Source organism: Chionomys nivalis, chromosome 3 (genome assembly GCF_950005125.1).
Source record: "Chionomys nivalis chromosome 3, mChiNiv1.1, whole genome shotgun sequence".
Lineage (NCBI taxonomy): Eukaryota > Metazoa > Chordata > Mammalia > Rodentia > Cricetidae > Chionomys > Chionomys nivalis.
The window spans coordinates 78,992,723-79,125,429 of NC_080088.1; the positions used below are offsets into that span (position 1 = coordinate 78,992,723).

The following is a 132,707-nucleotide window of genomic DNA, read 5'->3' on the forward strand; positions in this document are numbered from 1 at the left end:
CTCTAATGTGTATATATTCCACACTTTCTTCATCCATTCTTCCATTGAAGGGCATCTAGGTTGCTTCCAGGTTCTGGCTATTACAAATAATGCTGCTATGAACATAGTTGGACAAATGCTTTTGTCATATGATAGGGCATCTCTTGGGTATATTCCCAAGAGTGGTATTGCTGGGTCCAGGGGTAGGTTGATCCCAATTTTTCTGAGAAACCGCCACACTGATTTCCAAAGTGGTTGCACAAGTTTGCAGTCCCACCAGCAATGGATGAGGGTACCCCTTTCTCCACAACCTCTCCAGCAAAGGCTATCCTTGGTGTTTTTGATTTTAGCCATTCTGACAGGTGTAAGATGATATCTCAAAGTTGTTTTGATTTGCATTTCTCTGATCGCTAAGGAGGTTGAGCATGACCTTAAGTATCTTTTGGCCATTTTAACTTCTTCTGTTGAGAATTCTCTGTTCAGTTCAGTGCCCCATTTTTTAATTGGGTTAATTATCCTTTTAAAGTCTAGTTTCTTGAGTTCTTTATATATTTTGGAGATCAGACCTTTGTCTGTTGCGGGGTTGGTGAAGATCTTCTCCCAGTCAGTAGGCTGCCTTTTTGTCTTAATGACAGTGTCCTTTGCTTTACAGAAGCTTCTCAGTTTCAGGAGGTCCCATTTATTCAATGTTGCCCTTAATGTCTGTGCTGCTGGGGTTATACATAGGAAGCGATCTCCAGTGCCCATATGTTGTAGGGTACTTCCCATTTTCTCTTCTATCAGGTTCAGTGTGTTCAGATTGATATTGAGGTCTTTGATCCATTTGGACTTGAGTTTTGTGCATGGTGATAGATATGGGTCTATTTTCATTCTTCTACAGGTTGACATCCAATTGTGCCAGCACCATTTGTTGAAGATGCTTTCTTTCTTCCATTGTATACTTTTAGCTCCTTTATCAAAAATCAGTTGTTCATAGGTTTGTGGGTTAAAATCCGGGTCTTCTATACGATTCCATTGGTCGACTTCTCTGTTTTTATGCCAGTACCACGCTGTTTTCATTACTGTAGCTCTGTAATAGAGTTTGAAGTCAGGGATGGTAATGCCTCCAGAAGTTCCTTTATTGTATAAGATTGTTTTGGCTATCCTGGGTTTTTTGTTTCTCCATATAAAGTTGATTATTGTCCTTTCAAGATCTGTGAAGAATTTTGATGGGATTTTAATGGGGATTGCATTGAATCTATAAATTGCCCTTGGTAGAATTGCCATTTTTACTATGTTGATTCTCCCAATCCAAGAGCAAGGGAGATCCTTCCATTTTCTGGTAACCTCTTCAATTTCTTTCTTCAATGCCTTAAAGTTTTTGTCAAATAGATCTTTCACTTCCTTGGTTAGAGTTACCCCAAGATATTTTATGCTGTTTGTGGCTATCGTGAAAGGTGATGATTCTCTTATTTCTCTCTCTGCTTCCAGATCCTTTGTGTATAAGAGGGCGACTGATTTTTTGGAGTTGATCTTGTATCCTGCCACATTACTAAAGGCGTTTATCAGCTGTAGGAGTTCTTTGGAGGAGTTTTTGGGGTCGCTCATGTACACTATCATATCATCTGCAAATAATGCAAGTTTAACTTCTTCCTTTCCAATTTGAATCCCCTTTATCCCCTTATGTTGTCTTATTGCTATTGCTAAAACTTCGAGAACTATATTGAAGAGGTATGGAGAGAGTGGACAGCCTTGGCGTGTTCCTGATTTTAGTGGGATGGCTTTAAGTTTCTCTCCATTTAATTTGATATTAGCTGTCGGCTTGCTGTATATAGCTTTAATTATATTTAGGTATGACCCTTGTATCCCTAATCTCTCCAAGACTTTTATCATAAAGGGATGTTGAATTTTGTCAAATGCTTTTTCAGCATCTAATGAAACGATCATATGGTTTTTTTCTTTCAGTTTATTTATATGATGGATTACATTGATAGATTTGCGTATGTTAAACCAGCCCTGCATCTCTGGTATGAAGCCTACTTGATCATAATGGATAATTTTTCTAATGTGTTCTTGGATTCGGTTTGCCAGAATTTTGTTGAGGATTTTTGCGTCGATGTTCATGAGTGAGATTGGCCTGTAATTCTCTTTCTTGGTTGTGTCTTTGTGTGGTTTTGGTATCAGAGTTACTGTAGCTTCATAAAAGGAATTTGGCAATGACTCTTCTGTTTCTATATTGTGAAATACATTAAGGAGAATAGGTATTAGGTCTTCTTGGAAGTTCTGGTAGAATTCTGCATTGAAACCATCTGGTCCTGGACTTTTTTTGGAAGGGAGGTTTTTGATAACAGCTTCTAATTCTTCACGACTAACCGGTCTATTTAGGTTGTTCACCTGGTCCTGGTTTAACTTTGGTAAATGGTATTTATCTAAAAAAGCGTCCATTTCTTTTACATTTTCCAGTTTTGTGGCATACAGGCCTTTGTAGTAAGATCTAATGATTCTCTGAATTTCCTCTGTGTCTGTGGTTATGTCTCCCTTTTCATTTCTGATCTTATTAATTTGCAAATTCTCTCTCTGCCGTTTGATTAGTTTGGATAGGGGTTTATCAATCTTGTTGATTTTCTCCAGGAACCAGCTTTTTGATTCATTGATTCTTTCAATTGTTTTCTGTGTCTCTATTTTGTTGATTTCAGCCCTTAGTTTGATTATTTCCAGTCTTCTACCCCTTCTAGGTGAGTCTGCTTCTTTTTTTTCTAGAGCTTTCAGGTGGGCTGTTAAGTCTCCAATGTGTGCTTTCTCTGTTTTCTTTAAGTGGGCAGTTAGTGCTATGAACTTTCCTCTCAGAACTGCTTTCATAGTGTCCCATAGGTTTGAGTATGTTGTTTCTTTATTTTCATTGTCTTCAAGGAAGAGTTTAATTTCTTTCTTTATTTCTTCCTTAATCCAGGTATGGTTCAGTAGTTGACTATTCAGTTTCCATGAGATTGTAGGCTTTCTGGGGGTAGCATTGTTGCTGAATTCTAGCTTTAATCCATGGTGATCTGATAAGATACAGGTGGTTATTAATATTTTTTTGTAACTGTGGATGTTTGCTTTGTTACCGAGTATGTGGTCGATTTTTGAGAAGGTTCCATGAGCTGCAGAGAAGAAGGTATATTCTTTCCTATTTGGGTGGAATATTCTATAGATGTCTGTTAAGTCCATTTGATTCATTACCTCCATTAATTCTCTTATTTCTCTGTTAGGTTTCTGTCTACTTGACCTGTCCATTGGTGAGAGAGGAGTATTAAAGTCTCCTACTATTAATGTGTGCGGTTTGATGGCTGCCTTGAGTTTTAACAATGTTTCTTTTACGTACGTGGGTGCTTTTATATTAGGGGCATAGATATTCAGGATTGAGACTTCATCCTGATGAATTGTTCCTGTTATGAGTAGAAAATGTCCCTCTCCATCTCTCCTGATTGATTTAAGTTTGAAGTCAACTTTGTTAGAAATTAGTATGGCCACCCCTGCTTGTTTCTTAGGTCCATTTACTTGATAAGCCTTATCCCAACCCTTTATTCTGAGTAGGTGCCTGTCTTTGTGGTTGAGGTGTGTTTCTTGTAAACAGCAGAATGTTGGATCCTGTTTTCGTATCCAATCTCTTAGTCTGTGCCTTTTTATAGGAGAGTTGAGTCCATTGACATTAAGTGATATTAATGACCAGTGGTTGTTAACTCCGGTCATTTTTTAAGTTGTAAATTTTGTGTGTTCCCCTTCTTTGTGTTGCGCTGGTGAAGGGTCTCTAGTTGTCTGAGATATTGTGGTCATTGTTGGACTCCTTGGTTAGTGATTTTCCTTCTATTACTTTCTGTAAGGCTGGATTTGTGGCTACGTATTGTTTAAATTTGTTTTTATCCTGGAAAATTTTGTTTTCTCCATTTATAGTGAACGAAAGCTTGGCTGGGTATAGTAGTCTGGGCTTGCATCCATGGTCTCTTAGTTTCTGCAGTACATCTATCCAGGACCTTCTGGCTTTCATGGTTTCCATAGAGAAGTCAGGTGTAAGTCTGATAGGTTTACCTTTATAAGTAACTTGGCCTTTTTCCTTTGCTGCTCTTAGTATTCTTTCTTTATTCTGTATGCTTTGTGTTTTGATTATTATATGGCGAGAGGATGTTTTTTTTTGATCCAGCCTATTCGGTGTTCTGTATGCTTCTTGAATCTTCATAGGTATATCTTTCTTTAGGTTGGGAAAATTTTCTTCTATAATTTTATTAAATATATTTTCTGGACCGTTGAGCTGCGCTTCTTCTCCTTCTTCTATTCCTATTATTCTTAGGTTTGGTCTTTTTATTGTGTCCCATATTTCCTGAATGTTTTGTGATGAGAATTTGTTGGCCTTGCTGTTTTCTTTGATCAGCGTGTTTATTTTCTCTATGGTATCTTCAGAATCTGAGATTCTTTCTTCTATCTCTTGTATTCTGTTGGTTATGCTTGCTTCTGTAGTCTCTATTCGTTTACCTAGATTTTCCCTGTCCAGCTGACCTTCTGTTTGTGTTTTCTTCTTTGCCTCCATTTCAGTTTTTAAGTCTTGAACTGTTTCCATTATCTGTTTGATTGTTTTTCCTTGGTTTCCTAGGGTATCATTCACTGATTTACTCAATTCTTCAAACTTTCTGTTATACTTCTCATCCATTTCTATAAGGGCATTTTTTACATGTTGTTTAAGGGCGTCAATCACTTTCATAAAGTCAATTTTATCTACTTCTTCATGATTAAGGTGTTCATGTCCACCTGTTGGGAGGTCGCTGGGTTCTGGTGGTTTCATATAGTTTTTCAGATTGTTAGGTGAATTCTTGCATTGGCGCCTGCCCATCTCTTTCTCCGAATGCTCCCCTCTGGATCTTCTTTTACCGGATCAGGTCTCCTTGCCTACTGATGTACCTTCCCAGTGATGGCTCTCTGCAGTGCTAGTCTCCTGGTGTTATAGTGATGTCTCTCCTTGCTTGTTGCAGGCAGGCCAGTGAGACAAAGGAGGTCTCGCCTGCCTACTTGCCCTGAGGATTTGCCCCCAGCGCCAGACAGACTGAGCTGGATGGTGTTATGTGCCCAAAGAGGAAAGGGGACAGAAGGAAGAAGGGTTCTGGATGCAAGCTGGGTGGGACAAGAAGAGAGAGGCAGTATGGGGGGGTAGAGCCCCTGCAGGGAGCCCGGGGAGTATAGGGAGGGGGATGAGGGACTTCAGAGTTCCCTGTCCAGGGCTGCTTCCGCCGCCACTGGTCACAAACTCACCGCCCTGCTGTCTCTCCTGGTGCCGAGATCAGATCTCCGTGCAGGTTGGGTAGTTCGTAAACAAAGCGCCTACCTTGGTTGGTGCAGGCGGGCCAGTGAGACAAAGGAGGTCTCGCCTGCCTACTTGCCCTGAGGGTTTGCCCCCAGCGCCAGACAGACTGAGCTGGATGGTGTTATGTGCCCAAAGAGGAAAGGGGACAGAAGGAAGAAGGGTTCTGGATGCAAGCTGGGTGGGACAAGAAGAGAGAGGCAGTATGGGGGGGTAGAGCCCCTGCAGGGAGCCCGGGGAGTATAGGGAGGGGATGAGGAACTTCAGAGTTCCCTGTCCAGGGCTGCTTCCGCCGCCACTGGTCACAAACTCACCGCCCTGCTGTCTCTCCTGGTGCCGAGATCAGATCTCCGTGCAGGTTGGGTAGTTCTTAAACAAAGCGCCTACCTTGGTTGGTGCAGGCGGGCCAGTGAGACAAAGGAGGTCTCGCCTGCCTACTTGCCCTGAGGATTTGCCCCCAGCGCCAGACAGACTGAGCTGGATGGTGTTATGTGCCCAAAGAGGAAAGGGGACAGAAGGAAGAAGGGTTCTGGATGCAAGCTGGGTGGGACAAGAAGAGAGAGGCAGTATGGGGGGGTAGAGCCTCTGCAGGGAGCCCGGGGAGTATAGGGAGGGGGATGAGGAACTTCAGAGTTCCCTGTCCAGGGCTGCTTCCGCCGCCACTGGTCACAAACTCACCGCCCTGCTGTCTCTCCTGGTGCCGAGATCAGATCTCCGTGCAGGTTGGGTAGTTCGTAAACAAAGTGCCTACCTTGGTTGGTGCAGGCGGGCCAGTGAGACAAAGGAGGTCTCGCCTGCCTACTTGCCCTGAGGGTTTGCCCCCAGCGCCAGACAGACTGAGCTGGATGGTGTTATGTGCCCAAAGAGGAAAGGGGACAGAAGGAAGAAGGGTTCTGGATGCAAGCTGGGTGGGACAAAATTATCCTTACTTTAAAAGGAAAAAAAAAATCAGAAAAAAACAACAAATCTGCTAATCTATTTGTTTCTTTTTGATATTTACAATAATTTATATGGAAGATTTTAAAATATATCTTTAGAAGCCACAGTAAAACTAGAAGCAGACAAATGTTGGGTTTAATTGAGAATTTTAATTTTCATGTGAAGGGGACACAATTTGGGTAGCTTGCCTTACTTTAGGACTGGTGATTTCAGTGTTCTGTGGGACATGGAAGAAAGTTCTTTGTATTCTAGGCCTATGTAAGGAGAAGAAAGAGGGAATTCTTGCTCCATATATTACAACCTTGGAAGGCTAGCTGAAAGCCTGTGTAAAGAGGAAGATGCTATGCTTGCTCCACGGAGCACAGCCTTGAAGGGTTAGCTGAAAGCCTGTGAGAGGAAAAAGAGGGAAACCTTGCTCCATAGAGCACAGTCTTGGAAGGCTCACTGGAAACCTTTATGTTTGTTCAAGTGAGCTTCAAAACTGCAAGGTTTGGGTCTGTGAGTTTAGATCAAATAGTGTTTCTTCTGTGAACTTGAGTGTTCCTGTTTGCAAATGTTTAAAATTATAATGCCTTCTTGATGAATTCTCCCTTTAATTAGTATGAAGTATCATTCTCTATATTTTCTGAGTAGTTTTGGTTTAAAGTTTATTTTGTTAAGTATTAAAATACTATGCCTGCTTGCTTCTTAGTTCCATTAACTTGACATACTTTTTTTCCCCATTCATTTACCCAAGGTGATGTTTGTCCTTAATGGTGAGGTGTGTTTCTTACAGGCAGCAAAAAGATGGATTCTGTTTTTTTAAGGTGAGCCGTTAGTCTGTGTCATTTAACTAGGGATTTACGACTGTAAATATTGAGAGTTATTTTTGAACAATATTTATTAATGCTCATCATTTTATTGTTTTGGCTTTGTTTTCTTAAACCCCCTTTTGGTTAACTATTTTGTTATTATTTATTCCTTATGACCTCTAAGTTTTGTTGGATTTTCTCTTCAGACTGAAGTTTTACCTTTAGAATCTTCCATAAATCTGGCATGATGAAAATTAATACTTTAAATCTGTTCTTATCATGACACATTTTTCTGTCTCATTCAACTGATAATTTTTCTGGGTATAGTATCTGGGTTGGCATCTGTGGTCTTTCAGAATGTGCAGAACACCGGTCCAGACCCTTGTGGTTTTCATTCTCTTATGGAAAGCAAGTGTTATCTTTATGGACATACCTTTATATGTGATTTGTTTCTTTTGTCTGGCATCTTTCAGTACCCTTTCTTTATTCTGCACACCTAATGTTTTTGATATCATATATTACAGAGAGTTTTTTCTGGTCCTATCAGGTGTTTTTATGCCTCATTATGATATCTATTTCCCTGGACTTGGGTAATTTTCTTCTATGATTTTGTTGAAAATATTTGTGTGACTTTTACCTGAGTTTCTTGTCTTGCTTCTATTCATAACTTTGCACTTTCATCGTTTCCTTGGCTCTGATTCTACAAAAAAAAAAAAAAAAAAAATCCTTAACTCCAAATGAGTCAAAGACATCAACATAAGACCTTATGTTCTGAATTTGATAGAAGTGGTGATAAAGAATACACTTTAACTTATCACAGCAAATGACATTTTTAAAAGGACTGTGATGGCACAGGCATTAAGACCAACAAATATCAAATGGAATCCCATGAAACTGAAAAGCTTCTGTAACCATCATTTAGGTGAAAAGGAAGCCTACAGAATGGAAAAAGGTCTTTACCAAATATATGTCTGAGAGAGTATTAACATCTAGAATATATAAAGAACTCAAAAAAATAAATCTCAAGGAAGCAAATAGCCCAATTAATACATGGGGAATGAAATTAAATTGAAAGTTCTCAAAGGATGAAAAATAAATGTTTGAGAAACACTTTTTAAATGATCAACATCCTTAGCAATCAGAGAAATGCAAGTAAAACTACCCTGAGATTTCATTCTACATCAGTCATAATTGTCAAGATAAAAACAAAAAACGAAAAAATAAAAACAAATGACAGCTCATACTGGTAAGGATGCAGGAAAAGGGGAATGTTTATTCCCTGCTGGTGAGAGAGCCAACTGGTGTAACCACTGTGAAAATCAGTGCAGAGGTTTCCTTTTAAAAACTGGGGATATATCTACCCCAAGAACCATATATATCATTCTTGAGCATTTTACCTAAAGGATTCTGCAGCCTACTATAGAGATAGCTGCTCATCCACATTCATTGCTCCTATATTTACAATAGCCAGGAAATACTAGCAACTTAGATGTCCATCAACTGATGAATGGACAGTGAAAACATGGTCCATTTATGAAATGGAAAATTATTCAGCACTTAAGAGTTAAAGTATGAAAATTGCAGGTAAATGAATGGAGCTAGAAAATAAATCATCTTGAGTGAGGTAACCCACATCCCAAAAGAGAAACACTACATGTTTCCTTTTATATTTAGATGTTAGCTTTTATCTTGAGATATGTGTGCATTTGATCTAACGAGAGGTGAAGAAACTAGAAAGGGACCACAGGAAAGGAGAGGAACTTTTAAGCAGTGGGAAATGAATATAGTGTTATAAAGGGGTAGAGGAAAATTGGAATAGGAATGATTAGAGGAAAATAGGGAAGGATGGTCAGGGAGGTGGGAAAGTAAAGAAGGAAGATTAACACTAAGAGACTTTTTAAAAAGCTATATTGAAACCTACCACAGAAGAAGATTCCTAGTATAAATACATAAAAAGAGTTTGCTGTAATGGTGGGACAACTCCAACTAAATACTATATGCCATCAATTAAAAGCCCCATTACTAGGAAGAATTCACATTTTTATGAGTTGTTGGCTGGTTAGGTCCCATAGACACCCATAGATTATAGGCTGTTGCTATTGCTCTTGGTTGTCCTCTAGCATTCAGAAGTAAGATCCTGTATCTGAGTACACCACCTACTCATGGAGAAATAAAGTGGATAATTTATCTCTACTGCCTATCATTTTAGGATCGTAGTCCTAAAAGGTATTAGGTATGATATTGGAGGGAAATGGTAATCACCAGTCTTACACAACCATGAATCCTGGGAGCTACAGTGACATATCTGGCAAGATAAGTCGATTGGTACAAAAATAACACAAACGTTACAGGAGTAACCAATCCCTTTCTTAGTGGATTTAAGTACTGGTACCCATGAACTAGTACCCTTGCCTGATATTTTTAATGGGGCCAAGAATTTTTGGTATACAGGTCATAGACCCAGAAGAAGAACACACTACTATTGTTCTGCTATATGGACATAGTATGAAAATGACTACTAATGACATATTGCTATGTCCATATATCAGTACATCTCTCAATTGTCAGCAGTTCTGCTTAATTGGAGCATATGCCAATAAAAAAGAGACATACAAATGGCCAACATGTAGAGAATAAGAGACTTTGGAGTGCTCAGTCTTAAATGGGACGTCCATACCCACTTTGCTATCAGGAAATTTAAAGAAGTGAGACAGGAAATTTGTAAAGGTCAATAATAGCTGATAACTTCAATAAAACAGTATTTTATGTACACAACAGGGAAGACAGACCTGCAAACTAACAGCAATTGTGACAACTTGCACAAGACTTGCACAAGGCCAAGCCAAACAAAATCCATGTATTAGAGTATGTACATAGTCCCACCTTTAGTTAAGGAGATATTGTCATTTTACATCTGCTTTGAAAGGCAGAGTCCATTTTCTTTAATGGTGTGGTCTATGGTATATTAATCATACTCCAGGGCAGGCCCTGAGTAGTGTTGACCAGCAAAAACTGGACATGGTTGATGGAAAATAAGAAAGAAATCAGTTAGATGAGTAGAGAGGTAGGGATGTATCTGAGAGGAGTTTGGGATAAATGTGTCAAGCTTTCTTATGTGACATCCTGAAAGAAATAATAAAAGTATTGTTTTAAAAATCTACATGAGGTGACAGCACTCTGCCCCAGGAGGAGGCACTAGTACAGATACCTGTGTCCTTGTTTGGGGACGCAGATTCTGCCTGCACATTGCCTTCTATGACTCTACTTAGGTGAGATATGGGTTTAGAGGAGTCCTTATTCTCTGCCTTTACCTGTGTGGCTCTTCCACCACTCAGGATTTCCCTGAGGAAACCCTTCATGACCATCTTTCTGCCCTTTCCACTTCAAAAAAGAATTCTAGAAATACTATGGATCTTTACAACTAATTCTTTATATTTTTGGTTGTGAGCCTAGCCTTTAACGGCTGAGCCATCGATCCAGCCCTACAACTAATTCTTAATGTCAACTATCCCCACTTCTCTTTGGTCACGCTCACAGTATTTTGAGAATAAAACCACAGGCAAAATCCAAAAGGCAAAAATGTCTGATGGGCATAATGAGCTGTATATGTGGGCATATTTAGGGCAAGTGCTGGACTGTCCTGGACATGGGCCAAGCCTCTAAATCTTATCAGTTCCATACTCAGTGGCCTGCAGAGCTGCCGTTCAGAGGCCTGCTCCAATAAGACAGAGAAGTATACAACAGCCTTTTGATAAGAAGAGCACATTTTAAAACTGAGTTCTTAAAACACAAGCAGTCAAGCTTGAATTTGAAACAAGTGACTGGTGAGTGCCCTACAGCTTGTCTTTCAACTGCCTTCCACTAAACTTCCAGGAAAAACACCTCCTTTATTAGGAATAAATATCAATTATTATTTCAATTTGGTAGAAAAAAAATCTTTTGATTTTCCTACAGTGCAAATGTGTATTTCTTGAAGGAGAGTGGCCTGGAACCTTAATGTTTACCACACTTGTCCTCCAAAAATCCAGCTCCTTGAGATGACTCCAGTGAGTCTGGAGGGGAAATTAAAAATCTCCTGAGAGAAGTTTGCAAAGCCAGGCTGTAAACCTCTGCTTCTTTCTTTTTTCTTGCTCTGGGCAAAATCCCCTTTCATCAAGCTGTGGGATAAATTCAAAGTGAGTAGCAGAAATGACAACTTATCTTTATTTCTACATGGAAATGTGGTTTCTCCAGATGTTTCTAATGTTCCAAATATTCAACCCTGAACAAGGCCACTGGTCTAAGAGGCTGTGCTCAGTGATGGTGCTTCTTGTTACACACATACGCACACACCGCACACACACACACCACACACACACACCTCACACACCACACACATACACACACACACCACACACAGACATACACACACCATGCATGCACACACACATACACACCAGTGACATAGCTTAAATCTGAATACAAAAGAGCATCTGAAGTGAAACTTTTCTTCTTGGCCATGGTGACTGGTTAGACATAGATGCCAGGCAACTGCCTTGTTTATAGACTAACTAACAGTGTGACAGCCGCTATTCAACCCAGAGCATGGAGGAGTGGGTGAATCATTCCCAAGGCTGATTTCCAAGACCACAGTCAATCAGAACAGCAACCCAGAAGAGACATCAAGAGAACCCCACACCACAGGAAAATCTCCTGTGTGCTGAAGCTCTAGAGATCCAGAGCAAAGGGATGACGAGAGACAAAGCTTCCACAGCTGGCATATGGCTTAGCTAAAACAACTCTTTGGGATTGAACTTTCCCATAGGGAAGGAATAGAAGCTGTGGCCAGAAGATGAGGCCTTCAGAAGAGTGTTATGATAGTGTAGGCTACTGACTGTGACACCAGACATTTATAGATAATCACCTATAGTATTTCTTTTTTATAAATCACATGTAACATTTCTTCCATGTTAATATTAGTGAGATCAGTGTGATATTTCACAGTGCACATTGACCATACTCAGCATCCCACTATCTACCTTACCCTGTTTTCCTAACCTTTAGTAATCATTGTTTAACTCTAAGAATTTTATTTTTTAAACTTTCAAATATTAGAGATAGCATGTGGCATGTGGCATTCTGTGTCTGGCATCATGACCTCCAGTTTTGTCCATTTATCTTCAGATATTAGGGTTTCATTCTTTAGGACTCATTAATATTCCAATGTATACCTACTACAAGTTTTTATTTACCAAGGAAATCACCAAATGTTTATGGAGTTGAGTAATATCTAAACACATACAGATAGTTTCCTTGGTGTCACGTAATAAGCATTTCTGTATTGAAATCATTTTTTTATGTTTGGCTTTGGGACTTCTCTGCTGTCTCTAATGATGACTGGAAGAGTCAGGAGGGCACTTCTGTGAAAGCCCAATGCAGATGTAATTACTAAGTCAGTGACTTCATGTCTGCCCTTGAGTTGGGCAAGGAGGTCAGAGGGCCTTCACTTTCATTCCTTCCCTCCTGTTAAGGGATCAGGTCTGGAGACAGGGCTGAACCAGATACCTTGATTATAAAGGTCACATTTGGATAGTAACGCCCCAAATAATTGCCTCCCTCAGGCATGGACACTCTCTGCATTCTCTAGGACGTCCTGACTCTCCAGTGTAACTCTTAATCAACCTCCTTTGCTAGGGGCATGCCTAGCAAGAGTTAACGGGAGGAATCAGCCATTCAACATAGTTTGATGAGTATTCTACAACATTTTACAATGGAAATGCAATGTCCTGGGTTTTTAATACATATTTGGGGAAAAGGTTATTTTGTGAAGTCAAATGACTAACATGGAACACTTTTATTATCAGCTTTTAGCTTCTTCAGTCTTTTCAGTTTTTAGGCTTCAGTATATACTTAGTACTTTAAAAATGTCATCTTGTGGTTCCTGGATATCAAAAATGCTTCTGTGAACAACAAACAATGCCAACACTCTATTGTCCTATACTGGGTGTTTCTTTTCTCAATTTCCCTCTCTGAGTGAAGTGGACAAAGTTTTAGAAACAAATTCATGAATACAGGACTGTTCCCCACCAATTACATACAAGCATACATCTGTCTGAAACTGGATCCAAACAAATTGGTAATATTGATCATTGCCTTATCTGACAGCCCAGTGATTTCTATTTTTATTTCTTTAATCAATATAGAAAATAAAACAAAGATTTCCACCTATCAATCTAATTTCTCTTTCATTTCTGTGAATGATAGGTAGCACTCATTGTTATTAACTGGATAACTTATAGAAAGGAGATGAAGTAGACAGTGGGGACATCTAATCAAATTCTAGGTGAATTGACTTCTTATATTTAGCTCTACTGTACATGACCTACTCGTCCTTGTGGGGATAGCTACCAATGTCCACAGCAACCAAACCTTTGTTTAAATCTCAAGGAAATGTCAAATAAATTCTCATAATTCTAATTATCTCTATTTTTGTGTTTTGTGTCCAGTCCCAGATGAGAATGTTGGCAAGAGTAGTCATGGACATCAGGTGGCAATTGTGTTCATGAGTAAAATAAGCTAATCGATTCTAATCTCCACTTTCAGTTCTCATTATATATACTTGGAAACACTACTTTTTGCTTTTCTGAGCAAATGCATTTACTTCTGTTTTAAGAATTATTGCACTGTTTCATAGATAAAGTTTGTGGAAAAAGAATGAAAAGTTAAGCAGTGGGCGCAAGGGGAGGAAACAACAAGCCTTAGCACTGGAGCTGGAATTTGATGACCACTTCTGACTTTATAAGTTGCCCTTGTAAATAGTTGTGCATGGTTATGTTTATGGAACAGTATTTTTTATAAGGTATTCTCATACTGACTAGGTGATCATGCATTTCAGTGGTCTGTAAATTTGAGGGTCATCTTTATGTCTCTGAATGTTGTGTATTTCACTCTATGGATATGCATCCATACATATTCATCTATGAGGCAAACTTCTCTAATCATTTCTGTGTTAGGTCACTTTATGTCAGTCAAGGACAAGGAAGAGATGAGAGACCCATGAGGGAAAGAAGAATACTTCTTTCCAGTAGATAAAATATTATTTTCACTAGAGAAGAGGTGAATTTTAAACCCATTTTATAGTATCAATGTGTATAAGTTTAACATCATATTCTACTTTAAGAAATAAAGTGCTTAGTTTTGATATCAGTGAGAATGAAATTCTGGCGCATGTTGGCTAGAGGTTCCTGCACCTACCTATGTCTACCTTCACTGTTGTTGCCTGTCCTCTCAGCCTCCACGGAGTTGATGAGATAAAAGGTATCTTTATCTTAGGACCTTGTAAGGTGTTTGCAGTTTCAACTGTAGTCAGTGGGATGGTTTCCCCTGGCTATTCCTTCTGCTGATAAAACAAGACCAGAACAGCCTGGATTAAGACATGACTGCATCCATTGGTTGTTTTAAAGGGTAGTATCAAGGCAGAGGATTGTAGCTTAGTGGTGAAATGCCTGTCTCACATGTGTACGACTGTGGGTTCTGTTCCTAACAGTGCAAAAGAAAACAAAAAGAAAGAAACCAGACATGATTACTTTAAGTAGTCAACAGAAATTAGTGCAGGACAACTAAATATGTAGGCACTCTCTTATCAAAGACTTAAAAGTTTTAAGATTAATACACAGAGAGAAGGGTGGGGTTGGAAGGAACAAGCTTTTAAAGTGAAGCCAGGCTGGAGACTCTTGGAAAATTACCTAAGCAGTTTTATCTGCCATGGGCATAAGCAGCTAAGGGAGGTAGGACCCTCACAGTAACATAGTCCTCCTTGATCCAGCAGTACACACTGGTAATAGACTCATCTGGAACTATAGAGACTATAGAGCTTTTCCTAAATTGTAAAACTCCAAGAGTTGCATTTTAGAATGAAGTTTTCTTCTAATTTTCTTTTATTGCCTTGTTTTGCCACAGGGAAGCAAATACACATTGATCTTTATAAATTTAAGAAAATGAGGTCAGACTTCGGTGTGGTGGTGCACACCTTTGTTCCGTACACCCAAGGAGGAAAGGCACGCAGGTCTCTATGAGTTCAAGGCCAGTCTGGTCAGGCATAGCAAGTTCCAGGCCAGTAGAAAGAAACAAAGTGAGACCCCATTGCAAACAACAAAAAAGAAAACAAAACAAACTCGAACAGCAACAACAAAACCAACCATAAAAGGATACAAACAGAAGAACAAGAAAGAGAGTGGCTTTGCTTTCCTGACAGGCACAGAGAAGCCAGGTTTGCTTGATGTTGCCCCAAAGCCATCACAGTTAGGGGGTTCTTCAGGTACAGCCTCACTACATAGACTCTTTCCCTTGGAGAAAGACCTTGACACATGGTGTGCCCTCCACACGTATTTTCAACCACGACTGTTTCTGAAAGGAGTTGATAAATAATTGGGAATCTCAAAACCTGAGGGAGATTAATAATTCCTCCACTGTGCAGCTGATGCAGCCTCAGACTGGTAGGAGACAGTAGTCAGTGAATGATAGAGAGAGAAAGGCTTCTAACTGTAAAACACCCAATCCACACGCACTGTTAGCAATCACAACTGTCTCCTGCTCTTTGCCCCCCCCCGGATGTGACTCCATCATCCTCAGAGTAGGGTTCCCCACCCCCACTATATCAGACTCACCTGGGAGCAGACTGGCACAGCTATCTCTGAGCCCTCTCATGAGACAGTTTGGAGACAAACCAGCAGAGGATCCTCACCACGCTTGTAGATTTCCTGACAAAGCCCACGTCCCATCGAAGCACATGGTGAGATGCAGAAGACTGTCTTAACCCACTTATATGTATAACTTCTATTTATGCCCAAGCACAGCAGGAGGAGGGCACAGTTTTGTGGGCAAACAAGTCCTAACCATCTCACTACCCACTGCCCTAAAGACAGCCATTGACCTTCTGTGGTGTCCTCTTCCACATATACGGGATGGTTTTCGTTGATGACAAGTGAGGCTTGGGGACTGAACCAGATGGGCATCTGCCATAAAAGGAAGCTGACACTATCTGGCTGTCTGCATGCTAAGGAATAACTGATGCTGTTCTGTGTGGCACTGTTTCCAAGAAGGCAAGCTGACTCTTTAGCTCCTTCCTGATCAGTTATAGTCATTGGAATCAAACCTTCACTTCGTTTAGCTTTTGTAGGCTTAGGCTGTGACACTTTTATTTTTTATTTTTTTGCAAAGCATGGTTTTAAAATCAGAATATTCTACACAAAATTTGAGAACACAATGCAGCAACTGTACTGATAATTGCACTGATAACAATATGAATTCTTCTCAACACTAAATCTCACCATAGCGTAAGCAAGAGGTAACTCCTTCATATATATGCATATATATATATATATATATATATATATATATATATATATATACAATGTATCTGACAGAAACAAAATGAGGAGGGATTTGTTTTGCCTCAGAGATTCAGGGGATTTCAGTTTGCCATGTTGGGGAAGGAATGGCTGTGAAGGCAGCCCAGTGTGGGCCAGTAAGAGCATGAGCAGTCAGGCTGGACACACTATGGTGCCAGTTAGAACTGGAGGCATGAATAACCTTCAAAGGGCCTCCTCTAGTGTCCTAAATTTACTAAGCTGGCCTCACTTCTTCAATATTCTAGAACCCCCCAAAGAAATACCACTTGCAAGTGGTTTAAACACATGGTCCTGTGTGGGACAGTTCAGTTTCAAACCATCACACACACACACACACACACACAAACACATACACACACACACACCACACTCCTAGGAGTATGTTGGTTAGTTTTATGTCATTTTGACACAAACCTGAATCATTCAAGAAGATAGACTCTCAGTTGAGACACTCTCTTCTTAAGACTTGCCTGTAGGGAAGTCTGCAGGATGTTTTCATAATGAATGTTTGATATGTGAGGGTCCAGCCCTAGAGAAGTTTGAATGAATGTTTGATATGTGAGGGTCCAGCCCTAGAGAGGTAGTACCACCGCTGGAGAGGTTGTCCTGGAAAGTATAAGAAAGACGACCGAGCAAGCTAGGAGGGGAAAGTCAGTAATTAGTGACTCCTCTGTGGCCTCCGTATCAGTTCCTACTTCCAGGCTCCTGACCCGCTTGAGTTTCTGCTAGGATTTCCCTCAGTGACTGTTAGCTGCTGTAGAAGTCCTGAGATAGGGAGTGTGAGGCAAGCTGACCAGTGCACACCGACAGAGATTTTCGGGAGCCTCTCTGCTCTTCTTCTTGTTGCAATAATATGTGATCCCTAGGATCTGTGGAGAGAGTTACCTGGAAGGGTAAGATAAAATGAGCTGTTTTACCCTGAAGTTTCTTTTGGTTATTGTGTTTTCTTACAGAATTAGAAACCCCAGCTAAGACAGAGAGGAAAGCTTCTTACAAACACATACTAATTTTTGCGAGTGAATGTCTATTTGCAATGTTATATACTAACTAATAAATGAATAAAATAAGATGAAATGAATGATAGTATCCCAAGATCTGGAGAAAAGCACACCAGATACTACCCACTTGGCAAAATGACAAATGTGAGAGAGAGACAGACAGACAGACAGAGAGACAGAGAGAGATGCCAGTCAGGAGAAGCATGAGCCTTTCTCAGGAGAGTGTCCTCAGATTCTCCCAGAAGAAGCCCTGTACTGCTGAACTGCACAGAGAATACTTTTTTTGTGACCATAACTGGAAACCTCCAACTGGTGTGTGAGGTACCTTCATTCCAAGTTCTGGTGCAGACATTTGTCTAAAATCAGCAGGAGACCTGAGATGGTGCGTTTGAGGTAGCCTGACCAGTGCACGGACTGACAGGCAGACCAAAGCCTCTACTCATGGTTAGTGGCACAATTGCCTGTGGTTCCTAAACTTTCATGAGAGAGTCCACTTAGAGGCCTCATGCTGAGTACTAAGCCAACCAGCCTCCCAGGTGTTAGTGAACCAGTAGGAACTGGTATGACACCTCCCACTCCCTCCCCTTGTTAAATCATTTAAGCCTTGTCAGGACTCCACTACAAGAGAAATTAAATAGAACCAAAAGGCAGTCTTGTCAGTCTGCTGCAGGGTCCCTCAAAATCCGCAGGGTTCTCCTTCCAGGACCCTCTAGTGCCAAATCCAGAGATGTTCAAGGTCCTCAAAAATTAGTAGTGTTTGCACACATGCTACTAACTCTTGTGTATAGTGTAAATTATTTCTCAATCGTGTACAATGCCTAATACAATATAAGTGTATGAAAGAAACTGTTTTACTGTATTATTTAGGAAACAATTATTAAAACATTTCTATATATTCAATACTGAGGCAGTTTTTTACAAAAACAATTTTGATATGGTTGAATGCATGGATTTATCAACAGAGGATTGGTGTTGCATCAGGAATTGTGGTGTTGCTGGTTATTGAGGAAGTAAAGAAGACAGGAAAAGAAGAGGGTTGGTACTGGTAGAAATCTCTGTGTTCTTGCTTCCTACCTCCCTCTTAGGTGTACATAGAGAATAAGCACTTTCTAGGCTCCACTTGTGTCTCACCGTTTCCCCAGTGGCCACTTTAGCTGCATGTAGTTACTCAAGAAGCCAGGACCTGGAATTGGGCTTGAAGATCTGCTACTTCCTGGGTGCAGGTAAGACCTGCCCTTTGCAGAGGACATCATCTGGGGTAGAAATGCTGACTCTTGAGCCCCTCAGAGCCAGCTGGCAGTATATTAGCAACCCATGGAGAGGACAAGGCACACTGAAATCCCTCAAGCACTAGCCCTGAGCAGACGGGACCACAGACTGGAGAGCTCAACAAGCCAGGTATGGAAAGAGGCAAGCACCTTTTGTATTGGCCTTTCTGCTTATTCTCTGGGAGGAATATTTTAACACAATACAAGAATGTCCTCTTTACATCTTTACGTCTATATGGAGTGAAGTTGGAGCTTAGGAGAAATATGGTTGCATTAATTGTCTTTCGTAAGAGAAGTTATCACTGTTTTATTCAGTTGGAAATTCCCTCCTCATTCCTTAGCGTCAGCTGAGTGTTTAAGTAAGTCCTCTGTCACTCCATACCTGGAAGGCGCTTGACTCAAGCCCCAGAATAAACCAGGAGACAGGATCACATCCTCTCCACCATCCCAGCTGCTGAAGCAGACAAGCATCAGGCGTTACCTTCAGTTAGGGACAATTTAAAGGACCTCTGAACTATTTCCACGCTTCCATAAGAAGAAGCTGAATGGATTCAACTGTTACAACCAACAAAGCGTAATGAAATGAAGTGGTTCACAATGTTCAAATATTCCTGCTTTCCCTCCGAGCAGTCCTCCTGATCCTGCTATAAATACCCACCCTGTTCCCTTTGGAGTCAGAGGACATGGATATGCTGCCATTTCCTCTGCTAATCTCTCATTGTTTAGGAGTCTGGCCTGGTGCCACAGAGGAAAAGCTGCCATGCTTGCTGCTCTGTGCATGTGCTTTCCTCACGGGGATGATTGCTTCCTGGAGGGCTGAGGACCTGGGCCCACCGTTCACCAGCCGTTGCCTCCTGTGCAGCTAGACCATGCAGACTCCCGCTAAGAACAGGATTTCAGAGCCTCCCCATGCAGCTATCTTAGGTGAATGAGCTGCGGCAGTTAGGCTGTCCTCTCCGGCAGAACATCATCCTATTTGAAAATTGGTTCTTCCCTGGAGGAAAGAATACTGAATCTCAAATTAACTTTGTTGAAATGTTTCCTATATTTAAATAGGGACAGCTTCCAAGATGTGGCTGTTATCCAGAAAAGCCTCAAATTTTTCAAACTTTTGGTTGTCTTGTTACACCAAAGCACCCACGTTTTAGTGGAGGAAGAAATGGCTGTTTTGCTTGGAAGACTTTTCAGTCTGAAAAGATAAAAGCAGGATGGGGAGTGAGGGTGTGGGAGGGAGCAGCAATGGCCTTCAGAAGATGAAGTGTTAACGCTCGGAGGATGGAAAGCAGCTGCTGCTCTTCTTCCCCACTGAGAACAGGCCAGAGGAAATGGGTTCCCATGTGAGATGTCAGCCTGAGGAGCTGTGTGGACAGCAAGGGGGTCCCAGGCTGGAACAGGAGGACCCAACAGGATGTCTACAACGTGAGGGAGACTTCTGAAGAGTCCTGATATCTGTAGGAGAATTCCTGAATTGAGTGTCTCCCAAGTACAGCATTAACACATTGATCTTCAGGATGTGTTACCATTGTCTTCCTTACCAAGCTTCTAACCAAGACCCAGGTTGTATAAAAATGCACTATGTTAAGTGGAGGTGAGGAAATTTCCACATTTTCATGGTGTGGGAAGCATAGAAACTTGGAGGCAATAAGTCTAGGTATGCTTTTCTGCTCTGCAGCTTATCCCCTTTGCTACCTTGGGCCATTTTCAACCCTAGTTTGGTACCTATATTGGTGAAATATCAATGTCCTGTGTTATTATCTCAGCAAATCACATGCACAAGTGCATGTTCTAAACAGCACCAGTGTGTACTATACACATAGTAATACTCATATAGTAAGCATTAAATAACAGTCGTAGGGATCTTGTAGAAGCATTAATGCAAGGGCTCTTCAGTTTCTTGTCTGTGGTACTGATATGTTGTGCTTTAGGAAATGAAGGCACAGTGTGATCCCAAATTTGCATAAGGACATAAAGCAATGGGGGCAGGGATTTGCTTGAAAACTATTGTAACAGCAGTAAGAAGGAAATATACTGACTCTCTTTGGACTATGTAAGCTTTTCTACCAATTCTGCTGCTTTTTCAGTCAATTCATTTAATCTTTACTAAAATGCCGTGCTACTGCTGTGCTGAGCACTGTGAGCTTGCACACTGAGAATGGCCCACATACCAAAAAGGGAAGACAGCCACCAAAGCTGTGACTTAGCAAGTGTCATCGCATGGATGGACAGAACATTTCCAAAGCTCTGTGGATTGCAGAAGGGCAGATATGCGGTCAAAGTCATAGGTACAAGTTCAGGTGTGTTTAAAGATTATCCTAATATCTACTGTACCTTCAGACCCATGATACTTTTCTAAAACTGGAATATTTAAATTAAGAATAAAATTAGAATGGTGGGGATATAATGCAAAAAAATGTATTATTCCTTCCCTGAGAAATTAAATAATGAACATATGTCTCCATTTGGAAAGGTAGCTGCTTAAATTTTGACATCAAGAAACTGCCTACACCTGTAACTAGTGAGAGAGGGAAGTGGGGGTAACTGTGGCTTCTGAGGCAGCCACCAGAGCTGTCACAAAGACTTGACTCAGCTTTTCCCTTTACAGGACAGTCCTCATGTTAGCTGGCTTGGAGACTCTCAGATTACGACCACAGTATTTCTGTCCCAGGTACACATAATGCAGCTGCCTTTTTTAAATGACTTTAAGATGCTTCAGAAAAATGATGAGCCATCACATTCACCACATAAACAGCTGCGCCAGATAATTTTGTCTCCGAGAAATATGGCCTGAGATATCCAAAAACTCAAAAAGTACAATATTCAGCTGGCATTTTCCATTAAAGTCAAAGTTGACTAGACATACATGGGCTACAGTGTAAGTGTAAAACGCTCGGAGAGGAAAGCACCAGCCTAGCACTTATTATAGCTTCCGTGTTAGTGGTCTATTAGTAACATCTTTTGAGATATTGATACTAATTTCGGCTTGAATCATAAAAGTATTAAGAGAAAGAGATGATTTTACAAGTCCTGATCATAAAATAAACATAAAGAGAAATAGTTAATAGCAGGGAGAACCTACTGTCACAACGGCCTTCAGGTCTGGGTTCACATATTTCTGGTACCTAGTGAAGTTTCATCACGGTTAGGAAACCCACATATGCACTTAGACAACATGAATTTGAATATGGAATGTATGATTAGATAATATTTGATGAAATACATCCTGGGCTTGGGTGGAAACTTGCTCAACTTTACGATACCATAAAAGGACACTTAAGTTTTCTAGTTTACCTCTAAGGTCACCATACATCTTACCTACATCACTACCAATGGGCTTTTGTTTATACAGTTTAATTTTTCCAGTGTGTATATTACTTATGATAATTCTATTTAGCTCTTGTAGGCTTTTTATGCTTCCCTCTTTATCTCACTGAATAGCATTTCCTTTAGAAATCTTAAACTATTTCAATGGCACATAAAAAGACATAAATGATCATAATTTGTCTTCAAAAAGTCAGTAAAATTAACATTAGAATATTTTAACAAGTGTTTTTGATTATTCATATGACCATTTTTTGCCCTAGAATCTTGCTAACAAGTTATCACCATGTTATCTTTTCTGAATGTGATGGTACTTAAAGCATTTAAAAAGGCATTTTACTATAATCTAGCACAAACTGATACTTTATATGTATAAAAATACCACTTATGCTTTCTCTTAACACAAAATAAATTTCAGTATAGTATTTGATATTAAAACAAATGAAATGTTTGAAAATAGTATATAAGCAATCAATTTTAAACCAAAAAAAAATGTTTATTGTAAAAAAGAGACCTTGAAAGTTACTTTTTAAAAAAAGAACATTGATTTCACAAGTACTCAGGTTGTATATAGGCACAGTTATGGACCACACCTCCCTTTCATACAGAGTTCATTCAGTCATATAAAAATAAACACAAATTTACATCAACTACACAATTCATAAAACAGGCACTTGGAGGGGAATTGTATTATTGCATTCACCATATGCATTTTCAAAAATTTAAGTACATTACTGAATGTCTAAGATGCTCTCTTGCAATACGTTGTCTTATTCATTATATTGTCTTATAAACCACTAAGATTCTCTTAAAAAGTAAGACATGGCACACGCACCAGGAATGTTTGAAGCTTGTCCTTCCCTCCTCTTCCAAGGCACACATGGCAAAAATAAAACAAAACAAGAATATTTTAATACATTCTCTTGTGTTCTGTTCTTTTTCTCATATTTTTTTTCTCGTAACAATACAGTTTAAAGCATTGTAGGTAATCCAGAAAAGGCTTTCATTCACCGATGGCAACCAGACATCCGACATGTAAGGAAGTAAACTTGGAGTACTTTATAAGGCACCTGAGATAGCATCTGGCGGCTCTCTTCCTCGTGGAAACACGATTACAACTCTATTACGAAGCAATACTGTTCCTTTTGGTTGAAATGGTTTGGCAGCAATATAAATCTCCGCACGCTTTCTTAGGAAGAAAAGATGCAATGTACTTTTCGCTTCATCTCTAACGAGAAAGGTTTTTGTCTGTTAGCCTTTCACTCTCTCAGTAAATATAATTTCAAACTTCACATAGAAAGGATTCATCTTATGCATATAGATTCTATTCTGTAGTTGTGTGTGTGTGTGTGTGTGTGTGTGTGGTGTGACTCGTGTGTCTATACATATTCTTTGGTAGGTAAGCACAAGAGAAAAATAAATGGCTTTGGACTTTCACTTGTCATTTGGCATTGGAGTGAAGAAATGCATTCTGTTCGGGTAAACACGGGTTGCGCCACTCAGTGAGCCACACAGCAGCCAGATTCCTCATGTTTGTGCAGAAGAGACATTCTGGAGAAGGTTTTGGAGCAGTTTTTGCACTGGTATTTCTTTACATCCGAGTGGGTCTGCAGATGTGCCCTCAGGTTTGACCTGTCTGCAAAAGCTCTGTTGCAGTGAGGGCAAGAGAAAGGCTTCTCCCCTGGTTGGTGGGGGGAAGGGTAAGAAGACAAAAAAAAAAAAGTCAGTCAGTGTTTTACAGGGCACAAAGTCAAGTAATATTAACATCAACAGTAGTTTAGCAAAAGAATGAGAATTAGCCTAGCCTGATTATATCCCCCCCATGTTGGGCAGCTGTATTCCTAGCAGTGTTTTAAAAGACAAAAAAAAATTTCCTTTAAAAATACCAGTTCTGCCAGATATGCAGAAGTAATTCAGTCAAAGAGCTTTCTCTTGATAAGGGGTTCTGCTTCAACAGGTGCAGGAATGATGAGAAGCTCCCCACATCCCCAGTATTTCTGTGTGGTGACTGAGGCTCTATAAATGCCATGCCTCCCTGCATATGCATTTGTGCTGAGGGTTTTAAAAAGTTTCAGCAGCGAGAAAATGAAACAACAAAACGACAAAATGAAACAAAACACCAACCAAAAAAAAATTAAAAGAGTTGACAGATTTCACAGCGAAGATGTAGCCAAAAACTATGGGAAATCCCTCTGTTTATCAAATCAACACTAGGATCCAAGCACTTGTATTTGCTGACTACCAGGGACTGTTCTGCAGAACACACATCGAGTACCCGGTTCCTGCTTTCTAACTGATCTTTGAGACCAAACCTCCTGCATGCACTTTCCAAAGTCTAAATGCTGTTTACAGTCTCTGAAGCGACGCTGATAGCAAGAGATGGAGCACTTGCTGCTCTCACAAGCTCTGGAGTAGCCAGGAAGCAGCGACCAGCGGTTCACCTCACGAAAAGCACCCCCTGTCACTACCTGAAGGCACCCCACAGACACCCCCAACACACCACTTTGAGCTGAGAGGCTTGGTTTTCTGTTTCTCTTACCTGTGTGAGTTCTAATGTGTCCTTGAAGCAGCCAGGGTCTGGAGAAAGCCTTGCCACAGATCTTGCAGACACAAGGCAAGGTGTGGGTCCGAATGTGCATCTTAAGGGCACCCAGGCTCACATATTCCTTGTCACAGTATTTGCAGCTGAAAGACTTCCTAGACTGGGCATCGCAATGCAGCTGCTTATGTTTGGCCAGCCCAGAGAAAGTAGAATAGGTCTTGTTGCATAAATTGCACTGAAACTTCTCAGCTTCAATGGCATGGGGGTCTGAGAGCTTGGATTGCAGTCTTTCCTCTTCATCACTAATGGGACTTTCCGAACCACTGTGGTCCTTGGATGAAGTGTCAGATGGAGGTGGGGGGCTTACTCGCCCCAAGGGTGAGGAGTATCCAGCAAGAGGAGAAAGGCCACTGGGCAGTGGGGAGTGGAATGGAGCTGCCGATGTCCACACAGTAATAGGGCTGTATGCTCCTGAGCTGAGGATCTCTGGTTTTGGTATGACGGGCATGGGGAAGCTCTCATAGAGATATGGGGAAATGATCACTAGGAGAAAGAAAAGGGAGAGAAAGGAAAGAAAAATAAGGCAAGATATTTTGAAAATATATGTGCACTGTCTGAGACAGCACATAACAATACACACAAGACTCCATAGTGAAAACACATCCTCTTACAAGGACACACATTCATCTGGGCTTGTGTCCTTGTGCAAGCTGACAGTTGCCCTGGCTCTTCCTAATGGATTTTCTGGAGGAGCCTTACTGTCCTCATTTAGAAAGAGCTAGACAATATTCTAAAACTTTCTGTAGAGTTACTTTTCATTTCGTGCATGGGCTATTTCAAGCCTGCCACGACTGTGGGGGCAATAGCATGCAGGAATCCAGCTGCTTTCAAGTTCCTGGCTCCCCAAGGTAACAGTTCAGCCTCGGGGAAGGGTGCGCTCACCTCGGTGCACTCATTATGCCTGTACACCGCCTCTGAGAACCACACTGCACTACCGGAAGGAGACTTTCCTTGTAAGCAAAGAACTCAAAAGTTTTGAATTAAAACTTAGTCTAGGTGATCCAGAGATTGGAAGGACTGTTTCAGGATAGCACCGAAAGGAAAGCAGCCCACCGTGTACAGAGTAAAGCAGTGGAACCGCGGTTCAGTCGCGCACAGATTTGCAGATCGTATTTTTTACCTGTGTGTGTGTCCAGTTCGCTGTAATTGGGCTTCTTGGAGGCGTTGAAATGTTTCTTGACCAGGAAGGAGCGCGGCATGGTGGCGGCGGGCGGGCGCAGGCGGATAACGGTCCAGGCGGCGGTCCTACAGCATCGCGGCGGCTCAGGTGCGGCGGGGGACAGGCGGGCGCCTCTGAAGTCACCGGGCTCCCTGCCCGACTGAGCTCTTCTGAACTGGGAGGGGTTTTCTCCCTGGCTTTTACTAGAAGCATCCAATCACAGCCGAGAGGTTCGGATTTCAGCTCCTCCTTGTGGGACAGCTGTGAACAGAGGAAGAATCTGTTGTCAGACTAAATTATTCTGGTTCAAAATGGGCTGTTCAAGGCATTTCAGCGGAGGCCTAAAATATATTAAATGTTTTCAAAGAGAAAATTTAGGTTCTTGAACATTGCGGGAAGGCATTCCCGCGAGCTGACCGCGGACAACTTGGCTTCCAGATGTGGGCCTTGCCGGGCGCGGCGTGGGCGGGAAGGAAGAGCCGCCCTCGGGACCGCGCAGCCTCTGGTGACCGGAGAGCCTATATTTGGAAGTAGCACTTGGAGGGGGTTTATTTGCACACGGGCCAACTATGGCCCTGATTTTTTGGAAAAGGGAGAAGGCGCCCCGCAGCCGCCGTGGCTGGTCTGGCCAGCTCTAGGACCGCGCGCCGGGAAGTTAACTTGCTGGCTGCTGCGTTAGCCGCTTGAAAGGAATGCCTTGCTGTCTATCCCAGGAACTGGAAGAGTACAAAGATAAAAGGAAAGCTTGGGCAGACTCCGACAATAGGCAGACTCTGGAAGAATCATGGAAAGTTCTCAAGACGACATGAAGACTTACTTCCTTTGTAGCATGTAGAGTGTTAGTGAAAGAAAAGCTTCATTTGTGAATCTTTACAGACAATTAATTCTTAAATAGTATCTTCTTTAATTTAGTGATATTTTCTTTGGTAGGGGTTTTTAACACCCCGCCCAACCCCTGCTCCCCCCCACACAACTTTCCTGATTTGCATTAAAAGATGGGAAAGGGTTCTTATGCAAGCTACTTGACTGGCAGCTAGGCAGTCCAGTAGCCAGCCAATCCCTTGCATTTGCATATAGGAATAGGTCTAAAACTGCTCCGAAGTGACTCTTTTTAAAACTGCAGTTTTCGCCATACGCATAGACAATTCTGTTTATTTCAGTGTTATCCCAACAAAATCCGAGAAACAAATCCCCCAGAAGACAATTGACTTTTTTAAAAGGTGCTGGAAGAGAACAGCGGAAAGAGAATACCACCGACGGTGTTGAGACTTGCAAGAGAAAAGTGCATTGTCAGGCGGCATAACTTCTTAATCTGGGGATGAGAAAACAGGAGTGTGTGGGCGGGGCGGGGGGAGGGGAAACCCACAGACTTCCTGGGTTAATTTCAATGATTCCTGTTCCTTCTTCCAACAGTCACTGATTTAAACATCAAGCACAGAAAGGAGTTTATATGAATCCTTATATTAAAGGAACTGAATCTTCAGGGGACAGGAAAACACGAGAATCCATTAGATATCTCCCTAGGCTACCATAAGTGCGGACGAGAGCTGGAATCTGAGCTGACCTAGTGGGTTTGTTCCTATTCTTCTTCCCCTTGCCACCTAATTTCTGGCAAAACGCACCGTTTGTTGGAGATCTAATATCGTTAAGACAGCACAAAACCACAGGACAACTGGGAATGTCAAAGGATGTTTAAGTATCTATTTACTAATAATTATCACACACAAGATAACCTGTAAAGTTAGTTCTTGCCATCTGTTTAAAAATTTGGTAGTCATTCATTGTGGCTGGAAAAACAAAAGCAAAAAGAACCCTTGAATTTGAACCACAAATGCATAAACCAGCCGAGTTTTGTGTCCAGGGGCCCCCGGCTGGGGGCTAAGTTAAGAGACTACAACAAAGGTTCATGTACCCTCTTCTGCAAGGAGCCTGTATGCTGGCTCCAGACTGCGTGGAAGGCTAGCCACAACATAGAGCCAGGTTTGCGCTAAACGCCTGAAGTCTGTTCCACCTGTCAGCAGGGGAGAGTCCACAGGCTGATGACATAAATCACATTAAACAGGTGCTCTGCTCGGGTACAGCAGAGGACAATTGGTGCTAACCTGATGTGGCAAAAATTCAAGAATGGAAGTCCAACACACCCGAGGCCAGCTGTGAGGACTCTGCTAGTGCAGGACAGGTTTTTTTTGCTGCAAACACCGGGCTTTTTATGGGTGAGGATGCTGACTTTTTTGCTTTGCTTAGACAGCACCACTGTATTTTAAATGTTTCATTCTGAATTCAAGAGAGAGAGAGAGAGAGAGAGAGAGAGAGAGAGAGAGAGAGAGAGAGAGAGAGAGAGAGAGGTGGCTTACTAGTAGCCTTTGCTAATGCAGGGAATTAGTTTGTCCTAGGCAGGAGAGAAACAGGTGTTCCTTAAGTAGGCAGCTTAGAGAAGCAACTTAGAGAGAGATACTTCTTGTAGAGAACCCCAGCCAAGTGAAGCTAGAGCTACCTGGTAAGTTAAATTAACTCAGGCTGTAAAATGTCATCTAAGGAAGGGAAGAGTACACAAACCCCCATGTGCTTCTGTAGTGGACCTCATCACCCCTCTGCAGGCTTAAGTGCACTGGGAGGTGATCTTGACCTGTTTTCCAGGGAACTCATTCCTGGGTCCGATGGAACTCTAGAAAGTTCATGCCATCTCTTCACGTTCTTGCATTTCCTCTACTCTCCAACAAGCTGACCAGGATGACTTGAATCTTTCCCACGAGGCTGCCTGGATTCCTGGGGTCTTTCTTTATCCTGGCTGTAATTTTTTTTTTCCCGGGAAAGGCACAGTCCTGTTCTCCTAACAGAGAAATGCTTTGGTTGGAATAGCTGTTACTCACTTTGTGCACTCTTAGGTCTCCACACAGGAAGCAGAGTGGAGGCTGTCAGCTATATTTAGGAAATGAGGTACGTCTGTTGCCAGGTGATATTTCCAGGTCTTAAAGAAGTGGGACATCACATGTAGTGCTGTGTGCATCCATAAAATTAACCATACTTCTTTGGAACTACAGCGTGTGGTTGAACCATTAATACCGGTGAACGGTGTGAAGTAATGAAAAGCCATTGGTTTGCCTTACAGTATCTGGAAATTATCATAAAATATTATTGATTTAAATAACTTCTGGATAGGATCAAAATTTTATCATGTTAACTGAATCTTCATTGACAGTGGTGTGATATCTTTTGTTTATATATATATTTATATCTTTATGTGAATTTGGACATATATTTTCATTCCTGATTTATCATTTGATAAAGTAAACTATCTCCAGATATGGCATTTTCCTTCTAGTATCTGGAATTCTCTATGTGAAACCATGTTTATTACACATGCCTAATTAACTTTAGAATTAACTGGAGATAAATAGTCTCTAGCATAAAAAGCAAATTTGTCAGAATAATAGGATTTTGCTTATATACTTTGAACTCCATACTGAAGACTCTCTTTGGGATATAAAAAAAATTTCATAACCAGGGAGGACAGCCTGACATTTTCAGTGGTATTATTTCCCATCCCAATTTCAATAGACACACACACACACACACACGTCTAACTTTACTGGTGAAATTTACACACACACACACACAAAGAGAGAGATACAAATATATCATGTTAATGAAGCCAGTAAAGTTAGACGTGTGTGTGTGTTTGTGTGTGTGTGTGTGTATGTGTAAAACTATTGAAATTGGGATGGGAAACAATCCCACTGAAAATGATGTCAGGCTGTCCTCCCTGGTCAGGAATTTCCATCATTTCTTGTCTTTTCATAAGGAACCATTCACTAGACTCATAGCTACTAACACTCTGTCTTTCTTTATAAACACCTGCAGATGTGGTCAGTACAGTTCATGATCCCTTAAATGGGGAGTATTCTTTCTCTTAAAGAACATTTTAATAAGCTGCTTTCTGCAATCCAACTGTATTTGATGTCTTTTTCCTCTCAGAGGTTGATGGTTTCCTTTCCTGCTGGGCAGAGTCAATGTGCACAGTGCTTCACCCCATGCTCATCTCCTCGGTGCTTGGTTTGCACTTCTTGATAATGCTATTGGATGAGCAAGAAAGAGTAGAAAATTGTACACCTGCCTGAATTTTAAACAAGGGCTTGGAGATACACGGTTGTAAAGAGACACCTAGTGGTCAGCTTTAGAAGTCATAGAACGTTCGCTTCTTTTCTGTAACTTCTTGACAATGTCTGCCACCTACTGGAAAATAGGTTGACATAACATAACTACATTAGCATTCTGATTTTGTTTTGTAATCACTACAATTTCAAATGAACATTACTTGTTTTAAATTTATCAGAATATTTCTATTTTTCAAATGCATCATGTGACATTACACAACAAATTACTGTTTCTTTATAAGTGAACATAATTTCAGCATAATCAGGCACAAGGAATATTTTTGCTTCGTTTTTGAACCAGGGTTCCACTATATACTCATGGCTAACTTAAAACCCAATATGTAAACTTCTGCCTACCTCTGCTTCCCAAGTGCTGGGATTAAAGGCATGTACCACCACACATAGCTATGAGAATGAATGAGACAAAAATAGCCTAATAAACAATTCTTCTGTAAGAATAATAAGTGCTGATAGCAACTGATCCCTCTCTATGTCCCCAGATGGTTAGCGTAAGCTAACCATGATGCCATAAATTTTTCATGCATTATTTCAGTAATTATCCTTCAAATTGCTAATACCATAAGATATTATCTTTGTCTTTAGAAGAAATGAAGCTACAAATTTTCTATCAAATCTCATTGTATTAAATAACAAGCTTTGTTTAAATTTGATTCATCCCTTGAAATTTTCGTATACTGTGTCTTCATCATATCCGTCCCCCATTCCCTCCCTCATCTCAACCACAACACATATCTCCTCAATTTCATTCCATTTTTATTTTATTTTTTTAATAATACACTGAGTTCAATTACTTCTACCCATTTGTGCATCCACTGATCACATGCCCCAAGAAAATTGACCTCTCCGCATCTAATAACTATTAGCTGCCAATAACTCCCTTCAATGCTAAGGAATTTAACTGGCTTGATCTTCTGGAGGTTTAAGGCAGGTTCCCACAGCTGCTTTGAATTCATGTATGAAGCAACAATGTGACATCCAGAGGACTTCATTTTGCAACAGCACTCCTCTCTGTCTTACAGCTCTTACATTCTTTCTGCCTCCTCTTCCTCAGTGTTTTCTGAGCCTTGGGAAGAGGTTGATATAGACATTTATGGCTGTTTCTTCTCAGCTGTTTCCTCTCAGTATTTTGACCAGTTATTGGTCTCTGCACTAAACACTGCCTGCAGCAACTAGAAGCTTTTCTGATAAAAGTTAAAAGTGGCATAAATCTATGGTTGTAAACATTAAATATTCAGAAGGGAGTTTACAACATGCCAAATTATCAAAATAACATCAATAGGTTTTCCCCTAATACCTATGACTTTTGTAGCTTCTGTACCTGACATAAATCCCCTCCTGTGGAACAGGACCTAATTCTAGCCAAGAGAGTGCTTGGTCATCCTGATACACGGTCTTGTCACCATTACATCAATGGGTACATTTTAGCTGGTAGGTTTTATTGTAGCCTTCAGGGTAAAGGCATTGGGTTTTTTTGCTTTTTGGTCTTCCCTCCAGATTCGCTCTCTTGGTCCACTCCGTGCAGTCACAGCTTGTGATTTAGAGTTCTCTTTTGGTCTACTCAGCAGAATACTCTCCTGCTGGCTGGCTAGATAAGTTAAGGCAGGTGGGGGAGGAGCTGGGGTTTTTCCCCACTATGGAATCCTAGAGAGTGGAGTGTCCTGCCAGGGGCTGGTCACTCACCTCTTGGTCCTTTCTGTATTGTAACAAGCTGTGTTTCAGAGTTCCACCAAAGTTGCAGGAGGATAGGCAAATTTGGGGGTGGGATAGGGCTAGTAGTTTGCAGGGTCCAATAAATGGGTGTGGGTATTTGGGTGTCCTACCTGCAGAAATATCTCCTGCTTGCTGACTAGAGAAACCAAGGCAGTTGGAGGAGGAGCCCAGGGTTTTGCCCTACTATGGAAGTCCTGGAGAGTGGGGTGTCCCACTGGGTTGATGGTCACTCATCTCTTGGTCCTCTCTGTATTGTATCAAGCTGTGTTTCAGAGTTCCACCAAGGTTGCAGGAGCATAGATGAGTTTGGGGCAGGATGGGGCTAGTAGCTTTCAGGGTCTTGTGGATGGTGGTCCAAATTGGGGCAGTCTACCTGTAGGTCAGGATGATTTTTTTTAATTCATCTATTTATGTGAAAATTTTATGATTTCAATTTTTTAGTGGATAATGGATTCATTTTATAAATGTATCCCGTTTTTAGGCATAAATTTGTTGTAGAATGTTTCTAATTTCGGGTGATTGTGAATAGAACAGCAATAGACACTATTGAGCAAGTGTCTCTGTGGTAAGATGAAGGATACTTTGGGTATATGTCCAAAAGTGGTATAACTGGATCTTAAAATAGAGTGATTCCCAGCTTTTTAAGCACTTTTCTCCCTGAGTTTCATAGAGATTGTACAGATTTGCAATTCCACCAGCAAATGAGTGTTCCCCTACTCTAAATCCTTCTTAGCATTAGCTGTCTTTTGTTTTATTGTTCTGGGTCATTTCAAAGTACTTTTGATTTCCATTTCCCTAATGGCTAAGGATTTTGAATGTTTCTTCGTTTCTCAGCCATTTGAAGTTCCTTTTCTTTTCTTTCTTTCTTTTTTTTTTTTTGAGAATTCTGTGTTTAGAACTGTATTACATTTCTAATTTTACCATTTGTTTTCTCAAAGCCCAGGAATTTTTCAATTCTTTGGACATTTTGGATATTAGTCTTCTATTGAACATGGGATTGATATAAATCTTTTCTATAGACTTCCACTTCTTTCAAATGATGATGTTCTTTATCATGCCAATGGTTTTCAGTTTCATGAGGTCCCATTTATTGTTGACCATAATGCCTGTATCAGTGTTGTAGTCAGTTCTTTTTCCTATTCCAATGTGTTCAAGACTATTCCGAACTTTGTTGCCTACTAGTTTCAGTGTATCTTGTTTAATGTTGAGGGTTTTGATCCACTTTGAGGTTTGTGACAGTGATAAATATGAAACTATTTGCGTTATTCTGCATGTATCCATGTAATTTGACCAACACCACTTGTTGAAGATGTTGTATATTATCCAGTGTTTATTTCTGGATTCTCTCTCAATATCAGATGTGCATAGGTGCATGGACTTATTTATGGACTTTCAATTTTATTCTATTGATTGGTGTGTCTTTTTTGTGCCAATACCATGCTGTTTACATTACTACAGCTCTGTAGTACAACTTGGACTCAGTGATGGCAACACCTCCAGAAATTCTTTTATTTAGTGTTCAGGCTTGTTTTAACTATACATTTTTATGTGTGCCAGTTTCTGTAAGAAGCTGAAAATCGTCCTTTCTATTTCTGTGAAGAATTGTGTTGTAATTTTAATGGGATTGCACTGAATCTGTAGACTGGTTTTTGTAGGATGACCTTTTTTCTACCAATCCATGAGTATGGTATATCATCCCATCTTTTGATATTTTTTTCAATTTTTTCTTCAATGTCTTAAAAGTTTTATCAAACAAATCTTTCATTTACTTGGTTAGAGTTACCCAAAGATATTTATATCTTGTGTATATATTTATCAGTTTGCATATACTAAATGAATCCTGAATCTATGGATTGTAATCAACTTGAATTTCTTTAGTGTATTCCTTTTAAATTTTGAACACATTTTAATCACCTCTTGGTACTCTCTGTATTATAACAAGCTGTGTTTCAGAGTTCCACAAAGTTGCAGGAGGATAGGCAAGCTAAGTTTGTAATTACAAACTATGATTACATCACTTCTTGTATGTGATTCACAAAAAAAATTGTTGATAATTTTTGCTTCTATGTTTATGAGGCAAATTATTTTATTTTTCTTTTTATTTCATGTACATTAGGAGGAAACATCTTTTTAAAATGAGTTTGATTATGTTGCTTCCCTTCTCTAGTTTCTGGGAGAATTTAATGAGCATTGGTGCTAGCTATTTCATACATATTTGATGGAATTCAGCAGTGAATCTATTTAATCCTTAGGATGTTTTTAGGTGAGAAAATTTTATTGCACATTTTATTTTCTTTTCATGGAATTATTTGAGTTATAATTCTTTCTTCAGTTTTTATAAGTTACATGTATCTAGGGACTCATTCATTTTAACTGATTTTTTTGTTTTCTGGAATATATTGCAGTGAATACTAAAACCCTAGAGACAGATATTGGGGTTCAAGGTGAAGATCAGAAAAGCAACCAGTTGCTAGGGAGCTCTTATCACTACAAAACCTTCAGACTGAAAAGCGAGCAAGTTCTGTCTCATCCAGCCTTATATTCTCTCCAGTGTGGGTATTAAAGGCATGCACAACCACCACTCAGGCTCTGTGGTTAAGTAGTGTGGTTTCTGGGATTAAGGGTGTATGCTATTATTGCCTGATCTGTATGGCTAATAAGGGTGGCTAGCTTTGCTTTTTGATCTTCAGGTAATCTTTATTAAAACATAAATAATATATATATGTATATATATATATATATATGTATATGTATGTAATAAATACGTCACCAATACCTAGCCAATTTGCCTTTGAAAAATTCAGAGAAAATGCCCCATTATCTATCCCATCTTGGTGAGTCCAAAGTCTTGTACCTAACTTAGTTTCTATCATAACTTGTATTACCATCCAAAACTATCTTTTGATATATCTCAACCTTAAACACTTTACACTTCTTTAGTGAATTTCTTTTCTAAGTCTTATAAGCAAGGCAAACTATAATAACCTACTCTTCAACTACCTCAGATACTCAAGACAGAAATAAAATTAGCTGAGTAAGAAGGAAGTGCAAGCAAGCAACTTCCAAAAATGTGAGAAATGACAGAAACAGTTGGCTGCCTGAACAGTTACCCAAAGTTCCTCTGCATTGTTCTGGCATCCATCTTCAGCCTATCACCTAGAATATTTGACGGACTTTTTTTGTGAAGAAGGATACACTGAAGAGATGTCTTACCTTGTCTTTTCAAAGTTCAAATGTTCTTTCTTTGTGTTCTGTTTGTTCAATTTGTATAGCATAGTATCAGACAGTGGCTGTCTTTGTCACAAAGAAAGTAAACTCCATGTGGAGTTTCTTTGATGCCATCTTCATCATCTCTGAAGTAGATTGGTTCTGCCAGGAGCAGACATGTCTCATTACCATAAAAAAAGAACCTATCATATTATAACATCTTAAATGCCACATTCTGTAGATCTCAGAAGTGTTTGAAGCTGACCAATCTATTCAAATTATATTTCTGCTTTACCTTGAAAACAGACCTAATATGATTGCAAGTTTAATTGCAGGAGGGGACTAGTTACTAAACTACATTTTCTTTTTATCCTAAAGAGTTGGTAATAATAACTTTTAATGACTATATACTTGCATTATGTTGTTAAATAAGTTGTATAGGTACAATACCTTTAACAAGATTAGAAAATGCATGTACAGTATGTTTTAACAAAATTAATTTCCAATTTGTATCAATATACAAAATTTGTATCTAATATATGAAATTCCAATTCAATGTAACATACTTAAAACTAGTAGTTTCTTTCTAAAAGAAATTTAATAAACTACCATTTTATCATATCATATTTTTATCCTGTCTTTTTTCTTTTTGGGGTAGGTGCAATAATCTACCTTTTTATCCTATCATATCTGTATTCCCATTTTTTCATTTCAAAACAAGAAACTTGAATCTAATTTATTTTGTTCAACTTTCTTCATGACCATAACCAATAACATGTTACCAATCCCCCTAAAGTTTAACAAATATGCACAACTCATTGAATAACCAAAAACCATGCACCACAACTATTGATAATATGGGCATCATGTTCTTAAATTTACTTCCTGCTATATGGAGGTGACATCATATTTAAGAGATTCTGAAAAGAAAATTTTGGGTTAAATGTGAAGTTCTGAGAGAGGTACCTGTATCATTTGTTGTTCAGTACAGTCTCAGTATCATGGGAAAGTAAAGGGATTGTCAAGTCCTGGCTAGAGTAGTCTGTGAGACTGGATCATCTCAACTAGCCACCTAAAAATTGTTCAGAGCAGTTTGTAGTCCAAAGCTGGTCTTTAGGTGGTGTTTTTCAGTTTAGTGGTATTATCATAGTCCTAGAAGAATTCTCATTTTGGGTACCAATCCTCCTTTTGGAGACTTCATTAGGAGTTGTTATGGTTTACTGCAGAAACATGATAGACACTCAAACCTGAAATCATGTACAGGAAGATAGATAAAACCTGTTTTTGAACTAGTTAGTACTCTATATGACCATTATTATCATGAACAAAGTTTAAAAAGTATATATTAATCTTATAAATTTTAAGATTATAATTATACCTTAAGAAAAGCTATTAAAGAGTCAATATAAAAACCAAAAGATTGTGAGATTAGTGGCAGTAAGATGGTCTTTAAATATTTGTTTTCTTCTGTCCCATGTTTAGGTGGCTTTTCTTACATGGCACAGAGATTTTGGATTTTACTTAAAAGTGCATGATTGGGTTAGAGAAGGCGTCATGCTCTAACTCCAAAGACAACTATAATCTTTAAGTGGGCTGGAACTACTAAATGATTATTTGCATTATATGTCTGTAGAAAATAGCGGAAACAAACATTTGGGAAGAGGTGTGAAATTTTATCCTATTGAAAATGTGATATACCAATAGACCAATTTACTCTTTTTTCTTGGGGCATTTTTTTTTCTGGATGATTTGTTCTTTTTATTAAGATGCCTCTTTTGTCCAATGGTCTTTGAATTCCTTAGCTAGATGCCTTTATTCTTCTAAAAACACAAAACAAAACCCTTCCCCTACCCATATTTTAGGAAAGTTCACTTTGACAAGTTATTTATGGTCAAGTGAAAAACATTTGTTACTTTTATAGATAAGTTTAGATTAAATGGCTATGCTATTTATTAAACTATCATCTCTTTTATAAGAGGTCCCCCTGTTCAAATAGAATCTTTATCAATTCTAACAGTATCCATTGCTTTTCTCCTCCTGTGGAAACAAAAGCAAAATCCCTTCACAACATAACACATGTCTTGGTTTCAATTCTGAGGTCAAAACATCTTTAAAGTATATTGGTTGATTTAATTCCATATTTTTTTTTACTATCAAATGGTTCTACAGAGCTGTTGTTTCTTTCTCTTTTGCATTTAGAAAATTCAAAGTTAATAAAGCATTATACAATATATTTCTTTGGGCCTTTATTATCTCTTTCTATTTATTTAACATATCCTTTAGGGTTCAATTTGATCTTTCTATAACTGCCTTTCATTCTTTCTATAACTGCCTTCCATGTAGGATTTTGTAATATAACTGTGATATGCTTTCTATTATAATAAGCAAAAAAAACTGTTTCATTTTCTAGAGACATATGCTGGAGGTTTGTCTGTCATTATTTGTACAGGTATACCCATGAAGCCTATAACTTCTAGTAAATGTGTGATTACTGAATCAGTCTTTTCCAAACTCAAAGCAGTTTTGTCCATTGAAAACCTGAATAGGTATCAATGGTGTGTTGTACAGATTTTAGTTTTTCAAATTCTACAAAATGTAACACATCTATTTGTCTGATTTTATTCCTTTGAATACTCTTTGGGTTACTTTCTGCAGTTAGTGGTGTTTGCTTGTGTAAAGAACAAGTAGCATTTTTCCTTATAGTTTCCTTGACTAGTTACCACATGATGGAAAAGTCTTTATTTTTTAAAAACCTTTGCTATTGACATTATGTTTTTTATGAAATTCTGAGTCTTTCAGCACATTTGTAATTAATAATTGATCGATTTTTCCATTACCTTGTGCTAGAGGATTTGGCAAACCTGTATGGGATTGGATGTGTGTTTTGTAATAGGATGATTCCTAGTCCTGATTATATTATGTAACTGAATGATTAATAAAGTCAATTCTGTATCATCTGAAATAAATTCAGTGATTTCAATGTACAAAACAACTCTTTCTGCATACTGTGAACTGGTAACCTTGGTGAGAGGTTCTTTAAAATGCCTTAGTAACACGAGACTAGCATATAATTCTGACTTTTGGACAGAATCATAAAAGCTTTGATCCACTTTATTTAAATTTTATGATTTGCAAGCTGCCTTTACTGATTTATTTCCATAAGTATAGAATGTAGGGGCTCCAGTTATTGGTGTTTCCTTCACAACCTTGAGATGGATCCAGCTAGTTCTCTTTATAAGTTGAATTCTCTTGCTTTCAGGATAGTTGTGGAGACACAGAACTGGCTTAGAGTGCAGGCTCCTCCTGGGACAGATGAGATGAAGTTGGGAAATGGTTGCTTGGCAAACCAAGTATAGATGAAAGCAAACTTTCTCTGCCCATTTCTCAAATGTTTTGTCAAAATCTGTACCCTGGATAAGGAAGTGGCCTTTGAGCTCAGTTCTTCATGCTCTACAAGTTACAAAGGAGTGCTTTGCTTCTGTATACATTTTGCCTTGTTTCTATGTACTTTTTTCATTTTTATTACTGTTATTAATTGAGGTATTGTTTCTTACAAGGTGAGACAGGAGTTTCTCATGATCATGTACATGAGTAAAGTGGGATTTCAGAGTTGAGGTAATGCTTTTTATTCTGTATAAAAAGCCATACAAAATAAAGCTTGTTATGCAGTTGTTCATACTCTGTATCCCCTGTGTCCTGATTTGCGCAATACCCTTACCCAGGGACCCCAACGCACTAGACATTGACAGATAGTTGCTGTTAATTTCTCTCAAAAAATTATTACAAGTTCTTTGCCAGGCTTCACTTTCTTCCCATAGTTTGTTAATTTCAACATTAGTGATTGGTACTACATTTTCTCTTTGTTCTATTACCATTAATTGGTAAAACTTCAATTTTCTTTTTAGAATTAACTCAGAAACTTTTCCATATAAGTTTTAATTTTTTTTTACATAGTTTATGTTGTAAAAATGATCCATTCTAAGATAATGTCTTCCCTCTGCATTAACATTCCTGTAGGGAAATGTTAGGAGGAGAATGTGACCAGAAGGTACTTAAGATTTGGATTTACATGATTCACATGTGCATTCTGTAATTTCTCTTCTATCAAAGCCAATTCTCTCTCAGTTTTAGCAGAGAGTTTCCTGGGACTATTTAAGTCCTTGCCACCATCTAAGGTTTTGTTTAAATTAATCAGTTAATCAGGTTTTATCCCAAAAGTGGGCCATAGATAGGAAATGGCTTTTAACAATAGTTGAAAGTCATTAAGAGTCTGTAATTGATCTCTCATAATTTGCACCTTCTGGGGTCTAATTTTTTTTGTACATCTATTTTATAGCCTAAATAATCAATATAATTTCCTCTTTGTATTTTTTTAGGAGAAAATATAATCCCCAACAAGGCAAAGCTTTCTTTATTTTTTCAAACATTGACATTCTTCAAATATTGACATTTAAATGAGATAATAAAATGTTATTCATATAATGGTAAACTATACATTGCCAAAATTGTTTGTGTATCGTTTCCAATGGATGATGTACAAAATATAGGCACAGGGTAGGGCTATTTAACATTAACTGTGGGAGAATCTTCCATTGATATCCGTTAACAGGCTGAGGATTATTATAAGCAGGCAACATGAAAGCAAATTTTTCTGTCTTTGTCTTATAAAACAATCTTTTAAATCAATAATAAGAGACAATCCTTTAGGCAATAGAGAAGGCAAAGGAATGCCATACTGTAGAGAGCCCATTGACAAATTATCTTATTAACAGCTCTTAGATCTGCTAACATTCACCAATTTCCAGATTTTTTTAAATAACAAATACAGGAGAATTCCAAGGGCTGGTTGATTCTTGAATATGCTGAGCATTTAGCTGCTCTTCTATGAGCTATTCTAAAGCCTGAAGCGTCTCTATTGTTAAAGGCCATTGCGCAAATCATGCAGGTTTGTTGGTGTCTTTGGAAGATTGGCAGTTTTTGTGCAGTGTTCTTGTACCTGAATGGTCAGTGATTGTTCTTTATAAAACCTTCTAATATTTTACTCAGAGATACAGGTTAATAGTCATCTATAATAGTCAAACTTGTAGTCATGTTAGTTAAGATTCCTAGATGTACAGAAATATATTTCAGATAGATACAGATTCTTAAATCTTTCAAAGACTTTCAGTATATGACATTTAAAATGTTTAAGAACTTAGGACTTTTCATGACAGTGAGACACATCTGCTCTTGGCAGCACCAATCAATGTCAAGAGGATAATGGGCATTGAAGAGGCTTCTTATGGAGATTGTTAGCCATTTGGGCAATATACTGGTCTTGCCTGAACTGCTTGTTGTTATGCTGTATGAACTGGACTTGCAGGACTCACAGAAAAATAACTGCTGAAGTTGCCTAAAACATAATGAAACAGTTCTTCATATAAGAGTATACCAGGCATTCTACAAGACAGAGAAGAAAATGACTGACAAACTGCCAACATAGATGTAACTTTCTTTAAATTTTTCTGCTTCATGAAAATGTCTACCAGATACTACGGGCTTGTAGGCTAAAGATGGATGCTTCAATGATACAGAAGAAATTTGGGTGACTGTCCGAGCAGCAAAATGTCTCTTGTCAATTCTAGAGTTTTGGAAGTAGCTTACAATGCACTTCCTGTTTACTTAGGTAAGATATTCTTCTGGAGTCTTTGATAAAGTTGAAGAATATATAGTTATAGTTTCCTTAGTTATGATAAAAGATAAAGTAGATATAAATATTGTAACTATAATTCTTGCTTGATAACTGTTTTGTTATATCTAATTTTATTATGTTAAAGTTAAAACCTTCCTTTTTATTTGAACAGAAAAAGGTAAATGGTGTGGAGGTATTAGTATATATGTGTTGCTTTTATTGGTTAATGAATAAAGACAGCTTTGACCTGTGATAGGGCAGAGTAGAGCTAGGCAGGAAACCTAAGTTGAATTCTGGGAGAAAAAAGGCAGAGTCATTGAGAAGCCATGTAGCTGCCACTGAAGACAGACACACTGGAACCTTGCCAGTAAGCCACAACCACTTGGCAATATACAGATTAATGGAGATGTTTTCGTTTAGATATAATAGCTAGTTAGAAATATGCTATACTTAATCTATTAGCCAAACAGTATTGCAAATAATATAGTTGCTGTGTGATTTTTTTTTATGGTCTTGGCAGCCAGGAAAAAACAAGCACCCTTCGAATAACAGGGTGATTCATGTATGTGTCTCTTAGGGTTATTCTTACCTAAGTTCTATTGGGTCATGGACTATGTGCTGGTTATCCTTTGGTTTTTTTTTTTTTTGTCTAATATTAACTTATAAGTGAGTATATACCACCTTCATGTTTATGGGTCTGATTAGCTCACTCAGGATTGTTTTTCTACTTCCATCCGTTAGGATGCAAATTTCAAGATGTCATTGTTTTTACTGCTGAGTAGTAAGTACTTCATTGTCTAAATGTACTACATTTTCTTTATCCATTCTTCTTTGAGGGGCACCTAGGTTGTTTCCATGTTCTGGCTATTACAAATAACACTGTTATGAAAATAGTTGAGAAATGTGCTTGTAGTATGATTGAACATCCTATGGGCATATGCCTTAGAGTGGTATTGCTGGATACTAGGTATGTTGTTTCTCAGGTTCCTGAGAAACCACCATACTGATTTCCGAAGTGGTTGTACCAGTTTGCAATCCAAAGAGCAATGGGGGAGCACTTCCTTTACTTCACACCCTCTTCAACAAAAACTTTGTCAGAAATTTCCAAAATTCTAGAATTAACATCTCACTGCCTGGACAGTCACCCAAAGATCTTCTGTATTGTTGGAGCATCCATGTTCAGGCTACAGGCCCATAGTATCCAGCACATTTTTCCATGAAGCAGGAACTTTCAAAGACATTTCCACTAATATTGGCAGTTTGTCAGTGACATTTTTCTGTGTCCTGTAGAATCTAGCAGACTCTTTCATGAAGCAGGAACCACAAAGGATCACCTCATTTTTAGGCAAGTTCAGCAGTCATTTTTCTGTAGGTCCTGCATGTCCAGTTCATTAAGCAGTCCAGACAAGATTAGTTTCTTGCCCAAATGGCTAAAAAAAACTCCATAAGAAGTCTCTTCAATGCTCATCCTCCTCTTCAAGTAATTTTGTGTTGCCAGGAGCAGATGTGTTTCATTGTCATGAAAACTCCTATGTTGTTAAAACATTTTAAATGCCATATTCTGGAGGTCTTTTAAAGACTTGAAGAGTACCTATCAAACTGGAATATATCTCTATAATGGTGTAGGGGGTCCTTCTGTCTATGTTTTGCTTTCATTGGTTAATAAAGGAATTGCTTTGGGCCTATAGCAGAGGTGTATGGGAACAGAGCTAGGCAGGGAAAAACTAAATGGAATGCTGGGAGGAGGAAGGCAGAGAGAGACGCTATGGAGCCACCACCAGAGTCAGCCATACCAGAACTTTGCTGGAAGGCCACGACCTCATGATAATCTGTTGGATACTATGCACCTGTAGGCTGAAGATGGATGTCCCAATAGTACAGAAGAACTTTGGGTGACTATCCAAGTAGCAAGATGTCTCTGCAAATTCTAGAGTTTTGGAAGTTGCTTACAATGTACTTCCTGTAACAAAACAGTTATCAAGCAAAAATTACAGTCACAATATTTATATCTACTTTATATTTTATCATAATTAATGAAAACTATAATAATTATTTTTAAACTCCATCAAAAACTCCAGAAGGATATAATATTGCCTAAGTAAACAGTAGAATCAAAACCCAGTGCCATTGTCCTTGGCTTCTCAGTCAGCCCTCATTGTCAGCCACATTCAGAGAGTCCAGTTTGATCACATGCTCCAAAGTCCATCTGGCCTTGGAGAGCTCCCATTAGATGAGCCCCACTGTCTCAGTGGGTGGGCACACCCCTCACAGTCCTGACTTCCTTGCTCATGTTCTCCCTCCTTCTGCTCCTCATTTGGACCTTGGGAGCTCAGTCCAGTGCTCCAATGTGGGTCTCTGTCTCTATAGCCATCCATCGCCAGATGAAGGTTCTATGGTGATATGTAAGATATTCATCAGTGTGGCTATAGGATAGGGCCAGTTCAGGTGCCCTCTCCTCAGCTGCCCAAGGAACAAACTGGGGACATCTCGATTGGACACTGGGAACCCATTTAGAGTCAAGTCTCTTGCCAACCCTAAAATGGCTCCCTTAATTAAGATATATACTTCCCTGCTCCCATATCCACCCTTCCTCCATCCCAACCATACCATTCCCCCAAGCTCTCCCCATCCTCCCCCTCTCACTTCTCTCCTCCCATCTCCCCTTACCCCCGTCCCAGCCCCACCCCCAAGCTCCCAATTCTTGCCTGGCAATCTTGTCTACTTCCAATATCCAGGAGGATAACTATATTTATTCAATGTTGCCCTTAATGTCTGTGCTACTGGGGTTATGCATAGGAAGTGGTCTCCTGTGCCTATGTGTTGTAGAGTACTTCCCAATTTCTCTTCTATCAGGTTCAGTGTGTTTAGATTGATATTGAGGTCTTTAATCCATTTGGACTTGAGTTTTGTGCATGGCGATAGATATGGATCTATTTTCATTCTTCTACAGGTTGACATCCAGTTATGCCAGCACCATTTGTTGAAGATGCTTTCTTTCTTCCATTGTATACTTTTAGCTCCTTTGTCAAAAATCAGGTATTCATGGGTTTGTGGGTTAAAATCTGGATCTTCTTCTCAATTCCATTGGTCAACATCTCTGTTTTGTGCCAATACCAAGCTGTTTTCATTACCATAGCTCTGTAATAGAGTATGAAGTTAGGGATGGTAATGCCACTGGAAGTACCTTTATTGTACAGAATTGTTTTGGCTATCCTGGGTTTTTTGTTTCTCCATATAAAGTTGATTATTGTTCTCTCAAGGTCTGTGAAGAATTTTGTTGGGATTTTGATGGGGATTGCATTGAATCTATAGATTGCCTTTGGGAGAATTGCCATTTTTACTATGTTGATCTTCCCAATCCAAGAGCAAGGGAGATCCTTCCATTTTCTGGTATCCTCCTCACTTTCTTTCTTCAAAGACTTAAAGTTCTTGTCAAATAGATCTTTCACTTCCTTGGTTAGAGTTACCCCACGATACTTTATGCTATTTGTGGCTATCGTGAAAGGTGATGCTTCTCTGATTTCCCTCTCTGCTTCTTTATCCTTTGTGTATAGGAGGGCAACTGATTTTTTGGAGTTGATCTTGTATCCTGCCACATTACTAAAGGTGTTTATCAGCTGTAGGAGTTCTTTGGTAGAGTTTTTGGGATCACTTATATACACTATCATATCATCTGCAAAAAACGAAAGTTTGACTTCTTCCTTTCCAATTCGAATCCCCCTGATCTCCTTATGCTGTTTTAACGCTATTGCTAGAACTTCAAGCACTATATTGAAGAGGTATGGAGAGAGTGGACAACCTCGTCTTGTTCCTGATTTTAGTGGATGGCTTTGAGTTTCTCTCCATTTAATTTAATGTTAGCTGTCAGCTTACTGTATATTGCCTTTATTATATTTAGGAATGAACCTTGTATACCTAATCTCTCCAAGACCTTTATCATAAAGGCGTATTGAATTTTGTCAAATGCTTTTTTAGCATCTAATGAAATGATCATATAGTTTTTTTCCTTCAGTTTATTTATATGATAGATTACATTGATAGATTTTCATATGTTGAACCAGCCCTGTCTCTCTGGGATGAAACCTACTTGATTGTAATGAATAATTTTTCTAATGTGTTCTTGGATTCAGTTTGCCAGTATTTTATTGAGAATTTTTGCATTAATGTTCATGAGTGAGATTGGTATGTAATTTTCTTTCTTGGTTGAGTCTTTGTGTGGTTTTGGTATCAGGGTGACTGTAGTTTCATAAAAGGAGTTTGGCAATGACTCTTCTGTTTCTATTTTGTGAAACACCTTAAGGAGTATAGGTTTTAGCTCTTCTTGGAAGTTCTGGTAGAATTCTGCATTGAAACCACCTGGTCCAGGGCTTTTCTGGTAGGGAGGTTTCTGATGACAGCTTCTAATTCCTCACGACTCACAGGTCTAATTAAACTGTTCACCTGGTCTTGATTTAATTTTGGTATATGGTACTTATCTAAAAAAGTGTCCATTTTTTCACATTTTCCAATTTTGTGGCATACAGGCTTTTGTAGTAAGATCTAATGATTCTCTGAATTTCCTCTGTGTCGTGGTTATGTCCATTTTTTTCATTTCTAATCTTGTTAATTTGCAGGATCTCTCTCTGCCGTTTGATTAGTTTGGATAGGGGTTTGTCAGTCTTGTTGATTTTCTCCAGGAACCAGCTTTTTGTTTCATTGATTCTTTGGGTTGTTTTCTGTGATTCTATTTTGTTGATTTCAGCCCTCAGTTTGATTATTTCCAGTATTCTATTCCTCTTGGGTGAGTCTTCTTTTTTTTCTAGAGCTTTCAGCTGTGCTGTTAAGTATCTAATGTGTGCTTTTTCCATTTTCTTTATCTGGGCACTTAGTGTTATAAACTTTCCTCTTAGCACTGCTTTCATAGTGTCCCATAGGTTTGGGTATGATGTGTCTTTATTTTCATTGAATTCAAGGAAGACTTTAATTTCTTTATTTCTTCTTTGACCCAGGGGTGGTTCAGTAGTTAACTGTTCAGTTTCCATGATTTTGTAGGCTTTCTGGGGTTAGAATTGTTGTTGAATTCTAACTTTATTACATGGTGATCTGATAGTACACAGGTGGTTACTACAAATTCTTTGTATCTATGGATGTTTGCTTTGTTACTAATTATGTGATCAATTTTTGAGAAGGTTCCATGCGATGCTGAGAAGAAGGTATATTCTTTTCTGTTTGGGTGGAATGTTCTATAGATGTCTGTTAAGTCCATTTGGTTCATTACATCTGATAGTTCTCTTATTTCTCTGTTATGTTTCTGTCTGCTTGACCTGTCCATTGGTGAGGGCGGAGTGTTGAAATCTCCTACTATTAGAGTGTGGGGTTTGATGTGTGTTTTGAGTTCTAGTAATGTTTCTTTTACATATGTGGGTGTTTTTATATTAGGGGCATAGATATTCAGACTTTCTCCTTATGAATTGTTCCTGTTATGAGTATAAAGTGTCCATCTCCATCTCTTCTCATTGATTTTAGTTTGAAATCAATTTTGTTAGATATTAGTATAGCCACATCCGCTTGTTTCTTTGGTCCATTTCATTGGAAAACCTTTTTCCATCCTTTTACTCTGAGGTAGTGTCTGTCTTTGAGTTTGAGGTGTGTTTCTTATAAACAGCAGAGTGTTAGATCCTGATTTTATATCCATTCTCTTAACCTGTGCCTTTTTATAGGTGAATTGAGTCCATTTATATTAAGTGATATTAATGACCAGTGGTTGTTAACTCTGATTATTCTTTTTGGTAGTAGAGTTTGTGTGTTTCCCTTCTTTGAGTTGTGCTGGTGGAGTGTTGTCAGATGCTTGTGTTATTATAGGTGTTATTGCCTTCCTTGGTTTGTGATTTTCCTCCTAGTATTTTCTGTAAGGCTGGGTTTGTGGCAACGTATTGTTTAAATCTGTTTTGTCCTGGAATATCTTGTTTTCTCCATTGATGGTGAATGCAAGCTTTGCTGAGTATAGTATTCTGGGCTTCCATCCATGTTCTCTTAGTGTCTGCAGCACATCGATCCAAGATCTTCTGGCTTTCATGGTTTCCATTGAGAAGTCAGGTGTAATTCTGATAGGTTTCCCTTTATATGTTACTTGGCCTTTTTCCTTTGTAGCTCTTAATATCTGTTCTTTATTCTGTATGTTTTGTATTTTGATTATTATATGGCATGGGGATGCTTTCTTTTGGTCCAGTCTATTTGGTGTTCTGTATGCTTCTTGCACCTTCATAGGAATATCCTTCTTTAGGTTGGAAAAGTTTTCTTCTGTAATTTTGTTGAATATATTTTCTGGACCTTTGAGCTGTAATTCTTCTCCTTCTGCTACCCCTATTATTCTTAGGTTTGGTCTTTTCATGGTGTCCCAGATTTCCTGGATGTTTTGTGTTAAGAATTTGTTGGATTTGTTTTGCTCTTTAATCTGTGAGTTTATTTCCTCTATAGTATCTTCAGTGTCTGAGATTCTTTCTTCTATCTCTTTTATTCTGTTGGTAATACTTGTCTCTATAGTTCCTGTTCATTTACCCAGATTTTCCATATCCAGCCTTCCCTCAGTTTGTGTTTTCTTCATTACCTCCATTTCACTTTTCAAGTTGAACTGTTTCCCTTACCTGTTTGATTGCTTTTTCTTGTTTTTCTTGGGTATCTTTGAGAGATTTATTCATTTCCTCTACCTTTTTGTTTGTCGTCTCTATTTCTTTATGGCAGTTTTTCACCTGTTTAAGGTCCTCTATTATTTTCATATAGTTCCATTTAATGTCGATTTCTTCTATTCCTTCTGGAGTAGGGTGTTCAATTCTCCTTGTTTTGGGATCCCTGGATTCTGGTGATGTCATGTTGCCTTTCAGGTTGTTGGAGGAATTCTTGCATTGGCGCCTACCCATCTTTTCCTTCAAATGGAGCCAGGAGAGGCCTGGTGTCTTGGTCCAGTCTTTTCTATGACTGACTCTCTGGGTGGATCTCCTCAATGCAGGAGCAGGAACTGTTCCTGTCTGGATGGAACTCCTCAGCACTGAAACAGGGCCACCTGGTAGCCCCAGGACACCACAGACAAAAGGGCGAAAGTGGGGAGCAGGGCAGGGTTGAGTAGGACACAGGAGACCCTGCAGCACAAGCCGAAGGTGCCCGCACTCTCTTGCGGGGACCTTCAGGCCTGCCCGGCAGGCAGACACTCACCCCTCTCTGTATTTTCCATCTTTGCATGGCTTTGTTTTTCTAAATTTTTATAATTTTTTCTTCAATTTTTGGGTTTTTTTTTTTTTGACAGGGCTTCTCTGTGTATGCTCGGCTGTCCTAGAACTCACTCTGTAGAATAATCTGTTCTCAGACTACCAGAGACATGCCTGCCTCTGCCTCCCAAGTGCTAGGAATAAAGGCATGAGCCACTATGCCTAGCTACTATATTTTTAAAGAATTTCTCTATTTTTTCTCTCTCCAAAGGCTATGTATATTTTTAAAACACTGTAAACCATTTAGAGGTTATTTCTTTCATCCAAATATGTCTTTACAGTATATCTATTTCTTTTTTTCTTACAACACGAGTCTTTAAACAGCTAAGCAGCAGGACTAGGATTAAAGCTGTGGCCTTGGCAACTGGCTCCACCACATACATTAGCTTTCTGGGATTCTGACTTCATGGTGGAACTACTGGCAGAAGCGAGATTTATAGCCACAATTCTGTGGAGTGTCTTGGTTCATGTCAACACAAAGAAGCATGCTGCTGGCTGCTAATGAAAATCACTTAAGTGTTTGGTGGCAGGACCTCTAAAAAGAACTGTGATGTTTTTGCAGCTAAAGCGTAGTCATGAAGATTCTTTTAAAGGAGCTGCATCTCTGCTTATCTCTAAAAAACAGAGTCTACTGAAGAGAAGATTTTTAACAAGAAGTTGTACTTGACTCTGTTCTTGTTTATCTAGAATCCTATTTTTAAAAAATATTTCTGACTTTATGTGGAAATTCTTTCCAAACATTTGGGCACCATTTGTAGATGGAAGTTTCTGTCCCACCCAGTCCCACAGCCATTCAGTTCCAAAGAAACAAACAGAGGCTTAAATTAATTATAAACTGTTTGGTCTGTTATCTCAGGCTTATGATTAATTAGCTCTTACAACTTAAATTAACCCATAATTTAATTGTCTATGGTTAGCCACATGACTTGGTATTTTTTCTCAGTGAGGCAGTTTCATCTTGATTCCTCTGCATCTGGTTGGTAACTGCACCTCTGCTTTCTTCTTCCCAGAATTCTCTTAGTCTGGTTGTCCCACCTATACTCCCTATATGACTATTGGTAAATCAGTGTTTTAGTAAAACAATGCAATTGAGAAATAGTTACAGTTTACAAGAGCATTACCGCACAGCAGTAATTTAAACCCATAAACCCAAAGTTTCAACATCATAGCATGAAATCAAGTATAGATTATGGACTGGTAATATACCTCAGAGAAAACACCAGCCTAGAATGCAGGAAACACTGTTCTTAATATTCAATGATGCAGAAAATTAGAGAGTGTTACAAATAGACGTTTTCACAAAAAACATCTTTGAAATTTCATTGTTTATTCTATACCTTTCTGCCTTTGTCATAGCTACTGTTTGAAGGAATAATATTGACATGTCACACTTGAAGGCCATTTAAAGTATTTTTATTTAAAAACTTGTAGGCATAGGACATAGGGAAATTGTGCAGTTGACCATAAAATAATAAGATCCTTAGTTTAGTTCCCCATAAAAAACTGAACACTTGTAATCCCAGCACTTCCTTGTGAAGTCATTTGTCTATTTGGTCTACCTAAATTAGACAGGTCTTGTTTCAATAAGAAACACTATCAAAAAAATAAGGTGTAGAGGTGGTAAGAAAAACATCTAATTCTACATGATGTCCACACACAAATATATACACAAAACTCTAGTAGTTTTTATTTTCAAAGCATTATAGGTTGGGAGAAATTGAAAGCAAAGGACAAATAGGTTCCATATACTCCATGCTTTATTAGCCATGTGGTTTCTCATATTATTAATAATTTATGTGGATTAGAACATGGCACAATTTATAAGACAAACAAAATACATCATTATTTAGTAACGATGTGATAACATAATATGCCACTATAATGTGATGCTGAATTAATTCATTTCCCTGATATTTTCCTTTGCTCCAGGACAAATGATATATGTTTATATATTTTGTTTTCAATGTTCTTAGTGGTAGAAGACTTTACTAATATTTTCTGTTGATTTTCTTCTATTTCAGATGGGATGAGGGCCAGATATACCACATCCTATAAGAAAACCACAAAAATGGGCAAAATAAATGCTACGGACATATAGCAAAAAAATACTCTTTGAATCATAATCTCTAGTACAGGTAGACCTTAACCATCCTAAGTATAAAAAGATGATCTTGACTCCCTGATTCTCCTGTCTCTTGATCCTCCAGTGCTGAGATTCCATATGCTAATAACAATTCTCAGTTTATGTGGTGCTGGGGACTAAACCCAAGACTTTTCACATGATAGAAAAACATAACTATCTACTCACTATCCATAACTACCCATTCCCCATGCCTCATGACAATATTTTCATCCATAGCAGAAGGCAAAAGTCTCTGTACACCAGCTTGGACAATCTTTTTCCAGAAGACCTTTTTCTCAGGGGGAGCCCTGTTGTCAGTGGAACTGGATGATATCATGGCACCAGGGACTGGAGAACATGAGCCTCAAACATATTTTCCATCTTGTGGTATTTTTAAACCTGGAAGTTGGACCCCAGATGTGATGCTCCAGGGAAGATTGTTTTTCAGAATCCATCAGGGGAATATTAGAAATCTGAGGTGAAGGGACTTTGGGAATGACAGTGGCCATTGTAGCCAAAAAAAAAAAATGGAATTTACATAAACAGGCACTGATACATGGGATATGTATACACCTACTGTCTTTGAAAATTCAATCTCTACAGAGTTTGACTTTATAGATACTTCAATGATGCTCCCTCTGCTTTTTATGTTTCTGGCTCTGCAATATTCCAGCTCTGTCTACTCCTTTGACCAGTCTCACTGTGTAACAAAGGCAGAAGTGAGCGTGTACAAGAGTGGGGATATGGTGGTTGCTGCATTTTTCCCACTGCATACTACTTTCTTTGATTCCGTGACTGAAGATCCAAACAATGACATCTTCTATCATCAGTAAGTTCATTTTTTCATTTCTTCATTTTTTGTCTTATTTTTAAATATATAATGCCTAGAAATACTATGTGTGCATACATCAGTGCTGTGTACATCTTCCATACTGCTCTTTCTACTCTGTACTCAAGAACCGTTTTTAATTAATTTCTATTTACTACTTTCTTTGCTTCAAAAAGAACAAAAGCATTCTAATTTTCTTCATTCTAGCTTCTCCTTTCTGAGACTCAATTTTCTCATTATTCAACCATTCTTAACCCTCTTTCTGACTGTGGTGTCTCTGAAATAATTCCAATATTAGTTTTTAGGTTTTTTTTCTTTTTTCTTTATTTTTTAAAAGAAAACAAGTTATCTTTTATATTATACATACCAATCCTAGTTCCTACTCCCTCTCCTCATCCCATACCTCTATATAAAGTCCCACCCCATCCCCATGCAATCTTCAGAGAGGGTAAGGCACCTTTCTTTGGGGGCAGGTCCTAGGGTGAACAAGGTATCATCTAAAGAGAATAGGTTCCCAAAAAGACAGTACATACAGTAGGGATAAATCCTGGTACCACTGCCAGTGGCCCCTCAGTCTGCTTCATCCATGCAACTGTCAACCACATTCAGAAGGACTGGTTTGGTCCCATGTTTGTTCCTTCCCAGTCCAGCTGGAGTTGGTGAGCTCCCCTTAGCTCGGGTAGACTGTTTCAGTGGGTGTCCCCGTCATGGTCTTTACCTCTTTGCTCACATTCTCATTCCTCTGACTCTTCAGCTGGACTTTGGGAGGTCAGTCCAGTGCTCCAATGTGGTTCTCTGCCTCTGTTTCCATCAGTTGCTGATATAGGTTCTATGGTGATATATAAGATATTCATCAGTTTGACTATAGGGCAAGTCAAGATTGGGCAACCTCTCCTCTATTGCTTAGGATCTTAGCTGGGGTTGTTGGATACTGGGGGGGGGGGAGGTTGCACAAAGATGGGAACACCACCAAGCCTAATAAACCAGAAGCAAATTTTATTCTGGAAACCCAGAAAAACCAGATGTAAACTTTAAAATAAAAAATAAAAATAAAAAACACTATGGGGCACAGAAGCTTATCAGCTAGCTGAGACCATAGCCAGAGATAATATTTGTTAGGCTGTGGCAAAAGGGTAGTTTCTGAACCCATCTTTTACAATAGGGGCACCAAGCATTAGATCTGAACAAAGAAATTTTTATGATCTTGCCCCCGACCTGTGGGTCAATCAACATAGACCTTAAGGAGGAAAGTGTGGTCTGACATCCATGGGTAACTAAGCAGCTATCATGAAATATGTTTCAGAGTAGATTACCGTAAAAGTCACTAATTGCAAGAAAATAGGTGTCTTTAGCAATTAGTCAAAAAAGGCACTGCTGGTAATATCAGAGGGTTGGTAAATCAGAATAATTGGTTCTTAGGCTGGGAACTTAGAAGATAGCAAAAAGCTTTTCACACTATCTCAAGTTAAAACTCAGATACAGACTGCCATACATTATAACCTCCATATCAGAGCTCATTAGTCAAACCAGGTTTTTGTACCATATTCACTGTTTCTGCTGGTACCTACGGGCGGTGTATACTGAAGCCCCATGCCTCCCCGTGGTGCCAGTTTCCCATAACAGAGACAGTGCCTAAGCCAGAGGTCAGGTTAACTCAGTTCCTATCTGTCATTTGTCCTGCACGGCCAGGACACTACTCTCAGTTTGCAGAGAGAAGCTCTGGCCTTGTAAATAGAGCAGCCCATTGTAGGCTGATGGACGCTTCTTAAGCATCTGAGAAAATAGATCTGTTAATGATTGACCCTTGACCTACTGAGAAAGCTACTTACTGTCCTCATTTCCCTAGACTTATAACTTTATATTTCTTTATTTCTACATTCTTATTTCTGGAATTTATATTTTTATTTTCTTATTCTTGGACTCTTTAGGGTCATCCTTGTGGACTCCTGGGAATTTTTCTAGAGCCAGGTTTCTTACTAACCCTATAATGGCGTCCTCAATCAAAATATTTCTTTCCTTGCTCTCATATCTGTCCTTTCTCCATCTCTACTATCCCATTCCCTCAAGTTCTCCTCAATTCTCCCCTTCTCCCCTTCCTTTGACCTCCCTGCCTTGTGCCCTCATACACCCAATTTTGTCAGGCGATCTTGTCAGTTTCCAATTTCCAGGTGGGTCTATATATGTTTTTCTTTGGGTTCACCTTATTACTTAGCTTCTCTAGGAACAGGAACTATAGGCTCAATGTCCTTTGCTTATGGTTAGTATCCACTTATGAGGGAGTACATACCTTATTCATATTTTTGGGTCTTGGTTACCTCACTCAAGATAGTGTTTTCTAATTCTATCCATTTGCATGCAAAATTCAAATTGTCATTGTTTTTTTACTGCTGAGTAGTACACTAATGTGTACTACACATTTTCTTTATCCATTCTTCAATTGATGGGCATCTAGGTTGTTTCCAGGTTCTGACTATTACAAATAATGCTTCTATGAACATAGTTGGACAAATGCCTTTGTAGTATGATTGAGCATCTTTTGGATATATGCCCAAGAGTGGTATTGCTACATTCTGAGATAGGTTAATTCCCAATTTTCTGAGAAATGGCCATACTGATTTCCAAAGTGGTTTTGTAAGTTTGCATTCCCATTAGCAATGGATGAGTGTGAATTCCCTTATTCCACATCCTTTCCAGCATAAGCTGTCATTGGTGTTTTTGTTCTTAGCCATGCTGATGAGTGTAAGATGGTATCTCAGAGTCATTTTGATTTGAATTTCCCTAATGGCTAGAAATGTCAAACATTTCCTTATGTGTCTTTCAACTATTTGCAGTTCTTCTGTTGAGAATTCTCTGTTTAGATCTGTAGCCCATTTTTCAATTGGATTGTTTTCAATTTTGATGTCTAATTTCTTGTGTTTTTCTAAAATGTATTTTGGAGGTCAGTCTACTGTCTGATGTGGGGTTGGAGAAGATCTTTTCCCATTCAGTAGGCTGCCTTTTTGTCTTAATGACAGTGTCCTCTGCATTACAGAAACTACTCAGTTTCAGGAGGTCCCATTTATTTATTGTTGTCCTCAGTGTCTGTGCTACTAGTGTTATATTTAGGAAGTGGTCTCCTGTGCTCATTCATTGAAGGCTACTTCCCACTTTATCTTCTATAAGGTTCACATGGTCAGATTTATATTGAGGTCTTTAACTCATTTGGACTTCAGTTTTGTGCATGGGAATAAGTATGGATCTATTTGCATTTTTCTACATGTTGACATCCAATTATGCCAGCACCATTTTTTGAAGATGCTTTCTTTTTTTTCCATTATATGATACGATTTTAATTTCTTTGTCAAAAATTGGGTATTCATAGGCATGTGGATTAATATCTGGGTCTTCAATTTGATTTCATTGGTCAAACTGTCTGTTTTTCTGCCAATTCCAAGCTGTTTTCATTACTGTAGTTCTATAATAGAGTTTGAAGTCAGGAATGGTAATGTCTCTGGAAGTGCCTCTATTGTACAGGATTGTTCTGGCTATCCTGTTTTTTTTTTCCATATGAAGTTGATCATTGTTCTTTCAAGGTCTGTGAAGAATTGTGTTGGGATTTAAATGGGGATTGCATTGAATCTATAGATTTCTTTTGGTAGGGTTGGTATTTTTATTATATTCACCCTACCCATCCAACAGCTTGGGAGATCTATCCATTTTCTGGTATCTTCTTCAATTTCTTTCTTTAGAAACTTAAAGTCCTTGTTGAACAAGTCTCTAACTTCTTTGGTTAGTGTTACTGTAAGATATATTATGTTATTTGTGGCTATTGTGAAAAGTGATGTTTCTTTGATTTATGCCTCAGCTTCTTTATCTTTTGTTTGTAGCAGGGCTACTGATTTTTTTGAGTTGATCTTGTATCCTGCAATATTACAGAAGGTATTTATCACCTGTAGGAGTTCTCTGGTAGAGTTTTGGCGGTTACTTATATATACTATCATATCATCTGCAAATAATGAATGCTTGACTTTTTGCTTTCCAATTTGAATCCCCTTGATCTCCTTTTGTTGTCTTATTGCTCTAGCCAGAATTTCTAGAGCTATTTTGAATAGATATGAAGAGAGTGTTCAGCCTTGTCTTGTTCCTGATTTTGGTGGAATCACTTTGAGGTTCCCTCCATTTAATTTGGTTTTGGCAAGCAGCATATTCTATATTATTTTTATTATATTTATATATGCTTCTTTTATCCTTGATCTCTTGAGGACCTTCATAATGAAAGAGTGTTGGATTTTGTGGAATGGTTTTTCAGCATCTAATAATATGATCATATACTTGTTTCTTTCTGTTTACTTATATGGTGGATTATATTGATAAATTTTCCAATGTTGAATCATCCCAGCAGTTCTGGAATGAAGTTGACTTGATCATGGTGTATGATTTTATGTGCTAGTGTCTTGTTGAGTTCATAAGGGAGATTGTTCTGTAATTTTCTTTCTTGGTTGAGTCTTTGTGTGGTTTTGACATCAGGGAAACTGTAGCTTCATAAAAAGGATGGCAATGTTCCTTCTGTTTCTTATTTATGGAACACTCTGACAAGCGTATGTTGACAGAGATTTCTGTCCTGCCTTGTACCACAGCAGTTCAGTCCCAAATAAGCACAAAGAGGTTTACATTAAGTATAAACAGATTGGCCTAGTAGCTATGGCTTCTTATTAACTCTGACATCCTACATTTTAACCAATAATTTTTTCTGTGTTAGCCATGTGGCTTGGTACCTTTGTCAGCAAGGGATTCTCATCTTGCCTCCTCTGTGGCTGGGTGATGACTGCAGACTGAATCTTTCCTCTTCCCAGAATTCTCCTGTTCTTGTTTCCCCACATATACTTCCTGACTGGCTGTCCCACCTATACTTCCTGCCTGGCTACTGGCCAATCAGCAATTTATTAAAATACAGCTGACAAGGTACAGACCATTATCCCACAGCAAGTATAAGTATTAGCTCTTCTTTGAAGTTCTAGTAGAATTCTGGAATGAAAACATCTGGCCCTGGGCTTCTATTTACTTACTTTTTGTTGGGAGGATTTTGATGACTGCTTATATTTCATTGCAGACTATGTGTTTATTTAAATTGTTCACCTGGTCTTGATTTAATTTTGTATTCAGTACCTATCCAGAAAATTACTCATTTCTTTTAGAATTTTCTATTTATGTGGAGTAGAAGTTTTTGAAATATGACCTAATCATTCTCTGTATTTCCTTGGTGTCTGTTGTTATGATCTTTTCATTTCTGATTTTGCTAATTTGGATGTTCTCTCTCTGCCTTTTGACTAATCTGGATAAGAATTTGTCTATCTTGTTGAATTTTTGTTTGAGGTGCTCTTTGTTTCACTGCTTCTTTGTATTGTTTTTTTGTTTGTTTCTATTTTATTTATTTCGGTCCTCAATTTGATTATTCCCTGTCACTGACTCCTCCAGGGTGAGTCTGTTTTTTTTTTTTTCTAGAGCTTTAAGATGTTAAGTCACTATTGTGAGATTTCTCTACTTTCTTTATGTATGCACATTAGTTCTATAATCTTTCCTCTTAGCACTGCTTTCATACTAATCCATAGGTTTGGGTATGTTGTGTCTTCATTTTCATTGAATTCTAGGAAGTCTTTAATTTCAGTCTTTATTTCTTCCTTGACCCAGGATTGGTTCAATTAGGATTGTTCAATTTCCATGAGTTTGTAGGCTTTCTAAAAATGGTACTGTTGTTGACTTCTTTTTTTTTATTTATTAAAGATTTCTGCCTCCTCCCCATCACTGCCTCCTATTTCCCTCCCTCTCCCACATCAGCACGAAGAGCAGTCAGGGTTCCCTGCCCTTTGGGAAGTTCAAGGACCTCCCACCTCCTTCCAGGTCTAGTAAGGTGAGCATCCAAACTGCCTAGGCTCCCACAAAGCCAGTGCGTGCAGTAGGATCAAAACCCATTGCCATTGTTCTTGAGTTCTCAGTAGTCCTCATTGTCCGCTATGTTCAGCGAGTCCGGTTTTATCCCATGCTTTCTTAGACCCAGTCCAGTTGGCCTTGGTGAGTTCCCGAAAGATCATCCCCATTGTCTCAGTGTGTGGGTGCACCCCTCACGGTCCTGAGTTCCTTGCTCATGCTCTCTCTCCTTCTGCTCCTGATTTGGACCTTGGGATTTCAGTCCGGGGCTCCAATGTGGGTCTCTGTCTCTGTCTCCTTTCATCGCCTGATGAAGGTTAATATTCAGGAGAATGACTATATGTTTTTCTTTGGGTTCACCTTCTTATTTAACTTCTCTAGGATCACGAATTATAGGCTCAATGTCCTTTATTTATGGCTAGAAACCAATTATGAGTGAGTACATCCCATGTTCCTCTTTTTGGGTCTGGCTTACCTCACTCAGGATAGTGTTTTCTATTTCCATCCATTTGCATGCAAAATTCATGAAGTCATTGTTTTTTACTGCTGAGTAGTACTCTAATATGTATATATTCCACACTTTCTTCATCCATTCTTCCATTGAAGGGCATCTAGGTTGTTTCCAGGTTCTGGCTATTACAAACAATGCTGCTATGAACATAGTTGATCAGTTGAGCATATACTCTTGTTGTATGATAGGGCATCTCTTGGGTATATTCCCAAGAGTGGTATTGCTGGGTCCAGGGGTAGGTTGATCCCGAATTTCCTGAGAAACCGCCACACTGATTTCCAAAGTGGTTGCACAAGTTTGCATTCCTACCAGCAATGGATGAGTGTACCCCTTACTCCACAGCCTCTCCAGCAAAGGCTATCATTGGTGTTTTTGATTTTAGCCATTCTAACAGGTGTAAGATGGTATCTTATAGTTGTCTTGATTTGCATTTCCCTGATCGCTAAGGAAGTTGAGCATGACCTTAAGTGTCTTTTGGCCATTTGAACTTCTTCTGTTGAGAATTTTCTGTTCAGCTCAGTGCCCCATTTTATAATTGGGTTGATTAGTTTTTTACAGTCTAGTTTCTTGAGTTCTTTATATATTTTGGATATCAGACCTTTGTCATTTGCGGGGTTGGTGAAGATCTTCTCCCAGTCAGTGAGTTGCCTATTTGTCTTAGTGACAGTGTCCTTTGCTTTACAGAAGCTTCTCAGTTTCAGGAGGTCCCATTTAGTCAATGTTGCCCTTAATGTCTGTGCTGCTGGGGTTATACGTAGGAAGTGGTCTTCTGTGCCCATGTGTTGTAGAGTACTTCCCACTTTCTCTTCTATCAGGTTCAGTGTGTTCGGACTGATATTGAGGTCTTTAATCCATTTAGACTTGAGTTTTGTGCATGGTGATAGATATGGATCTATTTTCATTTTTCTACAGATTGACATCCAGTTTTGCCAGCACAATTTGTTGAAGATGCTCTCTTTTTCCCATTGCATACTTTTAGCTCCTTTATCAAAAATCAGGTGTTCATAGGTTTGTGGGTTAAAGTCCGGGTCTTCTATTCGATTCCATTGGTTGACTTCTCTGTTTTTATGTTAATACCAAGCTGTTTTCAATACTGTAGCTCTGTAATAGAGTTTGAAGTCAGGGATGGTAATGGCTTCAGATGATCCTTTATTGTATAAGATTGTTTTGGCTATCCTGGGTTTTTTGTTTTTCCATATAAAGTTGATTGTTGTCTTCTCCAGATCTGGGAAGAATTTTGATGGGATTTTGATGGGGATTGCATTGAATCTTTAAATTGCTTTTGGTAGAATTGCCATTTTTACTATGTTGATCCTCCCAATCCAAGAGCAAGGGAGATCCTTCCATTTTCTGGTATCCTCTTCAATTTCTTTTTTCAAAGGCTTAAAGTTCTTGTCAAATAGATCTTTCACTTCCTTGGTAATAATTATCCCAAGATATTTTATGTTATTTGTGGCTATCCTGAAAGGTGATGCTTCTCTGATTTCCCTCTCTGCTTCCTTATCCTTAGTGTGTAAGAAGGCAATGGATTTTTTGGAGTTGATCTTGTATCCTGCCACATTACTAAAGGTGTTTATCAGCTGTAGGAGTTCTTTGGTAGAGTTTATGGGGTCGCTTATGTATACTATCATATCATCTGCAAATAACGAAAGCAGGAAAGTTCATAGCTGTTGTTGACTTCTAACTTTAAACCATGGTGATCCCATAAGATACAGGGGGTTATTCCATTTTTTTGTCTTTTGAGGTTTTTTTCTGTTACTGGGTATGTGGTCAGTTTTAGAGAAGATTTCATAAGGTGCTGAGAAGAAGTTATATTCTTCTGTGTTTGGGTGAAATGTTCTATAGATGTCTGTTGAGCCAATTAGAGTCATGATATCTGTTAGTCCTTTTATTTCTCTGTTGAGTTTTTGTCTGGTTGTCCTGCCTTTTGGGAAGGGTGGAGTGTTGAAATCTTCTACTCTTTGTGTGTGTGTGTTTTGATGTGTGAGTTAAGCTGTAGGAATGTTTCTTTTACATATGTGAGTTCTTTTGTATTTGGGGCATAAATGTTCAGGATTGAGACTTCATCTTGATGGATTGTTCCTGTGATGAGTTCTCCATCCCTTCTGATTGATTTTAGTTTGAAATCTATTTTGTTCAATATTAGGATTGCTGCACCCACCTGTTTCTTAGGATCATTTGATTGGAAATCTTTTCACAAACCACAACCCTGAAGTAATGTCTGTCTTTAGGGTTGAGGTGTATATACAGCAGAAGGAAGCATCTGCTTTCATATCCGTTCTCTGAGCCTGTGTCTGTTTATAGTTGTATTGAGTCCATTGATATTAAGAGATATTAATGACCAGTCATTGTTAATTCTTGTTATTTTTTCAGTGGTATGATTGGTGAGCTTTGCTTCATTGGGGTTGGCTGGTGTGAGGTTATCTTTTGCCTGTGTTTTTGTGGGTGTAGTTAGTTTCCTTGCATTGGAGTTTTCCTTCAAGTACAATTGTATGCCTGGATTTGAGGATGGGTATTGTTTAAATATGGTTTTGTCACGAAATATCTTGCTTTCTCCATCAGTTGTGGTCGAAAACTTTGCTGGGTACAGTAGTCAGAGCTTGCATCAGTGGTCTCTTAGTTTCTGCAGCACATCTGTCCAGGACCTTCTGGCTTTTATGGTTTCCACTGAGAAGTCAGGTGTAATTCTGATAGATCTGCCTTTATATGTTACTTGACATTTTTTTCTTTGTAGTTCTTAATATTCTTTCTTTATTCGTTATGTTTTGTGTTTTGATTATTATATGGCAAGAGAACTTGTGTGTGTGTGTGTGTGTGTGTGTGTGTGTGTGTTCTGAAACCTTGTACCTTCATAGGAATCTCATATTTTAGGCTGAAAAGTTTTGTTCTGTAATATTATTGAATATATTTTCTGTGCCTTTGAGCTGAATTTCTTCTCCTCCTTTTATCTCTGTTATTCTTAGGTTTGGACTTTTCATGGTGTCTCGGATTTTCTGGATGTTTATGTTAAGAATTTATTGGATTTAACATTTTCTTTGACTGATGAATCTATTTTCTCTATAGTATCTTCAATACCTGATATTCTCTCTTCCATCTTTTATATTCTGTTGGTTATGTAGTTCCCATTCATTTACCCAGATTTTCCATTTCCAGAATTTGTTTGGTTTGTATTTGTTTATTGCCTCTATTTCGTTCTTTAAGACCTGGACTATTTGACTCACCTCTTTGATGGTTTTTCTTTCTTGGTTTTCATGGGTTTCTTTAAGAGGTTTTTTTTATTTCTTCCAATTTTTGTTTGTCTTTTTCTCCATTTCATTAAGGAATTTTTTTCATTTCCTCTTCAAAGTTCTACATCATCCTCATAAATTTACATTTAAAATCATTTTCTTCTGCTTCTTTTGGATTAGGATGATCAGGTCTTCCTGTTTTATGACCACTGGACTTTGGTATCACCATCTTGCTTTTTAGGTTGTTGAATGAATTCTTACATTGGCACCTACCTATCTCTTCCTCCAGTTGGCTCCAGCAGGGTCTTTGTCTCTTGATCCAATCCTTACAATTGTTGTCTGTATCTTTGGGAACTGTTCTTGGTCTGTTCTGTAATGTCACTGTGTCAGTGCTGAGGTCTCTCTTGGTCTGCTATCTTGGATCATTGTTTTGGTCTTCTCTGTGCAGTCACAGACTGTGCTTCAGCGTTCCTCTCTTGGTCCTCTCTAGGTAGCCACACCTATATTTCAGAGTTACTCTCTTGGTCCTCTCTGTTTAGTTACAGCCTGTGTTTTAGAGTTCCTCTGAGTTTGTGGGGGACTGGAGGATTTTGGAGCAGAGTGGGACTTGTAGCTTGCCAGGTTTGGTTGATGGAATGGGGTGTTGGACCAGCCTACCTGCCGGAAGCTTACCTGCTGACTGCCTTGAGATGTTGAGGCAGTTGGGGGAGGGGCCCAAGGTCTTGCCCGGGTATGAAGGGCTTAGAGATTGGGATGTCCCACTGGGTGTGTGGTCACCTACCTCTTGGTCCACTGTGTATAGTTGCACCTGTGTATCAGAATTCCTCTGATGTTACAAAGGATAAGAGGGTTTGGGGTAGAGTAGGACTTGTAGCTTACAGGATCCAATGAATGGGGTGGAGTTACTGGAGCAGCCTCTCACCAGGAAGCTTGCATGTTGATTAGTTAGAGAAGATGAGGCAGGTAGGATAGAGACCTGGTGTTTTGTCTAGTTATAGAGGGCCTAGATAGTGGGTGCCCCACTAGGAGGGTGGTCACCCACCATTTTGTTCTCACTATATAGTTAGAGCCTGTATCTCAGAGTTCCTCTGAGGTCACGGGGGTTAAGAGGGTATGGGGGCAGAGTGGGACTTTCAGCTTGCAGGGTCCAATAAATGGGTTGGGGTGTTGTAGCAGCTTACCTGCTGGAAGTTTGCCTGCTGGCTGGCTAAAAAAGCTGAGGCAGGTGGGGGAGAGGCCCAGGGTTTTGCCTCAATATGGAGGGCCTAGAAAGTGGGGTGCTGCACTGGGTGTGTGGTCCCTCCCATCTTGGTCTGCTCTACTATCTATAACAATTTGTAACTAACATACTAAGCAAAGACAAACATCCATAATCCAATTTTGGGGAATATGGGCATAGTTTTCTAGGCTATTTTCTGCTGATTGGGGGCTGTGGTAATCTTATGAGGACCCAATAAGAATTATGGTCCAGTCCTAGGTGCAATATTCTGTGAGGCTGGATCATCTCAACCAGAAGCCTCGAAGCTGTTCTCCTTGCAGCACTCAGAAGAAACTGCAACAGAGGTGTTTTGAAACATTTCAGGGTATATTCTTCAATTCAACATATTTTTCTTAACCAAGAATGAATCTATAGCCTCTTGTTTTCTCTGAAAACAAATGTAAACTTTTTCTCCAAAGTAACATATCTTTTTATTTAAATTTTGAAGTCAAGGTATTTTTTAAATATATAGGGTGGATTAACTTAGCAGACTTATAATCAAATGCCTTTCAGCAGCTGTTGCTCCTTTCTCTCCCAACCCTATGTCTATTTTCAAAACACTGTAGATCACTTAAAGGTTATTTTTCCATCCAAATATGTTTTTACAGTATATTTCTACCATCTTCTGATGACATGAATCCTTAAACAGCTAAGCAGCAGAAATAGGATTAAAGCAGCAGCCTTGGCAGCAGGTTCCACCACATACACTAGATTTCTGAGATTCTGGTTTCTTAATGGAGTTACTGGAAGGAGCCAGATTTATTGTCACAACTCTGTTTTTTGGTTCATGCCACCACAAAAAAGAATGCTGCCAGTTGCTCATAAACACCATTTAAGTATTTGATGGCAAGGCCTCTTAAACAAACTGTGAAGTTTTTCAACTAAAGCTGAGTAAGGAGGACTCTTTAAAAGGAGCCTTATCTCTGCTTCTTTCTAGAAAACAGAGCCTACTGGAGAAAAGATCGTTACCAAGAAGCTGTGCCTGACTCTGTTCTTGTCTGTCTAGAATCCTCAATTTTTAAAAAGAAAAAAAGTTTCTCAGACTTTATGTGAAAATTCTTGACAAACATTTTGGTACTATTTGTAGATGGAAATTTCTGTCCAATCCAGTTCCACAGCCATTCAGTTCCAAAGAAAAAAACATAGGCTTATATTGATTATAAACAGTTTGGCCTATTATCTCAGGCTCATGATTAACTAGCTCTTACAACTTGAATTAACCCATAATCCTTGTCTATGGTTAGCCACATGACTTGTTACTTTTCCTCAGTGAGGTAGTTTCATCTTGATTCTTCTGCATCTGGTTGGTGACTGAATCTCTGCCTTTTCTCTTCCCAGAATTCTCTTAGTCTGGTTGTCTTGCTTATACTTCCTGCATGGCTATTGGACAATCAGAATTTTATTAAAACAATGCAATTGACAAATCTTTCTAGTGTACAAAAGCATTACTGCTTAGCAGTAATTTAAACCTATAAACCCACAGTTTCAACATCATAGCATGAAACAAATATGGATTTATGGACTGGTAATATCCCTTAGAAAATCACCTGCCTAGAATGCAAGAGGATCTTTATTCAATATTCAGTGTTGCAGAGAATTAGAATGTTACAAATAAACATTTTCACAAAAAAAAATTTGAAATTCATTGTTTATTCTATACCTTTCTGTCTTTGTGATATATGCCTTTTGAAAGAATAATATTGACATGTTTCCAAGTAAAAGCCATTTAAAGATTTTTTTTGGGGGGGGGGTTTCAAGACAAGATTTCTCTGTAACTTTGGTGCCTGTCCTGAAACTAGCTCTTGTAGACCAGGCTGACCTTGAACTCACAGAGATCTGCATCTACCTCCTGAGTGCTGGGATTAAAGGTGTGCACCACCACTACCCACCCATTTAAAGTATTTTTATTTATTTATTTATTTATTTATTTATTTATTTTTAACATTTTAGATTAATTTATTTTACATCTATGAGCATTGTACATACATGTGTACTCATGAGGTTATTTATTTATTTTTTCTTTTTTTATTTTATATTAATTAATTTATTTAATTATTAAAGATTTCTGCCTCTTCCCCGCCACCACCTCCCATTCCCTCCCCCTCCCCCAATCAAGTCTTCCTCCCTCCTCAGCCCAAAGAGCAAGCAGGTTTCTCTGCCCTGTGAGAGGTCTAAGGACCACCCACCTCCATCCAGGTCTATTAAGGTGAGCATCCAAACTACCTGGGCTCCCACAAAGCCATTACGTGAATAGGAACAAGAACCCATTGCCATTGTTCTTCAGTTCTCAGTAGTCCTCATTGTCCATTATGTTCAGCGAGACCGGTTTTGTCCCATGCTTCTTCAGACCCCGGCCAGCTGGCCTTGGTGAGTTCCCGATAGAACATCCCCATTGCCTCAGTGTGTGGGTGCACCCCTCGCGGTCCTGAGTTCCTTGCTCGTGCTCACTCTCCTTCTGCTCCTCCTTTGGATCGTGAGACTTAAGTCCAGTGCTCCAATGTTGGTCTCTGTCTCTGTCTTCTTTCATCGCCTGATGAAGGTTAATATTCAGGAGGATGCTTATATGTTTTTCTTTGGGTTCACCTTCTTATTTAGCTTCTCTAGAATCATGAATTATAGTCTCAATGTCCTTTATTTATGGCTAGAAACCAAATATGAGTGAGTACATCCCATGTTCCTCTTTTTGGGTCTGGCTTACCTCACTCAGGATAGTGTTTTCTATTTCCGTCCATTTGTATGCAAAATTCAAGAAGTCATTGTTTTTTACTGCTGAGTAGTACTCTAATATGTATATATTCCATACTTTCTTCATCCATTCTTCCATTGAAGGGCATCTAGGTTGTTTCCAGGTTCTGGCTATTACAAACAATGCTGCTATGAACATAGTTGAGCATATACTTTTGTTGTATGTTAGGGCATCTCTTGGGTATATTCCCAATAGTGGTATTGCTGGGTCGAGAGGTAGGTTGAACCCGACTTTCCTGAGAAACCGCCACACTGCTTTCCAAAGTGGTTGCACAAGTTTGCATTCCCACCAGCAATGGATGAGAGTGCCCCTTTCTCCACAACCTCTCCAGCAGAGGCTATCATTGGTGTTTTTGATTTTAGCCATTCTGACAGGTGTAAGATGGTATCTTAATGTTGTCTTGATTTGCATTTCCCTGATTGCTAAGGAAGTTGAGCATGATCTTAAGTGTCTTTTGGCCATTTGAACTTCTTCTGTTGAAAAAAAATTTGTAGACTCTAGGAGCTAGGGACACTGTGAAGTTGACCATAAAATAATAAGAACCTGAGTTTAGTTCACTAGTTCTGACATAAAAAAAAAATCTGAACACTTGTAATCCCAGTACTTCCTTGTGAAGGCATTTGCCCATTTGGTCTACCTAAATTAGACAGTTCTGGTTTCACTAAGAAACTCTGTTTCGAAAAGCTAAGGTGTAGAGGAGTTAAGAAAAACATCTGATTTCAACCTCTGGCTTTCACATGATGTTCACACACAAACACAGACACACATAAATACACAAAAAGCTAGTAGCCTTTATTTGTAAAGCATTATTAGGCTGAGAGAAAGTAGAAAACAAAGGACAAATAGGTCCCATATACTCTGTGCTTTATCCTAGCCATGTGATTTCTCATATTATTAATACTTTATGTGGATTAGAACTTGGCACAATTTATAAACCTAGTAGGATACATCATTATTTATAAAGTATATGATAACATAATATACCACTACAATATGACACTGAGTTATTTCACTTCCCTGATATTTTCCCTTGCTCCAGGACAACAGATATATGTCTTTATATTTTGTTTTCAATGTTCTTAGTGGTAGAAGAATTTGCTATGTTTTCTGTTGATTTTCTTCTGTTTTAGAGGGTATGAGGGACAGGTACACCACATGCTATAAGAAAACCACAAAATTGGGCAAAATAAGTGCTGTGGATTTATAGATGGATTATAAGAACACTTTTTGCAGCATAATCTCTAGTACAGGTAGATCTTGGGCATCCTAAGTATATAAAGATGATCTTGACTCCCTGATTCTCCTGTCTTTTGATCCTCCAGTGCTGAGATTACAGATGCTAATAACAATGCTCAGTTTATGTGGTGCCAGGGATTAAATCCAAGGCTTTGTGAATGATAAAAACCATAACTATCCACTGGCTATTCATAACTAGCCATTCCCCATCCCTCATGACAATATTTTCATCTATAGCTGAGGGGAATTTTTTTTTGACACCAGCTTGGTCAAGTCTTTCCAGGAGTGATTCATCTCAGGAGGGAGCCCTGCTGTTAGTGGAACTAGATGAAATCATGGTACCAGGGACTGGAGAACATGAGCCTCAAACATATTTTCCATTATGTGGTAATTTTTTTAATCTGAAAGTTGGACCCCAGATGTGATGCTCCAAGGAAGATTGTTTTTCAGGATCTGTCAGGGGAATATTAGAAATCTGAGTTGAAGGAGCTTTGGGAATGAGAGTGGTTCATGTAAAATTGGAATTTACATAAACAGGCACAGATACATGGGATATGTATATACCTACTGGCTCTGAAAATTCAAACTCTACAAGAGTTTGACTTTATAGATATTTCCATGATGCTCCCTCTGCTTTTTATGTTTCTGGCTCTGCAGTATTCCAGCTCTGTCTACTCCTTTGACCATTCTCACTGTTCTACAAAGACAGAAGTAAGTGTGTACAAAGGTGGGGATATGGTGGTTGCTGCATTTTTCCCACTTCATTTTATTTTCTTTAATTCCATCACTGAAGATCCAAGCACTGAGAACCTCTATTATCAGTAAGTTCAATTTTTCATTTCTTTATTTTTTATCTTATTTTCAAATAGATAATGCCTAGAAATACTCTGTGTGCACACATCAGGGCTGCCTACATCTTCCATACTGCTCTTTCTACTCTGTATTCCAAGAACTATTTCTAATTTATTTCTATTTACTAATTTCTTTGCGTCAAAAAGAACAAAATTATTCTAATTTTCTTCATTCTAGATTCTCCTTTCTGAGACTCAATTCTCTCATTATTATTCAAACATTCCTAGCCTTCTTTCAGACTGTGTTGTCACTGAATTATACCCACTATTATTATTTACAATCACAATACCATCTTTGGCATGGAATATCTCTAATGAGTATAAGGAACATTCTTTTTCTGGGTAGTAAAAGATCTTCTGGCTAACTCTTCCCTTTATTAGAATGAAGTGTTTTTCATTAGCTCTTCTGATTAGTTTTAGTTTGAAGTCTTTTTTGTCAGATACTAGTTTAGCAATGCCTGTTTCCTATTTGGTCCCTTTTATTGGAGAAATTTTGTCTATCGCTTTAAGCTGGTAAATATCTTTTTTTGTTGTTTTGTTTTGTTTTGTTTTGTTTGTTTTTCGAGACAGGGTTTTTCTGTGGTTTTGGAGCCTGTCCTGGAACTAGCTCTTGTAGACCAGGCTGGTCTCGAACTCACAGAGATCCGCCTACCTCTGCCTCCCAAGTGAGCTGGTAAATATCTTTAAAAACAAGGTGTCTCTCTTGGTAATCAAACATAGATGGACTTTTTTTCTTGGTCCATCAGGTCAATCTGGAGAATTAAATCTATTGGTATTTGATGTTATTGTTTTGTTATTGAAAACAGATTTTTCATTCAATATATTCTAATTATGGTTTTGCCTTCCCGTATTCCTCCATGCCCCCCCCACTTTCCCACCTATCCAAATTCATACCTTTCATTCTCTTTTTAATTGAAAAACAAAACAATATTATTATTATAAAATAATAGTATAAGATTTTTAAAAACCCAATAGAACAAAAACAAACAGAACAAAGAGTCAAAGACAAAGTATAAGAAACATTTACAGACATAGAGACACACTTTCACCCACAAAGAAAACCCATATAAACAAAATTGGAAATTAATATATGTGTGTATACATATATGTATATATTTATGTATCAATGTGTGATAAATTATACATACATATGTATGTATGTATGTATATATGTATGTATCAATATGTGAAGATAGACAGAGAGATGGATGGATGGACAGACAGATAGGGACAGAGTGTTCTTTAAGGGGGAAATGCCCAGGTAATGCATTACAAAATAAAAAAAATTCTCCAAAAATATCATTGAATTCATGTTGTGTAGGTCATCTACTGCTGGACATGAGACCTGCCCTTAAGTGTGGACTGTATACCCAATGAGACTCCATTGGAAAAAAACCTGATTTTTTCCTTTGTAATGGTTATCAACTGGAGAAAGCCTTTAGATTAGGGAATGAGACTTGTGTTTACTTTGCCTTTCAGTGCTAAAACCTTATCTGGCTTAGACATGTGCATGCCCTGTGAATGCTGCCAGACTATGTGAATTCATATGTGTGTCAGTCCTGAGGTGTCTACATGTCCTTGTTTTGTTGATGTCCTCCATGCCTTCTAGCTCTTAAAATCTTCCTGCCTCCCCTTCCATAGGATTTCCTGAGTCCTGTGGAGATGGATTTGAGGGAGACATCTCATTTATGACTGAAAGTTAGAAGAACACTTTCTCTGCATATTTTCCAATTTTAGGTACATGGTATCTATATCTGTCTGTTTCCTATGGATAAAAGCTTCTGTGATGATGGCTAAACAAGATACTGATCCAAGAGTACAATAATGTCACTGGGAGTTATTTTATTGCTGTTCTTTTAGTAGAACAGTAATATTTGTTTCTCATCTAGGTTGCTGGACTATCTAATCTCAGGTTATTGGCCACCCAAGCAGCATTGGTTGGACTCTATCTCATGGGGTGGGTCTTAAGTCTAACCTGATATTGGTTGATTACTTCCAAAAACATTATGCTACTATTGTACCAGCATATATTGAAAGCAGGTCACAATTATATATGGGAGAGTTAACAGTTGGGTTGCTATTTATCTTTAGCTTCTAATAGAGAAAGGCAATTCCTATATGATGGCCAATTCCTGGCTTTATGCCATGCAGCAGCTTTGACTGCTTGGGGCAGAACTGAAGAAGAAGGAAAGAAGATTGAGTAATTTACTAAGGTCATACAGGACCCAAAAGAAACCTTCACTAATTTTATACAAGATTGATATCAGTGGTAAAGAAAATGATGCCAAAATCAGAAGCTAGACAAATGATAATTGAATCTCTGGCTTTGGAACACGCTAATTCTTAATGCAAAAGGATAATTATGCCTTTAAAGGTAAGATCAAAACACTTGGGGAAATGGGTCTGAGAAACAGTCCATATTAAATCTCATGACCATGATGATGCTTGGATAGGAGAGGTGATTTCCAGAGATTTGAAGAAAAATCTAAGTGTCAAGTGTTTCAATTGTGGCAAGCAAGGCAACATTAAAGTGGACTGAAAACAGGGCATTAGTATAAACGATGTTATTTTCTAAGCATAATTCAAACCGAATGTCCCTCCCTTCTGGATTATGCAGAAGGTGTGGCAAAGGTAAGCATTGAACTAATGGCATCCAAGGTAACCCTTTGCTGTCAGGAAATTCCTTGAAGGGCATCTCATAAAGCCCAAAGCCAAGTTCAGTTCAGTTGTTTTCTGTCATCATAGAGGAAATTCCTTTCCAGAGAATTAAACAAACTGGTGCCTATTGTAAGAAACCATACTGCTCTGGATGATAGACTAGCTATAGCAGAGAAAACAAATAATTCAGGAAAAACCATAAAGCAAGTATTTTGGCAAACTTCCAAACTTTATATGAACAAAGACCAAGTTAAATTACAAATAAATGACATTATCATTGAAGGTCTGGAAGACACAGGTGTGAATGTAACAATACATGTAACAGAATGTAAGAGAATCGTGGCATCAAAATTGGCCTCTTCAGGAGGTAAATGCATTTGAGGATTGGAGCTTTATCTCAGTAAAACAGAGCATGAGAAGAGTCAAATGCATAAGGCCACAAAGACAGATTGGAAAATCAAAGCCATATGTTGCTAACATAGCAATGAATTTGTAGGGGTGTGATTTGTTACAGCGATGAAATACTCAGATTAACATTTCCCCAATCTTAGAAACAAGCAATATATTAACTTATGATTCTGGGAAAAATATTAGAAAGTATTGTAAAGAGCTGTCACCTATGATTCACATTGTACAAGAACAGGGGACAAAAGTTGCTGATCTTCTGAAGTCATCAACAGCCCTGTCTTTAAAATGGTTGACACACAAACCTGTATGGTTGTGGAATGACCTTTAACAACAGGAAAACTGCAGGCCTTAGAACAGCTGGAAAAGTAGCAGGTAATGCTCAGCATATTGAAGAACCAACCAGCCCTTGTAATTCTGTATTTGTTGTTAAAAAGAAATGTGGAGAATAGAGAATGGTAACAGATCTAAGAACTGTTAAAAAGTAATTCAGTCAATGGGTTCTCTATGGTCTACAATTCCTTTGCCTTCTTTATTGCCTAAAGGATGGCCTCTTATAATGATTGATTTAAAAGTTTGTACTTAAAAGGTACAAAATAGGATAGATCAATTGCAGATTCTTTTTTGGTATTCAAAATAGTCATATATTTTATTTAAAAACATATAATTTTTACTATTCATATAATTCTTTTCAAATTTTTAGCTATAATTAATAAATAAATTACATGTATCTAAGGGGAATACTATGATTTTTTTAAATTATTAAATTTTTTAAAAAATACCAATCCAAAATTCCCCCTCCCTCCCCTCCTCCCATTCCCTCAATACACCCTCTCACTGTGTCCCCTCCAAACCTCAGGGAGGGTAAGGCACATTGCTTTGGGGAAGGTCCAAGGCCCTCCCTACTATATCTAGACTGAACAAAGTATCCATTCAAAAAGAATAGGTTCCGAAAAAGCCAGTACATCCAGTAGGGATAAATCCTGGCGTCATTGCCAGTGGCCCCTCATTCTGCCCCAGCCATGCAACTGTCAACCACATTCAGATGCACAAGTTTGGTCCCATGCTTATTCCTTCCCAGTCCAGCTGGAGTTTGTGAGCTCCCATTAGATCAGATAGACTGCTTCAATGGGTGTCCACATCATGGTCTTGACCTCTTTGCTCATATTCTCATTCCTCGCACTCTTCACCTGGAATTTGTCAGCTCAGTCCAGTGCTCCTATGCGGGTCTCTGCCTCTGTTTCCATCAGTTGCTGGATGAAGATTCTATGGTGATATATAAGATATTTATCAGTATGACTACAGGGCAAATGAAGATCAGTCTCCCTCTCCTCTATTGCTTAGGGTCTTATCTGGAGTCAGCCTTGTGGACTCCTGTTAATTTCTCTAGAACCAGGTTTCTGTTAACCCTAAAATGGTTCCCTCAATCAAAATATCTCTTTCCTTGCTCTCATCTATGTCTTTTCTCCATCTCGACTATCCCATTCCTTCAAGTTCTCTTTAACCCTCCTCTCTTCCCCTCCTCTTCCCTTTCCACCTTTTCTTCTCCCCCAGTCCACATGCTCCCAATTTTGTTAGGCAAACTTGTCTATTTCCAATTTCCAGGTGGGTCTATATATGTTTTTCTTTGGGTTCACCTTATTACTTAGTGTTTCTAGAATCATGAACTATATGCTCAATGTTCATTGTTTATAGCTAGTATCCACTTATTAGTGAGTACATACCATATTCTTATTTTTGGGTCTGTGATACCTCACTCAGGATAGGGTTTTTAATTTCATCCATTTGCATGCAAAATTCAAGATGACTTTTTTTTACTGCCATGTAGTACTCTAATGTGTAGATGTGCCATATTTACTTATCCATTCTTAGGTTGTTTCCAGGTTCTGACTATTACAAATGCTGCAATGGACATAGTTGATCAAGTGCTTTTATAGTATGATTGAGCATCTTTTGGGTATACGCCCAAGAGTGGTATTGCTGGATCCTGAGGTAGATTGATTCCCAATTTTCTAAGAAACCGCCATACTGATTTCTAAAGTGGTTGTACAAGGTTGCCTACCCAATAGCAATAGTAAGAGTGTTCCCCTTACTCCACATCCTCTCCAGCATAAGCTATCATTGGTGTTTTTGATCTTAGCCATTCTGACAGGTGTAAGATGGTATCTCAGAGTTGTTTTATTTTGCATTTCCCTGATGACTAAGGATGTTGAACATTTCATTGAGTATCTTTTGACCATTTAATAGTCTTCTGTTGAGAAATCTCTCTTTAGTTCTATACTCCACTTTTAATTGGGTTATTTAAAATTTTAATGTCTAATTTCTTGAGTTCTTTATATATTTTGGAGACCAGTCCTTTGTCTGATGTGGGGTTGGTAAAGATCTTCTCCCATTCAGCAGGCTATCTTTTTATCTTATGGTTGTATTCTTTGCTTTGTAGAGCTTCTCAGTTTTAGGAGGTTCCATTTATTTATTGTTGCTCTCAGTGTCTGTGCTACTGGGGTTATATTTAGGAATTTGTCTCTTGTGCCCATGTATTAAAGGCTATTCCTTTGGCTTTTATAGCCAGTCATCAGGGAGTTTCCTGTGGGTAGGCTCCCCAAAACCCAAACCCACCCAGCAGCCCTTACAAACTACTAGCCCCATCCTGCCCCCAATCCCAGCTATCCTCCTGCAGACTCTTATGACCTCCAATGATTGCTAGGAGATACTTCCTATCTATGGCCCACTATTGGAGTAAATCCTGATGAACTGAGTAATTTGTTCAAAACCTTAGAGATTTTAAGAACTTAAACAGTCCTAGGAAATTATCAGCTAAAGCTGAGAGAGAATTAGCTTTGGTGGGAAAGAAATTATAGAATACGTATGTGGATCATGTGAATCCAAAAGTTAACTGTATTCTGATCATGTTACCCTCAAAGAATTCCCCAAAAGGAATTTGAGTGCAGAGGGAAGATATTACCTTAGAATTGATCTTTTGTTTTTTACCACCTAAACAGAGTAAAAAAAAAAAATTAACTTGCCGGGCGGTGGTGGCGCACGCCTTTAATCCCAGCACTTGGGAGGCAGAGGTAGGCGGATCTCTGTGAGTTCGAGACCAGCCTGGTCTACAAGAGCTAGTTCCAGGACAGGCTCCAAAGCCACAGAGAAACCCTGTCTCGAAAAACCAAAAAAAAAAAAAAATTAACTTGTGTGGAAAAGTTCTCTGAATTTATTCTAGAAGGAAAATTGAGACTTTGTCAATTAGGGGAATTGACCCAGCAGAAATTACAGTACCTTTTGTCAGTGATGAAATTGACAAATTATGGGCAGAAAGTGAACACTGATAAAGAACATACAGCAATTTGGGGGAGAAATTAACAACAATTATTCCAAAAGCAAGAGTATTCAATTTATAAAGAAAGCTAGTTGGATCATTCCTAGCAGTGTGAGGGAAACACCAATATTAGGAACCCATACATTCTATACTGATGCAAATAAAACAGGGAAGGCAGGTTACAGATCAGAAAATTTAGCCCAATGGTGGTGGTGCACACCTTTTATTTCAGCACTTGGGCAGCAGAAGTAGATGGATCTCCTTGAGTCTGAGGCCAGCCTGGTCTGCAAGAGGTAGTTCCAGGATAGGCTCTAAAGCTACAGAGAAAACCTGTCTCAAAAAACAACAAAAAAATCAGAAAATTTAAATAGGGTGGATCAAAGACCTTATGATTCTTTCTAAAAGTCAGGAGTGTATGATATTCTCATGATACTAAGAGATTTTAAAGACCCTCTCACCATAGTTACCAATTCACAATATGCTGAGAGAGTTGTTTTGCAGATTGAAATCACTGAGTTTATACCAGATAATACAGAATTGACTTTATTAATCATTCAGTTACAAGATATAATCAGGAATAGGAATCATCCCAAATACAAAACACACATCCAATACTGTACAGGTTTGCCAGGTTCTTTAACAAAAGGAAATGAAGAAATAGATCAATTATTGAAAGGAAATATGCTGAAAGACTCAGAATTTCATAAAAAAAACATCATGTCAATAGTAAAGGTTTAAAAACACTTTTCCATCATATGCCAACAAGGCAAGGGAATTATAAGGAAATATCCTACTTGTTTTTTATACAACCAAATACCACTACCTGTAGAAAGTAAACCAAAGGATACTCAAAGGAATGAAATCTGGCAGATGGATGCATTCCATTTTGAATAATTGTGAAAATTAAAATATGTACACTACATTAGTGATACCTTGTCAGTATTTTAATGGGCAATTGCTCTGAGTTTAGAGAAGGCTGATTCAGGATTCACATATTTCTTAGAGATTATGGCCATAATGGATATACCTGTACAAATTAAGGTGAACAATGCTCCAGAATATATCTCTACAAAAATAAAACAATATTTTGCTTATAATAATATGAAGCACATTACAGATATACCACACAATCTGATACAGCAAGCGGTTATAGAAAGATCAAATTGGACTCTAAAGGATGTGTTAAATTAACCATAAGGGGTAATAAAGACCTCCAGAAATAGATTACACAATGCTTTATTAACTTTGAATTTTCTAAATGTTAATGAGAAAGGAACAACAGCAGAGAGACATTGGATAATAGAAAAACCTATGGAATTAAATCAGCCAGGATATTTTAAAGATGTGTTGACCTTAGAACGGAAACTGAGACATGGGGGTTGGTTTTGATTTTGTTTCTATAGGGGATGAAAATTTATGGTTACTATGGAAATTGATAACAATTCAAATTGAACAAGAGAGATCTCTTAATTAGAAGAGATGATAATTCATCAAACAGCATGGCCATTTAATCTAAACTAATCTACAAAACTAACATGTAATAAGGAGCGGCGGGCTGCGTTCCGCCTGGCTCCTAGCCACCTGGCTAGCTTATGCCCCGAAATAATTACACAGAAACTGTGTTATTTTAAATATTGCCTGGCCCATTAGTTTCAGCCTCTTATTGGCTAATTTTCACATCTCAATTAACCCATTTCTAATAATCTGTGTAACACCACAAGGTGGTTTACCAGGAAAGATCTTAACCTGTGTCTGTCTGGAATGGGAGAATCATGGCGACTGACTGAATCTGCTTCTTTCTCTCAGCATTCTGTTCTGTCTACTCCACCCACCTAAGGGCTAGCCTATCAAATGGGCCAAGGCAGTTTCTTTATTAACCAATGAAAGTAACTCCTCCATCATTTCCCCTTTCTCTGTTTAAACAAAAAAGAAAGGCTTTAACTTTAACATAGTAAAATCACATATATCAAAATAGTTATCAAGTAAGAATTACAGTTACAATAATTATATTTATTTTATCTTTTATCATAACTAAGAAAAACTATAACTATAGCTAACCATTCTTTAGCTCCATCAAAGACTCCAGAAGGATATAATATTACCTAAGTAAATGAGAAGTAAGTAACTTCCAAAAGTCTAGAATTGACAGAGACATCTCGCTGCCTGGACAGTCACCCAAAGTTCCTCTGTACCGTAGGGGCATCCATCTTTGGCCTATAGGCCCATAGTATCCAGCAAACATTTCCATGAAGCAGGAAATTTTAAAGGCAGTTTAGTCACTATCTGCTGTGTCCTGCAGAATGTCTCGGAATTCTTTGATGAGTCAGGAACTCCAAAAGGCCATCTCACCTTTAGGCAAGTTCAGCAATCCTCTCTCTGTGGGTTCTCTGTGTCCAGTTTATGCAACAGTCCAGGCAAGAGCAGTTTCTTGCCCAAATGGCTAACCAACTCCATAAGGAGCCTCTTCAATGCCCATCTTTCTCTTGAAGTAGATTGGTGCTGCCAGGAGCAGACATGTCTCATTGTCATGAAAATCCCTAAATTATTAAAACATTTTAAATGCCATATTTTGCAGTCTTTGAAAGATATGAAGAATGCCTATCTAACTGAAATATATCTCTATGTATCTAGAAAATCTAACTAACATGACTACAAGCTTGACTATTATTGATGATTATCTATTAACCTATATTTTTTAAATGAACTACACAATCATAATATCTTAATCAAGATCAGAAATATACATATAACAAGATTGACCTTAAATTAGTATCAGTAAACCAAGATTCTTATCAATACAAATTATATCTATATCATCTCCCCCTTTAAATGTAAAAGAACATTTATAAACAATATATGGGAGCATGGGCACAGTTTATTTTTTCTCTCCAAACTGCCTGGCTAGCTTATGCCCCGAAATAATTACACAGAAACTGTATTCTTTTAACACTGCCTAGCCCATTAGTTTCAGCCTCTTATTGGCTAATTCTCACATCTCAATTAACCCATTTCTAATAATCTGTGTAACACCACAAGGTGGTTTACCAGGAAAGATCTTAACCTGTGTCTGTCTGGAGTGGGAGAATCATGGTGACTGACTGAATCTGCTTCTTTCTCCCAGCATTCTGTTCTGTCTACTCCACCCACCTAAGGGCTGACCTATCAAATGGGCCAAGACAATTTCTTTATTAACCAATGAAAGTAACTTCTCCATCACTAACATATGTTTTTTATTTGATCAGATGTAACTTGCCAAAAGGGAATCTCTCCAAAGTTAGGGTTGGGATAGGGTTTTCTTTTATCTTTCCAGGAAAATAAAAACAATCATTTTGAGGAGTTTAAAGACCTTTGTACAAAAAGAAAATCCAAAGTAGAAGGGACTATTAGGAAAAATTACCAAGGAAAGGAATATTCTGACTTAATGAAATTTCTGAAGTCTCCAAAAGAAGGATGGGGTCCCAATCCACAATTCCACTAGGACTATTATAGCACCACTAAGCTGAAAAACACCACCTAAAGATTGACTTTGGACAACAAACTGCTCAGAATAATATCAAGGTGGTTAGAAGAGATGATCTAGCCTCACAGACTACTTTAGCTAGGACTGGAGACTAGCCCTGCTCTTTCCCTTACACAGAGACTGGATAACAAATGATACGGCTACCTCTCCCAGGACTTGACAATTAACCCAAATCTTTCCTTTCAGGATCCACTAAAGATCCCATCTCTCCCAGACAGTAGGAAGTAAATTTAAACACAACACCCATATTTCCAAGATGTAGGGTGGATGGATTTTGGTCTTCCATTGAGTTATGGATATTTGTCATTGTTTAGGCAGATTGGTTACAAGTTATTATCAGTTTATAATATCAGGAAAAAAGCTAAACAAAGGAGATTAGATTCAGGGTTCTTCTTTTGGAAAAAAGGGAGATACAGATATGGTAGGATAAAATGGTAGATTATTGAATCTACTCTGAAATGACTTAAATTGTCCCAGAAAATTATTTAGCTGTAACAAATATTTCTTCAATATTGATAAATACTCAAGAGAATTCATTTGACTATAATAAATGTGACAAAACTTTCTGTAGGGGTCCATCTGTCATAATCAGAATTTCAAATGAAAATTTGTGTTAATTCAAATTGGAAAATCATACCTACACCAGATGAGACTGAAAAGGCACAAATGGTAAAATCTGCCATTGTGCTTTAGACTTTACCCAACATCAAAGTATTAGACAGAAAATTTTTGTATGTGTAAATGTTCATATTTAGTTCTAGTCTTTTAGTGTAGATTAAACTAATTAGAAAGAGAGAGGGAGAAGGATGGAGGGAAAGAAGAGGGAGGGAGGAATGGAGGGGGGAGAGGGAGAGAGGGAAGAGGGGGGAGGGAGGGAGGAGGGAGGGAGGGAGGGAGGGAGGGAGGGAGGGAGGGAGGGAGGGAGGAAAGAAGGAAGGAAGGAAGAAAAGGTGGGAGGTAGAAAGGGAGGAACAGATGAAAAAGGGAAGAAGCCTACATGTGTTCTACCAAGCCTCTACTTACTTTTTTAGGTTAGACTGTAAAGCTTCCTATACTTTCATGTCCTCTTCCTTTGGATTACATATCCCTTTAATCCCCCTACTTTTCACCATACTTCCACAGTATTCCCTGCTTAAGACTTTCCATGCACATACCCCATACTCTGGCATATTGTTTATATTTTGCCTATAAATATTTTTTTAAATCAAATATTGGTATATATGGCAGCCATGAGAATGTGCTTCACAGACTCCAAATACAGGGACTGGTATTTGCAGAAGCCTAGTTCCTCTGCGTTGAAGTCTGAAATTTATTCTGAATTTTTTTCCTTAAGGACATGCTTCCACCTTCTTCTCTGACTTAGTCAATGACTGAATATTGTCTCTGGGCCTTCAGACAGATGCTAATGTCATTTATGAGATTTCACTTTCATGACCAGATAACATTACCTACCTAAAAATACATTATTAATATTTCAGTCCAAATAGATTTAAAAAAAATTTAAATGCTGATGTTATAAAGATGCAAACATCTAATCTCTAAAATTAATTTTTGCATGTAAAAATAATAGTCATGACTTGAATATTTCCCCTTGCTAATATTTTTTGCATTACTGTGATAAAATACCATTAAAAAGCTAAGGGAAATGACTTATTTTGGCTTGTACTTCCAGAAAGATAGGTGTTAGGTTCGGCATGACAACAGGAAGAGAAATCACAATGACAGGAGCTGGAATTTCGCTAGTTGCATTGTATTTTCACTCAGGAAACGAGAGACTGAACAGGAACTGAAGCCAAGGTATATAGCCCAAAGGCCTGTCTCCAGTGAACGACTTCTAGTAAGGCTCAAGCTTTTTAAAGTTCCTCAGCCTTCATCAATGTCATCAATTGAAGGCAGAATGTTCAGATGTGAATATATGGGAGATATTTGACATTCAAAAGACAGCACCCCTAAATATTCTTGTGTCTTCTGTTCAGGTTAAATATAAATAACTACCAGATTGTCCTGGCAATGGTTTTTGCCATTGAGGAGATCAACATGAACCCTTATCTTTTACCTAATGTGTCTCTGGGATATGATATCTATAATGTCCTGTATAATGAATATTCGACATTGGATAGATGCATCACGTGGCTATCAGGGAAGAAATATATAAGTAATTACAACTGCAGGAACGAAATGAAGTCTGTTGCTGTACTCTCAGGAGTATCATGGATAATATCTGCCCAGATAGGAACACTGCTGGGACTCTACAAATATCCACAGGTGAGAACGAGTGGAGTGGAGAGATGAAAAACACAAGTTCAGGGTCATCCCAAGGTGAAAAATGAACATGAAAGAAAATTATGATTATACATCTGACAAAGTTTATAATCCCAAAGAGTAAGTGTTCAGTGACTTGGTGACACATCCACATTTCCTGGGTCTAGGACAGAGAAAAGGGATAGGCAGGAGCAGACAGTGATTACCTGGAACTGTGAGTGATGAGGAATTTTCTAGAAAGCTCCCAGAAAGTAGGATACCAGTATGTTAATGGTATTATAGTATAGAGAGGTGACTTTTGGAGTAAAGTATTTGATTCACAACCATGAGAACCTGAGTGTGAATCTCTAGCACATGAAATCTGGCCATGACAGGACATATCTTTAAACTCAGTTCTGGTAAAGCAGAGTCCCTCATAGGAAAGCCAGGCTAGCCAAAGCAGTGAGCTGCAGGTTCACTTAGAGATCCATGTTCAAAAGAAAAAAAGGTAAAGTGAAGAATGACAAGGTAGTTCCAATATTAGCCTTTTACCTCGTGTGTACATGTATACAGATATGATGATCAAATTCTTTTTATCACTCTAGCTGATTCTAAAAGCCTGTCATGATTGGGCGCACGCTTTCCTCCTCTTAATTCTGCTTCTACTTCTTTTCACTTTAGCTGACCATTGGGTCTTTTGATCCTAACCTGAATAATCATGATCAGTTTCCCAATCTCTATCAAATGGCCCCCAAGGACACATCTCTGGCCAGTGGCATTGTCTTACTGTTGAATTATTTCCACTGGAATTGGGTGGGGATGATTGTATCTGAAGGACAAAAAGGTGTTCAGATAATCTCAGACCTGAGGGCAGAAATGGACAGAAACAGAATATGTATAGATTTTGTGGAGAGGATCCCAGTCAGTAAAGTATCCTTTTTGGCACAGAAACAATTGAATCCTACACGGGTTCTGAAATCATCAGCGAATGTGATCATCACCTATGGGGACAGTGACTTTCTGAGAGGCTTCCTGTCTTATTTAAAGCAGACTTTAGTTACGGGGAAAGTTTGGATCATGAACTCAGAATGGAATGATATCAACCATTCAAAGCATTTTATTTTGCAGTCATTGCATGGGAGCCTCATTTTCTCACATCACCACAAAGAACTCTCTGGTTTCAGAAATTTTACCCAAACACTTCACCCTTCCAAATACCCAGAAGATTTTTACCTTAAATGGTTCTGGTTCTACTTTTTTAACTGCTCATTTGCTGATGATGACTGTACAACAGTTGAGAACTGTGTGCCTAATGTTTCCTTGCATGACTCACCTAACAACCATTTTGATACGGTCATGACCGAGTATGCTTACAATACATACAATGCTGTGTATGCTGTGGCCCATGGCCTTCATGAGATGCTTCTTCATCAAGTAGAAGTAAAACCATTAAGAAGGGCAGAAGAATTGATATTTTCAGCCTGGCAGGTAATGTGTTTCCCATTGGATTGCTCATAACATAAGCAATGTGATTTTTCTAAACGTATTAATTAGGAGGCCACACTATTTATCTTAGAATCTCTAAGAATACAAAATAAACTACTAGAAACACTGACAAAGGGGTAAGTCAAGATTTATACAGAAATAATTAAAAGGAAGGAAGAAAATGTGTTCTAAATGCACATCAATATTTTATGTTGCCAGATCAAAGATTTCTATATAAAAATACAGAATATGTCTAATTTTGTGAGTCCCATGGGATTCGGTGGAGGCTGTGGACATTTGCTGAGAGGCCAGAGCTGAGTGTGGAGGGTGGAGTGCCTGGGCATATGGAAGGAATCACAAAATGTGGAGAATGGAATCTGCAGAGAAAAGCTGGAGGAAGGAACCTTCTGAGAGTATTAATCTTAAGTATGTGGAGTCCCATCCATGGAGAAGAGGCTTTAAAAGAAAGGGAAAGGACTGAGTTGACTAAAGAAGGGATACTTCACAGAACTACCACAACATGCAGCAAAGCCTGTTCAGACAGACTGGACAGTGGAGATGAATGAGGGTAGTAGAGTTCCCAGGCATGTTATTTCACAACATGCAATAAAGTCCACAGGGTAAGGTGCTTTATAAATAGAAGTTTTTATTTCTCACTCCATCCTGCAGCCACTTTTAAGTAATCACTCAAAGGCTTGTATTATTTATAAATTTTTTGGCCTATAGGTCAGGCTTATTACAACCAGCTCTTACATTTAAATGAACACATTTATTTTTTATTTTTATTGAGCTATATATTTTATTCATTCCTCTCCCCTGTCCCCTTCTACTTTCTCATATTATTCACATACTCCCAGTTTACTTAGGAGATCTTTTCCTTTTCAACTCCCCCACGTAGATTAGATCCACGTATGTCTCTCTTAGGGTCCTGTTTGTTGTCTAGTTTCTCTGGGCTTGTGAATTGTATACTGGATTTTCTTTGTTTTATGTCTAAAAGCCACTTATGAGTGAGTACATATTATATTTATCTTTCTGGGTCTGCGTTACCACACTCAATATGATGTTTTCTAGAGCCATGCATTGCCTACAAATCTCAAGATATCTACAGCTGTGTGGTACTCTGTTGTGTAAATGTACCACATTTTCTCTATCCATTATTTGGTCAATGGGCATTTAGGTTGTTTCCAGGTTCTGGCTATTACAAATAACATTGCTATGAACATTGTCAAGTACATGTCCTTGTGGCGTGATTAAGCATCCTTTGGGCATATACCCAAAAGTGGTATTTCTGGACCTTAAGGTAGGTTATTTCCTAATTTTCTGAGAAATTGCCATACTGATATCCAAAGTGGCTGTATCAGTTTGCTCTCCCACCAGCAATGGAAGAATATTCCCTTTACCCCACATCCTCTCCAGCATAAGCTGTCATCAATGTTTTTGATCTTGGTCATTCTTACAAGTATAAGATGGAATATCAGAGTTATCATGATTAGCAATTCTCTGATGGGTAAGGTGTTATAGGAGTCCACTTATTCATTTCCAGCCACCAAGACTCCCAAAATAATCATACAGAAACTATATTATTTGCAATACTATTGGCCAATAGCTTAAGTGTATTTCTGGCTAACACATATCTTAAATTAACCCATCTCCATGAATCTGTGTATCGCCATGGTGTTGTGGCTTACCGGATAAAGTTCCATTGTCTGTCTCTGTCAGGGCTACATGGTATCTCCTAATTCAACTTCTTTCTCCCAGCCTTCAACACAGTTTTCTCTGCCTAGTTCTACTCTGCCCTATCAACAGGCCAAGGAAGTTTCTTTATTCATTAACTAATGGTATTCACAGCATACAGAGGTGAATCCCACATCACTAAGGATGTAAAGCATTTCTTAAAGCATCTTTCAAACATGCTATAATTGTCTGTTGAGAGTTCTCTGTTTATGTCTGTACCCTATTTTTATTGGATTATTTGAAATTAGCCCATTTCTACTAATCTATGTATTGTCATGTGGCCATGACTTTTATTGATCTGCTGGCATATTGTTTCTTAGGCAGTTCCTCATGCCTCTCTTGATTCTACCCTTCTCCTCTCTATATCTTTGTTAAGCTTTCCTGCTTAGCTGTATTCTGCCTTGTTATAGGCCAGGTAAACTTCTTTTTTAACCAATGGGAATAAAACATGTTCACAGCATACAGAAGGGTTATTCCACAGCAGTGCTCAGACACAGGCAGCTAACATGATTTCAACAGAATCAATAAGTTAAGAAATGGGAATAAAAAGGATACAAATAAGAAAATGAGAAGTCAAAACATCCTCCCTTGTAGATGATAATATTCTATACATAAGAGACCCCTAAAGATTCTATCAAAAACTCTCAGACCTGATAAACACTTTCAGCAAATTGTCCAGATACAAAATTAACACAAAAATCATCAATATTCATATATACCAATGTTTAAGATATCAATCAAATTGAGGAAATAATCTCATTGACAATATTCACAAAGAAATTAAATATTTGACCAAGGAAATTAAATTAAATTAAAAACCTCACCAAGGAAATGAACCATCTCTACCATAAAAACTCTAAGACACCCGAGAAAATAATTGAGGAACACACCAGAAAATTGAAAGACCTCTATTGTTAATAGATTGTATGAATTGATATTGTATAATGATCAACCTACACAAAACAAATGACATTAAATGCAATTTTAATCAAAATTACAATACCATCATAAAATGTCAACATGCATAATGACAATATCAGTTGATCTGTCAGCCTGCACAGTGGAAATTCACAAAGTCCCACCCCTAGGTAAAGACCTTCAGACAATCAATGCCTGCTGGGAGAAGAAGTTTTCCCCAGAGATGTGCACTCTGATGGGTTTTCCAATTCTAAGTGATCGGCACTAAACACATGTACATACAAACATCACTAAATGGACTCAGTAACTTATACGTGTGTGTGTGTGTGTGTGCATGCACACAGGCATTTATGTGTGCATAGGTCATAAAATTAAGAGGAATGTGTGGGCCATAGGATGAGTTGAGTTGGAAATGGGGGAGTAGAAATTAGGGAATGCGGTTTTAAAATGCAGTTTAAGTTAGTTTAGTTTAGTGAGGTTTGAAATTCTCTAGAAAATAATTTTTAAACTGTATGTTCTCATAGTTATATAAAATTCTTAAAATTAATATGAAAATACAAGGGTACTCAAAGCAATCCTAAACAAAATGAATAGTACTAGAGGTATTATCATAACTATACAAAACTTATATACTAAGGAGTCATGAGTCATAACATATTATAGAGCTATATGTGGGTATAAAATAAATAACATGGTACTGCCATAAAAACAGATGGATGATCAATGGAATAGAATAGAATAGAATAGAATAGAATAGAATAGAATAGAATAGAATAGAATAGAATAGAATAATAAAGAAGTTAGATACAAATCCAAACAATTGCAGCAAGCTTATTTTTTAAATAAACCTGTCAAATACATACATGGAAGAAAAGACAGTATTTTCAACAAATGGTTCTGTGTTAAAACTGGATTTTAATATATAGAGAATAAAATTACATCCTTATCACTGACCTTGAACAATATTAAATTCAAGTTTATCCAAGGTGCTCAACATAAGCTGTGACACCCTGTGTTGGCGAGAGGAAAATGTTTCAGCTTATGTTCACATGTAAGCATAGGAATTGACTCTGTCAGCTCAGGAAATAAGACAACAAAACAAATGGCTTCTTTTGAAAGTAAAATTTTCTGTACAACAAAGCAAACTGTCAAGTAAAGAGGCAACCACAGAAAGGGAGAAAATATTCTCCAGTTGCACATCAAATTAACAACTGATGTGGCATTGAACTGAACAGAGAATTCTCAACAGAAGAAGTTCAAATGGCCAAAAGACACTTAAGGTCATGTTCAACCTCCTTAGCGATTAGGGAAATGCAAATCAAAACAACTTTGAGATATCATCTTACACCTGTCAGAATGGCTAAAATCAAAAACACCAATGATAGCCTTTGCTGGAGAGGATGTGGAGTAAGGGGTACCCTCATCCATTGCTGTTGGGAATACAAACTTGTGCAACCACTTTGGAAATCAGTGTGGTGGTTTCTCAGGAAATTCAAGATCAACCTACCTCAGGATCCAGCAATACCACTCTTGGGAATATACCCAAGAGATGCCCTATCATACTACAAAAGCATTTGTTCAACTATGTTCATAGCAGCATTATTTGTAAGAGCTGGAACCTGGAAACAACCTAGATGCCCTTCAATGGAAGAATGGATGAAGAAAGTGTGGAATATATACATATTAGAGTACTACTCAGCAGTAAAAACCAATGACATCTTGAAGTTTGCATGCAAATGGATGGAAATAGAAAACACTATCCTGAGTGAGGTAAGCCAGACCCAAAAAGATGAGCATGAGATGTACTCACTCCTAAGTGGTTTCTAGCCATAAATAAAGGACATTGAGCCTATAATTCCTGATCTTAGAAAAGCTAAATAAGAAGGTGAACCCAAAGAAAAACATATAGTTATCCTCCTGGATATTGGAAGTAGATAAGATTGCCAGGCAAATATTGGGAACTTGGGGGTGGGTATGGGATAGGGGTAAAGGGAGATGGGGAGAGAAAAGTGAGAAGGGGAGGATGGGGAGAGCTTGGGGGAATGGCATGGTTGGGATGGAGGAAGGGTGGATATGGGAGCAGGGAAGTATATATCTTAATTAAGGGAGCCATTTTAGGGTTGGCAAGAGACTTGACTCTAGAGGGGTTCCCGGGTGTCCATGGAGATGTCCTCAGCTAGTTTCTTGGGAAGCTGAGGAGAGGGAGCCTGAAATGGCCCTATCCTATAGCCCTACTGATAAATACCTTGCATATTACCATAGAACCTTCATCTGGCGATAGATGGAGATAGAGACAGAGACCCACATTGGAGCACTGGACTGAGCTCCCAAGGTCCAGATGAGGAGCAGTAGGAGGGAGAACATGAACAAGGAAGTCAGGACCACGAGGAGTGCGCCCACCCACTGAGACGGTGGGACTGATCTAATTGGAGCTCACCAAGGCCGGTTGGACTGGGACTGAAAAAGCGTGGGATCAAACCTGACTCTCTGAACGTGGCTGACAATGAGGGCTGACTGAGAATCCAAGGACAGTGGCACTGGGTTTTGATCCTACTGCATGTACTGGCTTTATGGGAGCCAAATCTGTTTGGATGCACACCTTCCTAGACCTGGATGGAGGGGGGAGGACCTTGAACTTCCCACAGGGCAGGGAACCCTGACTACTCTTTGGACTGGACAGGAAGGGGAAGGGAGATTGGGGGGGGGGAATGGGAGGTGGGGAGGAGGCAGAAATTTTTAATTAAAAAAAACGTTCCTGATTCTGGATGTCTCAGCTGTTCTTCACTAGACACTTGAATCTCAGAGAATTAGACAGTAAGCCCACTGAAGGAATGGATTTGCTAGCAAGGAAAGGGAAGCAGGCAAAGAACAAAAGCTTCCTTCTTCCATATTCTTTATAGCCTACAGCAAAAGACATGGTTCAGATTATGTCTGAATAGATATCTGGATAAAAGGCATGTCTTCCTTCTGCAAATATCCACATTAGAAGTGGATCTTTCTACTTCAAATTAAGCAAAAATTTCTCACAAGTGTGCTCTGTATTTTTATGTAGTTGATTATAGATATAGTCAAATTGACAACCAAGAATAGTCATCACAAGTTCACCTCTCATCACCTAGAAACACAATTATATCTTTTTATGTCATGTTTAATTTCCAGATGAAAACAATAACCGATCATAGTAACATTTAAGCATGACATAACTATCCCATATACAATTACAAATGCACTATATAGTTAATAAGGTCATAATTATGCCTAAGAAGGTAATACTATCTTTCATATAATCACAAATACACTATAAATTTAGAATAGGTGGAAATGCTCCTTTAGGGACATTCTTTAAAGGTATCTCAAACTTAAATATTATAACCATTGATATTCTCTTAATTGATATACTACATGATACAGAAATTGAGAAAACAAAAATATTTGTACAAATGCATTCTTAACAAAGTATAACAGAACACTCATGTCAATTATTTAAGAGGTTGCACATATAATGGTCCCTAAAGAGAATGGTACTATTAGGAGGTGTGGCTTTGTTGGAGTAGGTGTGACCTTGTTTGAGAAAGTGTGTAACTGAATGGCTTGTCTTTGATGTCTCCCTTGCTCAAGCTTCACTACTGTGACACACAGTCCACCTCCTGTTGCCTTGTGATCATGATGTAGCCAGAACCACATCTGCTTGCATAAATATTCCCTGCCATGATGATAATGGGCTAAACCTATGAAACTGTAAGCCTCCACCTCAATTAAATGTTTTCCTTTATATGAGTTATCATGGTCATAATATCTCTTCAAAGCAATTGAATTTCTAACTATTACAGAAGTTGGTACCAGGGACTGGGGTATTGCTGTGATACACCTGACCATGTGTTTGTTTTTGTTCGGAGGATTTTGGACATCGGTATATTGAGTTAGAAATGCAGTTGTTTTGAACACTGCTTAATGGATCATCCAAGTAGGAGCATGGAAAACAGTGATGCTAAGAGCTATTTGAACTGTAGATGGTTAGTTCAAGATGTTTCAGTGGAGAAGAATTTTAGTATGTGGCCTAGAGATTGCATTTGTGATATTTTGGTGAAGAATGTGGCTGCTTTTCGCCCCTGTCAGAAGAGTCTGCCTGAGGCTAAAGTGAAAAGTTGTGGACTAATATCTAGGTCTTTGATTTGATTCCATTGGTCAACATCTTTGCTTTTGTGCCAATACCAAGCTGTTTTCATTACTGTAGCTCTGTAATAGAGTTTGAAGTTAGGGATGGTAATGCCTCCGGAAGTCCTTTTATTGTATAGCATTGTTTTGGCTATCCTGGTTTTTTTGTTTTTCCATATAAAGTTGATTATTTTTCTCTCAAGGTCTGTGAAGTGGGATTTTGATGGGGATTGCATTGAATCTATAGATTGCTTTTGGTAGAATTGCCATTTTTACTATGTTGATCCTCCCAATCTAAGAGCATGGGAGATCCTTCCATTTTCTGGTATCCTCTTCAATTTCTTTCTTAAGAGACTTAAAGTTCTTGTGAAATAGATCTTTCACTTCCTTGGTTAGAGTTACCGCAAGATACTTTATGCTATTTGTGGCTATTGTGAAAGGTGATGTTTCTCTGATTTCCCTCTCTGCTCCATTGTTCTTTGTGTATAGGAGGGGACTGATTTTTTTTTGGAGTTGATCTTGTATCCTGCTACATTACTAAAGATGTTTATAAGCTGTAGGAGTTCTTTGGTAGAGTTTTTGGGGTCACTTATGTACACTATCGTATCATCTGCAAATAATGAAAGTTTGACTTCTTCCTTTCCAATTTGAATCCCCTTGATCCCCTTATGTTGTCTTATTGCTATTGCTAGAACTTCAAGCACTATATTAAAGAGGTATGGAGAGAGTGGACAGCCTTGTCTTGTTCCTGATTTTAGTGGAATGGCTTTGAGTTTTTCTCCATTTAATTTGATGTTAGCTGTTGACTTGTTGTATATTGCTTTTATTATATTTAGGAATGAACCTTTTATCCCTAAGCTCTCCAAGACCTTTATCATACAGGGTGTTGAATTTTGTCAAATGCTTTTTCAGTATCTAATGAAATGATCATATTTTTTTTCTTTCCATTTATTTATATGATGGATTACATTGATAGATTTTCGTATGTTGAACCAGCCCTGCCTCTCTAGGATGAAGCCTACTTGATCATAATGTATAATATTTTTTATGTGTTCTTGGAATCGGTTTGCCAGTATTTTATTGAGAATTTTTGCATCTACATTCATGAGTGAGATTGGTCTGTAATTCTCTTGGTTGAGTCTTTGTGTGGTTTTGGTATCAGGGTAACTGTAGCTTCATAAAAGGTGTTTGGCAGTGACTCTTCTGTTTCTATTATATGAAACACATTAAGGAGTATAGGTATTAGCTTTTCTTGGAAGTTCTGGTAGAATTCTGCATTGAAACCATCTGGTCCTGGGCTTTCTTTGGTAGGGAGGTTTTTGATGACAGCTTCTAATTCCTTGTGATCTACAGGTCTATTTAAATTGTTCACCTAGTCTTGATTTAATTTTGGTATATGGTACTTAATTTTAAAAAAAAGTCAGTTTCTTTCACATTTTCCAATTTTGTGGCATACAGGCTTTTTTTTAAGTTATTTATATCTATTTTATCTTTTAGCATAAAATGGAAAACTATAACAGGCTTTTGTAGTAACATCTAATGATTCCTTGAATTTCCTCTATGTCTGTGGTTAGTTCCCCTTTTTCATTTCTGATCTTGTTCATTTGCGTGTTCTCTCTCTGCTGTTTGATTGGTTTGGATAGGGGTTTGTCAATCTTGTTGATTTTCTCCAAGAACCAGCCTTTTGTTTCATTGATTCTTTGGATTGTTTTCTGTGTTTCTAAACTGAATGCTGGGAGAGAGGAGGTGGAGTGAGGAGAAGCTATGGAGCCAACCCTGGAAACAGACATGCTGGGGCCTTGCCCATAGGCCATGAGTCTCATGATTAAAATATAAAATAATGGAAATGTGTTAAATTAAGATATAAAAGACAATTGTTCCTGGTATGTATAAAAGTGTCCTTCTCCTTATCTTCTGATTGATTTTAGTTTGATAACTATTTTGTTAGATATTTGGATAGCTACACCCACTTACTTCTTAGGTCCATTTGATTGGAAAACTTTTTCCCACCCCTTTATTCTGAAGTAATATCTGTCTTTGAGCCTGAGGTGTATTTCTTGTATATAGCAAAAGGTTGGATCCTGTTTTTGTATCCATTCTCTTAGCCTGTTTTTTTTTTAAAAAAAAAAAAAAAGTAGGTGAATTGAGTCCATTGATATTAAGTGATATTAATGACCAGCAGTTGTTAATTTTGGTTATTTTTTCGGTAGTAGTGTTTGTGTGTATCCATTCTTTCAGTTATTCTGGTAGGAGGTTATCAGTTGCCTGTGTTTTTGTGAGTGCAGTTATCCTTCCTGGGTTGGGGTTCTCCTTTTAGTACTTTCTGTAGGGCTGGGTTTGTGGATACATATTGTTTAAATATGTTTTTCTTATGGAATATCTTGTTTTTTCCATCAATGGTGATTGAAAGATTTTCTGGGTATAGTAGTCTGGGCTTACATCCATGGTCTCTTTGTGTCTGCAGAACTTCTATCCAGGACTTCCTGGATTTCATGGTTTCTATTGAGAAGTGGAGTATAATTCTGATAGGTTTACCTTTATATGTTACTTGACCTTTTCCCTTGCAGCTCTTAATTTTTCTTTATACCGTATTTTTGTGTTTTGATTATTATATGGTGAAGGGACTATTTTTTTAATCCAGTCTATTTGGCATTCAGTAAGCTTCTTGTACATTCATAAGGATGCCATTCTTTAAGTTGGGTAAGTTTTTTTCTATGGTTTTGTTGAATATATTTTCTGTACCTTTGAGATGGATTTCTTCTCTTTTTTCTACCCCTATTATTCTTAGGCTAGGTCTTTTCATGGTGTCCCAGATTTCCTGGATGTTTTGTGTTACAAATTTGTTGGATTTAACAATTTCTTTGACCAATGAGTCTATTTTCTTTATATATCTTCAGCACCTGAAATTCTTTCTTCTATCTCTTGTATTCTGTTGGTTATACTTGTCTCTGTAGCTCCTGTTTGTTTACCCAGATTTTTGATATCCAGAATTCCCTCAGTTTGTGTGTTCTTTATTATCTCTATTTTTGTCTTCAAGTCTTGAACTGTTTGCTTTACTTGTCTGATTGGTTTTTTGGGGGGGTTTCTTTGAGGGATTTATTAATTTATTTCAATTTTTGTTTGTCTTTTCTTGCATTTCTTCATTCCTCTTTAAAGGTCTCCATCATTTTTAAAAAGTTATATTTAAAGTCATTTTCTTCTGATTATTCTGGGTTTGGATGATTAAGTCTTCCTGTTGTGTCACTACTGTGTTTTGATGTTACCATGTTGCTTTTTAGGTTGTTGGAGGAATTCTTGCATTGACTCCTATCCATCTCTTCCTTCAGCTGATGTAAGGACTGTCTTTGCATCTTGATTGGATCCTTGCAGTTGCTGTCTGAGCATTTGGGAGTTTTTCTTAGTCTGCTTTCTATTTCAATGTCATCTCAGAAAACCTCTGAGGTTTCTATAAGTCTGTTCTTGTGGTCTTCTCTCCTGTTTTACTCTCTTGGTGCTCTCTCTTGGTTCCCTCAGTGTTGTAGCAAGCTCTTGGTCCCCTTAGTATTGAAGCAAACTCTGAACTCATAGGCAGGGTGTCTCTAGTAGCTTTGTGGGTCTAGTGGATGGGGTTGGGTTTTCAGGGAGCTTACCTATAGGAAACTACCTGCTGGCTGGCTTGAAAATCCTGGGGAGTTGGGGGAGGGGCCTGGAGTTTTGTCCCACTGTGGAGGTCCTAGGGAGTAGATTGTCCCACCATGTGGCTGTTCACTAACCTCTCAAGTCCCCTCAGTGTTGGAGTAAGCTGTGTTTCAGAGTTCCACTGTGGTTGCAGGAGGATAGGGGGGTTGGGGGCAGGGTAGGGTTAGTAGTTTGTAGGGGCCGCTGGCTGGGTTTCAGTTTTGGGGGAGCCTACCTACAAGAAATTCCATGCTGGCTGGCTAGAAAAGTCTGGGGAGTTGGTGGAGAGCCTAGGTATTTGTTCCACTGTTGAGGTCCTAGAGAGTGGGGTCACCAGCTGCATGGCTGTCGACTGACCTCTTATGATTGGAGCAAGCTGTGTTCCTAATCATATTCTGCTATATTCATATATTGATGAATTGTGCAGTTGTCATCAGAGGGGCTTTCTTCATCTAGCAACTGATGGGAGCATAGGCTTTGATCCACAGCCAAACCCCGAGGAATAGAGGGAGGAAGGATTGTATGAGCCAGAGAGGTGGAAAAAATAATGAGAACATGGCTTATAAAATAAACCAAGGGCTTATAGGGGCTCACAGAGTCTGAAGTGGCAACCGTGGAGCCTTCATGAATCTGAGGTAGATCCTTTGCATATTTGTTATGGTTATTAGCTTTGTGCTCTTGTGCAATTCCTAACAGTGGAAGTTATGGGTATCTCTGACTCATTTGCCTGCTCTTGGGACCCTTTTCCCCCTACTGGACTATCTCCTCCAGCCCTGAAATGAGGTTTTTTTCCTAGTCTTACTGTAATTTGTTAGGTCACATTCGGTGGATATCACAGGGAGGTCAGCTACTTGTTTGTTTGAAGGGAAATGGAGGAGGAGGATATCTGGCAGAAAAGGGAGGTAAGAGGAAGGAATTGGGAGAATTGAAGGCAGGGAAATCTGTGGTAGGGATGTAATGTATGAGAGAAGAATAAAATTTCAAAAATGACAAAAACACCTACCACAAAGAGAGAATTCAAATATGTTTTTATTTTCTCCAAGTATATATACCCTGCATTATAATTCAGTGGTGATTAAGATTTTTTTCATTTATTTTCACCCAAAGCCAAGGGTGATGATTTCTTAAAATCCTGCCTAATACCTTTACTTACTAAATATGATGGATGATGAATAATAAAAACTTCAATTTTAGGTGGTTTCTGTTTCTATTCTATTTTCATCTCAAGGAGTTTATTTTTTATTAGAAATACACACCAAATGATATTCATTTATATTTTATATCTCATAGTTTTTCTTCAGGGATTTACTAAGTTATGTGTTCTCAAGATGGTTATGTGTTTTTGTTTATTTGTTGTTTTTGTTTTGTTTCCCTTGATGTTTGTTATTATCCCTGGAGAGGTCATTATTTATTTGATGACAAAAAGAACAACTAAACTCAGAGAGTTAGGCCCCAACTTGTTCAGAGATACGACTGTTCATTGTATTTAATTAAACTTATACATCCAGCTTGAATTTGATTTTCTTTTCAAAAGTTTTATATTTAATAAACTGAAAGCAGAAATTTTTAAAAGGATATAAAAGCTAGACAATAGGAAGCTAGATTTAATAGACCAAGCCTTGATTTAATTGATACAGTTTCAGTGTGGTTATTTAGGGAGTCTGGGTGGCCAGGAAATGAATAAGTGGCCTCCTACTACAACTAAATTTTGTTAGACAAACTGACAATTGCCAGGTTTTCTTTCACTTACTTTTTATCTTAGTGCTTGTTATTGAGAGCTACTATCTATTAACAAGACTGTTATTTTCAAAAATATCATAATATGTTAGCTATCCATAGGTTGCCACTTGCCCTACATTCTTGATACCTATGTTAAATTTACTTTATGCATCAAGGATTTAAACAATACAAAACTTTCCCAAACACTTCAGTTCTTTGTCTTCACTCTGGTACCAACTTCATAAAATAATACATCTTTTTTAGCTGCACCCTTTTCTAAAAGACAAGCAGTTTACTAATCATGCTGGAGAACAAGTGAATTTGAATGAGAAAATGAAACTGAATACAGAGTATGACATTCTCAACTATTGGAACTTTCCAGAAGGTCTAGGACTTAAAGTAAAAGTTGGACAGTTTTCCCCATATGTTCCACTTGGTCAACAATTATCTTTATCTGAGGACATGATAGAATGGGCCACAGGAATTACAGAGGTGAGTTGGGTATAATTATAATACAATTAACTACACATAGTAAAACAAATCTTGATAAGGACCTCCTAACCAAAATCTATCTACAATGGACCCTCTTATAAAGAAAAGAGTAATTTCTTCTAATGGAGTCTCATTTCAGGGAAGAGTCCATTCCCAAGAATCTCAATGTTATTTTTGTAGAACTTTTATGTCATAGTTCTTTGTTTGAAAACTTTCTATCTTATTGGTCTTTTGCTTTATGCGTGTTTGTTTCATTGGGGTTTTTTGTTTTCAGTTTTGTTTCCTTGTTTTGTAAATATAGAGAAAGAAAGGGCATAGAGTTGAACAAAGGGTGAGTTAGGGAGATCTAAGAGGAATTGAAGGAAGAAAGATACATGATCAGAATATTTTCTGTGAATAAGTCTTTTAATGTTTTATAATATACTATATATATTTTAATTTTTTCTTTTGCCTTGCAGTTTTATGATTTTTTATGTACTGATATTTTTAAGTTTTCTATATAAATTTAAAAAATATTATTGGATATTAAAATATAAATATATGAAATATTATGTTATTTTTTGAGGACCCATATAAAATTAAGGATACTACTATTTCTGTGAAGAATGAAATAGGAATTTTAAATTGGTATTGCATTGAATCTGTAAATAGTTTTTGGTAGAATGGTCATTTCCACAATATTAATTCTATCAATCCTTGAGCATGGGATGTCCTAACATCTTTATGAGGAAATTCAATTACAATAACAAATACAGAAATTTGACAGAAATATTCATGTTAACTTGAAGTAGAAGACACTTTTGTATTTTCTCTTTTTCCTAACATGGTTCAGAGACAGCATCATTAGAGTACTGATTGGAGAAGATATACTTCACAGGTTTTAGAGCTAAGGGTGTCCATAATTCCTTCAATAGTAAATTGAGGAAGGAATTGGAGAAATGGAAATAGAAGTAAAGTAGGAATAAGAAGCACAATGCATGGTTTAGGGCCACGGATGATAGTGGAGGAAATATTTCATAGCAGTTCACCAAGGCAGCGGTAGGGGTGATCTCTGCTCAGACAATGGTTTCCAGGATGCCAGGCAGGAATCTCAGCTCCAAGCTTCTCTGCCTCATTTCAGCTCCCATCAGCTCACCCAGTTTTGCTCCACCCATCAATCCACTAATGGTTAGCAAACTGGGTTGACATGTTCCAGCTGCTGTTTTCTATTGTCCATGACCAACTGCCCCTCATTGACGGATGCTTTTGTCCTTGACCTGGTGCGAGCAAGATGGTGAAGCAGCGCTAGCCTGACTGTTTCTTTGGAAACAAAAGCGCCATGTAGGTTTATTTCTTTTTCCTTTAATTCTTTCTCTGCTAACAGTAGAGTCTATTTGGTTTTAACTGTGACTCTTGTAACTATTGTCTTTCACTGACTCTCACAGAGGCAGCTTTTAATCCATTATCATACCCAACAATCCCTTGAACCATGAATGTGCTTTTTAAACTCTATACTTCTAATTTAAGGAAGAGAATTTTTTATATACCATAAGTAATGAGATCATGTTCATTTACCAATATGTACCTAAATGCTCACACATTTCATATGAAAATATGCACGCCATCTGTTGGGGGTTGTCATTACTGACAGATGTTTAGTTTGAATTTGGTGGTTTCTGGGACTTGTTTAGCTATTACTTTTGACTGATAAGGCACTATGGTGTGCTTTGTGACAGTAGAAGACATTCACCTCTTGACAGCAACATTAGAGGTAGGATGAGTCCATTGTCCCAACACACCTTCCAATGGCAAGCCTCCAATCACTAACTTTCTCACCTTTTAAAAAACATTTTGTTTTTATTTTTTTACTACTTATATGAATGTGAAGGAAGGGATTATCTTATCTGCATGTCGAGTGCAGGTGCCTATGGATGCCAAAAGAGGCTGTTGGATTCCCTGTAGCTGGAGTTACAGGCAATTTTGACCCATGTAATGTGGGTCTGGGAACCAAATTCATGACCTCTGCAAGAGCATCCCATGCTGTTAATACTGAACCATTTCTCCACCCCAATACTTCTCCACTTACAGGCTTCACCATGTCTCAGCAGCATCACAGGCTGAAGGTCATCACTGTTAAGGCAGTGTGTATGTCAAAGCTACAGCAACATCCAGCCAGTTGATTGTTTATGGATACAAAAACTATGTTCACTAATGATCCAATTCTATGAATTATGTGCTCAGTATAGTAGTAGGTGAAAATATGAATTATAACTTGCTCACTGATTTTCCTAAGACTCCCCAGTCTGTCTGCAGTGAAAGTTGTAGTCCTGGATTCAGAAAATCCCTCCCAGAAGGAAAGGTGGCTTGTTGTTTTGACTGCACTCTGTGTCCAGAGAATGAGATTTCCAATGAGACTGGTAAGTGTGTTTTATGGAAAAATTCTCTACTTCTAATTAATAGCATTTTTATGAAGTGTCTCACATTTGTATTTCAAACTCTTTACACACTGAGCCATTCCCCTAGCCTAAGATATTAAGCAAAGTGTAGTGATATACACCTTTTACACTCAGGAGACAGAGGCAGGCCGATATCTGTGAGGTTACAACCAATTACTCAGGAGGTTGAGACAGGAGGTTTATTGCAAGTTCAAGGCCATCCTAGGTATCAAAAGGGACCTCATTTCAAACAGAAATCAGAGAAAGTTTTAAAAGGTTTACAGTAACTCAAAAAAAAAAAGGAATGGATAATGGGGCATGATATAGAATGTTAGCAGGAATCCAGTGAGAACCAGTTAACTTTCATTAATATATACTGTATTGTTAAGACAACTGATTTCTTCAATATTTAATTACTAATTAATACCTTAAAGTGTTCAAATGCATGAATATAAATGATGCAATGCTGAGGTCAATCACCTCTATAATGGAAACTTTTTAGAGACAGGGTCTCTCTTGTAGATGGAACAGCGGGCCGCTTCCCGCCACCCAGCTCCCAGCCACCGGCTAGCTTTACCCGAAATAATTACATGGAAACTGTATTCTTTTAAACACTGCTTGGCCCATTAATTCTAGCCTCTTATTGGCTAACTCACATATCTTGATTAACCCATTTCTATTAATTTGTGTAGCACCACGAGGTGGTAGCTTACCGGGAAGGATCTTAACCTGCGTCCATCTTGGAGAGGAGAGCTATAGTGTCTGCCTCATTGCCTTCTTCCAAGCATTCTGTTCTGTCTACTCTGCCTACCTAATTTTCTGTCCTATCAAAGGGCCAATTTCTTTATTAACCAATGAAAGTAACACATAGACAGCTGACCCTCCTCCATCACTCTCTATGTAATCCTGGCTGTCCTGTAAATCACTATGTAGATCAAGCTGCTCCTAAATTTCTAAAGATCCACTGCCTCTGTTTTCCAAGTACCAGAACTAAAGAAAGACATATGCCACTTTGCCTGGCCTATAATGGTAAACTTTTTAAATTTGCTTTTTAAATAAAAAGTGTAATCATCTTTCTGGGAATTAAACTAAGATTGTGGGCTTGGTGGCAGGCACCTTTTTTCAGCAAACCACCTTGAAGGCTCTCTAATGTATTTTTTAAAAGTCTTTGATTAGTGGAGTTGGGCATTTAGCTCAATTGGTAGAGTGCTTGCCTAGGTTTCAACTCCAGCACTGTATATGCTGTATTTGGTGATACACACCTAATTCCAGCACTTGAGAGAAGGAGAAAAGAGGATCAGAAGACCAAGGTCATCCTCAGCAACATAGTAAACACAAGAGACTATCTCAAAATAAAGTATTTTGTTAGTGTATATTTGGTGTAGAATATAATGGGTTTTATGAATATTTGTTCACATATAACATACAGTTTGACTATATTTACACCCACATCCTACCTTGTCCCCCTCCTTCCTTCTAGAAGTTCTTCTTCTGGCTAAGTAGTTCACCTCTGTGTGTGTGTGTGTGTGTGTGTATGTGTGTGTGTGTGTGTGTGCATGTAAAATCTAGACTGCAATAATGAATCATGCAATAATTGTCTTTGGAAACCTGATTTATTTATTTCATTACATAAGATACAACCATACATAATTCTAGTTCTGGGGGATGTGATGCCCTCTGAAGACACGAACTATACACATGGTACAAGCAAAACACCCATATATATAAAATAGATAAACCTAAAGAAAAATTAAATAATAATAAAACATAAAATGTATTTTTCTATAATTGTGTTATAAAGGACACACAAATCTAGTTCACTGTCCTATTGATCTGAGGAGACACTGTGATCACAACAACTCTTATAAAGAAAGCATATTAGTTGGGGCCTGTTTACATTTTCAGATGTTTACTCCATTATAACCATGGCAGGAAACATGGTAGCACACCAGCAGACATGGTGTAGGCAGAGTAGCTGAGGACTCTACATCTGAATCTGCAGAAAGCAGGAAGAGAACCACTGGGATTGGCTTTGGCTTTTGAAAGCTCAAAACCCATCCCTAGTGACATACTTCCTCCAACAAAGCCATACCTACTCCAACAAGGGCACTCCTCCTAATCTTTCTCAAGTAGTACTCCTCTCTGATGACTAAGCATTCAAGACTATGAGGTCATTCTTTTCCAAACCACCACATTCCACTCCCTGCCTTCCCATAGGGTTGGAGCCATATTATAATGTAAAATGCATTTAGTCTAATTTTAAAAGTCCCTGTAATGTCAACATCTAGTGCGTTGGGGTCCCTGGGTAAGGGTCTCGTGCAAATCAGGACACAGGGGATGCAAAGTGTGAACAACTGCATAATAAGCTTTATTTTGTATGGCCTTTTATGCAGACTAAAAAGCATTACCTCAACTCTGAAACTCCCCCTTTACTCACGTACATGATCATAAGAAACTCTTACCTCTCCTTACAAGAAACAATACCTCAATTAATAACAATAATAAAAAGTACATAGAAAAGAAGTACATAGAAACAAGGCAAAAAGTATACAGAAGCAAAGCACTCCTTTGTAACTGGTAGAGTGTGAAGAACTGAGCTCAAAGGCTACTTCCTTATCCAGGGTACAGATTCTAACAGAACGTTTGAGAAATGGGCAGAAAAAGTTTGCTTTCATCTATCTATGCTTGGTTTGCCAAGCAATCGTTTCCCAACTTTGTCTCATCTGTCCCAGGAGGAGCCTGTACTCTAAGCCAGTTCTGTGTCTCCACACCATAATCTATAACATTCTTAATACTGTTTACAAGTCCAAAGTTTACTCTCTTCTGAGACTCATGCAATCTCTTTAACTGTAACCCATGTAAAATTAAAATAAAAAAACAGGTCACATACTTCCAACATACAATCGCACAGAATGTACATCACCATTTCAAAAGAGAAGAAAGGAAGCATACTGAGGAAATACTAGACCAAAGAAAGACCAAAAGTCAACAGAGTCAACTCTAAATTCTTCATCTCCATATCTGATGTCAAAACACTTTTCAGTACTCTAACTCCTTCTATCTTTGTTAACTGCAACACACCTGTCTCTCTCTCTTTGGCTGATTCCACACCCAGTCCACAACTTTCCTCAGCAGGTATCTCATAACTCTGGCATCTCCAACATCTTTGGGTCTCCAATAAATCTAGACTTCACCTTCACAAGTTCATACAATGGCCTTTCTGGGCTTCCATGCACACCCTGTCACACACCTAATTTCACCAGCTTTCCTTAGCTGTGGAGGGAGATCCCACACAAGGATATATCTCTTTCATATATCCTTGAAGCTAAAAGTCAGAACCATGTATTCAAAGCTGACAAGTTCTACTATTTGCTAGGCCTGAACATGACCACTACTTCTATTACATTTGCACTAGTTTTCTGTTGTTATGGTTTCCTTTACTGCTTAAGCTTTTCTTTCATTTCTTTTCAAAAGTTGGAAGACTTTCTGGGTGGTGTCTTCCTGGGGTCACTACTCCCATTATTAATTTTAGCATGGGGCTTTTCTTTAAATGTTTATCTCTGTCTTAGAATCTCTGTTGCTATGAAGAGACATCATGACCATGGCAACTTTTATAAAAGAAAATACTTAACTGGGGCTGGCTCATTGTTCAGAGGCTTAGTCCACTGTCATCATGATGGGAAGCAAGGTAGCACACAGGCATACATAGTGCTACAGAAGTAGCTGAGTTCTACATCTGGATCTGCAGGAGCAAGAAAAGAACTGAGTGAGACATACTGAGACCTCAGAGCCCGCCCCCTAGTTACACACTTCTTCCAATCAAGCCATACCCATTCCAACAAGGCCAAACCTCCTAATAGGGCCACGATCTATGGACCTGTGGAGGGGACATTTTTATTCAAATCACCTCAATCCCCTTGAGTAGTAAATTTAGCTTGTTTACACTTCATGGTGCACTTTTTTCCTCAAAGTGTACATATTGTACTTTTTCTCGTTCATCTTGCTCTTTTTTATTATAGATCTACATAAGGGTGACCACTAATAACCATGTAACACAATCACTTTTAGGTGGTCTTGAAATCTCCTCTTCCAGTGTCATTAATCTAAAATTCTTCAATTTAACATCAGGCAGATTTTTGGTCAAGAGCAGAAAATAGCCACATACTTCTACAAAATACAAGAAAAATTTCTAAGCTATTTATTAATATTCTTCTCCTCTGAAACCTCTTGAGAGAGGCTATCAAATCTACACTGCTCACATCACCACAGTTTTCCATGCTCCTATTAGGATGGCCCATTAAGCCCCACTTAAATCATCCAACCACTCTTCTAATCCAAAGTTCCAAAGTCTTCCATACTCCTCCAACAAACATCATGGTCAGTCCTATCACAGAAAAAAACACACTCCTGGTATCATTATCTGTCTTAGTCATTGTTCTAATGCTGTGAATCAACACCATAACCACAGCAGCTCTTATAAAAGGAACCATTTAATTAAGACTAGCTTATAGGCTAGAAACAGGGCAGCATGAAGTTGGACATTGTGCTGGAAGCATAGCTGAGAACTCAACATCTGGATCTGCAGGCAGTAGGAAGAGAACCACTTGGCCTGGCTTGGATTTTGAAACTTTAAAACCGGCCAGGCAGAGACAGACTGGCGAGCCGACACACGCCCGGCGAGCCTACGCACGCGCCTGGCGGAGACAGACTGGCGCGCAGACGCGGCAGAGACTGGCGGATGTGGGATAGTCCAAGCATGAAACAGTGAAGCCCACACTGAGAGCAAATCGCCCCACTACAATTAAATCAAGTAGGTTTCTTGGGGCCTAACCTGCAGATTGGGAGGCCTTTTATTGGCGAGATCCACTGGCCTGTCCCTGAAGACACTCCTGGGTGGGGAGAGTGTTCTTGGCCCACAGCAGGCCACAGGAAATGGAGCAGGGGCATTCCCAGACCTCCTTGACCCCTCGGTTAGTCTGTGAGGGCTGGTCCCCTCTGCTGGTGCTGCTCCTCCTCTGCTGCGACCTCTCTCTCCCTGGCCCATCCCAGCTTGCGCCCAGGGGGCCTCCTTCACTCTCACTCCCTTAGGCGGGGCCGCAGGATCACCCAGTTTAGCCTGTTTGGGCTCTGGGTCAGGAGCTCTGGACAGAGGGCAGCGGGAGTTTCTATGTTTTGGTGGCTGGCCCACAGAGTGGTAGGCCTTTTGTTGGCGAGATCCCTGGCGAATGGGGAGCCTGGCCCTGTTCCTGGAGACCCTTCTGAGTGGTGAGAAGGATCTTGGCCCACGGTGGGAGACAGGAAACGGAGCGAGGGCATCTTGTAAGCAAGGCCCCTGGCCCAGCAGGGAAACCTGATCCTGCTTTAAAAGACCCATTAGATAGCATCGATAGGAGGAGATGGGCAGGTGCCAAGACAAGAATTTACCTAACAATCTGAAAAACAACATGAAAACACCAGAACCCATTGATCTTACATCAGAAGGACTTGAACACCCTAACACAGAAGAAGTGGAAAAAATTGACTTTATGAAAGCAATAGAGTCCCTTAAACAACATGTAAAACACACCCTTATAGAAATGGATGAGAAGTATAACAAAAAGTTTGAAGAAATGAGTAAATATGTGAATGATACCCTGGGAAACCAAGAAAAAACGATCAAACAAGTAATGGAAACAGTTCAAGAATTGAAAACTGAAATGGAAGCAAGGAAGAAAACACAAACTGAAGACCAGCTGGATATGGAAAATCTAGGTCAACGAACAGAGACTACAGAATCAAGCATAATCAATAGAATACAAGAGATAGAAGAAAGAATCTCAGATTCTGAGGACACCATAGAGAAAATAAATGCACTGATCAAAGAAAACAGCAAAGTCAACAAATTCTCATCACAAAACATTCAGGAATTATGGGACACAATAAAAAGACCAAACCTAAGAATAATAGGGATACAAGAAGAAGAGTCACAACTCAAAGGCACAGAAAATATTTTTAACAAAATTATGGAAGAAAACTTTCCCAACCTAAAGAAGGAAATTCCTTTGAATATTCAAGAAGCATACAGAACACCAAACAGACTGGACCAAAGAAAAACATCCCCTCACCATATAATAATAAAAATACAAAATATACAGATTAAAGAAAGAATATTAAGAGCTGCAAAGGAAAAAGGGCAAGTAACTTATAAAGGTAAACCGATCAGACTGACACCTGACTTCTCTATGGAAACCATGAAAGCAAGAAGGTCTTGGATAGAGGTACTGCAGAAACTAAGAGACCACGGATGCAAACCCAAACTACTATACCCAGCCAAGCTATCGTTCACTATCAATCGAGAAAACAAGACATTCCAGGATAAGAACAAATTTAAACAATACATAGCCACAAATCCAGCCCTGCAGAAAGTAATAGAAGGAAAATCACAACCCAAGGAATCCAACATTGCTAACACTGCCTACAATGACTCAGGTATCTAGCGACCCTTCACTAACACAACTCAAAGAAGGGAGACACACAAACTCTAGTGCCAAAAACAATAAGAATAACTGGAGCAAACAACCACTGGTCATTAATATCACTTAATATTAATGGTCTCAATTCACCTATAAAAAGGCACAGGCTAAGAGATTGGATACGAAAACAGGATCCAACATTCTGCTGTTTGCAAGAAACTCATCTACTTAGAGTAAAGGGTTGGGAAAAGGTTTTTCAAGCAAATGGTCCTAAAAAAAAAAAAAAGCAGGTGTGGCCATACTAATTTCTAACAAAACGGACTTCAAACTAAAATCAATCAGAAGAGATCGAGATGGACACTTTATACTCATAACAGGAACAATTCATCAGGATGAAGTCTCAATCCTGAATATCTAAGCTCCTAATATAAAAGCACCCACGTATGTAAAAGAAATATTACTAGAACTTAAGGCAGACATTAAACCACACATACTAGTAGTAGGAGACTTCAACACACCTCTCTCACCAAGGGACAGGTCAATCAGACAGAAACCTAATAGAGAATTAAGAGAATTGTTGGAGGTAATGAAGCAAATGGACTTAACAGACATCTATAGAACACTCCACACAAATAGGAAAGAATATACCTTCTTCTCTGCAGCTCATGGAACCTTCTCGAAAATTAACCACATACTCGGAAACAAAGGAAACCTCCACAGATACAAAAAAGTATCAGTGTCCACCTGTGTCTTATCAGATCACCACGGATTAAAGTTAGAAGGCAACAACAATGCTACCCCCAGAAAGCCTACAAACTCATGGAAACTGAACAGTCAACTACTGAACCACACCTGGGTCAAGGAAGAAATTAAGAAAGAAATTAAAGTCTTCCTTGAATTTAATGAAAATAAAGAGACAACATACTCAAACCTATGGGACACGATGAAAGCAGTGCTAAGAGGAAAGTTCATAGCACTAAGAGCCCACTTAAAGAATACGGAGAAAGCATACGTTAGGGACTTAACAGCACACCTGAAAGCTCTAGAAAAAAAAGAAGCAGACGTGCCCAGTAGGAGTAGAAGACTGGAAATAATCAAACTGAGGGCAGAAATCAACAAAATAGAAACACAGAAAACAGTCCAAAGAATCAATGAAACAAAAAGTTGGTTCCTGGAGAAAATCAACAAGATCGACAAACCCCTATCCAAACTAATTAAACGACAGAGAAAGAACACCCAAATAAATAAGATCAGAAATGAAAAGGGGGATATAACCACAGACACAGAGGAAATTCAGAGAATCATTAGATCTTACTACAAAAGCCTGTTTGCCACAAAACTGGAAAATGCAAAAGAAATGGACATTTTTTTTAGATAAGTACCATATACCAAAGCTAAACCAAGAACAGGTGAACGATCTAAATAGACCTGTTAGTCGCGAAGAATTAGAAATTGTTATAAAAAATCTCCCTTCCGACTAGAGGGCAGGCCTCAAGGTCCCCACCAGGGGAAGCAGGCCCCTGCTGCTGGGGTTGCAGTCTCTGCTTGTGATCTCCTGGACCTGCTCTCCCTGCCCCCTATTTCCCTTGGTCCCGGGCTCATTGGGGCCACCAGGAATCCCTGCATAGGTGCTGAGAAGTCCCATCTGGATGGGTGAGTGTGTGCTATCCTGGGGCGCACTGTCCCGGTAGAGAGCACAAACGCCCCCCCCCCCAGCTCCTGCTGCAAGGCTTTCTTTCCTACACACCCGCCCCCCACCCCCACCCCCAAGCCTGCCTTGTCTGCAAGGTCCTTAGCTGTGGAACAGTTTCCTGCCCTTTCACTAAGGCTACCAACCCAGAGCAGTGAGGGCCTGACTAGAGGGCAGGCCTCAAGGTCCCCGCCAGGGAAAGCGGGCCCCTGCTGCTGGGGCTGCAGTCTCTGCTGTGATCTCCTGGACCTGCTCTGCCTGCGCCCTACTTCCCTTTGTCCCTGGCTCATTGGGGCATCCAGGAGTTCCTGTGTAGGTGCCGAGAAGTTTCATCGGGACGGGTGAGTGTGTGCTATCCTGGGGCGGACGGTCCCGGTAGAGAGCACAAACGCCCCTCCCCCAGCTCCTGCTGCAGGGCTTTCTCTCCTACACACCCGCCCCCACCCCCACCCCCAAGCCTGCCTTGTCTGCAAGGTCCTTAGCTGTGGAACAGTTTCCTGCCCTTTCACTAAGGCTACCAGCCCAGACCAGTGAGTGCCTGACTAGAGGGCAGGCCTCAAGGTCCCCACCAGGGGAAGCAGGCCCCTGCTGCTGGGGTTGCAGTCTCTGCTTGTGATCTCCTGGACCTGCTCTCCCTGCCCCCTATTTCCCTTGGTCCCGGGCTCATTGGGGCCACCAGGAATCCCTGCATAGGTGCTGAGAAGTCCCATCTGGATGGGTGAGTGTGTGCTATCCTGGGGCGCACTGTCCCGGTAGAGAGCACAAACGCCCCCCCCCCCCCAGCTCCTGCTGCAAGGCTTTCTTTCCTACACACCCGCCCCCCACCCCCACCCCCAAGCCTGCCTTGTCTGCAAGGTCCTTAGCTGTGGAACAGTTTCCTGCCCTTTCACTAAGGCTACCAACCCAGAGCAGTGAGGGCCTGACTAGAGGGCAGGCCTCAAGGTCCCCGCCAGGGAAAGCGGGCCCCTGCTGCTGGGGCTGCAGTCTCTGCTGTGATCTCCTGGACCTGCTCTGCCTGCGCCCTACTTCCCTTTGTCCCTGGCTCATTGGGGCATCCAGGAGTTCCTGTGTAGGTGCCGAGAAGTTTCATCGGGACGGGTGAGTGTGTGCTATCCTGGGGCGGACGGTCCCGGTAGAGAGCACAAACGCCCCTCCCCCAGCTCCTGCTGCAGGGCTTTCTCTCCTACACACCCGCCCCCACCCCCACCCCCAAGCCTGCCTTGTCTGCAAGGTCCTTAGCTGTGGAACAGTTTCCTGCCCTTTCACTAAGGCTACCAGCCCAGACCAGTGAGTGCCTGACTAGAGGGCAGGCCTCAAGGTCCCCACCAGGGGAAGCAGGCCCCTGCTGCTGGGGTTGCAGTCTCTGCTTGTGATCTCCTGGACCTGCTCTCCCTGCCCCCTATTTCCCTTGGTCCCGGGCTCATTGGGGCCACCAGGAATCCCTGCATAGGTGCTGAGAAGTCCCATCTGGATGGGTGAGTGTGTGCTATCCTGGGGCGCACTGTCCCGGTAGAGAGCACAAACGCCCCCCCCCCCAGCTCCTGCTGCAAGGCTTTCTTTCCTACACACCCGCCCCCCACCCCCACCCCCAAGCCTGCCTTGTCTGCAAGGTCCTTAGCTGTGGAACAGTTTCCTGCCCTTTCACTAAGGCTACCAGCCCAGAGCAGTGAGTGCCTGACTAGAGGGCAGGCCTCAAGGTCCCCGCCAGGGAAAGCGGGCCCCTGCTGCTGGGGCTGCAGTCTCTGCTGTGATCTCCTGGACCTGCTCTGCCTGCGCCCTACTTCCCTTTGTCCCTGGCTCATTGGGGCATCCAGGAGTTCCTGTGTAGGTGCCGAGAAGTTTCATCGGGACGGGTGAGTGTGTACTATCCTGGGGCGGACGGTCCCGGTAGAGAGCACAAACGCCCCTACACTAAGGCTACCCAACCAGAGCAGTGAGTGCCTGCCTAGCGGGCAGGCCTCAGCAACCCCCGAAAGGGAGTGCAGGCACCTCCAGCTTGTACTGCAGTGTCGCCTGTGTTCTACTCGACCCCGCCCGACCCCTTGCATTCGGCCTTCTTTACGCGGGTCATTGGAATACCACGCATCCATGTTTTGGTGTTGAGGAGTTCATCTGGAAGGGAACGGTTCCTGCCCCTACACTGAGGAGATACACCTAGAGAGTTAGTCACAGCAAAGACTGGTCCAAGACATCAGGCCTCTCCTGGCTCCATTTGAAGGAAAAGATGGGCAGGCGCCAATGCAAGAATTCCCCCAACAACTTGAAAGGCAACGTGACATCACCAGGATCCAGGAATACCGAAATGAGAAGTGTACACCCTAATCCAGAAGAATTAGAAGAATTCGACTCAAAAGTGAATTTTATGAAAATAATAGAGGACCTTAAACAGGAGGTGAAAAACTGCCACAACCAATTAGAGATTACAAACAAAAAGGTAGAGGAAATGAATAAATCTCTCAAAGATACCCAAGAAAACCAAGAGAAACAAGAAAAAGTAATCAAACAGGTAAGGGAAACGGTTCAAGACTTGAAGAATGAAGTGGAAGTAATAAAGAAAACACAAACCGAGGGAAGGATGGAGATGGAAAATTTGAATAAACGAACAGGAACTACAGAGACAAGTACCACCAACAGATTACAAGAGATAGAAGAAAGAATCTCAGACACTGAAGATACCATAGAGAAAATAAACACTCTCATCAAAGAAAACAGCATAACCAACAAATTCTCATCACAAAACATTCAGGAAATCTGGGACACAATAAAAAGACCAAACCTAAGAATAATAGGGATAGAAGAAGGAGAAGAAGTACAGCTCAATGGTCCAGAAAATATATTTAATAAAATTATAGAAGAAAACTTTCCCAACCTTAAGAAAGATATTCCTTTGAAGGTCCAAGAAGCATACAGAACACCAAATCGACTGGATCAAAAAAAAACATCTCCTCGTCATATAATAATCAAAACACAAAACATACAGAATAAAGAAAGAATATTAAGAGCTGCAAAGGAAAAAGGTCAAGTTACCTATAAAGGTAAACCTATCAGACTTACACCTGATTTCTCTATGGAAACCATGAAAGCCAGAAGGTCCTGGATAGATATACTGCAGAAACTACGAGACCATGGATGCAAGCCCAGACTACTATACCCAGCCAAGCTTTCATTCACTATAAATGGAGAAAACAAAATTTTCCAGGATAAAAACAAATTTAAACAATACGTAGCCACAAATCCAGCCCTTCAGAAAGTAATTGAAGGAAAATCACAAACCAAGGAGTCCAACAATGCCCACAATAACTCAGTCATCTAATGACCCTTCACCAGCACAACTTGAAGAAGGGAAACACACAAACTCTACTACCAAAAGAAGGAAAGAAAGAAAGAAAGGAAAAATGACCGGAGTTAACAACCACTGGTCATTAATATCACTTAATATCAATGGACTCAACTCACCTATAAAGAGGCACAGGCTAAGAGATTGGATACGAAAACAGGATCCAACATTCTGTTGCTTACAAGAAACACACCTCAACCACAAAGACAGACATCTACTCAAAGTAAAGGGCTGGGAAAAGGTTTATCAAGCAAATGGACCTAAGAAACAAGCAGGTGTGGCCATACTAATTTCTAAGAAAGTTGACTTCAAACTAAAATCAATCAAAAGAGATGGAGATGGACATTTTTTACTCATAACAGGAACAATTCACCAGGATGAAGTCTCAATCCTGAATATCTATGCCCCTAATATAAAAGCACCCACTTATGTAAAAGAAACGTTACTAAAACTCAAGGCAGTCATCAAACCACACACACTAATAGTAGGAGATTTCAACACTCCTCTCTCACCAATGGACAGGTCAATCAGACAGAAACCTAACAGAGAAATAAGAGGATTAAAGGAGGTAATGAATCAAATGGACTTAACAGACATCTATAGAACATTCCACTCAAATAAGAAAGAATATACCTTCTTCTCTGCAGCTCATGGAACCTTCTCGAAAATAGACCACATACTCGGTAACAAAGCAAACTTACACAGTTACAAAAAAATATCGGTAACCACCTGTGTCTTATCAGATCACCATGGATTAAAGTTAGAATTCAACAACAATGCTATCCCCAGAAAGCCTATGAACTCATGGAAATTGGACAGTCAACTACTGAACCACACCTGGATCAAGGAAGAAATAAAGAAAGAAATTAAAGTCTTTCTTGAATTCAATGAAAACGAAGACTCAACATACTCAAACCTATGGGACACTATGAAAGCAGTGCTAAGAGGAAAGTTCATAGCATTAAGTGCCCACATAAAGAAAACGGAGAAAGCACACATTGGAGACCTAATAGCCCACCTTAAAGCTTTAGAAAGAAAAGAAGCAGACTCACCTAGGAGAAGTAGAAGACTGGAAATAATCAAATTGAGGGCTGAAATCAACAAAATAGAAACACAGAAAACAATCCAAAGAATCAATGAAACAAAAAGCTGGTTCTTGGAGAAAATCAATAAGATTGATAAACCCCTATCCAAACTAATCAAACGGCGGAGAGAGAATACGCAAATTAACAAAATCAGAAACGAAAAGGGAGACATAACCACAGACACAGACGAAATTCAGAGAATCATTAGATCTTACTACAAAAACCTTTATGCCACAAAATTGGAAAATGTAAAAGAAATGGACACTTTTTTAGATAAGTACCATATACCAAAGTTAAACCAGGACCAGGTGAACAATCTAAATAGACCTGTTAGTCGCGAAGAATTAGAAGTTGTTATAAAAAACCTTCCCACCAAAAAAAGCCCAGGTCCAGACGGCTTTAATGCAGAATTCTACCAGAACTTCCAAGAAGACCTAATACCTATACTCCTTAATGTATTTCACAATATTGAAACAGAGAAGTCATTGCCAAATTCCTTTTATGAAGCTGAAGTTACTCTGATACCAAAACCACACAAAGACACAACCAAGAAAGAGAACTACAGGCCAATCTCACTCATGAACATCGACGCAAAAATACTCAATAAAATACTGGCAAACCGAATCCAAGAACACATTAGAAAAATTATCCATTATGATCAAGTAGGCTTCATCCCAGAGATGCAGGGCTGGTTCAACATACGAAAATCTATCAATGTAATCCATCATATAAATAATCTGAAAGAAAAAAACCATATGATCATTTCATTAGATGCGGAAAAAGCATTTGACAAAATTCAACATCCCTTTATGATAAAGGTCTTAGAGAGATTAGGAATACAAGGGTCGTTCCTAAATATAATAAAAGCAATTTATAGCAAGCCGTCAGCTAACATCAAATTAAATGGAGAGAAACTCAAAGCTATTCCACTAAAATCAGGAACACGACAAGGTTGTCCACTCTCTCCATACCTCTTTAATATAGTGCTTGAAATTCTAGCAATAGCAATAAGACAACATAAGGGGATCAAAGGGATTCAAATCGGAAAGGAAGAAGTTAAACTTTCATTATTTGCAGACGATATGATAGTGTACATAAGCGACCCCAAAAACTCCAGCAAAGAACTCCTTCAGCTGATAAACACCTTTAGTAGCGTTGCAGGATACAAGATCAATTCCAAAAAATCAGTTGCCCTCCTATACACAAAGGATAAGGAAGCAGAGATGGAAATCAGAGAAGCATCACCCTTCACGATAGCCACAAATAGCATAAAATATCTTGGGGTAACCCTAACCAAGGAAGTAAAGGATCTATTTGACAAGAACTTTAAGTTAATGAAGAAAGAAATTGAGGAGGATACCAGAAAATGGAAGGATCTCCCTTGCTCTTGGATAGGGAGGATCAACATAGTAAAAATGGCAATTCTACCAAGGGCAATTTATAGATTCAATGCAATCCCCATTAAAATCCCATCAAAATTCTTCACAGATCTTGAGAGGACAATAATCAACTTTATATGGAGAAACAAAAAACCCAGGATAGCCAAAACAATCTTATATAATAAAGGATCGTCTGGAGGCATTACCATCCCTGACCTCAAACTCTATTACAGAGCCTCAGTATTGAAAACAGCTTGGTATTGGTATAAAAACAGAGAAGTTGATCAATGGAACCGAGTAGAAGACCCTGATTTCAACCCACAAACTTATGAACACCTAATTTTTGATAAAGGAGCTAAAAGTATTCAATGGAAAAAAGAGAGCATCTTCAACAAATGGTGCTGGCAGAACTGGTTGTCAACGTGTAGAAGAATGAAAATAGATCCATATCTATCACCATGCACAAAACTCAAGTCCAAATGGATTAAAGACCTCAATATTAGTCTGAACACACTGAACCTGATAGAAGAAAAAGTTGGAAGTACTCTACAACATATGGGTACAGGAGATCACTTCCTACGTTTATCCCCAGCAGCACAGACATTAAGGGCAACATTGAATAAATGGGACCTCCTGAAACTGAGTAGCTTCTGTAAAGCAAAGGACACTGTCACTAAGACAAAAAGGCAACCCACTGACTGGGAGAAGATCTTCACCAACCCTGCAACAGACAAAGGTCTGATCACCAAAATATATAAAGAACTCAAGAAACTAAACTTTAAAATGCTAATGAACCCAATAAAAAAATGGGGCACTGATCTGAACAGAGAATTCTCAACAGAAGAAATTCAAATGGCCAAAAGACACCTAAGGTCATGCTCAACCTCCTTAGCGATAAGGGAAATGCAAATTAAAACAACTTTGAGATACCATCTTACACCTGTCAGAATGGCTAAAATCAAGAACACCAATGATAGCCTTTGCTGGAGAGGTTGTGGAGAAAGAGGCACACTCATTCATTGCTGGTGGGAATGCAAACTTGTGCAACCACTTTGGAAATCAGTGTGGCGATTTCTCAGGAAATTTGGGATCAACCTACCCCAAGATCCAGTAATACCACTATTGGGAATATACCCAAGAGATGCCACATCAAATGACAAAAGTATCTGTTCAACTATGTTCATAGCAGCATTGTTTGTAATAGCCAAAACCTGGAAACAACCTAGATGCCCTTCAGTGGAGGAATGGATAAAGAAAGTGTGGAATATATACATATTAGAGTACTACTCAGCAGTAAAAAACAATGACTTCTCGAATTTTGCGTGCAAATGGATGGAAATAGAAAACACTATCCTGAGTGAGGTATCCCAGACCCAAAAAGAGGAACATGGGATGTACTCACTCATAATCGGTTTCTAGCCATAAATAAAAGACATTAAGCATATAATGTGTGATCCTATAGAAGTTAAATAAGAAAGTGAACCCAAAGAAAATCATATAGTCATCCGCATGGAGAGGGGGAAGTAGACAAGATTGCAGGGCAAAAACTGGGAACTTGCGGGTGAGGTGGCATGGGGCAAAGGGGAAATGGGATGAGAAATATGAGAAGGGGAGGATGGGAGGAGCTCGGGGGATTGGGATGGTTGGGATATAGGAAGGATGGATACGGGAGCAGCGAAGTATATATCCTATCTAAGGGAGCCATCTTAGGGCTGGCAAGAGACTTGACTCTAGAGGGGTTCGCAGGTGTCCAGGAATATGTCCCCAGCTGGTACCTTGGGCAACTAAGGAGAGGGAACCTGAAATGACCCTATCCTATACTGATGAATTTCTTGCATATCACCTTAGAACCTTCATCTGGCGATGGATCGAGGTAGAGACAGATTCTCAATTTGGAGCAACGGTCTGAGCTCTTAAGGTCCAAATGAGGAGCAGAAGGAGGGAGAACAAGAGCAAAAAATCAGGACCACGAGGGATGCACCCACCCACTGTGACAGTGGAACTGATTTATTAGGAGCCCACCAAGGCCAGCTGGTCTGGGACTGAATAAGCATGGGTTGATTCCGGACTCTCTGAGCATGGCGGTCAATGAAGACTGATGAGAAGCCAAGGACAATGGCACTAGGTTTCAATCCTAATACATGAACTGGCTTTGTGGGAGCTTAGCCTGTTTAGAAGCTCACCTTCCTGGACGTAGATAGAAGACCTTCGTCTTCCCGCAGGGCAGAGAATTTGGACTGCTCTTCAGTATCGAGAGGGAGGGGGAATGGTGTGGGGGGAGGAGAAGAGGAGTGGGGATAGGGGGAGGGGAGTGGGGGGAGGGGGCAATATTTGGGAGGAGGGGAGGGAAATGGGAAACGGGGAGCAGGTGGAAATTTTAATTAAAAAAGAATAAAAAAATAAATAAAAGAAAAAAAAAAAAAAAAAAAAAAAAAAAAAAAAAATCTCCCTTCCAAAAAAAGCCCAGGACCAGATGGTTTCAATGCAGAATTCTACCAGAACTTCCAAGAAGAGCTAATACCTATACTCCTTAACGTATTTCACAATATAAAAACAGAAGAATCATTGCCTAATTCCTTTTATGAAGCTACAGTTACCCTGATACCAAAACCACACAAAGACCCAACCAAGAAAGAGAATTACAGGCCTATCTCACTCATGAACATCGACGCAAAAATTCTCAATAAAATACTGGCAAACCGAATCCAAGAACACATTAGAAAAATTATCCATTATGATCAAGTAGGCTTCATCCCAGAGATGCAGGGCTGGTTCAACATACGCAAATCTATCAATATAATCCACCATATAAATAAACCTAAAGAAAAAAAACCATATGATCATTTCATTAGATGCAGAAAAAGCATTCGACAAAATTCAACACCCCTTTATGATAAAGGTCTTGGAGAGATTAGGGATACAAGGGTCATACCTAAATATAATAAAAGCTATTTACAGCAAGCCAACAGCTAACATTAAATTAAATCGAGAAAAACTCAAAGCCATCCCACTAAGATCAGAAACACGACAAGGCTGTCCACTCTCTCCATATCTCTTCAATATAGTGCTGGAAATTCTAGCAATAGCAATAACACAACATAAGGGGATCAAGAGGATTTGTATTGGAAAGGAAGAAGTTAAGCTTTCGTTATTTGCTGATGACATGATAATATACATAAGGGACCCCAAAAATTCTACCAAAGAACTCCTACAGCTGATAAATACCTTTAGTAATGTGGCAGGATACAAGATCAACTCCAAAAAATCAGTTGCCTTCCTATACACTAAGGATAAGGAAGCAGAGAGGGAAATCAGAGAAGCATCACCTTTCACGATAGCCACAAATAACATAAAATATCTTGGGGTAACTCTGACCAAGGAAGTGAAAGATCTATTTGACAAGAACTTTAAGTCTTTGAAGAGAGAAATTGAAGAGGACACCAGAAAATGGAAGGATCTCCCTTGCTCTTGGATTGGGAGGATCAACATAGTAAAAATGGCAATTCTACCAAAAGCAATTTAAAGATTCAATGCAATCCCCATCAAAATCCCATCAAAATTCTTCACAGATCTGGAGAAGACAATAATCAACTTTATATGGAAAAACAAAAAAAACAGGATAGCCAAAACAATCTTATACAATAAAGGACTGTCTGGAGGCATTACCATCCCTGACTTCAAACTCTATTACAGAGCTACAGTATTGAAAACAGCTTGGTATTGGCATAAAAACAGAGAAGTCTACCAATGGAATCAAATAGAAAACCCGGACTTTAACCCACAAACCTATGAACACTTGATTTTCGACAAAGGAGATAAAAGTATACAATGGAAAAAAGGGAGCATCTTCAACAAACTGTGCTGGCAAAACTGGATGTCAATCTGTAGAAGAATGAAAATAGATCCATATCTATCACCATGCACAAAACTCAAGTCCATATGGATTAAAGACCTCAATATCACTCCAAACACACTAAACCTGATAGAAGAGAAAGTGGGAAGTACTCTACAACACATGGGCACAGGAGACTGCTTCCTACGTATAACCCCAGCAGTACAGACATTAAGGGCATCATTGAATAAATGGGACCTCCTGAGACTGAGAAGCTTCTGTAAAGCAAAGGACACTGTCACTAAGACAAAAAGGGAACCCACTGACTGGGAGAAGATCTTCACCAACCCTGCAACTGACAAAGGTCTGATCTTCAAAATATATAAAGAACTCAAGAAATTAGACTGTAAAAGACTAATCAACCCAATTATAAAATGGGGCACTGAGCTGAACAGAGAATTCTCAACAGAAGAATTTCAAATGGCCGAAAAACACTTAAGGTCATGCTCAACTTCCTTAGCGATCAGGGAAATGCAAATTAAGACAACTTTAAGATACCATCTTACACCTGTCAGAATGGCTAAAATAAAAAGCACCAATGATAGCCTTTGCTGGAGAGGTTGTGGAGAAAGGGGTACACTCATCCATTGCTGGTGGGAATGCAAACTTGTGCAACCACTTTTGACAGCAGTGTGGCTGTTCCTCAGGAAATTCGGGATCAACCTACCTCTGGACCCAGCAATACCACTCTTGGGAATATACCCAAGAGATGCCCTAACATACAACAAAAGTATATGCTCAACTATGTTCATAGCAGCATTGTTTGTAATAGCCAGGACCTGGAAACAACCTAGATGCCCTTCAATGGAAGAATGGATGAAGAAAGTATGGAATATATACATATTAGAGTACTACTCAGCAGTAAAAAACAATGACTTCTTGAATTTTGCATGCAAATGGATGGAAATAGAAAACACTATCCTGAGTGAGGTAAGCCAGACCCAAAAAGAGGAACATGGGATGTATTCACTCATATTTGGTTTCTAGCCATAAATAAAGGACATTGAGCCTAGAATTTGTGATCCTAGAGAAGTTAAATAAGAAGGTGAACCCAAAGAAAAACATATAGGCATCCTCCTGAACAGTAACCTTCATCAGGCGATGAAAGGAGACAGATACAAAGACCCACATTGGAGCACCGGACTGAAATCTCAAGGTCCAAATCAGGAGCAGAAGGAGAGAGAGCATGAGCAAGGAACTCAGGACCACGAGGGGGGCACCCACACACTGAGACAATGGGGATGTTCTATCGGGAACTCACCAAGGCCAGCTGACCTGGGTCAGAAAAAGCATGGGATAAAACCGGACTCGCTGAACATAGCAGACAATGAGGACTACTGAGAACTCAAGAACAATGGCATGGGTGTTTGATCCTATTGCACGTACTGGCTTTGTGGGAGCCTAGGCAGTTTGGATACTCCTCTTAATAGTCCAGGATGGAGGTGGATGGTCTTTGGACTTCCCACAGGGCAGGGAACCCTGATTGCTCTTAGGGCAGACGAGGGAGGGGGACTTGATTGGGGGAGGGGGAGGAGAATGGGAGGTGGTGGTGGGGAGGAGGCAGAAATCGAAAGAAAGAAAGAAAGAAAGAAAGAAAGAAAGAAAGAAAGAAAGAAAGAAAGAAAGAAAGAAAGAAAGAAACTTTAAAACCTATCCCCAGTGACACACTTTCTCCAACAAGATCACACATCCTAATCCTTCCCAAGTAGTGTCACTCCCTGACATCTAATTATCCAAATGTTGGTGGCCTTTGAGGGTCATTATTACTCAAACCACCCCAATACACATGGCATGCATGTGGAAATTAGAAGACAACTTTGGGAGATCATCTGTAACTGCAACTCCAGGGGATCTTAGGCCATCTGTGTCATTTGCACAAACCCACACACACGCACACATACACAAAACTAAAATTTTTAAATCTACTTAATAAAAATTAATCTTTAAAAACAATCCAATGTTTATATTTGAAGTTAATTCCTTCCTACAAATTTTATGATAACACCTTTAAACTCCTTTGTTTGTTGCCAGAAAAGATCTCACAAAGGCCAGGATATGCCCTAACTTGCCAAGTAGCGAGTCTGGCTTTGTGCTCCTATTCCCCCTGATTCTACCTGCCAAATGCAAGAGCTACAGACATGCACCACTATGTGGCAAACTGTTAAAATGCAATGTTTACTTATTTAAAACACCTTCAGATAGAAGAAAAGCAACCAGAGAAGTCAGTTCACTGGGTAGCTCCATTTGAACCCCATATCTGAGAATACCACTACAAGTAAAGGACTTGAGAAGCCCCTTCTTACCTCACTAAACTTATTTTTCAAAATCAAGAGTGTGTTGTGTGTGTGTGTGTGTGTGTCCAGGAATGTGGCTGTGCATGTGTCATGGTGCACAGATGGATTTAGAGAGTCAGTCATCACCCTCACTCTGCTTGAGATCACATTTCTTCACAGATGCATCAGCCAGGCCAGATGCCCCATGACCCCTGGAAAGTATTGTCTGTCTCTCATCTTATTATAGGGGTGCATTGGGATTATAGATGCTTGTGCTATAGCATCCAGCTTTTATGTGGGCCCTGGGAATCCAAACTCAAATTATCAGGCTTAGGCAGCAAGCTGTTTATCCAGTGAATCAGCTCGCCTCAGCCCAGAAAATATTTTACATGAATGCAATATTGTGATCAAATTGAAGTTGGATATTGTAAGTAAGTATGTAAGTTTCTGAAAAGTGGAAAATAATAACATCAGAATATTCAAAACAACACACAATTGAATTAAGAGGAGAAACAGTGGCTTTGTTCATGTCACATTGCAGGAAATACACGGTAGTCACGTTATTCCCCATAAAGCATTCTTTCATTTGATGTCTGAAGTAACAAGGGATGTCTATTAGGCTAAACTACTCAAGTGAGTGGATAAAGTGGACAAAAGAAAACTAACCTGAAATAACACATATACATGCTTTCACCAGATGCAGATCAGTGTGTGAAGTGTCTAGATCATCAATATCCCAACACAGACCGAAACCACTGCCTCCCAAAATCTACGACCTTCCTGGATTATGATGATCCCCTAGGGATAGGTCTGTCATGCACAGCCTTGTACTTCTCTGCACTGTCAGCTCTCATTCTTGGGATCTTTCTGAAGCAGCAAGACACTCCCATCGTGAAGGCAAATAACCGCACTCTCAGCTACATCCTGCTCATCACCCTTAACTGCTGTTTTCTCTGCTCTTTTCTCTTCATTGGCCACCCCAACACAACCACTTGCATCCTGCAGCAGACCACATTTGGAGTGTTGTTCACTGCGGCTATTTCTGCTGTCTTGGCCAAAACTATTACTGTGGTTCTGGCCTACAAGGTCACTGCCCCAGGAAGAAGAATCAGGTGGTTGTTGGTAATGCGGGCACCTAACTTCATTGTTCCCATCTGCACCTTGATCCAGATTATCTTGTGTGGGGTCTGGCTGGGAAAATCTCCCCCCTTCATTGACACAGATGCACACTCTGAGCGTGAACACATTATCATCCTGTGCAACAAGGGATCAGTCACTGCTTTCTACTGTGTGCTGGGATATCTGGGAGTTCTGGCCTTGGGAAGCTTCACTGTGGCTTTCCTGGCCAGAAACCTACCTGACACCTTCAATGAAGCCAAGTTCCTGACATTCAGCATGCTGGTGTTCTGCAGTGTCTGGGTCACCTTCCTCCCCGTCTACCACAGCACCAAAGGGAAGGTCATGGTGGCTGTGGAGGTCTTCTCCATATTGGCATCCAGTGCAGGGCTCCTAGGTTGTATCTTTGCCCCCAAGTGTTACATCATTTTGTTCAGACCACAAATGAACTCTATTCAGGGTCTCAGGAACAAAATACATTATAGTTACAAAGCTTAATATATTTAGTATTAACTTTAAAGTTAGCACATGAAGGAGATTTCATTATTACATTTTCATACGTATATTTTGTTCCTAATCATCTCCCTCACAAACTGATAATGCATCCCCTCTATCAACTTCTTCCTGTTTCTTCCTTATCTTAAAACAATCCTCATTTTTACACTCATGTCTGTGTGTTTCTTTACTCCCTGCCCCTTCCCACCTCCCATACTTTCACTCCTTTCTTGGATACCTTCCACTTTAAGAATGAAGAGAGAGAGAGAGAGAGAGAGAGAGAGAGAGAGAGAGAGAGAGAGAGCCCCCTTGTGGTATTTATACTTATGACTATGGCTTAGGTGACCATATAAACAATTTCGGTTCCAAAATTTTCATTTTAAATGTTATGGCTTTACTCTTCTTTAAGGCTGAAGAAATGCCACTGTGAATATGCTTCATATTTACTTTATCCACTTACCTGCTTATGGATATCTGCATGCTTCTTTTTATTACTAAAACTATAGTACAGCAATAATTGTGAATGTGCAATTATCTCTGTAGATGCCTTCTGGGTCTATATATCTAGGAGTTGTATGGTGGATTGAATGGTACTTCTCTTTGTAATTTTGCTAGTAACTTCTACTCTGCTTTCTACGGTGGCACAAACATCCTACTAAACATGTAACAAAATTGATTAAGGAAAAAATTGGGTGTGGGGTCAGCTTTCTAAGGACACCTGTGAACTTGTCGTGCTGACTATCCTTTTGATCTAAGCTGTTGCTGAAATTCACCACCACCACTTCTTCAAAATCCAGGAGAGACATACAAACTTGCACACGTATGACTATAACCACAAAATATAAGAAACATAACAAAGAAAGTCAACATAATTTTCTGAAAAAGTTCAACTGGTGAACTCAACATTCTGAAATAGGTAAATGATCAGAACATTTCGGAAGTTTTCTTGCAAAAAAAATGATCAAATACCTGAACAAGGATATCCATAGGCAGATTTATTCCACACATACCTTCAATATCTGTAAAGAAAGTCATTAATACAGAGGAAAATGGCAGCAAGACAAAGAAAAACTGTAACAGGAAGAACAGGCTGCTTGTTCTGGCCGCCCTGCTAATTTGACCCCCAAAATAATCACAAAGAAATTGTATTAATTAAATCAGTGCCTGGCCCATTATCTCTAGCCTCTTATTGGCTAACTCGTACATCTTAGTTTAACCCATTTCCATTAATTTGTATTACCATGAGGTCATGGATTATCTGGAAAGATTTAACATGTCTGACCTGGCAGCTCCATGGCAGCTCTCTCTCTGCTTTCTTCCTCCCAGAATTCAGTTCTGTCTTCTCCGCCTACCTAAGTTCTGCCCTATCAGGCCAAGCAGTTGCTTTATTAACTAACCGATGAAAGCAACACACAAACAGAAGGACCTCATATACCAGAAAACAATCAGCAGCATGAGAGAAAACTTCAACAATGACACTGAGATGAGGAGGGACAAAAGTATTGAAAATGAAATAAAAATAAATAAAAAAAAAACCAGTGGGAAGCATGAACAATGGACTCAAAGAAGGAAAAGAAAGACTGTCAGATGGAGAAGGATGAAAAAATAATACATACAGACACCAAGAAACAAAAAATAAATGAGCATGACCACAATGTCCATGAAAGACCAAACCCAAGAACCAACAGGACTAGAAGGAGCAACATAAACACAAGAGGTACAGGATATTCATTCAACAAAATTACACCAGAAAAAAAAAAAACCCAAGCCTAGAAAACATTCAGACATTCAAACACAAAAGACATTTACAACCCCAAACAGACATGACCAGAGAACCTTCCCATGGCATAGTACAGCCAAGATGTCAAAAATACATAGCAAAGAAACAATATTAAATGCTGTCAAGGAAAAAACACCAAATCACCAACAAAAGCAAATAACAGAGTAATATTAGCAAACTAAAAGCCAGAAAATCATGAAATGATATCTTTCAAGTCCTAAAAGCAGATTAATTGCCAGTCAGGACTACTATGCCAGGCAAATGATCTTCTAAATTTGAGAAAAAATAATGACATTTCAAGGTAAACACAACTGAGGGAGTTACTGAACACCACGCCAGCACTGCAAAGGACACTAAAAGAATATATGCAATGGAAGATATTTCAATCACTAATGCAGAGGAAAGAATCGATTTCATGTTCAGACAAGCTGGACAAAGGTGAGCTGGAAGGAGTCCATTATATCCAACAACATAAGCCAGATATGAATGTGGGATGGCATAAAGAATAGACAATAACCCAACTGACAGGAAAAAACAGAAATTAATATATTTCTCATCAATAATTTCCGTGTAATGGACTCAACTCACCAATAATGTTACAGGCCAGATGGATGGATTAAAAATGTAAAAAGAATATCATGGAGAATGGTGTAAAGTTACTGCTTGACAGGGGTTGGGAAGGAGGAAGTCTAACTAAGAAGAGCGTAGAGGAATGGGGGCTGTGAAATGACTCTATATGGTGTTTCAGTGGTAAACACAGGTCATTACACATTGGTGGAAACCCACTGAATGTAAGATACAAAATAGGAACCCTAGTTTGGTGTGACGATGAACACATGTATTTGTGGCATTTTGGAGACTGATGGGAGGGCAAGTTTAAGGGTATTCTGGGATATAGATAAAATCCTGAATTAAAAAAAGAATGAGATGGAAAATATAAACACTAATGTGCAATGTAGACTTTGGGTGAGGATGTGTCATTGTGGATTATAACAAATACATCACTGTGATGTTGACAGTGGGAGAGGTTTACACTTGATAGGGAAAGGGAACAATGAAACCTCTGTACCTTCCTCTCAATGTTCTAGTAAGCATCAAGCTCTAAAGAATTCCTATAAAATACAAATAAAATTTATTCATATATTTAAGAAAAAATGAGATTCAACTCTATATTGTCTCCAAGAAACACACCTCATTGATAAAATCAAAAGATAGAAGATATTCTATCAAGAGCATTAAAACCAACCACACCAAATGTTGGAACTCCAACTACATAAAATAAACATTAAATGGAAAAACAAGTCCTCATATGATATTAGTAGTGAATTCAATACCAAACTAGATAGGTCATCCAAACTAAAAGTCAACAAAGATGTGCCAGAGTTAAACTATGTCATAGATCAGATGGACTTAGCATATTCCTACAGAATATTCCATCCAATCAATATTAACCATCATATTTGGCTATATACATTCTTCTTAGCAGGGAATGATACCACCCAGAGTGGGCAGGTCTTCTCACTTCAATTAACCTAATCAAAATACTCCCTTACAGGTATGCCTAGAGGCCCATCTTTCAGTTTACTCTATAGCTTGGACAAGCTTGACAATGGAGGTTAACCATCACAACTAATCCCATTTTTAGAATCCAGCATTACTCTGTACTAAGGATATTAGTAAGGGCAGTATGTTTTTTAAAGTTTATTGGTCCCATTTCTTGTTTTTTACATTTACATAAAAAGTAATGGATTTCTTGCAGCATCTTCATACCCTGAGTGTTCTTATTAAATCACTCATTACTCATCCTTTCCACATTTTGTATGCAGTCTCATCCTGGTTGATTCTCTTTTCCCTTCTGTTTCCATGTCATATGCATTACATCCTTTATCTCTTTTAAGATCATTTCCGTGGCCAGGCGCCCGGCGGGGCGGAGCGAGGCAGCAGCTCCGGGAGGCCCGCGGCCCGCAGCTACCCGCTGTGCTTAGGCCAGGCGCGGGCTGTGCGCTCCGCAGCTCAGTGGGCCCCGGATGGGGGAGGCGGCAGGGACGCCGCCATGGACGACAAGGAGTTCACCAAGGAGCTGGACCAGTGGGTGGAGCAGCTGAACGAGAACCAAGTGCGGACGCTCTGCGAGAAGGCTAAGGAAATTTTAACAAAAGAATCAAATGTACAAGAGGTCCGCTGTCCTGTTACTGTCTGTGGAGATGTGCATGGCCAGTTCCATAAGAGACCTTATGGAACTCTTCAGAATTGGTGGGAAATCACCAGATACAAACTATCTATTCATGGGTGACTACGTAGACAGAGGTTATTATTCTGTGGAGACTGTGACTCTGCTTGTAGCATTAAAGGTGCGCTATCGAAAGCGCATTACAATATTGCGAGGAAATCATGAAAGCCGACAGATCACCCAAGTGTATGGCTTTTATGATGAATGTCTGCGAAAGTATGGGAATGCCAACGTGTGGAAATACTTCACAGATCTCTTCGACTATCTTCCACTTACAGCTTTAGTGGATGGACAGATATTCTGCCTCCATGGTGGACTGTCTCTATCCATAGATACACTGGATCATATGAGAGCCCTGGATCGTTTACAAGAAGTTCCACATGAGGGCCCAATGTGTGATTTCTTATGATCAGATTCAGATGACCGTGGTGGATGGGGCATTTCGCCACGTGGTGCTGGCTATACCTTTGGACACGATATTTCTGAAACATTTAACCATGCCAACGGTCTCACACTGGTGTCTCCCGCTCAACAGCTTGTAGTGCAAGGTTATAATTGGTGCCATGATCGGAATGTGGTTACCATTTTTAGTGCGCCCAATTACTGCTACCGCTGTGGATGGAAATCAGGCTGCTATCATGGAATTAGGTGACACTTTAAAATATTCTTTTCTTCAGTTTGACCCAGCACCTCGTCGTGGAGAGCCTCATGTGACCCGGTGTACCCTAGACTACTTCCTATAAATTATACATATATATATTTAAAAACAACAGTTATCTATGTGTTTCTGTAACAAATTGTGGTATGTCGACATTAAACTACATCATGGCCAAAAATAGAGATCATTTCCTTCTCTCTTATGATCCCTTATATTTTCATTACCTATAAACATATAAATGCAAACACATACATATGCACAAATATTTATAATTTAAAATCTAAGTTTTTGTTTTTCTAGGTTGGTTCTCCTTCACAGGCTGGCTTCAAAATGTTGTAAAATAATCTTTTTGTACATAATATGTTTCACTATAATTGGTTTAAGAAAAAGTTGGATTTTCAGTACAGAGAAAATGCTAGGAAGAGGAATGGCAGAGTTGTGAGGAAACACCAGGGATGCACAATAAGCAGCATGGGCTTCACAAAGTAAAGGTAACCAAGCCACAATAATGAACATTCATTAAAAGATATGGGTTAATTTAAGTTATAAGAACTAATTAAAATAAACACGTCTAAGCTATCAGCCAAGATTTCATAATTAATAAGAAGTCTCCGTGCCATGATATGGGAGCTGGCTGGTAGGACAGAGGGAGATTTGCAGCATATGGCACCCAATGTAGGGCCATGTATATCTGCATAAGGCCTGGAAAAGCTTTCTGGAGAGAGAGAATAAGAGAGATAGAGAGAGAACTTGCAAACATGATCTCCTGGAAGCCGTGGTCTCTCAGATAGGCTCAGCACTAGTGGTTTGCAGAGGCATGCCTCTTTTAAGAGGCTCTGCTCCTAAGCACCTGAATGGGGTCCATGAGCATCAGGCAGTGCTCTACTCGGTGGCATGAGACTGGGTAGAAATGCCTGCAGCAGCATGGACCCAGAAACTAAACACGGCTCTGGTCAGTACCTCCACAATTAGGCTGGAATCTCATAAAACTAAGCAGGTGGAGCTAGCTACCAGCACACCATGAGTGAAGCTACATTCTAAGATTTTGTTCCTGCAGACAGAATAGACATTAAACAAGTTCAGATGGAAAATAACCTCTAAACAAGATGCAGTGTCTTTAAAAATGTTTGTAGACATAAGGAAAAAATGGTATAGACACTTATAAAAATAAATAATTTAAAAATAATAGAGAAAATTCTTTTTTGTTTGTTTGTTTGTTTGGGTTTTTTTTTTGTTTTTGTTTTTTGAGACAGGGTTTCTCTGTAGCTTTGGTGCCTGTCCCGGAACTAGCTATTGTAGACCAGGCTGGCCTCGAACTCCCAGAGATCCGCCTGCCTCTGCCTCCCGAGTGCTGGGATTAAAGGTGTGCGCCACCACCACCCGGCTAGAGAAAATTCTTTAAAGAAAGACTGCACAGTAACAATAATAATTGATCATAATAATAATAAACCTGCCAAAGATGTGTCTTCATTGTTTGTTCAAGCACGTAAAATATACGTTAACTATCTTGTAGTTATTTTAGGTTTATTTCTTTAAATCTGTAAGCAGACTTTCAGGGGGTCTTCGCCTATCAAATTTGACATCTATCATGTCAAATACAGGATCAGACTCCGTGTGTATTTCATATCTCTATGTGACTTATTCTTTCTTTAAAGAATTTTTTATTGCTGATAAACAAATGACAGCTGCTGCAAGACAGGACCATGAAAGGAATTTCTGAAATAAACAAGTCTGGAAACTTCAAGAATGTCTTAACTTTAAAATTAAAATCAAAAAAGTCTTGCTTTGGGGAAGCGGATATGATTTTGTTTCTACAGGAAACAAAAGGCTATGGATTTGCTTAAGTTTGATAAATGTCAAATTTGATAGGCGAAGACCCCCTGAAAGTCTGCTTATGGATTTAAAGAAATAAACATAAAATAACTACAAGATAGTTAATGTATATTTTACGTGCTTGAACAAACAATGAAGACACATCTTTGGCAGGTTTATATACAACACACAGCCCATACTTGTGTTAATACAGTTATGTATGTTACCTTACAAAGTTTGTGTTTTTAAAGCAAGGGAATAAGACACAAATCAAAATGGATGATCCGGGTGATCCAACCTCTCAAAGTGCCTCTGTTGCAATTTGCTCAGAATTTTGCATCCAGAACAGCCTCAAGGCTGACGGCTGAGATGGCCCAGCCTCACAGACTATTCTAATCAGGATTTGACCATTATCCTATTTTCTCATTCCCCAAAGATGCCATTACCTACAGGCAACAAAATACAGTTTAGAGAACACAATGCCTACATTCCTAAGAGGTGGAGTGGGTGGTTTTGGTCATTTGTTGGGCTATGGATGTTTGTCATCACTTGGAGGGTTACAAATTGTTACTGGCTATAGTCACAGAGAAAGTTAAATGAAGGAGATTAGATTCAAGGATCTCTTTCTGAAGGGAAGAAGGGAAGTATAATATAAAAATGATGGGATAAAAGGGTGCATTATTGAGTTTACTTTTAAACAACCACTGCCTCAAATATTTTACATTGGTATAAATTTTTGTATATTAATAAAAATTTAAGGTTATTTTGTTGTGGAAACGGCAGGCCACTTCCCTGCCGCCCCAGCTCCCGGCCGCCTGGCTAGCTTATACCCTGAATAATTACATGGAAACTGTATTCTTTTAAACACTGCCTGGCCCATTAGTTCCAGCCTCTTATTGGCTAATACTCACATCTCGATTAACCCATTTCTAATATTCTGTGTAACACCACAAGGTGGCTTACCAGGAAAGATCTTAACCTGCGTCTGTCTGGAGTGGTAGAATCATGGCGACTGCCTGACTCAGCTTCTTTCTCCCAGAATTCTGTTCTGTCTATTCTGCCTACCTAATTTTCTGTCCTATCAGAGGCCAAGCAGTTTTCTTTATTAATTAACCAATGAAAGCAACAGATAGATACAGACACTCCCACATCATTATTTTTGTTATACTGAATTAAGTTTCCATTATTGTTTGGGGTATTGTTCTTATACAGCTTATTAAATGTAATGTATAACTAAGAAATGCAGATTAGTAGTTAGTCATCTATAATAATCAAACATGTAGTCATATTGGGTATTTTTCAAGGTTAAGCCTATACATTTAGATAGATGGTTTTCAAACACTTCAAAGATTTACAGAATATAGCATTTAAGATTGAATAACCTGAGGCTTTTCAGGATAGTGAGACATGTCTGCTCCTAGCAGCACCAACCTACTTCAGAAAATATGATGGGCATTGAAGAAATCCCTTCTGGAGTTTCATTTCATTGTGGCAAGGTTAGCCACTGGGCTAAGAAACTGTTCTTGCCTTGACTCCTGACAGTATGCTGTAAATACTGCATAAGCAGGTCACAAAGGAAAAAGACTGCCAAGCTTTGCCAATATAAAGGAGGACAGTCCTTAAAAGTTCCTGCTTCATAGAAAAGTCTGTCAGATATTCGAGGGCTATAGGATAAAGATAGATGCCACAACATTGAAGAGGATCTTGAGTGACTGTCCAGACAGCCAGATGTCTCAAATTCTATAGGTCTGAAAGCAGCTTGCACTGCACTTCCTGTTTACTAAGATACTAGTGTATCCTGCTGGGGTCTTTGATGGAATTGAAGAATAGCTACAGTTTTCCTTAGTTATAATAGAAGATAAATTAGTACAAAACTTTAGACTCATCAAGAGAGGATAGATAAGGAGTATTTTCTCTAAATTTGCCAAATACAAAAGTACTGGACATTTTAAATATAATTCTTATAGGATAATTGTTCTTCCTGTATAGAGTTTTATTTTAAAAAATTAATACCTTGCTTTTCTATTTAGATAATACCTGATAACTGTTCTTATTGTATATAGCTTTACTATGTTAGAGTTAAATTTATTCCTTTTTATTTAGATGAAAAGGAGGAAATGCTGTAAAATAATCTTTTATGTACTTTTAATATGTGTCACTGATTTGGTTGATAAAAAGATGAATGGTCAATAACTAGTTAGAACTTTCAGGACACTGAGAATGCTAGGGATAAGAAGAGCAGAGTTGAGAGGAGACACCATGGATGCAAAGCAAACAGCATGGGCTTCACAAAGTAAAGGTAACTAAGCCATATAAAGAAATGTAGATTAAAGGATATGGTTAATTTAAGTTATAATAACTAGGTAGAACAAATATAAACTATTTGCCTAGCTTTCATAATTAATAAGAAGTCTCTTTGTCAAGATCTGAGAGCTTAGTGGCTGTTCAGATAAGGACTTACAACATCAAACCTATGATCCCTCAAATTCTGTTGAAGCTGTTTCTCTCTTCAACATACCTCTTTCTTCCTTCTCAAATGCCCCTTCCTACTCTTTTCCAGGTTTTTCATCCACACACAGCCTATGTTTTCACTTTCTCCTTTCCTTTTTTCCTTATTCTTCCTTTCATCTCTTTCCGCTATCCCCTTTCCTTTCCTTTTGTTGCCTTGTCTTCCTGCCTCTTTCACAAATCTCTATGTAATCTTTCTTGTTACTTGACTTTTATTCCCAATGAATTGTTATTCTCTCAACAGAAGCTATATTTCTCCTGCTTTCTCCCCTATCTTGGAAGAAGACAAAATACACATTTCAAAAGGGGAAATGATGGAGGAAGGTCATTGGTTAATTAATTAAAAAAAACTGCTTGGCCTCATGGGTTAGAACATAGGTGGGTGGAGTAAACAGAACAGAATGCTGGGAGGAAGAGGAAGTGAGCTCAGATGCAGGGCAGCTCCTCTCAGAGCAGACACGATGAAGCAAGCCACCAGGTCAGACATGTTGAATCTTTCCCGGTAAGACTGGTGCTACATAGATTATTAGAGATGGGTTGATCGGGATATGAGAATTAGCCAGTAAGGGCTAGAGCTAATGGGCCAAGCAGTGTTTAAAAGAATACAGTTTGTGTGTTGTTATTTTGGGGCATAAGCTAGCCAGGCGACCAGGAGCTGGGGCGGCAGGAACACAGCCCGCAGCTCCTACTACATTCATCTCTCCATCCTGCTCTATACCCAGAAATGGCCCTCATTCTTCACCCATTTTCCCATCTTTTTTTTAAAAAAGTTGTTTCTTTTCTTTTTTTAACTTTTATTTATTACTTTATAAATAATACCAATCAGAGTTTCCACTTCCTCCCCTCCTCCCACTTCCCTCCCGCTCCCCCACACACCTTTCTCCCCACCCCCACCCCCAGTTCTAAGAGAGGGCAAGGTACTTTGCCCTGTGGGAAGTCCAAGGCCCTCCTCCCTACATCCAGGCTTAGGAAGGCATGTATCCATATAGAATAGGATCCCAAAAAGTCAGTACATGCCGTAGAGACAAATCCCAGTGCCATTATCATTGGCTTCTCAGTCTGCCCCAATTGTCAGCCACATTCAGAGGGTCCAGTTTGATCCCATGCTTGTTCAGTCCCAGTCCAGCTAGAGTTGGTGAGCTCCCATTAGCTGAGGCACACTGTCTCAGTGGGTGAACCCCTCATGGTCTTGACTTCCTTGCTCATATTCTCCCTTCTTCCAATCTCCAACTGAACCTTGGGAGTTCAGTCTAGTGCTCCGATGTAGGTCTCTGTCTCTATCTTCATCCATTGGCGAATGAAGGTTCTATGGTGATATTCAAGACAGTCGTCAGTCTGACTACGGGACAAGGCCAGTTTAGGCACCCTCTTCTCCACTGCCCAGGCTCCTAGCTGGAGTCATCCCCATGGACTCCTGGGAACCCCTCCAGAGTCAAGCCTCTTGCCAAACTCAAAATGGCTCCCTCAATTAAGATTATCAAAACTACAAATATATGTGTTATAACCTTTTGTGAAATTGTTCTTTTCATGTATGCTACTTACTATGATTCAGTGAGCACACAGACAACGTCCTGGACAGATACAGCTCTGTTGTTTTAGTGGAAACCATCCTACTGCTCCCAGCCTCTCCCCCAGGTCTCCAGCCTTAAGCACTTACTGCAAATGAAGTAGAGAAATAAGCACTAGGCAGCCTGAGAATTTTCTGTGAATGAAGTGAAGGGAGGCCCCGGACAGGGTTATAAAGAGGGTGCACCATCCTCTCCTCTCCCACTGCCCTGCTAGTCAAGTCCTGCTCTTCACCAGGACAGCCCTGGCCTGGGAATGTAGACGGGGGCGCTACCAATGGGAAAACCCAGCTTAACTAGTTATAAAAAAACAACATAGAAGGACCAGCGGGGCTGTCACCTCTTCCCTGTGGGAACTCATTTTCCCAGCCACATCTGTCTGAGTTCTCTGCATAATCCCAGTCTCATCCACAGGAGCAAACTACAGCTAAGAGTCTGTCTCTGACAAAAGGATGATGCTGTGTCAGACACCCAGTGATCTCCACGGCTTTGGGAAGTTCCTGGGAGCCTCTGCACCAATTCTGTGCCTTGGGAGCCTCCATAGAGGACAAGGTGCTGTTGTACAAATTAAGCATGCATAGAAAAGTGCTCTGAGCACATGAATTAAATCAGGCTTATGATTTCCAACATGCTGGGAAAACAAGTTCAACCACTAGGCAAGCAGCACTGTCACACTCAAACATAGCAAAACATAGTTGAACTCTGTCAGTCCTGTGTTATGAGATGAAACAAGGCCCTCAACCCTTACAGGATGTAAAGTGATGATGTGAGTGACATCTAATGCATCATACAAAAACACTAACTGTGAACTCGCATCTTCATGATATCCTTAAAATGAGAAGGGAATGGACAGAAAACAGAAACCTAACAACATTCTATACTGCTTTCACAAACTGAAAAGAAAACAGACAGGGACAAGTGTGTCTGCACCACTGCCAGGAGGAGAAAATGTAAGCACAAGCCGGCAGCGGCAGCGGAGCAGTTGTGCACAGAGGGCAGCTCTGGGCTGTGCAGAGGGGAGGGAGGCCCCAGTGAGAGAGGTCGAACAGCGAAGGGAGGCTTGGAGGTGGGTATCCAAAAAGCCTCACGTTCGGGCACCAATTGATGAGGGCATGGTCGATCGATCGATAAGTTAGAATTAACCAGACCAGATTAATATAATAGATTCAGCTTTTAATAAACAGAAGAAAGAAAACTTACACAGCCAGGGTTCCAGCGACCAGGAGCACAGGGGGCAAAGAGGAAGAGGCAAGCGCACCTGGATGTTTTATTTGTTTTGTGTGGCCCCAGGGGGCCACACCCTAAACAGAATGTGATTGGCTGAAGTTCCCCATCACCCTACCATCCTCCTCTCTTTGTTCTTCCTCCTCCTTCCATTTTCCCAGATATTGCCTTCTACATATTCTCCCTGCCTGCTGGCTCTGCCTGTCCTTACTCCTGTCTTGCTATTGGCCATTCAGCTTTTTATATATGAACAAGGTGAGATCAAGATCATGATGGGGAAATCCATAGAGACAGCTGACCTGAGCTCCTGAGAGCTCACAGACTCTAGACAGACAGCTAGGGAGCCTGCATGGGATGAAACTAGGCCCTGTGCATATGGGCGACAGTTGTCTGGCTTTTATCTGTTTGAGGGGACCCTTGACAGTGGAACAGGAATCTATCCCTGGTGTGTGAGCTGGTTCTTTGGAGCTAATTCCTTATGGTGGGATGCCTTGCTCAGGCTTAATGCAAGGGTGAGGGTTTTTGTCCTGTCTCAACTTGATATGTCAGACATTGTTGACTCCCCATGGGAGGCTTTACTCTTTCTGAGGAGTGGATGGTGGTGAGGTGGGGGGAGGTGAGAGTATTGGAAAGAGGAGAGAAAGGGGTTATGTGACATGAATAAAAGTTTTAAAATAAAAAAAAAGAAAAAAGAAAAATCAATTATGGTGAGCATTGAATCAAAATAATTATATAGTAGTTGATGGTAACATCTTAAAAATTATATCTATTAAAATGACTTACATACATTTATTTAAACCAGAAAAAAGAATGTTGTATTTCTTGATTAGTTACTTGATTATTAGATAATCTCTTTCAAGGAAAAAAAAGTGCAGCATTATTCTGTTATAAAATAACAATATTTCCAGTACACGAATCTCACAATATCGTGTATTCTCTTCTGGAAAGTCATTTGTATCACTGGACACACAGTAGCATAGGCATTGAGTACAAGTTTCTGAAGACTCAGAAGGATGAGGTCATACCTCCAGAGCAATGTTGAGCAGGATGAAATGATGAGGTTCATCCAGTATATAACCACAAAGACACTCACCAGAGCCAGGATGGTCCAGGTGGCTCTTTGCTCTGGGGAGTGTCTTACAGAGAGACTGCTTCTGTGGAGATGCAGTGATCGCCTATGATGCCGGAACAACAGAAACACCATGTATGCACTAGAGAACATCATGAGCCCCACAAAGAAGAAATCCCTGGAAAATGTCAAAATGAAAAACAGTCCCCTCCTGATGGGGGTACTTGGAGATATCGAGCAGTATTCACTGACCACAAGTGGATTTGTCTGGCTTGTGTTGGAATAAGCTTCAGAGAACAAGATGACATCACTACTGAAAGACAAGTTGAGGAACCAGAAAAACAAGATTATATACATGATGTGATTTGTAAGTGCGTGTTTGGTTTTAACCACCCAGTCAGTGCTTGGGCTGATGATGGTGGCCTGTAACACACTCAGGAAGCAGGTGATAGAGATGGAGAGGCCCCTCATCACCCTGCTCAGGTAAAACAATGCCTTACATTTGGAGTCATTCTGTAAATTCAGTGACTCAAACATGTTTGGAGACAAAAAAATCTAATGCAGTGAGCAGCATCACAATATGAACAAGGGCCAAGTGACATGTGATCAGCTCTGTGGGCTTAGCTCTGCAGTCTTGAAGGACCATGAAGACATGCAGCAAAAGACGGAAGGTGCTGGCTGAGATTCCAATGCCAGTTTGGAAATAACAAATGTTCTTAATGATGACATGAATGTACATTTCATTTATCTCCATGACAGAGGGAAATATTCTGTATGTAGAAAGAAAGAGATGTGGGTTGAGAAAGGAAGGAAGAAAACACCCAATGTCATCATTAAGATTTTCTTTAAAATAATTAACGATTTTCGAGAATTTTGTACAATATGTTTTTATTATATTCTCTCCTTACAAATCCTCCTTGACCACCCATCTTCCCTATGTGCCCAATTTTGTGTCCTCTTTTAATCCCATAAAGTCCAATTTGAAATTTTATTATATTTATAGATATGAATGCTTTGCCTGCATTTATTTCCGTGAACCGCTTGTGTGCCTGATGCCTACAGAATCCAAAAGGTTATATAGGATCCTCTGTAACTGGAGTTACAAGTGGCTCTGAGTCTATATGTGGGTGCTGGGATTTGAACCCAGGTTCTCTGGAAGAACAGTCACTGCTCTTAACTGCTGAACCATCTCTACAGCTTCCACATCAAGCTCAATTTGTGCTGCCCATACACTCCTGGACGTTCAGCTTCCACTGGAGCACGGTGACTTGTAAGTGACTACACTCCTAAGAAAACTGACCTTTCCTCCCTCCACAGCGATCAATTGCTCATAATCCCTTTGCTAGGTTGGTCCTTCCTGCCCACCTCCCCTCTGCATTCTGGGATTTGGTTGGTTTAAATTTGTACAGGTGTTTTGTCTGCTGTCATAACTGTGAGTTTAAACTGTGTGGCCTCCTGGCTGTGTGCAGACGGCACTGTTTTCTTCTAATCCTCCAATACCTCGACTCTTGCACTCTGTCCCCTCTCCCATAGTGACCCCTGAGTGCTTGGAGAGGAGTGTGTGATACAAATGTACATTTTAGGGATGAGAATTCCTATTCCCTCACTCTCAAGACATTGATCTTGTGTGAGTCTCTGTGCTAATCATCATCTACTTAATATAGAAGAGTTGAGAGGTGCATTAACCCATGGGTATAACGACAAGTCCACAAAAAGTCTGTTTAACACTAGCAGAACAGCATTTATCAGAACAACGGCAGTAGGGCCCACGAGCTACCCAGCCTGCAATGGTGCTGAGTGTGGTTTCTGCCCTATAGCAGTTTCCTCAGAGATAAAACCTTCCATCTGGGAGGGAAGCTCCTTAAATACTGGATGTTGAAGGAGACATAAAACAACTGCATATCATAAGACAGGATTTTTACAGAAAGGAGAAACAACAGGATGGTCTAAGGGGAGATGAAGCGTTCCTTCTTGTAAGAAAACTCAAGCACAGGAAGTAAACAACTCAAAATAGCCTCAGGAACTTTCTAAAACTGGCCAAACTCTCCAGGCCCTTCCCTCCCCAAGCATATAGAAGCAGTAAGGACTGCTGAGACACACACTCAGAAGAGGTGACCTCCCTTAAAGAGGATGAGGCGACCCGAACAGCCTGGAAAGGACATTTTCCTACCTGTGAGCCCTATGCAGGGCATGCAGTGAGCTCCAGGTTCCCAGCTTTTGCTGATGCAAGGTGAACTTCGGTGGTATCTGTCATTGGTTTACTGTCCTGAGTGATTAGACAATTGTTCATATCTCCCTTGTATTGTTACACAACAATTTCATTTTGTAAATTGGGCCTTAAATCCAATCATAAAGTGGTTGATTACTCCAAAATCCAACATGATGAACCAATGAATTTTATTGCGTTTACTTACAGGCATACAGGTAAGGGGTTCCTTACAGGAGTAGAAATGACTCAAAGACAATAGACAATAGACAATCATCAAAAGAACAACTGTGTTACCTCTTTTCTCTTTTGTCAGATTCAGAGTATCAAGTGTTATGCTGAAATACAAAAATCATCGTCATATGTGCAGTTTATGACCATCATTAATACACATCCAGGTGATTTTCTAGAAGTCTTTCTTGAGGTTCCACTTAATCCAGCAGTCCCTTCCATTGCCTTTGAAACACCTCCCGCTTCAGTAAATGGAGATGATGCCCCTCGTATTTTAGCAGTATATTTCTGCTAGAAATTAGACATTTAGCAGTAATGTCTAAGTACCTTGGACAATGCTACTGAAAAGAATGGCAGGCACCATATTGCACTACATTGCTAGGATTCAGGACAAACTACTTTGTCAAATTATCCTAATTAAACTTTAGAACAAAAATTGGACAACTGGTTATATATAATTATGCATAGGCACATTTATATACTACATTACAAGCCTCCACTAAACTGGGATAAAATAGTTGTAACTACATAAACAACAAATATAATGTTTCTTTG

At 39.3% G+C, this 132,707-nt stretch overlaps 2 protein-coding genes and 1 pseudogene across 2 annotated transcripts; 2 read left to right on the top strand and 1 right to left on the bottom strand.

The window, feature by feature from the left end:
• Positions 1-22,507: 22,507 nt before the first annotated feature.
• Positions 22,508-25,895, bottom strand: Snai2 (snail family transcriptional repressor 2). Its single transcript, XM_057765310.1, has 3 exons — positions 25,710-25,895; positions 24,527-25,072; positions 22,508-23,668 (listed from the first exon to the last, which is right to left on the bottom strand). Exons 1-3 carry the CDS (start codon positions 25,786-25,788, stop codon positions 23,487-23,489), a joined length of 807 nt encoding a protein of 268 aa, XP_057621293.1. The 5' UTR covers positions 25,789-25,895; the 3' UTR covers positions 22,508-23,486.
• A 24,605-nt stretch (positions 25,896-50,500) lies between these two features.
• LOC130871332 (vomeronasal type-2 receptor 116-like) lies at positions 50,501-116,872 on the top strand. The gene is made up of 8 exons (XM_057764682.1): positions 50,501-50,703; positions 65,480-65,495; positions 66,123-66,406; positions 78,312-78,600; positions 79,258-80,064; positions 92,509-92,736; positions 95,009-95,132; positions 115,956-116,872. Exons 1-8 carry the CDS (start codon positions 50,501-50,503, stop codon positions 116,870-116,872), a joined length of 2,868 nt encoding a protein of 955 aa, XP_057620665.1.
• Positions 116,873-120,702: 3,830 nt separating this feature from the next.
• Positions 120,703-121,622, top strand: LOC130871699 (serine/threonine-protein phosphatase 2A catalytic subunit beta isoform-like; annotated as a pseudogene).
• Positions 121,623-132,707: the final 11,085 nt, after the last annotated feature.

What these genes read in the sequence shown, in the direction of transcription:
- LOC130871332 (XM_057764682.1), top strand. Translation starts at nt 50,501, where the DNA reads ATGATGCTCCCTCTGCTTTTTATGTTTCTGGCTCTGCAATATTCCAGC. An exon ending in GACTCTACAAATATCCACAG is followed by an intron (nt 78,601 to 79,257) that starts GTGAGAACGAGT and finishes TTTTCACTTTAG; the next exon opens with CTGACCATTGGGTCTTTTGA. An exon ending in TGATATTTTCAGCCTGGCAG is followed by an intron (nt 80,065 to 92,508) that starts GTAATGTGTTTC and finishes CATCTTTTTTAG; the next exon opens with CTGCACCCTTTTCTAAAAGA.
- Snai2 (XM_057765310.1), bottom strand. Translation starts at nt 25,788, where the DNA reads ATGCCGCGCTCCTTCCTGGTCAAGAAACATTTCAACGCCTCCAAGAAG. An exon ending in CGAACTGGACACACACACAG is followed by an intron (nt 25,073 to 25,709) that starts GTAAAAAATACG and finishes TCTTTCTCCTAG; the next exon opens with TGATCATTTCCCCATATCTC. An exon ending in ACACATTAGAACTCACACAG is followed by an intron (nt 23,669 to 24,526) that starts GTAAGAGAAACA and finishes CCCACCAACCAG; the next exon opens with GGGAGAAGCCTTTCTCTTGC.